The sequence below is a fragment of the Natator depressus genome, chromosome 23 (genome assembly GCF_965152275.1).
Source record: "Natator depressus isolate rNatDep1 chromosome 23, rNatDep2.hap1, whole genome shotgun sequence".
NCBI lineage: Eukaryota > Metazoa > Chordata > Testudines > Cheloniidae > Natator > Natator depressus.
This window is the reverse complement of record NC_134256.1, coordinates 3,573,521-3,711,860: the sequence shown is the minus strand read 5'-3', so window position 1 is coordinate 3,711,860 and position 138,340 is coordinate 3,573,521. Positions and strand designations below refer to the sequence as shown.

At 57.6% G+C, this 138,340-nt stretch overlaps 6 protein-coding genes across 6 annotated transcripts; 2 read left to right on the top strand and 4 right to left on the bottom strand.

The window, feature by feature from the left end:
* Positions 1-27,761: 27,761 nt before the first annotated feature.
* On the bottom strand, positions 27,762-30,683 carry ZFP36 (ZFP36 ring finger protein). Its single transcript, XM_074937543.1, has 2 exons — positions 30,543-30,683; positions 27,762-28,766 (listed from the first exon to the last, which is right to left on the bottom strand). The coding sequence occupies exons 1-2, from the start codon at positions 30,576-30,578 to the stop codon at positions 27,780-27,782; spliced, it is 1,023 nt and encodes a 340-aa protein (XP_074793644.1). The 5' UTR covers positions 30,579-30,683; the 3' UTR covers positions 27,762-27,779.
* An 8,921-nt stretch (positions 30,684-39,604) lies between these two features.
* On the bottom strand, positions 39,605-80,576 carry LOC141976741 (calpain small subunit 1-like). Its single transcript, XM_074937877.1, has 4 exons — positions 80,445-80,576; positions 75,923-76,001; positions 75,702-75,818; positions 39,605-40,720 (listed from the first exon to the last, which is right to left on the bottom strand). Exons 1-4 carry the CDS (start codon positions 80,466-80,468, stop codon positions 40,476-40,478), a joined length of 465 nt encoding a protein of 154 aa, XP_074793978.1. The 5' UTR covers positions 80,469-80,576; the 3' UTR covers positions 39,605-40,475.
* MED29 (mediator complex subunit 29) lies at positions 80,084-89,243 on the bottom strand. Its single transcript, XM_074937876.1, has 4 exons — positions 88,983-89,243; positions 84,561-84,619; positions 82,435-82,519; positions 80,084-81,258 (listed from the first exon to the last, which is right to left on the bottom strand). Exons 1-4 carry the CDS (start codon positions 89,226-89,228, stop codon positions 81,031-81,033), a joined length of 618 nt encoding a protein of 205 aa, XP_074793977.1. The 5' UTR covers positions 89,229-89,243; the 3' UTR covers positions 80,084-81,030.
* Positions 89,244-89,737: 494 nt separating this feature from the next.
* On the top strand, positions 89,738-98,145 carry PAF1 (PAF1 homolog, Paf1/RNA polymerase II complex component). Its single transcript, XM_074937875.1, has 14 exons — positions 89,738-89,853; positions 91,295-91,324; positions 91,849-91,941; positions 92,088-92,209; positions 92,552-92,618; positions 92,859-92,960; positions 93,393-93,498; positions 93,666-93,734; positions 94,197-94,300; positions 94,824-94,940; positions 95,323-95,451; positions 95,872-95,977; positions 96,369-96,456; positions 97,022-98,145. The coding sequence occupies exons 1-14, from the start codon at positions 89,804-89,806 to the stop codon at positions 97,429-97,431; spliced, it is 1,593 nt and encodes a 530-aa protein (XP_074793976.1). The 5' UTR covers positions 89,738-89,803; the 3' UTR covers positions 97,432-98,145.
* A 4,126-nt stretch (positions 98,146-102,271) lies between these two features.
* LOC141976191 (suppressor of cytokine signaling 5-like) lies at positions 102,272-103,760 on the top strand. Its single transcript, XM_074936999.1, has one exon. It carries the CDS (start codon positions 102,376-102,378, stop codon positions 103,543-103,545), a length of 1,170 nt encoding a protein of 389 aa, XP_074793100.1. The 5' UTR covers positions 102,272-102,375; the 3' UTR covers positions 103,546-103,760.
* A 5,953-nt stretch (positions 103,761-109,713) lies between these two features.
* On the bottom strand, positions 109,714-128,367 carry SAMD4B (sterile alpha motif domain containing 4B). Its single transcript, XM_074937882.1, has 12 exons — positions 128,111-128,367; positions 120,221-120,703; positions 117,889-118,128; positions 116,665-116,774; positions 116,071-116,157; positions 115,049-115,355; positions 114,161-114,246; positions 113,705-113,823; positions 112,184-112,379; positions 110,967-111,090; positions 110,293-110,376; positions 109,714-109,863 (listed from the first exon to the last, which is right to left on the bottom strand). Exons 1-12 carry the CDS (start codon positions 128,304-128,306, stop codon positions 109,835-109,837), a joined length of 2,061 nt encoding a protein of 686 aa, XP_074793983.1. The 5' UTR covers positions 128,307-128,367; the 3' UTR covers positions 109,714-109,834.
* Between the last annotated feature and the right edge of the window lie 9,973 nt (positions 128,368-138,340).

The window sequence follows — 138,340 nt, the reverse complement described above, 5'->3', positions numbered from 1 at the left end:
AACACCCAAGTGCTATTGATCTCCGAGGGGTTGGTTGCCGCCATGTGTGGCTTGCTGTGACTTAAACTTGCCACGCAAACTCCTTGCAGCCTGGCTGGGGCGGCAGGCTGGCTCTCATCTTACCAGCAGGGGGTGCTAGGTTCCAGCAAGGGGAAGTTAGACATCCCAGGTTGGGAGTCCGTTTGGCAAGTGATTCCTCCTAACTTGGCTGGCCTGCCAGATTCCTGCCCCCAGCCCCTCTCATCTCCTCCCTAGTGGTCTGGATCCTCAGGGGTGGAGGCAGAGTTGCCTCTTTGCATGTTAAGCAGGTGGAAGATGGCAGGAAATTACCCAGCATGGGGGCGTGTCTGGCAAGCAGGCAGGGCTGGGGTTCACCATACCCACCGTCTGTACCCCAGGCCAGATTTCTCCAGGTCGCTCTGTTCCTGTCTAGGCTCTAAACCAAGGAAGGGACAGACTCTTTCCCATAAATCCTCTGCTCTGAACTAAGCTGTGCAAACAGCCAAGCTCACGGGCCAAACCTGCCTGTTTTGTTTGGGAGCCGAGATCTTCAGCAAAGCTGGCCCAGATCTTATGGGCTGAATTGTTTTAGGGCCAGATTCTAAAAACCCAAATGGGCTCCTGAATTATTATTCTCCCCCCCCTCCCACCCCCTCATGTTTCAGATCCATCTGCTATTCTCTGCCCCTCCTCACTGGGCTGGGAATGGAGCAGTGTTTAGACTATGGTTTAATTTCACAGCCCCACCCTATAAGTAGGAAACACTCCCCCCCCCCCCCCCCCCCCGTCAGCTCTGCAGCGTCCTCCTGCTGGCTGGCTACTCTCGGTGTCTTTCCCTGTTTAAACCTCTTCAGTTATTTTGAAGAAAGTTACTAATCTTTCAAAGGTAGAAGGCTTCCTCTGCTAGGCTAGCGTCACTGGGCTAGTATCTAAGCCAAAGAGTTTTCAAAGATGCCTTGGGGGTGGATTTGACGATCCTGCTCCAGTGGGAATAGTTTGTTTTCCATGCAACTGATCAGACCTGTGCATCTAAGGGCTACTTTGTGGGAGGGGGGTGGAAACTGACAATTTCTCCATGTGTGGACGCTCTATTCTGGAATAATTCATGGGCTTCCCAAGCAGAGCAACAGTTGTGGAACAAAATTTGCTCTGAAATGGAGCAGGGAAATAGGGAGTAATTCTGCAAGAGTTATTCCAGTAAATAACCCTTCTCCCCCCCCGCCGGACCAGCCCTTCCTCAAAAATGTAGGTTTGAAAAGCCTTAGTCTGTTTTTTTTTAAATTATATTTTAAACTATTTATTGTCTTTTAAAAAATCCTATTTCTGATATTTGGAACCAGATCTTTTTAGAGGAGCATAAACTTATTTTAGTTTATCCTGCACAACGAAATACAGGACCAGCGCCTGCCTTAAGGATCTGACTGTAACCATGCTGAATCTAACTTATTATGAAATTGGTTTCTTGTTTATTTATAGTGGTTTCACTCTGCTTTTTTATAGATCTATAAAATTAATATAATGGGTGATTATTTTTTTTTATGGATTGTATCTATTTCCTGACTGTAATAAAACTGTCTCTTTTTGTGCATCTGGTGCTCTGCTTAATCTTTAAGGTGAAGGCCGGCTTTGTTTTTTAGCGACTGTTTAGTATCATGGTAGCAACTTACGGAGGAAGAATAATACCAAACTAGGCCCTGATCTTGCACGTGTTTAACTTCAAGCTTCTGGCACTAAGCCCATGTTGAACTTTAAGCAAGAGTGTTGGCTGGTTCAGTGTTTCAAGGGCAGATGTTCAGCAAATCCCTGACTCCTAGGTTCCACTGACTTCACTGGAGCTTAAACATGTCTTGTGGCACTCTCGGAGCAAAGATCTTGTAAGTAAAGATGGTGAAACGCCCCGTCAGTGGCTGGTGCGCTGGGCCTGGGACTTCCAAGACCTGGGCTGTGCTCCTAGTTCTGCCCACTGGCCCTGCTGGGTGATCCTCGGGCAAGTCAGTTTGCCTCAGTTTCCCCACCTGTCAAATGGAGATGCTGATACTATCCTCCTTTGTAAAGCACTTTCAGATCTGCTCTGAAGTGCTAGGGGTTGTTAACAGTGAGGATGTGGCCACATGTTGAAAACCCTTTTTTTTTTTTTTTTTTTTTTTAACAAAAACATCTTGTTTGTGGTGGGGGGTTCCCCTGAAATTTTCCACTTTCAATAAACTTTCTTGGGGGCACATGTCTCTGCTCCCCCACCCGCGACAACTAAAGGACTTAATTCTACTGTGGGGGAGGTTTTCAAAACAGGGGGTGAAGTGTTTTCTTTGACAGCCTCCCCTGTTCTAGAATTTCCCCTGATTTAAAAACAGTGGCCGTTCAGTGTGGATGTAACAGGGTGAGGCCACTGCCCTGTCACAGACCCAATGTGCTGTGTTTTGTCTTGGGTACCTGTCTGGTGCCCTGGCACCTCCCAATCTCTACCCCACTGATCCTCACCATCCCACCACAAGCTAGGGCAGGGCTGCCAGTCCCGTTTTCTTTCCAAGCGATGTCTCTGACATGCACATTATTGATCCTTCTCCTTTAGCCACTAGCTTGTCTGATGCTATTTCTGATGTAACCAGCTTCCCTGCCCTGCCCTTTGTTTTGGTCTGGAATCTTGCTCGAGAGCAGAAGCATTGGAATCAAGTTGCTCTGTGATCAACCAGCAATGTGGCCACAAAGATAAGAGCTGCCCTGCTGGGTCAGACCAGTTTTGCCCAAATCCTGTCTCTGCCAGGAGTTCAGGGGGAGTGTACAGGACAAGACAATTATGGCGTGACCCACCCATGTCTTCCGCTCCTGGCTTTTGGCAGTCAGAGGTTTAGAGTTGCCCTGAGCGGAGGGGTTGCGTCCCTGACCATCTTGGCAAATGAATAGCTATTGATGGGCCTATCCTCCGGGAATTTATCCAGTGGTGGGGGGGAGGTGGGGTTTTTTAACCCAGTCCTACTTTTGGCCATCATAACATCCTGTGGCAATGAGTTCCACAGGTTAGTCGTGCGTTGTGTGGGGAAATTACTTCCTCTTGTTTGTACTAAAGCTGTTGCCTCTTAGGTGACCCCTGATTTTTGTATAGTGTGACAGTAACACTTTTGTTTTCCCCCCTACACCATTATTTTATAGACCTCTATCATCTTCCCTCCTTAGTCAGTGCCCTTCCCAGCTGAACAGCCCTGATCTTTGTAGTCTCTCCCTGTACAGAAGCTGCTCCATACCCTTAATCATCTTTGTTTGCCCTTCTTGCTACCTCTTTCCAGTCCCACTGTGTCTTTTTTTTTTTTTTTTTGATGGACTCACCAGAACTGGACACAGCCGTCAAGGTGTGGGTGCACCAGGAATGTATATAGTGGCATTATCATGTTTTCTATCCCTTTCCTAATAGCGCCTAGCAGACTGCTGGCCTTTTTGACCATACTCGGGGCTAGTTTTCCGAGAACTAGCCGCAGCGACGCCAAGATCTTGAGCGGTAAGAGCTAATGTAGACGCCGCCGTATGTACAGCGGGGATTTTGTTTTCCAGTGGGCGTTGCTTTGCACTTATCAACAGGGAATTTCATCTGCCGTTTTGGCACCCAGTTTAGTGAGATCCCTTTGTAACTCTTCTCAGGCAGCTTTGGCCTTCGCTAGCTTGAATAATTTTCTTTCATCTGCAACCATTGCTACCTCGCCATTCGCCCCCTTTTCCAGATCGCTTATGAATGTCGACCAGCACAGGCCCTAGTACAAAGCCGTGGGGGATCCCACTATTTACCTCTCTGCACTGTATAACCGGACCACCTAACCCTACCCTTTTCCTAGCTTTCATCCAGTTACTGATCCATGAGAAGACCTTCCCTCTTATCCCATGATGACTTGGTTTCCATTAGGTGAGGAGCCTAATTTCCAAGCCTTTCTGTAAAGCAACCACTACAGGGTAGCTAGGAAACCTGCCTCTTCTCTCTTATCTAGGGTCTCAAGTAATTGTACTCCATTCCCATTTTACAAATGGGGAAACTGAGGCACAGGGAGAACTAGTGGCTTGCCCTATGACTAGGCTCACTTTCCAAACACTCTCCTTCCCCTGCCCATTCAGGTCAATTGGCTCCCAAGGCCAGCTAGCCTGGATTCAGCCCCTGCTGGGCCTGGTTGCATCTGATCATCCTACAGCTGGGGGATAGGGATGATTGCGTCAGCGGGGTGGTTTCCAGTCACATGTAGCTGCCTGTGGGGCCCAGCCAGCTGTGCACTGTGTCCGTGTGATCATATAGAAATGTCACTCCTTGCCCCGGGAAGCTCACATGCCACGATGGTTCTGAGCGGCTCTTGTGAACGGACTCAGAGCCATTCCTGTGACTAGGAGCAACAGCCAGGGGGACTGGGGCCGGGAACTGAGCCTTCAAAATAAGTCTCCAAGCTGCTCCGCTTCCCTTGGGCCGGAATTTACGGCAGTGCAACGTGAACTAAACCGTGAATGCTCTTGTTTGTATTCGCCAGGGGCCCCAGCGGCGTTCGGGCTCCTAGTGTGCCAGGCGCTGCACAGCCTCGGGGGAGTGACGGGGGCAGATGGGGAGTCACAGGTGGAGTGATGATTCTGTGGATTCAGGTAGCTCCTAGAGACCACACCAAAGGGGGGGCGGGCCTGACAAGGCGCTGCCCTCAAGAGCTTACCACTGAAACAGATGAGAGGGGAAACTGAGGCACGGGGTGGGGACGTGATTGGCCCACGGTCACCAAGGAGAGCGCGGGCCGTCTTCACTACACGTCAAAGGGGTGTTGTTAGCGGAAACAAAGCAAGGCGTGAGAAAGCTACAACTGGGTAATAGCACCCCTTTATACCCTAGCAAGGCCCAGGCTCCAGCGTTTTGCCCTGGTGATGTACGTGGGTGCAGGCTGAAGGGGGAACGGGGCCCCTCCCTTTCTTGTTTGAAAACCGGGGCGCTGTAGGGCACTTAAATTCCCTCCCCCCCTCAACTGATGCATTTAAAAAAAAAAATCTCTTTAAAAACCAAGCAGCCTTCAAAGCTTTCACATGACGGTTCAAGGGCCTCTGCAAAGTTCAGCCTCGCCAGATCATCCTAGCCAGGCCAGCTGATGGAATTTACCAGCTGGGTCCTGGCTGCCGGGAAAGGGCGGGTATGGGGGGAGGTCTCCACCAGCCTGCAGTGACCCCATCTCTCCCAGCAGAGATTAGGGGCAGGCAAGCTGGGAAGCAGGGGGAATAGGTTTGGGCCCCATATGTCCCTGTGATCTGCCAAACAAAACCGCCAGCTCCCAGTAACTGGCCATCAGTTCCCCCCCGCCAACGGCTCAGTTTTAAAGGGCTTATGTCGTGGCTTTTCTGTAGGGGGAGCTGGCGGGGGGGGATAGCAGCTGGCCTGTTTATGCAGCGGGGTGGGGGTGGGAGCCCTCTTCGCTGTTTGCACCAGTGCCTGGGCAGCTGGGGCGGGATCTGGGGTTTGCACCCTCAGCGGAGGTGAGTTTTAGCAGGGGTGGGGTGGAGTTCTGCCACATGGAACGAGCCAAAGTCGGGCATCATTCTGGAGCCGTTCACGCGGTTGATCCCGATTTCTGCTCCCCCCACACCCAGCCCCCTTCACCCATCTGCTCACAGGCCCCTGTGGAGGGGCTAGCGGAGGGTGCCCCCTGGAGGTCGCAGTTGGGAGTGCAGCGGGAGAAATTTCCAGCCGGCACCTTGGGAATCAGGGAAGGGCCCGGATTTCAACTCGCTTCGGCCTACCTGCCTTGAGTTTTCAGGACTTGATGCTCCAGGCTGGTGCACCTGGCCCCAGAGGATGGTACTCCCATTGGAAGCTGTCAGGGGCAGAGGCCATCTTTGTGTTCTGGGTTTGACACAATGGGGGCCGGGTCAATAAGTGGGGTGCCTAGGTGCTACCGTAATACACCTAATAGCCATGAAAATGTACAGCGCCTGGCACAATGGGGGCCTGGCCCCTGAACGAGTCTCTTAGGCACTACTGTAATTCACCTAGTAGCAATAAAATTGTACAGCTCCTGGCACAATGGGGTCTAGCCCATGATGGGGCTCCTAGGTGTTACCGTAATACACCTAATAGCAATAAGAATGAACAGCGCCTGGCACAATAGGGTCCTGGGCCCACACATGGGCTTCCTGTTGTAAAAGTGGCCAGGGGCTCAGGAAAGAGCCCTGGGAGCGGGACTGATTCAAGGGCTGGGAAACCTGCCTTCCAGCAAGAAGCTACAGGACCTTTTGTGTGGCCCAGTGGATCGCGCATGGCGTGGGGATTCAGCAGAGCTGGGTTCTGGGCCTGGCGCTGCTGCTGAGTGACCTTGGCAAGTCACGGCCCTGCTCTGGGCCTCAGTTTCCCCATCTAAAAAATGAGGACAATTAGACCAGCCTCCTTGGCAAAGCACTTTGGGATCTGCAGATGAAAAGTGCCAGATGAGATGCCAAGGAGAGTTAGGACCCTGAATAATTTGAAGAGCTGAGCTTAGCTCTTGTTATTGATTATTCTGTTCAGGCTAAGAGGCCTAGAGGAGGAGATTTCTGCTAGCTGGGAGCTCTTTAATCAACCATACAGCGGCAATAAGAGATCCAGGGGCTGGGAGCTGAAGCTGGACATGTTCAGGCTAGAAACTGGGGCAGGTCCACATTTTTCACCGGGAAGGGGCTTGACCATTGGAGCAGCTCCCCAAGGGACGGGGCAGCTTCTCCATCTCTCAGAGTCTTTAGCTCAAGACAGGGTGCCCCTCGCTCACATCGGCTCTAGCTCAGCCACAAGATATGGGCTGGATGCTGGAATGGCCGGGCGGGATGGGCTAGCCGGCATTCTGCAGTCGCTGGCCCCATCCCCATGCAGCAAGGAGCTGCCTTTTCCACTATGGGGGAATGCTGCTTCTGCTGGGGGGGTTGGTAAGGAGGGCAAAGATGTTGCCCAAGCAATTCCTGCAGCTGGTCCCAGCAATGCTGGACCTGATCCGGGCCCAAGCCAGGTCCCCAAATGACCTCCTGCTGGTTGAAGAGACAGAAGGGACCAACCTGATCGGGGCCAGAGGATCTAGGACTGGGGTGCTCTGCCGTCTGACTGCTGTTATACTAGCATCAAGGGCCCCATTGTGCCAGGTGCTGCACAGCCACAGAGTGAGAGGCACTCCCCCCCCGCCAAAAGAGCTCCCACACAGGCTGGGAGGGGAAACTGAGGCACAGAGAGGCAGCAGTGACTTGCCCACGGTCGCTCAGTAGAACCAAGGTGAGAACCCAGCAGTCTTGATTCCCAGTCCTGGTCTCCCCCAGCCCTCGTTCCAACCACTAGGCCCTGCTCCTCTCCCCCATTCCCCCTCTCCCTGTGGCCTCCAAAGGTGCTGACGGCTGCACCCCCCTCTCACCAGTCTAACCAGCAGGCCGTATGCGAGGGAATCCAGGATAACAATGGGGCGGGGGCTGGGGAGGATGGGGGGAGAAGCTGGTTGTGTTTGTGGCTAGAGAGGCAGATGGGGACAAGCATTAATCGCAGAGGCTCTGGCTGTGGCATCCTCCCCCCCACCCCCCACCCCCCGGTGCTTTCCCTGGACCAAGGAGCAGGGCAGGAGATGGAGATTGTGCGCATGTGTCTATTCCAGCAGCAGATCAACTCTGTGTTTGTGTGTGTGTGTGTAGGTAGGTTCCAGCAGGAGATCAGGTGCATGTGCGTGTGTGCGCGAAGGGGTGTGCGCATAGGGGCCAGCAGCTGACCAGCTCTGTGTGTGTGTGTGTGTGTGTAGGTAGGTTCCAGCAGGAGATCGGGTGTGTGTGTGTGTGTGTGTGTGTGTGTGTGTGTGTAGGTAGGTTCCAGCAGGAGATCGGGTGTGTGTGTGTGTGTGTCTGCGCGCGAAGGGGTGTGTGCATAGGGGCCAGCGGCAGACCAGCTGGGTGTGTGTGTGTGTGTGTAGGTAGGTTCCAGCAGGAGATCGGGGGTGTGTGTGTGTGTGTGTGCGCGTGCGCGAAGGGGTGTGCGCTTAGGGGCCAGTGGCAGACCGGCTGTGTGTGTGTGTGTGTGTGTGTAGGTAGGTTCCAGCAGGAGATCGTGTGTGTGTGTGTGTGTGTGTGTGTGCGCGCGCGTAGGGGCCAGCGGCAGACCAGCTGTGTGTGTGTGTGTGTGTGTGTAGGTAGGTAGGTTCCAGCAGGAGATCGGGTGTGTGTGTGTGTGCGCATAGGGGCCAGCGGCAGACCAGCTCTGTGTGTGTGTGTGTGTGTGTGTGTGTAGGTAGGTTCCAGCAGGAGATCGGGTGTGTGTGTGTGTGTGTGTGTGTGTGCGCGCGCGCGCGTAGGGGCCAGCAGCAGACCAGCTGTGTGTGTGTGTGTGTGTGTAGGTAGGTTCCAGCAGGAGATCGGGGGTGTGTGTGTGTGCGCATAGGGGCCAGCAGCTGACCAGCTGTGTGTGTGTGTGTGTGTAGGTAGGTTCCAGCAGGAGATTGTGTGTGTGTGTGTGTGTGTGCGTGTGCGAAGGGGTGTGCGCGTAGGGGCCAGCGGCAGACCAGCTCTGTGTGTGTGTGTGTGTGTAGGTAGGTAGGTTCCAGCAGGAGATCAGATGTGTGTACATGTGTACGTGTGTGTGTGTGTGTGCGCTCTCTAGGGTTGGCCTCCTCTTCTCCCTGCCCCAGGGTGGGCGGGTGTTTCTCAGCTGGGGGGGGGAATGAGGCCCACTGGGGGTGACCCCAGCTGACACTGCTCTGCGGACAGAGGGCTCTGATTCTCCTTCCCTCCCTCCCCAGCCCCACGTAACCAAATCACTCCTGCACTCCTCCCGGTGTAAATCAGGAGTCGCTCCACTAGAGTCAGCGGGGCCCATTTCCTTCGCCCTGGTGTAAACCAGGAGGGAGATGCGTGTGAGGACCCTTGCCACGCATTCCCCGGATGCCCCAAACAAGGGTCAATGAAGCACGGAAGACCCCCCCCCTCCATGCACCACCACTGACAAAGCCGCGCGATGCCCCCTTTCCTCCAGCCGGGGGCGCCCTTGGCCCACTTTGCCGTCAGGCGGCTTCCGCGCTGCAAAAGGCCTCCAGCTCGTTGCTTGAGGGTTTCCATGGCATGAGGCCAGGAGTGAGTTCACACCAGTCTCAGCCCTAGCTCGGGGCACGTTTCATCGCTCAGGGCTGCCTGCCCCACCCCACTCGCCTGCTGCTCTCGTCTTGCTGGCACGGAGCCCGGGACGGTGATTCACGCCCGCACTCCCCCCTTCCCGCCCCTGAAAGATGCCTATCACGTCTTTCTTGGAAATGAGAGACAGAGGTCCCTGGGTTCAGCCTGCATCGGCCCAGCCCCACGGCTTGGGAACACAAACAGCCGGGGCAGAACCCCTCTGGCAGAGGGAAACCCCCAGCCAGACTCAGCAGGGCGTAGAGACCCCGGCTGAGATCAGGGCCACATTGGGCTGGGTGATAGGCAGATGCCGACCGAGATCAGGCCCCCGTTGGGCCAGGCGCTGCACAGACCCCAACCGAGATCGGGGCTCCAACTGTGCCAGGCGCTGTACAGACCCTGACGGAGATCAGGGCCCGTTGTGCCGGGTGCTGTACAGACCCTGACGGAGATCCTCGGTTCTGGATCTAGCCGGTTTTAAAGACAAGAGCCATCTACAAAGTCTGAATCTGAATTTGTGTTTCCACCAGCCCAAAGCTCCAGGCGGTGCAGCGCTGGGCCCACGCACACTCACGGGAAAAAATATCAGTCTGCAAATCAGGCCGGGCTTAGATGGGGAATGGTGCAGCTATGCCAGATATCTGTGTGGGGAAACATGCAGTCTGGACCCAGGAAACAGCCAACTGAGCATTGCTTAAGCTAAGATGCTGTCTGGCCTTGTGGTCACAGCATGGGCGTATGGCTCAGGTGAGCTGGTTTCTATTCCCGCCACTGCCTCCCTGTGCGACCTTGGCCAAGTCACTTTCCCTCTCTGCCACTCAGTTCCCCCCCAGTCCTTGCTCAGTCAATATAGTTGGTAAACTATCTGGGGCAGGGACGGTTGTGGCTTTGTCAGGCTCAACCCTGGGGTTTTCCCCTTAACACCCTCCGCATCCCCCTGCCGCTATCACCCCTACATAGGGAAACACTCCCTAAGCTACAGAGTTCCCTGCAAGGCAGCTGGTGGTGTGTCCTGGGCGGTCCTCCAACCCCCCTGGACCAGCGCTGTCTCTGCTCAGCGCCCCTCATCTCGAGTGTTAGATGTCCCCCAAAAAGTCCTGGGCCAGAGAAACTCTTACATCAGTGCCGTTTTAAGGGCATCTGCCCGCGGGGCTTCCATCAGGCCTGCTCCATCTGCCTCGGCACAGCCACGCCGGCAGAAACCTGCAGCATAGCCCCAACCCTAGATTTCAACCCCTCTCCACCCCCCCCACCCCCGCCCCCATGGGCAGCTAACTCAGAAGTCGGCGCAGGCTGCATTGGTGTTTCAGTGACAGCTGGTAACCTCGTTCTTCGCCTTTCTTGCCGGCTGACTCATTCAGGCTCGGACGAGATTCATTTCTTGTTTTCGTTTGACTCATTCGCTGCCGCCTGGAGCGTGCTGACTTGAAGCGAATCTCAGGCTTCGGGGTTTCACCCAAATCCCCCTCTGTTGGGCCCAGGGACTTCAGTTCCACTCAAGAATTTCAAGCCCCCAGAGATCAAATTATTCTGTGCCACGAGCAGAAAGCGGGAGAGACCACGGTGCTGCCGATGCCCAAAGCCCCTGCCACGGCAAGGAATTGCTCAAGCAAGATATCCCAGCCGGCGACCTGCGCCCCTGAAGATGGAAAGCACAACCCCCTAACCCCCCAAGGCCTCTGCCAATCTGACCTGGGGGGGAAATGCCCTCCTGACCCCAAATCTGGGATCAGTTGGATGCTGAGCGCATGAGCTAGAGCCACCAGCCAGGCATCTAAGAAAAATAATTCTCTGTACTGCCCCCAGCCCACCTTGCCCTGTGTCCTGTCTCCAACTGTGGCCGATCTCTGATGCTTTAGCGGAAGGTGAGACAGCCCCCAGGTTTAAAGTGTGCATCGGAGTTGGGGTGGGGGTGGGGAGAGAATCCTTCCTGACTCATGTGTGTGACTGGACGAAGCCCTGAAGCATGAGATTGGACTCTAGTCATTAGCATACAGGTAGACCCAAATGAATCAGCAGAAAACAATAAATTATAAAATCCTCACTCTTATTCGCTCCGTGATCTGGGCAGCAAGAAAAGTGGGGACAGAAGAAAGGGTTTTTAAAACCTGGCACTTTTCCCCGTGCCCCTTGTTTGAAAGGTTTGAACGAGTCAAAGCTTGGCAGGTTGGTCTACAAAGAGTGCTGACTGCAGCCCAGATATAGACATATTTGAGCTAGCTTCTATCTAACTAGACTACCTGACTGGCAGGCAGGACTCCTGGGTTCTATCCCCAGCGGCAGGAGGGAGAGGGGTCTAGTGGTTTGAGGAGGGGGGCTGGGAGCCAGGACTTCTGGTTTCTTGCCCCAATTCTAGGAGGGGAGGGGGTCTAAAGAGTTAGCACAGGGCTCAGGGGAGGTGCTGGGAGCCAGGACTCCTGGGTTCTATCCCAGCTCTGGGAGGGGAGTAGGGTCTAGTGGTTAGAGCAGGGGGCTGGGAGCCAGGACTTCTGGGTTGTATCCCCAGCTTTGGGAGGGGAGGGGGGTCTAGTGGTTAGAGCAGGGGGGCTGGGCGCCAGATCTCCTGGGCTCTATCCCCAGCTCTGGGAAGGGAGTAGGGTCTAGTGATTAGAGCAGGGGGCTGGGCGCCAGATCTCCTGGGTTCTATCCCCAGCTCTGGGAGGGCAGCAATGTGTGCTGGGAATCAGGACTCCTGGTGTCTCACTAGATCAAAGCTAGGTGGAGTAACAGTAGCAGTGGATCCACGGGGCAGGGGGCATGGCTCGGCCGTGCCCATGCTGCCCTGGCTTCACTGCTGTTGTTACTTGTGCCAGCTTTGCTCCAGCTTCCTGCGTGCAGCATAGCCCCACTGCAGACTAGCACCCAGCGGGGCCTCTCAGGGCAGAGGGGCAGAAGGTGTGAGCTTGGAGCCCATTATGAGGTTAGCCTGTGGTTGAGCCACGCAGGGACGGCTAACCCAGCACCGTGGGGCCTTTGGGTGCACTCGCGTTCCCTTTACCGGGGGCGGGGGGCTTTCTGCACCGCTCCAGGCCGATGGCTAGTGAGTCATGGATTGCTGCTGTGTGAATGGCTCAGAGCCCAAGGGGAGTCCTTCTGAGAGGGGCGCAGGGCTCGGCCTTTCCGCTTGCTGTCCGCAGGGAATTCGCCCGTCAGAGGGGAGCCAGCACCCCGTAGACGGGAAAGGCCCCCAGTCTTATTCCTTGATACCTTGAGCCAGCCAGTCCCTTGCTCTGGGGCCAGGTGAGAGCTGGTGCCCCGTAGAGGAGAAAGGCCCCTTCTCCTTATCCTGCCCCCGAGGTACTGCCCCAATCCCAGGTTCCTGGGGTTCTGCTGGCCCCCAGTGACTTTGTCTGTCTGTGGGGCGCAATGAGGTCTCCCCATGGACTGTCCCCAGCTCCCTACTAAGAGGTGATACCCCCCAGAGCTGTCCTGGACTCTGACCTGACCCCTCCCCTCCCACCCTAGGCTACCGGTGGGCACGAGCCCCCATCCCCGGCTGGCCAAGCGATCGGGCTGCTGGGCACAATGCACAGCTGGGGAGGGGGCGAGATTTCCCCAGCCCCCAGAGGTCGGGGCACACTTTAGGGAGCAGTGGGGAGCAGGGGGGGGCATGTCTAGCCCCTGCCTGGTTCTTCCTTAGGCCTGGCTCTGAGCAGACACCCCCACCGCGCCCGGGGCTGGGACAGCAGAGCGAGGCGGGTTGGCCGGGGACACATGCTGTTTGCCAGGAACCCGGTTACTTGACGGGAAGGTTTATGATGGCCGGTTGAGATGGAGATCGGGTGTCACTGGGCAACGGTCTCCAGTAACCAGGCAACGGGAGCCTGTAGCCCGGGAGACCGGCCAGGCGTCCCTCCCCAGCTGGCTTAGCTGGGGGCCTGGTTCAGCTCCTTCCCCACCTCAGCTTCTGGGCCCTACAGTATCCTGCTGGCTGGGTCCTCACTCCCTGAGCAGTGCAAGAGACAGCCAGGAAAGGGTTAATGCCAGGGAGGGGGGTGGTGCCTAGTGGTGAGAACAGGGGGGCAGGGATCCTCGACTCCTGGATTCTCCTCCCGGCTCTGGGAGGGGAGTTGGGCCTAGTGGTTAGAGCGGGGGGGGGGGGGCGCTGGGAGCCAGGACAGCCCCTCTCTGTGCCTCGGTTTCCACCTCCTGTGAAACGGTCCCTTCCCGAGCTCCAACCAGCAGCTCTCTCCTGTTCAGCTGAGGGCCGGCGGGCAGGGCCCAGCCTCCATGCCCAGTGCGTGTGGGGCGAGAGAGGGCCCCTGGGGTCGGCAGCTCCCGAGGCTGCATCAGCGCCCCCGGCTGCATCAGCGCCCCAGCTGTTTGCTGGCCCGAGGAGCTCGGCTCTGTGCCACTCCAGCTGCCCTTGACTCCCGGCCCGCATTCCACAGGCGGCTGGGAGCCTGTGGCCGTGACGCAGGACCCACAAGGCCGCGTCCCTGCCAGGGGCGCGGAGCCAGCAACGGGCACGGGCAGCCAGTCGCTTGCAGCCACTTCTGGACACCCGGCCTTGGCCCCCGCCGGCCTCTCCCTCATCTACTTCCTTTCTTTCCCATTCCCCTCGTCTTCTGTCTTTCTTTCCCCACCTCCTGCTCCTCTCAGGGGGCAGTGGGGCGAGGGAGGCGCAGGCTTGGCTTCTGGCCACTCGCTGCCCCGGTAGAGCTGTTCTCATGAGTCTCGTGCTGGGCCCAACGTCCTCTTTCAGTGGCATATAGGGTTCTCCTTCACTTCCTGTCCTAAACTTGTCTGCCGCTAACCCAGTGCTGCGTTCCACACCAGAGGTGGCTGCATCTTAGCACCGAACAGTCACCCCCTGGGTTGCACAGGCCACATGGCTTTTTAGTCGGCTGCTGAGCCCCACCCCAGGGGGAGCCGCAATCCCTGGGCAGCTACACCTACCACGGTTGGGCTTTTTAACCCAGTCTAGGGGATTTAGACACAATGGCTTTCTTTATTTACCCTCCTGCCACGGGCTGATCATGAGAAATACGGGGCCCCTGCTGGTGGAAATCGGAGACAGTGGAGCTGCGTCAGTTTGAACCTGCAGAGAATTGGACCCACTTCTTTTTTTAATTAAACACAGTGCAGATTGGCGGGTGGAACTCACTGCCACACACTGCCGAGTGAGGCTCAGACTTCAGCAGGGTGCAGCATATATGCAGCTAATAAGAATATCCACGGGTACTTTAGACCAGGTAATCTGACACCATTCTGAACGTTGAACCCCAGAACCTGGGCGAACGTACACCTTAGATCCATGCAGCCAGTCGGACTTTGACTCCGTGGTGACGTTCCCTTTGTTGCTGCAGCCTTTATCGAGATCAGTACCCCCATCATGCCCGATGCGGCCCAGGAACAGCTCCCGCCCCAGTGAGCAAACAGTCTAGTGAGACAAAGGATGGGGAAACTGAGGCAGAGAAGAAGCAAATGGCTGGGCGGGTCAGCCAGTGGTGCCAGGAATGGAACCCAGGTGCCCTGACATGCCGGCTACGCCTGTGAGTGCCAGGCCTTGCTGTCTCTGCAGTGGGGGCAGGGAGGACACCCCGCTTGCTGAGAACTGCATAGGTCCCCCTCCCTCCTCCTCCTCCCCCCCAGTGACTCTGCTGGTATCAGTTCCTTGAATTGCCTTTTATGGCAGGCTGGCTGGAGTTGCGTGGGAGGGAGGGCAGGAGAGTGGGAATGGGAAATGCGGGAGGCGGGCGGGGAGGGAGGATCCTACTCAGCAGTGGGCCAGGAGTGGGGAAGCCAAGGGCTGCTTGCGTCACATCACTGGGGTGGGTTTGTTTGGGGGAGGGGGTCCTCCTGCGGGTTCGGGGCGGAGGGACACAATGTGTTCTGACACCCCCCGCTCCCCACCCCATGCTCAGCCTCCACCTCCCCTCCTAGGGTGACCGGACAGCAAGTGCGAAAAATCGGGACGGGAGTGGGGGGTAATAGGAGCCTATATAAGAAAAAGACCCCAAAATCAGGACTGTCCCTATAAAATCGGGAGATCTGGTCACCCTACCCGCCTCCCCATGCAGGAAGGCAGCCCTGAGCTCCCACCAGGGTGTGCCAGAGGGTGAGGCAGCCCAGCGGGTGGGGTGGGGCACAGCCCCCCCCCCACAGTGCCCTCCACAGCCACCACAGTGCCCCCCACCTCCCCGCACGTGGCGGCTGCGCAGTAACACCCCCCCACCCCCCATGGTCTCGTGAGTTTCCTACCTGGGACGTCACTCACTGATCTGCAATAGAAAAATAGAAAAACCACCAGTCAGAGCCAAATATAGACACTGCGAAGAGCTGCGCCCGGGGGGGAGGGAGGGGACACTGGGCCCTGCAAGGAGGGGATTTCTCTTGGGGTTTTGACACCCCACAGCCTGCCTTCAGCGTGGGTACGGCCCCAGAGGGAAAGAAAGGGGGGGTGCCTAGCATTTTGGGTGCTAGCCAAGACCCGGATTTTTATAGATTGCAAGGCCAGAGAGGGGCGGGCGGACACACACACACACACACACACACACACCCCTCCGGATCACACAGGTCAGAAAACAGCCTCCAGATAACGCAGGAAAAAACAACCCATCTTGATTTAATAATTGCCAGTGATGGAAAAGCCACCACAACCCCCTGGTCAGTGGTTCATTACCCTCCCCGTTAAAAACAGACACCTTATTTCCAGGCTGAATTTGTCCAGCGGCAACTCCCAGCTGTTGGCTTGTGTTAGACTCAGCCCACTCCGGGTGGGGAGGGATCCCGGGCGCTTAGGCCAGGGGGGCCTGCAAGTGACGAGTCCTGAGTTCTCTCCCCAGCTCTGGAAAGTGAGTGGGGACCAGGGAAGGCTGGGTGGGTGTCCCGTGGGTGGGTGTCCAGTCATCTGGCTCAGGTTCAGCGCCCTGTTCGGCCAGAGAGACCTTTAGCCTCTTGGTGCCTCGGTTTCCCCATCTGGCCAATGGAGGTAGTGGCCCTGCCCTGCCCCACAAGGTAGTGGGAGGATAAACCGCTTCCAGATTGCGAAGCACCCAGACACCACGGTCCATGGAATTAGCTGGGAGGGGGGAGGTCAGTGACCGTGGCCCATTTGCGCCTCGATTCGGAGACCCCTAATTGAGGGACTGTCGGAGCCAAGCTGAGCCCAGCTAGATGTGTCTCACCCCATGGGGTTCGAACCGGCAACCTAGAGGTGCCCCACGGCGCTGAGTAGCATCCAGGGTCAGAGAGGTAGAGGCAATATAGGCTCAGGAGCAAGGTGGGGGGCTAAAGGCACCCCCAGAAGACTCAGCCTTCGGCTATGCTGCAAAGCAGAGTCCCCAGCAGCCAGGCTGGCGTGGGACAAGACCCCTGAGCCAGAGAGGGTCCCGGGGACGGCTGAGAGCGCCCCCGCACCACACACACACCTGGCCTAGCTAGTCTCTATGATGTCCCACAAGCCCAGCCGGTCTCTGCGTCATTCCCTCGCAGGCCCAGCCAGTCTCTACATCGTCCCACCCTGGCCCAGCCGGTCTCTCTGTGTCCCCCTGGCCCAGCCGGTCTCTCTGTGTCCCCCTGGCCCAGCCGGTCCCTGCGTCCCGTCCCCCTGGCCCAGCCGGTCTCTGTGTTTCCCCTGCCCCAGCCCAGCTGGTCCCAGCGTCCTGTCCCCTTGCGGCCCTGCTGGTCTCTGTGTGTGTCCCTGTCCCAGCCGGTCCCTACATCCCGTCCCCCTGAGGCCCAGCTGGTCTCCGTGCGTCCCCCTGGCCCAGCCGGTCCCTGCATCCGGTCTCCGCCAGGCCCAGCTGGTCTCTGTGTGTCCCCCTGGCCCAGCCGGTCCCTGCATCCGGTCTCCCCCAGGCCCAGCTGGTCTCTGTGTGTCCCCCTGGCCCAGCCAGTCCCGGCCCCTGTGTCCCATCTCCCCCAGGCCCAGCGGGTCCCCATGTGTCCCCCTGCCCCTAGCCCAGCCGGTCCCTGCGTCGCCTCCCCCTGGCCAGGCCAGGACTGGAGCTGCCGTTTCCCACCGCAGATCGCCCTCTAGCCAGGAGCGCTCCCCCCTCGCCCCACTCCCCAGCTGTGCCGTGGGGCGGGCATGAAAAAGGCCCGGCAGCTCAGCCAGCCCCCTTCCCTTGCCACGGCAGCTCCCGCGCCCCCACCCCGCCACCCCAGCTGTCCACTGACAAGCCCAGTTTCCCTCCTGAGAGGAGGAAAGCGGAAGCCGCCCCCCCAGCAGCCCTGGCCCTGGCCCGGCCCCGACAGTTGCGCCACCACAGGAACTGAATGTGCTGAGCTGCTGCAGAGAGAGCTGGGGGCCACTTCCCCTTTCCATTGCACAGGGGAAGCTGGGGAGGCCGCCTGGGGGGGGGGGCAGCAGACGTCTCCGCACAGGGGACTTGCACAGGGTCACGTCACTTTCTCCGGCCTGGAAAGAGTCGGCGGGTGGTAAACACGAGCCCCACGGGCAGTGGGTTCCATTGCTGACGTTGGGAGGGGAGTGGGGACTAGTGGTTAGAGCAGGGGGGCTGGGAGCCAGGACGCCTGGGTTCTGTTCCCAGCTCTGGGAGGGGAGTGGGGTCTAGTGGTTAGAGGGTGGGGGGGGCTGGGAGCCAGGACTCCTGGGTTCTATCCCAGCTCTGGGAGGAGAGTGAGGGCTAGTGGTTAGAGCAGGGTGGTGGTGGTGGGAGAGGTGCTGGGAGACAGAACTCCTGGGTTCCATTACCTCCAAAGCTCCCGCACAGTTCAGGCCCGGTTTTCCAAACAATAGTCCCACAGGGACCCTGCCAGCTGGTCTGTGAAGCATCCCATCCGACAGATCAGTGCGTGCCCCATATCTCATGTCCTTCATGGCCACTTTATGATGGGGCCTCTGCCATTGACACAGCCCGTCTGGCCATATCTGCAGCACGGGCTGAAACAGAGACGCGGGGGTGGGATTGCGAAACCCCAGAAGTCCTGGGTTTCTTTCTGGAGCGTGGGATCAGCCCGTCGCACCAGCAGGCTGGGCCTCAACGTGACCGGATGGCAGGTGAGTTTAACTCCTAAGTACGCACCCCGGTAAGAGTTAAACTCACCGGACAGGTAAGAAAGTGGCCCAGAACTGCTGGATCTGAGCCTCCACAAACTTGCGGGCGTGTTAGCCGTGTCACCTGGGAGCTGAAATTTGCCACTCGAACACTTCCCTAGCAAAGAGCCCCAACAAACTCCAGGGCCTCCTCTGTGCAGCTCGTTGCTCCATCCCAAAGGGCTGGACTTTGGGAGTGCCGCTTGGGCCCAACCCCCCAGAATTCCTGAGCCTCACCCAGTGCTGGGGGCTGAGGTACCCCTGAGTAACTTCACTTTGGCACCATGGAAGGAGAGAGAGAGAGATGTGGGGCAAGAGGGAACATAAGAACATAAGAATGGCCCTACTGGGTCAGACCAAAGGTCCATCTAGCCCAGTATCCTGTCTTCCGACAGTGGCCAATGCCAGGTGTCCCAGAGGGAGTGAACAGAACAGGTCATCATCAAGTGATCCATCCCCTATCGCCCATTCCCAGCTTCTGGCAAACAGAGGCTAGGGACACCATTCCTGCCCATCCTGGCTAATAGCCATTGATGGACCTATCCTCCATGAACTTATCTAGTTCTTTTTTGAACCCTGTTATGGTCTTGGCCTTCACAACATCCTCTGGCAAGGAGTTCCACAGGTTGACTGTGCGTTGTGTGAAGAAATACTTCCTGGGAGAAAGAAAGAAAGGAAGGAAGGAAAAGGTGAGTGTGTTTGGAGATTAGATAGATGTAGTGTATGGAGATAGATAGATAGATGTGTTGTGATAGTGGATGGCTGCAAGACAATAGTGGCACCCCGGTATGAATGTGATGGGAGCGTGTGCAATACATGTGAGTGAAGCAGGAGGAGAGGGTGTCCCTGTACTTTGATTTCCTTCCCCAAACTTTACTCTCTAACCATGCGGCTCACATTGCTCTGAGCCAAATTGCCTCGCTGGGCAGATGCCAGGCGCTGCCCCTTCCCCGTTCTCGGGAACAGGCTGAGAGGACGGGGCTTGTGATAATGGATCAGACGTTCCCTGTTTGCTAGAGAGGCTGGGACGAGAGAAAGAGAGAAAAGACACCTTTATTCCCATAAAAATCATATTAAAAACGATTACAAATGTTATAAAATTACACTATATACCCCCAAAAGATATGAACCATAAAATAAAGCACAACATGGCTTAAGCGAACATTAAACCTGGATCACTAAAGCAGCAGCATCAAAGTTCACCCAACCGATTGTTAACGCCCTAAAAAGTGTCCAGGTTACAAGTCAACTTACAAAAGGGGTAATCGACCAGCAGCTGGGCCACAAACAGGCCTAGCACGTCACGTCACTGTACCCCGAGGCCGGTCTGTTCTGGTGAGATTTCTAAATGGCTAGTTTTGCCTGACCCAGCAAAAAGGGAACCAGGCAGGAAAATGGGCAAATGCAAGCTCTGTATCTCAGTCTGCGAAGGGCTGAGAAGCTGCTGCAATAAACCAAAAGAGGAATCAGGCCTGGACCATGTAGGTGTCGAAAGCCGTCTAGAAAGGGAACCCGGCGCAAACGCCTCTGGGGTGAGAGAGGGTGCATGCAGAGATCAGCTGCTGCCATGTTATGCAGGACCCTCCACTGCAAGTCACCAGAGAGCAGCCTTGGGAGGAGGTTTCTACAATGTCATCTGAGCTGGGGACAGAGAGTCACCCAGGGGCATCCTCCAGGCTGTATCAGGGCGATCAGAGACGGTGGCAAACTGCCCCACATGCTGCAGACCTGCTTCTTGATCACGGGGGCGAAAGGAACATTCACCAAACCCTTCCAGGAAAACAGTCTGTCTGGCTGCACAAGGACCTTGTCCAGAGGGAGAGAAGCTAGCCAGTGAAGGGGACAAAGGGATGCCCCCCCAGAAGAACAACCCCCACAAAAACTGCCTGAAAATACTCCGCAGCCCACTGAACTGGAAGGGTGGCAAATCCAGACACTGTAATCAACCCGGGGCCAGCAAAAATGGGTGAGCGTCAAAGCTCATCCCCCCAGCACAATGGATGAGAGGGAAGGCAAGGGCTTCCAGGCCAATGGGGAGGAGAACACAGCACCTGGGGCCGGAGGCCGCCACCCTACAGAGGAAATCAATGAGCCCCGGGTGCCCCCACCCTCGTCTCATGGCAGGAACAGCACAGCTGGGTGCAACCAGCAGTAACTATTTAAAAAAATGGTTACTATCCTTCTGAATCCAGTGCCAAAGGCCTAGGAGAGGGTCCAGCCACACTAGCCAGCGCCCCGACTCTGAGGTCACAAGACGGTTGGCAATCCAAACCTGTCCCTGAAAGGAGAATCCGGGCAGGAGGCAGAGCCAGTTCTGCAGGCTGCCTTGCATACGGTGGCCAACCCTCCGGGATTGTCCAGGCATTAAGACCCCGGTTAATCTTGAATCATTCAAATCATTGAGGTCCAATAAAGAAATATAGGACGAGAACGCTGGCCCGGTCCCGAAAGCTTCTAACGTCTGCAGAAGACGATGACGAGTCACTCTGTCACAGGCCTTCTCCTGGCCCTCTGAAACAAGTCCCACCTCCAGATGACAAGGTTTGCTAACGATTAAGACATCACCAATTAAAAACAAATCATTAGGTGGGCGGCGGTTAGCAATGCCATGTGTCAGATCGGGGTGCGTCAAAGCATTCGGCCGGCACAGGCCCTGGGCAAACTTTATCATCAGAACAGAGGAGAGAAAGAGAAAGGTCTTCCGTGCTGTAGATCACAGAGATTCCCCTTTTTTGTACGGCAGGGTGGCCGCTGCCCTGAGGAAAACGGAGAGCAGCTCTTTCTCCTGGAGACAGCATGGCTAGAAAAAAAACAGGACCGATAAGATGCCAGAGGCTTGTCGATTTCAGTACCTGGGGCCTGGCCTGTAGAAGGCTGCTGGACTGCATCAGAGAGCTCCTGCCGTGCCAGCCGGGCATCTCGGCACCTCTGTTCCTCACGGGTCAGACAGGCGCAGCTCCCGCCGTGCCAGCGCATCCCAGGCTGCAGGGGCAGAGCGCTGTCAAGGGAACCGCTGCTTTCCGACGGGCCGTAGGCTTTGTCTCCAACCCAGAAAAGAACCTTGTGGGAGCGTCAGTTTCCCACAGTGGAGACAACCGGGCCAGGGCTCCTGGCACCATCTCTTCCAGCAAGCACTTCCGGAGCTGGGTCTTCTCCGGGAAGGTCTGGTGAATCTGCGCCTGGTTTCCCACATCAGAGTCGCCACAAAGGCCTAAGATCTCTCGTTCTAGGGCCTGATGGCAGCCTGGGTATGCGGATTTGGACCTCACCGACATCCCACCACTGTCTCAGGGACTTGTACAGCCACGTGTGCTGCCACCGACGCTCCCCAAACACGTCCTGTAACGGTTTGGTATGAAAGCACCCGTGGGATGCACCGGCAGGGAGAGGGAGAGACGCCGGCAGAGCCCGGACGATGCTCAGACAAACGAGTGGGAGACACGGCAGAGTGAACAAACACATCCACACTGGCCTTCGTGGTATGAAAGTGATCCAGTCTAGCCCCTGAGATCTGGCCAGGGGTAGCCCTCACCTTCCAAACAGCTACTAGCCCAAAGGTCTGCGGGAGACAGTACAGTTCCCTGGCTGATGGCTGGCGTGGTTCCTGTCTAAAACATAATCTACAGTTTCAGAGTAACAGCCGTGTTAGTCTGGATCCGCAAAAAGAAAAGGAGGACTTGTGACACCTTAGAGACTAACCAATTTATTTGAGCATAAGCTTTCGTGAGCTACAGCTCACTTCATCGGATGCATTCAGTGAAGTGAGCTGTAGCTCACGAAAGCTCATGCTCAAATAAATTTGTTAGTCTCTAAGGTGCCACAAGTTCTCCTTTTCATAATCTACAGAGCGACTGAAGTCTCCTCCCAGGGCAATAATAGTATCCGGGTCACAGCCCAGAATGGCTTGGGCAAGTGTCTGCAGAAAAGGAGCCAAGCTCTTGGCCCAGAGCAGGGGCAGCACAGTGAAAAGATTGAAAACGACCGCGCCCGTACGCGTCTCTACCCGGAGGAGCCGGCCCCGTGCCATCTCCTGCACAGAGAGGATCCGTGCCCTTGCACGCTGGGAAAAGAGAACGGCTTCCCCAGTCGACATCGGAGCCACAACCCAAGACAGCGTCCCCTTCCCGTGCCTTCAGCCAGCCCCCTGGCTTAGCAGGGTCTGAGCGCCCCTCTTGCGGAAGGACGAGATCAGCCCCTCCTGGGTGGAGACCTTCCAAGAGTTGTGCCCTTTTATGACCCGCACGGCCGCCGTTAATATTTCGAGAGGCCATCGAGGCTAGATGGAGAGGGCCAAGGGGCAGGCAGACACATTGGTGAGTGGCAGTACTTCGAACACAATGGGCCCCGTGGAGGCCTATCTATCTTGGCCACGCCCCACGTGCTTCCTCGACGTAGTGAGATGGAGACGCTTCCCATGATCAGCCACAGGCGGCGCCGACTCCGCGGGGGCTCCGGGGCTGGAGCACCCACCAATCAGCTGTGGTGGGAGGTGCTGGGGGAGGGGGCGGGGCATTGGAAGGAGGGGGCGGGAAGAGGTGGAGCAGGGTGGGGCCTTGGGGGAAGGGGCAGAGCACCCACCCAGGAAAACGAAAGTTAGCACCTGGGTGATCAGCTGAGGTCTCTCTCGGGACAAGGGCCGGGGAGCGAACAGAGCGCTGGAAGCCGGGGGGGTCAGCCTCAGCCTCGACTCCCCCATGTCCCTTTAGCGCGACCCGCGATGTCGCGCATCTCCCGCACGCCAGCCGCACCCTTCCTAGCCAGCTGGCGGGCTGGGCCATCAGGAAGGAGCAAGGACTCAGAGACACCAGCATCATCCGCATCACCTCCCTCAAACTCCACCGGCTCACAGGACCCACCGAGCCCCCACCGGAGTCTGTTTAGAAACAGCGCTGGCTCGATCCGGCTCCTCGGGCTGTTCACCCCCATCTCTAGAGCCTGGCTCTGCTCCTCAACCTCCAGGACACGCCCTGGAGACAGAAGGAAGTCGCTAGGGCAGGGGGGCATTGGAAAAAAAACTACTTAACTGCAGGAGTAGACAAGGGGAAAAACAGGAACCCAACAATGCTCCGGCGTCCCTCCTGGGCCGGGAAACATCCCTGTAGATTTACCCCTTCGAGAGGCAGATTTTACAGTCGCACAGCCAAAAGCCTCACCTCTACTCAGCAACACACCCACCGCAGTGCAGCAGTCAGCGGGCAGGCTCCGAGCCCCTGGCTTGTGGGTCAAACGAACCCAGCTGCAGGGAACCCCACGGAGAACCCCCCTTAGCCCCTCCACCAGGGGAAATTGGCAGGGACCAACACCACAAAGAACAAACCAAAACCAAAGCCAGGGGAACGGACCCCCAACCAGTGCACCCCGGCACACACTGAACGCAGCCATGCTCCCAGAAGCTCTGGCAGGCCCTACCAAGAGGGAGATCCCTGCGGTCGGCCTGGAAGCTGGCCCCACTGAGCAGGAGCAATGCAGCCACCATGAGAACCCAGCCCCCTCTCGAGGGAGAATCCCTCCAGCCTGGCTGCGGAGGGGGGAATTCCAACCTAAAGCCACCCCCTACTCTAGCCAGTCGTGATCAGAGTCTGTGCAGCGCCTGACACAACAGGGGCCCTGAGCTCGATCGGGGTCCGTGCAGCGCCTGGCACAATGGGCCCTGATTCTCAGCCGGGGTCTGTGCAGCACCTGGCAAAGCGGGGCCTGGATGTCTGCTAGGGCCTCTCGGTGCTTCCCGAACACCTCTGTTTCCCATTGATACCGGGAGGGCAGCGCACTCTGCCTTGTAGGGAGGTCAAAGCAGATGATCTGGGTGTTCCCTTCTGGCCTTAACAGATACAGGACTCCCATTGTTGCCTCTGCCCGGCCGTCAAGAACCAGCTAGGGCAGGTGAAGTTTGGCACTGGGGGCCCATGGGATGAAACCGCTCATGAGGGAATTGGCCTCCTGGTGCCACAGTGTTTGGGACCCCACCTTGGGTGGCTTCTCACACAGGCCCAATCACCCAGCACTCCCTCCCCGCCCCTCAGCTCAGCCTGGGCCTTGCTCGGCTGGGTGCTGGCGGGCGCAGCTGGGTTTCCCAAGCCAGCTTGTTTACCGAAGGCATTGGGCGGGGGCCGCTCAACGGGCCAGTTCCTCCAGTCTGGGCGGGGACGGGACCTTGCGCAAAGCGCTTTGTTGACGTGCCCTTGGTAGGGACCGGCCGCGCCCTGCTGGCGTCAAGGGCAGGCAGTGAAAAGGGGGAAGGAAACACAGCATGCGGCCTGCGCTCATCACCTGGGGACGTGCCACCACTCACGGCCACCGCCCGGGCAGGCCTGAGCCAAATCTAAGCTGATCAAGCTTCTCAGGGAGGAAGATTGCAGTGGACATACCCGTGCTAGCTTTAACCTAGCCAGCCCGGAGCAGCAAGCCACAGGCTTCAGCAAAGACTTGACAAGCTCACCCAGACCCCATGGTAATTACTTGCCATCCTCCTGCTCCAGCTAGCTTGATTAAAGTGAGCTGGGGGAGATCAGCCCATGACTGTACTCCAAGCAAATGGGTGACAGGAATGGAGAGAGATGTCCCACCCCAATCCGGGCAGACCAGACAGTCTTGTGGTTAAATTCAAATCCCAGGGCTGCCACCTGTAAAATGAAGGAAATGCTTCCTGGATCCCCATAAGGCAGCTGGGAAGAAAATCCCTTTCCAGAACAATGCATTGACATGGCCACATATCTTACCAGTACTGGCTGCTTTAGAGGCAGGCAATTATGGGCTCACCTGCGGTGATTGTTCTTCCAAAGCTTATTTATGGAAGCTAGAACTCTCCCTTCAGGCTAAAGGAGTTAGGTCCTGACACCCAGCTCCTCAAAGAGATCTAGGCACCTCACTCCCAATGGATATCCCATAACCACTGGGTCATCCTTCCTCTTTGTTGAGCCATGCCTCAGTTTCCCCTCTCAGTTTCCCATTCAGCCTCTGTAGATTCCTCCCCCACCCCCATTTTTATTAATAACCCCATGTTTTGCAAGATGCTCAGAGAGCAGGTGGGGGGGAGGTAGATGCCCTCCGACACATGGTGTCCCATAATGGGATTTCAGGCCCTCCGTGCATGTTCTTTGCTCTATACTCTTCAGAGAAGTGGAGACTTGCGGTGGGGTACACTGACCCATCACACACTACCCAGGCTGTAGGGCCATCACACACATACACAGTCCAATCTCATGGCTGGCTTTGTTTTATTATTTCCACATCTTTTTTTAAATCCTCAAGATTCAGCAATAAAACACCACAATGATGATTTAAAAAAAAAAAAAACAAAAACGTTTGTCACTCCTATTACTCCGTGGTTACATCTCACTGGGTTCTCTTGAATTAACTTTTTAATACCAGGGAAAAATATATATATTATTTCAGAATATTACAAAAAGATAAATATAATATAAAATTCTGTCTTGAATAAATAAGATTCTATAAATAATTTTGGTTTCTCTTCCATCATTACAAAGGTAAACATGAGCTTGTTTGGTTTTTGTTTCCAAGAGCAACACTTAAAAAGCAGGGAATCGTTAGCACAGAAAACGGAACAAGAAAGATCTCATTAGGCCTCCGAGCTGCAAAGGGGACGTCCCAAGCGACCACAGTGGGATTCAGAGCTCGATACCAGTGTTGCCAAAGCCGTGTGAGGTTTAGAGCAGTTCTGAAACCCCAAGGTTCAGGAGTCATGTGACCAGAACGGTCCCTTTGCTTGCCTTTACAAGGAAAAAAAAGCAAGTTTTTAGCCTGTGGGGTTTGGGGCGGGGGGGAGAAACGGGAACTGATTCATCGGTTTTTAAAAACCTGCAGCCTTTTAAAACCACGCTCAAGATTTTTTTTTTATTTTTGCGGGGTGGGAGGTTATGAGTTTGCCCATATGGGGTTGGCAACACTGGTCCAAGTCCATTTCCTCCTGATTTACACCAGCTGCAAGCAAGAGAGGAGAGGGCTGGATTGGGGAGCACATCACCACCTTGCCAGGCAAACTCAGTGCATCTCCTCTCCCACCCCTTCACAAAGTGCTCACTACATGGCAAGGCCGGACCGGTTTAACACTATGGCTTTGGAGACCAACTCCCCGGAAATCGAGGTCAACCTTGCTGTCACATTGACCGTTTGCATGGGGTGGCTAACGGGGGTGGAACAAAGACCCCTCCCTCCCCACGACCTTTGGATTCTGGAAGGGCGGGGGACACCACATCTTCATGGCAAACTGCCCGATATTTCAGTGCTGCCTTCCTGCTCCACCCAGAGATACTGATGGCTCAGATTGTCTCATCTTCCCCTTTAAGGCATTAGAGCATAAATATTGCAGTAACACTACTGTCTTTGTAGATTAATCCTGCCCCCCTCCCCACGCACATTAAAGCAAGAGCTATTTCATACCAATTAAGTCTAGTTTTTAACCTGTGGTCCGCCGACCCCTGGGGGCCTGCAGAAGACAATGTCAAAGAATTCCAAAGGGATCTACGCCTCCATCGGTAATTTTTTAGGGGTCCACAAATAAAAAAAGTTGAAAGCCACTGAATGAAGTGAACAGAATTACTCCAGTCTCAAATACTAACCCTAGGGGAAGTACTCCAGTAATGAGCCAGAATAGGCCACTGCTTGTTAAAGTGTTACTCCAAGGTTAGGGGCTGCTACTGGAGTTTGTATATTTTTAAAAATCAGTATTTCAGAAAGATAGTGGAGGAAGCTTTTGTTGTTCGTGGACACTCTTTGCCCCCCCCCCCCCAGCTCCTTATGAAAGGGGGTGAAGCAGGATGGATCTGAGCTCCCCCCAATCCCACCCCCCAAAAAACCAATTCAGGGAACCCTTCCTGAAATATTCACAGCATGAAATAAGGGTAGGGCAGGGGAGGAAAGCAGCACCATTAGACCCAAATTTGTCCCACTCCGGACACCCCCACATGCGGACGTGGTCCACCCCAACAATCTGCTACATATTGGGCATAAAACTGCACCCCTCCCCACCAAATCAGTCTTTTCAGGGATGCAGGCTGGCCCCCCGGGACTTTCCCCTCACCCTCCGTAACACAGGCGAGTCCAGTGGAAAGCCTGACATGGGAGAGGCGTGGAGTCCTTGGTTTGAAGCAGGTGAGCACTCCCAGACAGACCGCAGGGGTTGGGCAAGGCACGTTGGCGGTGTCATCTGGCACTTCTAGGTTGGAGGAAGGCAGGGCGATGGTGCAGATACCGCACACATGTGGCAACATTCAATGTTAGGTAGGAAGCAGGTTACTTAAAATGTGTGGCCACACCTGGCCAGGCAGGGAGCCTGCCTTGCCCAGCAGGTATCTGGTTTTGTGCACATCTGGATGCCTGTTCCCCCGCTCCTTCCCTCCCCCACTGTGGGGAGCTCATGTCCCACACCAGGGGAGGCCACCCCAATCCCCTTCCACCCACTCCCTACCCCCCAGACAGGAGCAGCTCCTGCCAACATCTGGCTGGGGAGCTGCTGTCCTTCCCCAAACATCTGGACCAGCAGCTGGAGGGGCCAGGGGGCAGCCCCTGGAGGGACCTTGGAAGCAGGACCAGGGGGTCACCTTTTGCTCCCAGGAGTTGATTGCAACCCCACCCCGTAGATGCATCTAACCCCTCCCGCACCCCATTAGATTCCCTCCCATGGCCTGGATCCTATTGCAAGCCCTCCCCCCGCCGCTCACTCCGACACGGAGATGCGGTTGAAGATGGGCAGCCGGCGGGTCCCATTCCAGGTCCCACTGGCGGGCAGCATCTCGAAGACGGGCGATTCGGAGCCGCTGAGGCTGCCCGAGCTGCTGTAGCAATCCTGGTCGGAGAGCGAGTTGGACGACGGGGTCCTGGGGAGGCCGGAGGCGACGGGCGTCCCCGGGGCGGCGGCGAAGTAGTCCCGGGGGCTCTCGAAGGTGCCCAGCCTGGCGGTGCCCCCGCAGCGGCAGGTGCAGCGCCCGCCGGGGGCGGAGGAGGAGGCAGCCAGGGCTTCTCCCAGGGTGGCCACGCGAGGCACAGGCTCCGAGTTGAGGCGGGTAAAGGACGGCGAGAGGAGATCGCCGGCGGGAGGCGGGGAGATGGAGGGCGCCCGGGCGAAAGAGGCCAGGTCGGAGACGCCGGGCGGCGGGGAGCCCTGGCGGCCAGCAGGCACCCCGGTGTAGCTGAGACTCTGGCGCAGAAGTTGCGGGGAAGCAGCCAGCCCCCGCTCTTCCGGGTAGTGAACGAAGTGGCAGCGGGAGCCGTAGGGGCATTCGCCATGGAGGTAGAATTTGTGGCACAGCTCCGTCTTGTACTTGGGGTGGCGGCTGAGGCTCCGCAGCTCCCCGGCCCCGTGGGCGAACTGGCACTTGGCCCCGTACCGGCAGCGGCCCGTCTCGCTGTAGGTGCGGCAGAGCTCCGTCTTGTAGCGGGCCGAGAGGGCGGGGGCCGGCGGGGGCTGCAGCGGGGGGAAGCCGGGCGGGGGGGGCGGCAGGGTTCGGCCCTCGATCAGGCTGAGGGACCGGTCGGTGCGGAAGGAGGGGCGGGGGGCCGCCGGCTCGGGCAGGGAGAGCACCTGCTCCGTGCTGGGGCTCCAGACCGTGCGCAGGGGCCAGACGTGGGAGTCGCCGCTGCCCCCCCGGGGCTCGGAGCCGGCCGGAGCATCCCGCTCCTCACTCAGATTCAGGTTCAAGAGGTTCTGGGGGGCGGGGAGAGAGGGAAGGGCGGGGGGTTAATGCCTGGCTCTCATACAAAACAAGGTGGAAGCACATAGGAGATACCCCTGGAGCTGGGCACTGCCCGAACCCCCCCCCCCCCGCCCCCTTTGCCTCCAGCAAACTCAGCACCTGGCTCTCCCCAGCACCAGGCTCTCCGGGGAGGGGGGGGTGGGGCGAGGCTGAGCTCGGTGGTGACTCACAGGCCCTGCGATGGCACAGGGCCCAGGGTTATTTATAAAGTACTTGGGCTGGGCCCAGGAGGGAGGATTTTATACTGGCACGGACCCCCCCCCCCCCGCCCAACACGCACACCCCCTTCCAAAGCAAGGGGCCTTCCACCAGCCTGCTGCACGGGAGGGGGGGTGACTGCAGGGCACACGGAGTGGAAAAAGCGAGGTGCCCCCAAGAAATCCACGGGTGGGGTGGGGAAGTGACAGAACCGAAGAGGGGGCAGATTCCCATGGTGTGTACCCTAGCCTGGTGTAAACCTAAATGGGGAACTGCCCTTTCTCCTCCACTCTTTCCACTTCGCCCCCATTACCCCCCCCCGGGGGTCCTCCGTCCTCCAACGATCTAGAGAGGAGCCCTGCTCAACACCCCCCCACACACACACAATCCCCTAGCTGCACCCCCCCAAGTTCTGCCCCGGGAGGAGGGAAATGCAGAAACTTTGAGTGCAGCAGGAAAGTCACACACCCCCCCGCCCCCCACAGCTCGCTAGGGCAGCAGGGAGGAACGTCATTCTAGGCCACTTTAACCCTTCCCTGGCCGCTGGGAATTTCTCTTCCCCGCCCCCCACCCCCAGTCGGGGCAGGGGACCCCCCCCAGGGACCGGGCCGTCTCTCGAAATGCTTTTTGTAAATTAACGCGAGCGGCCAGACACTCAATCAGCACCGGAGCGCGAGTCTCCCCCCACATACCCCAAATCAAGCCATCGCCAGGCAGAGGGGAGACGGGTCGCCCCCCAGGCCAGCAGAGGCGGCCCCTGGTTGCTGAGTTTGGGGGGGCGGGATTTAGGGGGTCCTGCCTTTGGAAGCAGTTCCTGAGCCCCCCCCCCCCCCCAACTACTCTTCATTTACCGAATGGGGAAGTGATGGGGGGGGCGCGCAAACACAAAATCAGCTCCCGGTTTGTTCGCTCCGCTCTTAACAGATCCGAGCAAAACGAATTCACTCCAGCGAGGATTTCGCATTAAACACCCCCCCCCCCGCCCAGCTGGGGGCCAGGCCTCGAGAATCGGGGGTCTGGGGAGTCGCTCACACAAGCCCGCCCAGCTCCGCGGCCTCAAAAACTTTCCTTCCTGGGGCCCGAGACAAAATAATCCTCCCCCCCCCCAAATAATCAAATCGAAGCGACGCCAAGTTCCCCCGCGGCGAGAACTCGGCCAGACCGGCGCCCGTGGAGAAGCAAATCGAGCCGAGTTTTCAACTCCGGATCCGACCCGCTTTAGCAACTTTCTGTCTTTTTCCAAAAGTGGGGGAGGCCAGACAGAGCCGAGATCTTTTCCTGGGGAGGGGGGCTGCTTTTTAAACCTTCCCCCCCCCCCCGATTTTTGCTGCGATTCTGTGCAATCGAGTGACATCTGGGTCAGCCGACAAACCAACAATTTATAAGGGCGGGGTGAGTCCACAGCTGTGAGCTTTGGCAGGAGAAATCACCCCACCCCCATAAGTCAGTCTTAGCCTAGCTTAGGGGGAGCCGGGCCAGCCCAGGAAACTCAGCCCACGCCCCCAAGACAGGAGGAGATCGCCTCTTACCTCGTACAGGGTTTTTACATCCACCATGGAGCTCATGGCGAAGCAGGAGAGGAGTGAGGAGCAGCTGGCGAGAGGAGAGGAGAGGAGAGGAGAGGAGAGGAGTGACTGAGTCTGTCTGTCTGTCTGTCTGTCTGTCTGTCTGTCTGTCTGTCTGTCTTCCCCGGGAGGGAGCTGCTTTAAAGCCTCCACGGCTTGAGCAGAGCCGAGCTGAACTGGGGCCGCTTGCCCGGCTCCTTATATAGGGAGCCGGGGCTTCTTGTAGCTCCGCCTCCCATGAGCTCATCTTATTAAACAAAATTAATAAATAAATAAATCAAAAAGCCGAGAGCCGGAGGCGGGCGTGGATGGATGGGCGTGGGAAAAGACCAAACCAAAGGTGGAGGGGCGGGGGAAGCCAGGGAGGAAAGAGCGAGAGCGAGAGAGAGGGAGTGAGTGAATGAACAGATGGTGGGAGGGGGGGAAACAGGCCCCAGAAGGGGTCAAAGTAGGGTGACCAGACATCCCGACATGAGGGGCTTTGTCTTATATATGCAACTAACACCTCCCCCCAACCCCCAAAAAACCCAACCACAACTTGGTCACCCCAGGTAAATGTGGTCACTCTAGGTAAGCGTTAGCTGTCAGGGGGGCTGTTTGGCTCTGCTGGGAGCAAGATCAGGCTCCTCTGGGTGATAGGATTTGTTCCCATCGTCCCCCGGGGGAGCCTGGCAAGCTTAGAGGCCTGGTTGAGCTGAAGAATAAATTCCAGAGAGTTTCCCGGTCAGGGGAATAAAATCTCCTGTCTCCCCATCAGCACTGGCAGTTTTCATTTCTTCCAACAGAGGTCACACCGCGTCGTCCTTTCAAGCTGCCTCTCGGCCCCCAGCCAAAGGCCGCAACCCGCTCCGGCTGGCTGTGGGGCAGCTGGCAGGCCCCAGGGCGGCTGGCCTGGAGAGCGGGCCCGCTCACGCTGCAAGCGACACAGTCCAGAAGGCACCATCCTACGAGCCGGGCCCCTGGCCACTCACACGCACACCAGGGTGGCCTTTGGGCTGCTCTAACTTGTGCCCTGCGCCCTACGGGTCAGGCTCTGTGTAACTCGCGATGTCACGATTCCCGGGCAGTCTGGGACATGAGCCCAATGCCGTGATTTTGCCAACAGTGGGAAGGGCATCCCCTGCTTCCCCCTCGCCGTTAGGGGAAAAGTCACGGCCTCTGGCTAATGGGACCCCTCATGTACACACACATGCACACAAACACACCTGCTGGGGAGCGGGGCCAGGCCAGGGTGCCTAATCGCCCAGTTGTCAGTACCCCTCAAGAAGCAACACTGGCACCCCAGGCAGGACCTGAGATGACCGGGCCAGACTGGGCTGGCCAGCCAGAGCCATCTGGTGGCATTCCCCATCCCGGCCCACCACTGCTCTGTTAATGGACTCTGGGGGGCAGAGAATAGCCACAACTCAGCGCACCCCAGTCACGCCCCCGATCTGCCACCTATGGACCCTAGGGAGCAGAGAATAGCCACAGCACAGTGTGCCCTGGCCACACCCTCAACCTACCCCCCTCCCCTGCGGGCTAGGAGCGCCGGCCCGAGTTGCGTCAGACTTTCAGTTCTCAGTTTGCTACTCAGGGACTGTTCACGGTGCCCCTCGCCCTGTAAGTCGGGGCTGCGTCAGCGCCCGGGAAGCGGGCAGTTTCCGGAAGCAGCCCGGCACGCTCAGCGCAGTGAGTGCTCCATGTTCCCCTTTCTTGCAGCGAGGCGCATTGTCAACGTAACACTTTTGGGAAACAAACAAACGAGCAAGCGGGAAGTTTCCCACGCACATGCTCGCGTGCCGGCGCACCCCTCTGCGGAGAGACAGCAAAACTGACTCGGCCCCGAGCCTCAGGAAATGACAAACCTCAGCCAACCGGCAGGGCAAACCTAGACCGTCCTGTGCAGTCCTTGCAGGGTTATGTCTCTCGCCAGGGCTTTCACCTGTCTGCTTTCAAACAGAGGCCTAAGCCAAGAGCAGCCTGGTACAGTTCCTGCTGTGGGTGGGGGAGTGGGGTCTAGTGGTTAGAGCACAGGCTTGTGAGGCGGAACTCCTGGGTTCTATTCTTGACTCTGAAAGGGGAGCGTATGGCCTACTGGTGACTGCAATCATCCCAGGACTCCTGGGTTCTATCCCCAGCTCTGGGGGAGGAATGGGGTCTGGTGCTTTGAACTAGGATGACCAGGTAGCACATGGGAAAAATTGGGACGGGAGTGCGTGTGGGGAGGGTAATATCTAAGACGAAGCCCCAGATATTGGGACTGTCCCTATAAAATTGGGATATCTGGTCACCCTAGTTCAAACACAGGGACTCCCAGGTTTTGTACCTGGCATTGGGAGAGGAGTCGAGTCTAGTGGTTAGAGTGGGAGGTGGGCAGGTAGACAGGACGCCTGGGTTATTTGGCTTCCTCGCTCATTTGTGGCATAAACAAGGCAGAATCTAGCCTCCTGTATATACAAGAAGCCATCCTGGCAGTGTTACAGTGGAGCTGTCTCTGGGGAGGAATGTAGCAGAGGTGAATAACAGCAAGGAGTGAGGACAGGACATGGCCAGGAAAGCTGGTTTCACTGGCTACCCGGGAATCCCCAATGGCACATTCCACAGCTTGTGTTTATGCTGGCTGCACCCCAGCTATTCCTCGATTCTGGGAAAGCCCCTTGGGGCCACGGGCAACTGGGCGTATCTCAGAGCAGCCACTGGGCTGCTCTATGTTAGGTAGCGGATGTGGGGGAGATCCCCATAGCTGAGCCATTCTTCTCAGATTGAAGTGTTGATAGAGGCGGGTTTGGAACAAATAGATACATTAAACAGTAATAAATCTCCAGGAGCAGATGGCATTCACCCAAGAGGTCTAAAGGAATTCAGAGATGAAATTGCACAACTCCTAGCTGTGGTATGTGACCTGTCGCGGAAATCATCCTTTGTACGAGATGACTGGACACTAGCTAACATGACGCTGATATTTCAAAAAGGCTTCAGAGGCGATCCTGGCAATTACAGGCCCATAAGCCTAACTTCAGTACCGGTCAAATTGGTTGAAACTATAGTAAAGAGCGGAATTATTAGACACATGGACGAATACGATCGTTGGGGAAGAGTCAACACGGCTTTTGTAAAGGGAAATCATGCCTCACCAATCTGCTAGAATTTTTTGAGGGGATCAGCAAGCATGTGGACAAGGGGGATCCAGGGGACATAGTGTACTTAGTTTTTTAGAAAGCCGTTGACAAGGTCCCTCACCAAAGGCTCTTGAGCAAAGTAAGCTGAGATGGGAGAAGTGGGAAGGTCCTCTCCTGGCTCGGTAACTGGTTAAAAGACAGGAGACAAAGGGTAGGAATAAACGGTGGGTTTTCAGAGTGGAAAGAGGTAAATAGAGGGGTCCCCCAGGGATCTAGCACTTTGCACGGGCTTAGATGACACCGGGGGTGATCTTGCAGGGGGACCAGTGAGGGGGCAACTTGTCAGAGTAGGCTGGGAGGGGAGCCCGCACGCCCTCTCACACCCCTGGAAAGACGAAGAGCCCTGACAGGGCTAGGGCTTCCGGTTTGGCTCTGCATCAGGACCCCAGGTTTCCGGGCCGTGACTCACTGGCAACGCATCCCGATGAGCCGGGAAATCCCTGCTGAATCAGCCGTGAAAGTCCAAGGATCAATAACAACAACAAGGTGCTGCAACCAGACAGCCCCAGGGAGGGGATACCCCGGCTCTGCTGGGGAGGGCGGGACAGGGATAGCCCAGACCCGGTACGGAGATTGGGATATCCTGGGTCAGAGGGGTGGGGAGGAATGGGGTTATGCTGGCTCTGAAGAGAGATGGGGATTTCCTGGCTCTGAGAGGCCGGGGATGGGATTGGGGGTGGGGGGGGCGGGATGGGGATTGTCCCAGGTCGAAGAGGTCCGGGATGGGATGAAGGGGGGATTGGGGATTGTCCCGGCTCTGAGAGGCCCAGGATGGGATGGGAAAGGGGGAGGGGAATTTCCCAGCTCTGAAATGCCTAGGATGGGATGGGAGGATGGGGGTTTCCCTGGCTCTGAGAGGCCGGGGATGGGATGAAGGGGGGATTGGGGATTGTCCCGGCTCTGAGAGGCCTTGGATGGGATGGGGGGATGGGGATGGTCCTGGGTGTAAGAGGCCCGAGATGGGATGGGGGGGCGGTGGGGATGGGCATTGTCCCGGCTCTGAAATGCCCAGGATGGGATGGGGGGATGGGGATTGTCCCGGCTCTGAAATGCCCAGGATGGGATGGGCGGATGGGGATTGTCCCGGCTCTGAAATGCCCGGGATGGGATGGGAATGGGGGAGGGGGATTTCCCAGGTCTGAAATGCCTGGGATGGGATGGGGGAATGGGGATTGTCCCGGCTCTGAAATGCCCGGGATGGGATGGGAATGGGGGAGGGGGATTTCCCGGGTCTGAAATGCCCAGGATGGGATGGGGGGATGGGGATTGTCACAGGTCTAAGAGGCCCGAGATGGGACGGGGGGTGGGGATGGGCATTGTCCCGGCTCTGGGAGGCCCGGGCTGGGTTGGAGTATCAGGGCTTCACGGCTGCTGCCTTCTCACAGTCTCGTGAATGTCCCAAGACCTGGAGCCAGCAGGCACCTCGTCCCCCAGCATGGATCCAGCCCATCTGGGAGTCTGATCCCACTCAGGCAACTCCCCCAGCGCTAGACAGGTAGCAGGGCCCAGAGGCTCAGGCCCCCGCTGCAGCGCCAGGATGCCTGGGTTCTATTCGCAGCTGCTCTGTTGATGACCTTACACAAGGCTGGTCCCCTGCCTCAGTTTCCCCTCCCACCCAGCTGTGAGCACTCTGTGCCGTGTATTTGAATGTTCTATTTTAAACCACAGTGTTCAGAAATCATTTGAAATCTCGCGTTTAACTTCCCCTGACTTTTGGGAGCTCCGAGCTACAGTTCTGATCCGTTTTTCTGGGGGTCCGGATCCTCTGTTCTATGGGTTCTGATTTGTTTTTCTGGGGTGGGGGTGGGGGGTCCAGATCCTCTGTACTGAACTGTCATTCGGGGGAATCGGCTCTGTTGACCAGCATGACTGCGTTCAGTGGGGAATGGTTTCTAAGGGCTGGCACTCGCTTGCTCCCCGCGGCTGGGTGGGCCGGGAGGAGGGTCTGGCTCCCGTTCAGGGGAAGCGTGGGGGAAGCCAGCGGCCCTCGCACACTTCCTCTGCTGCACCTTCTGCAGCCAGGCTGTTGCACAATCCACCCACATTCCCAAGAATCTCCCAGTGCCAGGAGGCGATGGGGGTGGCCCCCGCTCAGCCAGGCCCCAGGGTGAAATGTCCCACTTTGGAGATGGGCTGCACACGGCTTCACTAGCCTGAAGTGGGTCTCCAGGCCCAGGGAGAGAACCCAGGAGTCCTGACTCCCAGACTGCCCCCCTCCCTCAATCGAAAAACTAGACTCCATTCTCCTCCCTGAGCCGGAGAGAGAACCCAGGAGTCCTGGCTCCCAGCCCTCCCTGATCTAACCACTAGACTCCGCTCCCCTCCCAGAGCCAGGGATAGAACCCAGGAATCCTGACTCCCAGCCCTCCCTGCTCTAACCACTAGACTCCGCTCCCCTCCCAGAGCCGGGAACAGAACCCAGGTGTCCTGGCACCCTGCCACCCCTATTCTAACCACGGGACTCCCCTTCCCTCTAAAGCTAGGAACTAAACCCAGGAGTCCTGACTCCCGATCACACCCCACTCACCTGAGCCCCAACCTCTAGATCCCACTCCCCTCCCAGAGCTCGAATAGATACCCCGAGCCCTGATCCCCAGCCCTGGCCTTGCTCTAACTAGGAGGTCATGCTGATTCCCTGAACTGGGAACAGAACCCAGGAGTCCTGACACCTGGTGTCATCTGCTAACTGCTAGTCCCGACTCCATCTCGCCAGCCAATGTTCCACCAAGTCCGACATCGAGCGCCAGGGCACTGCCGATTCCTGGTGCTTTGGAGAAAAGCCACCCCCCACTCCCCCGCCCCGCACACGAGGCACCGGGCCACTTAGCCGGTGCCGGCTGGCGTCTGTCCTGCTGGACACACTCAGTTGCCTGAAGACATGCTCTGGAGATGGAGCGGCTGATGGGGGCAACCAAGCCACGTCATTTGCCGGAGGGTAAAACCACGCAGGGAGGGGACTTCCCAGCTAGCGGGGGTGAGGGGGGAGTGCTGTCACACTCAGGATGGGGTGCGGCTCTGGGCTGATGTTACGAGGCAGATTTGTCTTCCTGATTTTCAGCTGCTCAACTCTGCATCGGCCTCCCAGCCCGCCTCAAATCAAGTCTGATCTTCTTTCTTTGACCCCTCTCTAATATACACACATGGCAATGGGTCTAGTGGGCGGCAAACCAAAGCAACGACCCTACCAAAACAAGACCCTCCATCGCGCCACGCGCACCCCCCTCTGGGGAGCGGACGAGAGAACAAATGACCCACGGCACACGTGCGGTCCCCTGGCGTAACGCCCAGTTGGGGGTCGCTCGGATACTGCGGTGATTGGTGGGGTGTAAAAACCCACACGGAGCAGACAAGGACGCTCTGAGATGTTTGCTTGGCTGCCCTGAAACATGGGGATAGAATCTGATTGGCGCAGATTCAGAGGGCCTGTCTACACAGCAATAAAAGACCAGCTGCGTGCACCGAACCTCACAGCCCGGGTCAGCTGTGCGATGCGGGGGCTAAAAATTGCCATGTAGACGCTCGGGCTCGGGCTGTGGGACAGTCCCAGCACGCGAGCCCGAATGTCTACACTGCAATTTTACAGCCCCAAATCCTGAGAGCTCCGACCTCCTGCATAACACAGGCCATTAAGTACCCCGGATGGATCCCAAAAACTTGTGTCTACACACAAATCGCGCTAAGCCAGGGTCCCAGGATCCCAAGAGGGGGAAGCCAGGACCCAGGGTTCAAGCCCTATTGCTTGGCAGGGTAGACACAGCCCCACGGGAACTCATGCTCTGGGAGTCCCCCAGAAGTATCCTACAGGCCGAATTTCTTTGTCCTCCAGACAGTCAAGTTTGGTGGACACTCAAGTTTCCTCACGCTGCACCACGAGCCAAGGGCTAGAGCGCCCACATTTGGGGAGGGCGCTAGGAAGCCCGGGATCCAGCTGGTTGGACCCAGGCCCCCATAACACAGTGTAGATGGTGGGGCCCCAGGTTGGGCCCCAGGGTTCGACAGTTCCTATCCTGCGGTTACAATGAGTGTAGATGCTCAAGCCCGAGCTTAACAAGCCCAGGGTCTGCTCACCCCGGTTCTACTAACCCTGGGCTTATGTTTCAGTGTAGACGGAGCCTGTGACTGACCCGTCCTCCTTGGTATTTACTCTTCTGCCAGTCTTTGGTTTTCAAATTCTATCGCCCACGATTTTCTATTTACTTCCGGATCGTTGATGAAAATGCTGACTAGAGTCGGGCCTGGTGCCGAGCCCTGGGGAACCCCGCTAGAAACACCCCCACGGACGGCTGCTTTTTGAGATCTGCGGTCGCCTGGTCTTCACCCATTTACCGTGGATCCCGTATCCTACGCCTAGGCGGAGCTATTGTCGGCAGCGGCTGCACTCCTAGTCTCCGCAAGGTCGGATTGGAGGGTGGAGCACCCATTCAGGAGGCAGAAGAGCTGCCTCGGCCCCGATTCACATCTGCAAATGGAACCGCTTTTATTCCGAATGAGAGCGTTCATACAGGGGCTTAATCTGGTTTAACTAATCCGGTTTAATGATAGTCGTGCCGGTAGATTGCCCCATATATATCGGACCACGGCCCAACGCCCTTTTGTGCCTCTGTCGCGTTTCGGGGGGCCATCCAGACCGGTGAGAGAGTGCGTCACCACCCGCCCCGTAACCCTGGGCACCGTGAAACCCTCTCCTCCCACAGCGGCGTTGTCTGGACGCCCTCCAGCATGCCTCGAATGTCTGTGTGTCCAGTAGCCGTGGTAATTCTGGCTCCAAAGGCCGGCTTGATACACCACAGCCATGCTCTGGAATCCACTAGCCTCGGTTACTATTATCCAAGTGCCCTCAACACAGTCCCCTGGGCCCAGATTTCCCCCAAATTCGTCCAGACCTTGGTGACTCGGAGACATAATCAGGTTCGTTTGCTCCTTTCAGGAGACACCTTGCCCTGTTCCCAGGCCTTAAAAATGACTTTCACTCCGACGCAGTGCTGGGTGCGCTTTATTAACGACAGAGTGGAGGGGAAGTGATGCCAAGTACGTGAATCAAAGCAGAGACGGTTACAAGCGAATAAAAGTGAGACGCACGCGGCTAAAACGTTGTTTCCGATGGTTTCGCTCTCCAATTACTCCTGGTCCAGCACAGATGACTGGAGTTCCAGGAACATAGGAGTTCCAGGGGCCGGTTCCCCTTGTCTCCTTAGATGAAAGATAACTTAGGGGTTCACTGCCCCCTCTCTTTATAATCTGGCCTCTCTCTCTCAAAGTGTTCAGCTTCCACTCCCCTTTGATACTCCAGTCCAGCTTGGTTTAGCTGTTATGTAAATATCCCTTCATTGTCTCTGGCCAGAGGACCAAGCTGGTTAGAGAAGCAAAGGCACCGTTCTTCATGATCAAGTCATAGGATCGTCCGGCTGGAAGGGACCTCGATAGATCATCTAGTCCAGTCCTTTCTTCTGAGGCAGGACTAAGTATTATCTAGATCAGGGGTGGGCAAACTTTTTGGCCCAAGGGCCACATCTGTGAATAGAAATTGTATGTTGGGCCATGAATGCTCACAAATTGGGGGTTGGAGTGCGAGAGGGGGTGAGGGCTCTGGTTGAGGATGTGGGTCCCGGGTGGGGCCAGAAATGAGGAGTTCGTGGTGTGGGAGGGGGCTCTGGGCTGGGGCGGGGGAGTGGGGTGCGGGAAGGGGTGCAGCCTCCGGCTGGGGCTGTGGGATCTGGGGTGGGGCTGGGGATGAGGGGTTTGGGGTGTCGGAGCGTGCTCCGGGCTGGGACCGAGGGGTTCGGAGGGTGGGAGGGGGGATCAGGGCTGGGGCAGGGGGTTGGGGCGTGGGGAGAGGCTCAGGGGTGCAGGATCCGGGTGGCGTTTACCTCAAGTGGCTCCCGGAAGCAGCGGCATGTCCCTTTTCCGGCTCCTACGCGGAGACACAGCCAGATGGCTCTGCGCGCTGCCCCGTCTGCAGGCGCCGCCCCTGCAGCTCCCATTGGAGCGGCCCCCAACCCTGCACCCCAGGTGGAGCGCCGGCCTGTGGGCCGTAGTTTGCCCACTCCTGATCTAGACCATCCCAGACTGGGATGCTCTTAAAACCTCCAGTGATGGAGATTCCACCACCTCCCGAGGTAATTTTGTTCTAGTGACAGTCAGGAAGTTTTTCCTAATGTCCAGCCTAAATCTCCCTTGCTGCGATTTGAGCCCCTTGTTTTGTGTCCTGTCCTGGGTAGTTAATGAGAACAATTTATCACCCCTCCTCATTATAATACTCGTTTATGTACTTGGTGACTTATCTCACACACACACACACATCTGCTCCCATTGTCTCTTCTCCAGACTAAACAAACCCACTTTTTTTAATCTTTCCCTCCTGGGTCATGTCTTCCAGAGCTTTCATCACATTTGTTGCTCTCCTCTGGACATTCTCCAGTTTGTCCACATCCTTCCCGAAGCCTGGCGCCCCGCGCCGGACCCAGAATGCCCGCTGAGGCCGGATCAGTGCTGAGCAGAGCGGAAGAATCACTTCTCAGAGTCAGGGCTTGCTTACCACACGCTTGCTAATGCAGGCCGGAATCATGCTTGCTTTTGTGTGTGTGTGTTTTGCATGGGACTACGCTGTTGACTCACACTTGGTTTGCAACCCCATCATGAGTTTCGACGGAGCTGTTTATCGCATAGGTACGAGACAGTCTCCTTGTCACTGGCCACCCTGCTGCGTTTGGGTTTAAGGCCGGGGCAGCCCCCGTCCCTACGGGGCACAAATGCAGCCGTTAAAACAGATGGGCAGAGGACAAGCCAGCCCCTCTCCTGCCGTGTTGCCACTATTTATCCCACCGCGAGACAACTGAGTTGTGCGGCGATAGTTTTCAGATGCTCCCTCACAAGGCCTGGGTGGGATAAGGAGCACGGTAGCCGGGCGTTGGGTGCGAATACAGGCGTGTCTAGGGTCAGGGCCGATCCTTGTCCCTTTGCCAGATTTCACCCTTGCTTGTCCTGGAGGTGACAGAACGCAGAGAGGAGAGATTAGCACCCTGGGGTCAGCACTGACTGCAAGGGCAAAGCGCCCCCGGCTGAGCCCCCCCACCCCGCTCCCCGCAGCCTGGCGCCCCCCGCCGAGCCCCCCGTCCCGCTCCCCGCAGCCCGGCACCCCCGGCTGAGCCCCCCGTCCCGCTCCCCGCAGCCCGGCACCCCCGGCTGAGCCCCCCGCCCCGCTCCCCGCAGCCCAGCGCCCCCTGCCGAACCCCCCCGCCCCGCTCCCCGCAGCCCAACGCCCCCCGCCGAGCCCCCCGTCCCGCTCCCCGCAGCCCGGCACCCCCGGCTGAGCCCCCCGCCCCGCTCCCCGCAGCCCAATGCCCCCCGCCGAGCCCCTCCGCCCTGCTCCCCGCAGCCCAGCGCCCCCTGCCGAGCCCCCCGCCCCGCTCCCCACAGCCCGGCGCCCCCCGCCGAGCCCCTCCGCCCCGCTCCCCGCAGCCCAACGCCCCCCACCAAGCCCCTCCGCCCCGCTCCCTGCAGCCCAGCGCCCCCTGCCGAGCCCCCCCGCCCCGCTCCCCGCAGCCCAATGCCCCCTGCCGAGCCCCCCCGCCCCGCTCCCCGCAGCCCAACGCCCCGCGCCGAGCCCCTCCGCCCCGCTCCCCGCAGCCCAACGCCCCCCACCGAGCCCCTCCGCCCCGCTCCCCGCAGCCCAGCACCCCCTGCCGAGCCCCTCCGCCCCGCTCCCCGCAGCCCAGCGCCCCCCGCTGAGCCCCTCCGCCCCGCTCCCTGCAGCCCAGCGTCCCCTGCCGAGCCCCCCCGCCCCGCCACCCCCTGCCGAGCCCCCCGCCCTGCTCCCCGCAGCCTAGCACCCCCCGCCGAGCCCCCCGCCCCGCTCCCCGCAGCCCAGTGCCTCCTAGTGCCATGCTGGGGCATTGGGGCCAGGGCTGCCTGGGGAGAGCAGCCCCTACAGAGCCCCTCAATGGCTGGCCAGGTACGGGCTATACCCGTGTGAGGACTGGCCATGGCTCACGCTGTGTCAGTCCTTCGGTGGCATAACGGCACGGGTTCATTCCTGGCTCGCGGTGGATGGAAGCCGTGGGGTGCAGGGTGACCAGACGTCCTGGTAAAATCGGGACTGTCCCGATATTTAGGTGTTTGTCCCACGTCCCGACCGATGTACGGTGGGGACCCCATGTGTCCCAATATTTTGTTCTTGTCATCTGGTCACCCTACGTGGGGGGAGGGTGGAAAATACAGCCCTGGTTGCAGCGGGTGAGAAGCAGGGTGACAGGTCATGTAGCTGCAGCCTGGGGCAATCCAGGGTGGCGGGAAAGGGTGCTCGGGGGGGGGGAGCGGGGGGGCCCGGTGGGTGAGGTTGCGTAAACAGGGCAGCCAGAAAACCAAGCGTCAGCAACTCAGCTAAAAGTAGCAGGGCTGACTGCGGCTGGAGCAGCGCTTGGAGAGCGCAGGGCTCTGATCAGCCACATCCGGGCTAGGGGTGAGGAGGCGGGGGGGGGGCAGGATGGGGAGGGGGCTGGCCTGAGTGCAGGGGGGGCGGGGGCGGGGGGTGTAGGCACAAGTGTATGGGTTTGGGGGCAGGAGGCCCTGCGTGCGCAGGGTTGTTTGCCTGCAGCCCCGAGGCCCCGATTCCCCCCACCCCAAGTCCATAGTCCCTTAGCAGTCTTCATGCCCTGATCCCCACCCTACCCTGTATGGGCCTGGCTCCAGGCCCTGATCCCCACCCTACCCTGTATGGGCCCAGCTCCAGGCCCTGATCCCCACCCTACCCTGTATGGGCCTGGCTCCAGGCCCTGATCCCCACCCTACCCTGTATGGACCCGGCTCCAGGCCCTGATCCCCACCCTACCCTGTATGGACCCGGTTCCAGCCCCTGATCCCCATCTCATCCCCAAGAAGCCAGGCTCCTGGCCCCCATCCTCCCACAGGCTGGGCTCCGGGCCCTCAGCCCCTCCTCCCCAACGTGGAAGGCTAATTTTAGCCAGGAATGGCAGGAATGTGCTGATAACCAGAGGCAGCTGTGGGGAGGGTGTGTGTGTGAGTGCAGGAGACAGTGTATTGATTCCCACCCCTCCCCAAGCCCCCCAGCTGGCTTCTAGGAGCTTCCAATCGCCTAGGGCTGAGTCAGCATCCGGCTGATTCCACAGCTGGCCTCCAGATGTGCATCCCTACCAGGAGGAGACCTGGGGAAATGGCCCGCCCGTTGCCAAGCCCCGGGCCCTCTGCCTCAGGGGTCTCACACTGCAACACGGACCCGGCCCAGCTGGCACCATTGTGCCTCTCTCTCTCAGGTAGGGAAACTGAGGCACAGTGAAAGCTGGGGACTTGCCACCCCCCCCCAAGTTACATTAGACCCCACTAGACTAACTCACTAACCATTAGAACTCCCCCCACTAACCATTAGACTCCGCTGCCCTCCCCGAGGTGGGCTAGAACCCAGGAGTCCTGACTTCCAGCCCCCCGCTGCTCTAACCACTAGGCCCCACTCTTGCCTCTGAGCCAGAATGGAGCAAGCAGGACTGTCGATCAGGACTCCTGGATTCTATTCCCCAGCTCTGGGAAGCGGGTGGGGTCTAGTGACGAGAGTGAGGGTCGGGGTTGGGAGCCCAGGACTCCTGGGTTCCATTCTTGGCTCTTCCACTGACTCACGGGGTGACCACGGTGGAGTCCCTTCCCCCCCGTGCCTCATTTCCCTCCTCCATCCAGTTAGGGATAATTGTAATGAGGGTTTCCATCTGTGACAGGCAGAGGGCGGGGGGTGGGGGGGCGCTCATCTGCAGGGATGGAGACTGCTTCCAGGTGAGCCAGTTCTCAACCCCCTCTTCATCCACACACAGCCCTCCCCCCACAGCCTGCCCCATGGGCAGGGACGCTGGCCTCCGCCCCAGCAGCCCCCCACCTCCGGCAAGAGAGGGGGAAAAAGCACCCGAGCCAGTCTGTTTCCTTGTCAATTTCAGGGCTCTCAATGACATTACTAGAATGTGTGTGTGTGACACTAATAGGGGGGTGTTGTCGGTGTGTGTGAGACACTGACGGCGTGATGTTGTGTACGTGTGTGACACGAATAGTGGGGTGTTGTCGGTGTGCGTGAGACATTGACGGCTGATGTTGTGTATGTGTGTGACACGAATAGTGGGGTGTTGTCGGTGTGCGTGAGACATTGACGGCTGATGTTGTGTACGTGTGTGACACGAATAGTGGGGTGTTGTCGGTGTGCGTGAGACATTGACGGCTGATGTTGTGTACGTGTGTGACACGAATAGTGGGGTGCTGTCGGTGTGCGTGAGACATTGACGGCTGATGTTGTGTACGTGTGTGACACGAATAGTGGGGTGTTGTGTGGGTGTGACATTAACGTTGGTGTGTGTAAAAAGAAAAAAGAAAAGGAGTACTTGTGGCACCTTAGAGGCATCCGATGAAGTGAGCTGTAGCTCACGAAAGCTTATGCTCAAATAAATTGGTTAGTCTCTAAGGTGCCACAAGTCCTCCTTTTCTTTTTACGAATACAGACTAACACGGCTGTTACTCTGAAACCTGTTGGTGTGTGTGTGACATCAATAGTGGGGTGTTGTCGGTGTGCGTGAGACATTGACAGCTGATGTTGTGTACGTGTGTGACACTAATAGGGGGGTGTTGTCGGTGTGTGTGAGACATTGACGGCTGATGTTGTGTACGTGTGTGACACTCATCGTGGGGTGTTGTCGGTGTGCGTGAGACATTGACAGCTGATGTTGTGTACGTGTGTGACACTAATAGTGGGGTGTTGTCGGTGTGTGTGAGACATTGACAGCTGATGTTGTGTACGTGTGTGACACGAATAGTGGGGTGTTGTGTGGGTGTGACATTAACGTTGGTGTGTGTGTGACATCAATAGTGGGGTGTTGTCGGTGTGTGTGAGACATTGATGGCTGATGTTGTGTACGTGTGTGACACGAATAGTGGGGTGTTGTCGGTGTGCGTGAGACATTGACGGCTGATGTTGTGTACGTGTGTGACACGAATAGTGGGGTGTGTTAATAGTGGGGTTTGTGTGTCTTACATTAATGGTGGGGGGGTGTATGTTGGGGTGACATTACCAGTGGTAAAAAGAAAAGGAGTTCTTGTGGCACCTTAGAGACTCGCTCACTCTGATGACCAGTCGTGTGTGTTACATTAATAATGGGGTGTTGTGTGTGTGTGTGAGACATCGACAGCGTGATGGTGTCTATGTGTGTGACATTAATAGTGAGGTGTGTGTGTGTTACATTAATAAGTGGGTGGGTGTATGTGGGTGCAACATTAGCCACGGGGTGTTGTGTGGTGTGATGTTAGCAGCGTGTATGTGTGTGACATTAATAGTGGGGCATGGGGGTGACATTTACAGCGGGGGTGGGGGGGGAGGTGTGCTCCCATCCGTCTCTGGGTCTGCCTGCGCCGAGGTGTGTGTCTTTGCATGGGCGGACGTGTGTCTCTGCACACGGGAGTTTGTGCAACCGTGCACCTGACTGTGTCTCGAGGCGTGTGTGCATCCTGCCGCCTCCTCCTGGATGGACTCAGAGCGGCTCCGCTGTTTCCTAGCCCCCTCTCTGGCTGGCCCCCGAGGGAGATTCCCGGAAGGAGCTCTGCGGTGGGGGCAGGCGGTGAGGAGCGTGTGGGCTCTGGGTTGCGGGAAGGTCTCTCTGAGTCACTCTGAGTGGAGCGTGATGCCAGCTGGGTTCCCTCGGCCGGAGACGCTCAGCACTGCGAATGCGCTGGGCCTCCCGCCCATCCCGCCGCCCGGGAGCTTCTGCTGGTGCTGCATGGCCCCCGCTCCTGCCTGCAATCTCATCCCCCACGTCTGGGGAAGGAGGCAGAAGGGATGAGTTCAGGCCTCCGGGATGTCAGACGGCACCGTCAGTAACCTCAGCCCCGACCTGCGTCACCCACTCGCACCCAGCCCTGCCGGTGCCCCACAGTCCCGACCCGCAGCCCCCTGCTATCCCGGCCCTGGGCTCCCCCCATTCCCCACAGTCCCGACCCGCAGCCCCCTGCTATCCCGGCCCTGGGCTCCCCCCATTCCCCACAGTCCCGACCCGCAGCCCCCTGCTATCCCGACCCTGGGCTCCCCCCCAAGCTCTGCCGGTGCCCCTCAATCCCGACCCGCAGCCCCCTGCTATCCCGGCCCTGGGCTCCCCCCATTCCCCACAGTCCCGACCCGCAGCCCCCTGCTATCCCGGCCCTGGGCTCCCCCCATTCCCCACAGTCCCGACCCGCAGCCCCCTGCTATCCCGACCCTGGGCTCCCCCCATTCCCCACAGTCCCGACCCACAGCCCTCTGCTAGCCCAGCCCTGGGTTCCCCCCCAAGCTCTGCCGGTGCCCCTCAATCCCGACCCGCAGCCCCCTGCTATCCCGGCCCTGGGCTCCCCCCATTCCCAACCTGCAATCCCCTGCTATCCTGACCCTGAGCTTCCCCCCAACCCCAGCCCTGCCGGTGCCCCTCAATCCCGACCGACAGCCCTCTGCTAGCCCAGCCCTGGGTTCCCCCCCAAGCTCTGCCGGTGCCCCACAATCCCGACCTGCAGCCCCTCTTGTTATTCCAGCTGTAGGCTCCCCCCCCACCCCAGTTTTGCCGGTGACCTGCAATCCCAACCCGCAGCCCCCAGCTAGCCCAACCCTGGGCTCACCCCATTCCCTGCAATCCCGACCCGCAGCCCCTCTGTTATTCCGGCTCTGGGCTCCCCAGAAATGCACCTTCTTTCGTTAGTGGCACATACATATCAGGGGAGGACCCTTCCCTCTCCTCCAGGAAGGGCTGGGTGGGACTTGGGGCAGGTCCGACTGCCGGATCAGACACTAGAACCAACGAGTCAGACCCGCAGCTGGTGCAGATCAGCCCCACTCTGCTCAGTGGAGCCATGCCGATTTCCCCCAGCTGGGGATTTGGCCCCATGGACGCCACTGGAGTGACACTGATTTACCCCGGCTGGGGATCCGGCCCCAGTGACTCCATTGGAACGATGCTGATTTACCCCAAGTGGGGATTTGGCTCCATCAATGCCATTGGAGTGACTCCGCTTTACCCCAGCTGGGGATCTGGCCATATTGACACCGTTGGAGAGACGCTGATTTATGCCGGCCGGGGATCTGGCCCCATTCTCTCCAGCCAGGAATCCCAGGCCCCTGAAACCACTTGGCAAGAGAAGTGGTGAAGAACGGGGGTTTTGTTCAAAGCAAACAGCCCCTCCAGCTTCATTTGGTGAAGCCCCCTGTGGTTATTTCATGCCCTCGATGGTGCCAAGTTTCTGAGTCCAGCCGTTGGGACCGGCTCCGGGGGGGCGGGGGAACTCAGAAGAGGTTAAAGGAGCAGGGAGATCGCATCCCTGCACTGGCCGGTTTGCGAGATGAACCAGAAATGTTTCCCAAGGGAGAGCAGGACCGGGACCCAGGGCGCCGTTGGGGGGAGACGGGGAAATTGAAAGCTCCCTCCCAGCAGTGGTCATTTGCCCAGAAGAATCAAACCCCAGTGACTTGTGAATTTGAACCTATGTGCTCCTTTGAGTAGGGGAGGGCTGGCCTTTCACAAGAGTTTGATGCAGTTTTTGGGAGTCAGACGCGGGGGTGGGGGTGGTTCAACCACTCAGTTTCCCGGTTGAGAAATTCCTGGACTGTGTCCCACTACTGGAAAGGTCTCGGGGGGGGGGGGGGGGCTGGGTTCTATTCCCAGCTCTGAAAGGGGAGCGGGGGCTAGTGGTTAGAGCAGGAGGGATCTGGGAGCCAGGACTCCTGGGTTCTCTTCCCAGCTTTGGGAGGGGGGTGGGATCTAGTGGGTTAGAGGGGGGCTGAGTGTCAGGACTCCTGGATTCTATTCCCAGCTCTGGAAAGGGAGTGAGGTCTAGTGGCTGGAGCAGCAGGGGGCTAAGTGGGTTCTGTTCCCAGCTCTGGGAGTGAGGGGGAGGGGGCATAACTGGGGCATGCACTAACCCCGCCAACGTTTCCCAGAGTCTCAGCTTTTGTTTATAACAGACAGGAAGCCTTCAGCAGTTACAGTCACCCCCCAAAAATAAAAATCTCAAAAACGTCACTTGAGTTCAGCTGAGGAAGTCACATGCGCCTGAGTTTGCAGAGAGCCTGAAAAACTAGCGCTGAGGGGTGAACTGTCCCTTTCATGTTGGACTAGATGGGTCCCGTGGGCTGACCTGGGCTGGTGCCATGAGATTCACGTCTTGGAGAATCCAAGAGCCTCTCGATCGTTCGTCACCATCCCCACGGCGCGTCCGCTGGGGCTGTTCCCTCCGCCCAGGTGTGACAAAGTAGGAATGTCCTGTAATATTTTTATGATGCCCATGTGTGCCCCCACCTGCCCACCTGGCCAGTGGGATGGCTTGAAGTTTACAGCTAAAACACCACGAGTAAATGGGTCTTAGTTCCCTGCGCGCCATTGAACCGTTCTACGGTGGCGGAGCGGAAACTGAGCGACGAGAGGTTGCTAAAAATGTTAGGTGCTAGGCCAACATGGGAAAAGATGAGCCTCGCTGTGTGTACTTCAATTGTAGGACACTGGCAAGGGAGGAAACGTTAAACCACCTGATGGAGGAGAAGAAAAGGGTAAGATGCGATCTCCTCGGTGTCTGTGAAACCCGACGAAAGAAGGAGTTGGAGGTCAGCTGGAAGGATGGAAGCACTGTGGGGCTCGGAAAGGGAGATGGGGCTAGAAATGTCGGAGGAGTCGGATTTATCGTCAGGAAGGATTGGTCTTTGAAAGTCAGATCATGCCTGCTAATATCATCACGTATCGGTGGGCTTCATCTTCAGACGGTGTCAAAAGCTACCCTCAAGGCCATCCCGGCCTACACTCCCACAAGTACAAGCGAGGACGAAGAAGTGGAAGAATTTCTACCGAGAGCTCGAAAGAGCCCTCGCACAAAAGTCCACTCACACTGTCGCGATGGGCAATTTCAACGCCAAGGTCGGGCGAGGGCAAGCTGGCGACGAGTTCATAGGGGGTTACGACAGCGGCGAAAGGAATGAAAGAGGAGAAAGGCTGGTCGCGATGGCGGAAACGAAAGACCTGTACGTGGCAAACACCTGGTACAAAAAGAAGGTCGCAAGAAGGTGGACGTGGATCACGCCAAACGCGAAGAGCAAGAATGAAATGGACTGTATTTTAGTCGATAAAAGGCGCATCGTTCAAGATGTCTCTGTGGTGCAGGCTTTCAAGACCGGCAGTGTCCATCGCCTGCTTGGAGCGAAGTTGATTTTCGATGAAGCGGTGGACAAGGCGGCGGTACAGACGGCAGACAGGAAACATCGGCCGAAGACATTCGATGAAGCAAAGCTGAAGAAAGCGCTTTCTGGGTTTGACAGGAGCCAGACGGAAAAGCGTGATGAGGACCATAGGAGCTTTGCTGACAAGCTGAGACGTTGCATAAAAGCAGCTGAAAGTGAAAAGCTGAAGAAGGCGAAGGGAAGGATCTCGAATGAAATGAAAAGCTTGCTGGCGAAGCGGAGAAACAGGCAAAGGAGCTAGGATAACAACCTCGAGTGCTCCATTCTGTGCAAGCTTATACGGCGAAAACTGAAGGGCGACGTGGAGAACTTCCGGAAAGAGAAGCTCCTCAAACCAGCCGAATCACGCAAGAGCCTTAGGACATGCAAGCGGGAATTGACACAGTATCGACTGAGCATAACAGCACTGAAGAACAAGGACGGATAGGCAGTGATCGACAGAGCAGGGATGGAGGAGGTCTGCAAGGACTTCCATACAGAACTGTTCAAATCAAGAATCAATGTCCCTCTTCCAATGCTCCAAGAGTCAGAAGAACGCGTCCCCCCAGTAATCGTCAGCGAAGTCCGAAGCGCACTACACCAGATGAAGAAGGGAAAAGCTCCAGGCAAAGATGGAATAACGTCAGAAATTATTTCTGCAAGAGGCGAAAAACTTTGGAAGGCCCTTGCTTTAAGATTTAGTCGATATCTTGAAGAAGGAAAAATACCATCAAGCTGGAAGGAGTCGAATACCATCTTGCTGCACAAGAAGGGTGATCGAGAAAATCTTAAGAACTACCCCCCTATATGCCTGCTTTCTCACATCTACAAGCTTTTTACAAAAGTGATAACAAACCGACTCTCGCAGAGTCTGGATGAACAACAGCCAAGAGAGCAGGCAGGGTTTCGAAGAAATTTCAGCATGATTGACCATATATTTACCCTTATCCAGCTCCTAGAAAGAGCGAGGGAATACAAACTCCCGCTGTGCATTGCTTCCATCAACTATGAAAAGGCTTTCGATAGTGTCAAGTTTAACGCACTATTAAAGGCGCTCGCAGAGCAGGGCATTAACACGCAGTACATCAGTTTGTTGAAGGAAGTGAATCCTGGATGTACAACAGACATTACTTTCCTCGAAACTCCCCTCCGCATCCCAGTCGAAAAAGGCGTGAAAACAAGGAGATACGATTTCGCCTGCCTCGAAATGCTTATGAACAAGATCAATTGGAGAAGTGGTGTCAACATAAATGGAGAACGATTATCCCACCTCAGATTCACGGACGACATCGTACTAATTGCCGAAAGCACCAACCAACTGCAGAGCATGCTACGAAGACGCGACAAGAAAAGCAGTCAGGTCGGCCTGAAAATGAATCACTGCAAAACAAAATACATGTGATCAGACGTCTTACGAAAAGCCTGAATAACGGTAACAGGAGAAGAAATCGAAGAAGTGGAACAGTACATATATTTGGGCCAAGAAGTTAATATGTGCCAAGACCTGAACGGAGAACTCTCGCGAGGGATTCGGGCAGGATGGTGTGTGTTTAATTCCATCAAGGACGTCCTCAAAGGAAAAACCGACAAGACCACACGTACAAATATCTTCAATTCAACAGTGCTGCCAGCCATGCTGTATGGCAGTGAAATGTGGGCACTGACGAAGAGCGAACAGCGGCTGTCGGTGGCTGAAAGGGCAATGGAGTGAGCTATGTTGGAAATTTCCCTTCTGGATCGCATCCCAAATGAAATGATCAGAGAACGCAGCAGTGTGAAAGATATTATCGTGGAAAGCAGACATAACAAGATGCGATGGGTGGGCCACACAGCATGGCTCACGGACAATAGGTGGACAGCAATATTGCTGAATGGGACCTGCAAGAAAAAGAAAAGACCACCCAGTCGGCCTCCAAGAAGATGGGAAGATGACATTGTGAAATGTTTCGGACGAACGTGGAGAAGAAAGGCAAGAGTGCGAGAAGAATGGTGGGCGTGTTGTGATCGGCGCAGTCTTAACAACAGCTGAAGACCGGTCGATCCAGGTGATCCGGGTGTGTGCCTCAGTTTCCCTCTACCCTTTGCATTGCTCCCCCGTGGTTGCAAAAACGGGTGAAAAAGCTGCTCCTGGCCCATAGCGGGAGACATGAGTCCTGTGTGTCCCTCTGACTGTCCGAGGGGTGTCTGTGTGAAAGGGGCCTTAAAGGACTGGCTGAAACTGACCCGTAGCAACAGAGAGTCCAAAAGACGAGGATGGAACAACTGACGCCTAGCACAGACTGGCAGCTCTCCCATAGGACTGAGCCACGGATGGACCCCACGGCAGCTTGGGAAGGACCATATCGGAACATTTGCTCCTCTCCGGCGGCCCACGGCCTGCCCTGTGGTGCAGCCCACTGGCTGACAGACCCTGCTTGGTTTGGTAAAGGCTGCCTGGGGTCACCGCCAATCCTCACGGAGGTGCCAGGGTCCGGGAAGAGCATAAACACGTCAGAGCCAGGGGCGTCCCAGTTGGACTCGCCTGGCAGAGCTCACAGACCAATAATTGACACTTACAGAAAATTCATTAACTAAGTTTCATAGAGCCCAGGAGTCCTGACACCACTCCCCTGCTCTAACACTAGACCCCACTCCCCTCCCAGAGCTGGCATAGAACCCAGGAGTCCTGACTCCCAGCTCTACCCACCAGCCCCCCATTCCCCTTCCAGAGCCAGGGATAGAACCCAGGAGTCCTGACTCCCAGCCCCCTCTCCCTCTAACCCACTAGACCTCACTCTCCTCCCAGAGCTGGGAAGGGAACCCAGGAGTCCTGGCTTCCAGCTCCATCACTAGGAGATCAGACTGGCTCCTTATGGCCTTAAAAACCTACAGGGCAAATCCCCCGCTCAGGCCAATCAACCGAGGAGTCATCCTGATTCACACCAGCTGCGGACTCCAGCCCTCCCAGACTGAGCCATAGAACCCACGAGTCCTGACTCCCCGCTGCACCCACTAGACCCCACTCTCCTAGCCCACGTGGATAACTGTGGGCAGCACCCCTCCCCAGCGCCCCCGGAGCATTTCGGGTCTGCCTGGTGTGGCCCTGCCTCTGGCCTTTGCCGGGAAAAGGCTGACGCGGGCAGGCTGCAGATGTGTTTCTGATGACCCGGCAGGCCGTCAGAAAAGCAGAAGCTGATGAATTGCACAACTCGAAGGAACGTAAACCCGGCGCTCAGCTCCGAGCTGCAGCCCTGCCACGCCAGGGACAACGTCCGAGCCCCGCGGGCGGCGGCTGGAAACGCGTCGCCGGGACTAACAGCCGCTGGCTCAGCCCTCCAAACCCTGCAGCAGCGCCCGAGAGACCCGCAGGCAATTCCTGCCTCTGTTACAACTGCCTTTGGCTTCAGTCCCGTCCTCTGATTGTCTGTATTGTTGCTTGTATAAAGGCAGAGGCTAGAGGCCCCAGCAGAGAGAGATCAGGGCCCCATTGTGCCAGGCGCTGCCCAGACCCCAAGATCAGGGCCCCATTGTGCCAGGTGTTGCCCAGACCCCGAGATCAGGGCCCCATTGTGCCAGGCGCTGCCCAGACCCCGAGATCAGGGCCCCATTGTGCCAGGTGTTGCCCAGACCCCGAGATCAGGGCCCCGTGGTGCCAAGCACTGCCCAGACCCCGAGATCAGGGCCCCATTGTGCCAGGCGCTGCCCAGACCCCGAGATCAGGGCCCCGTTGTGCCAGGCGCTGCCCAGACCCTGAGATCAAGGCCCCGTTGTGCCAGGCACTGCGCAGACCCTGAGATCAGGGCCCCGTTGTGCCAGAGACAGACTCACCAGCATTAAAAATCGCACCCCAGTTCTTTAAAAGTCCGTAACCCTCACCGTACCCTGAATTCCTACCTACCAAATATGCTGATAGTTACATAAAGGTGGGGCGGGGATAGATGGGGGGGACAGACGGGTGGACAGAGGGGTGTGTATGGAGATCAAAGGATAGATGGGTGAGTGTTTGGGAACAGAGGGGTGTGTAGGGGGATAGATGATGGGGGGTGTAGGGACAGAGAGATGGATAGAGGGGTGTGTATGGGCCGGAGACATCACCCAGCACTAAGATGCAGCCACTTCTGGGGTAGGACGCAGCAGCCAGTTATACACAGATCCCTCACCCATGTACAAGGGGCGCCCTGAGCCACCAGCAAGCAGAGCCCAGCCTGGAACGGGCGCCCTGGCCCATCTCCCACCCCTGAGCCGGCTGAGCGCTGCGGTAACTCCCTGTCCAGGTTTACAGCCCCTGCCGGCTCTCCCTCGCCCTGCGCTGGCACGGTGGTAGCCACACGCCCTCCCCGATGCCACAGCTCACCCCGACCTGGCCTTCCTCCGGCCAACACCCCCTGCCAACTGAGACCAGGCCAAACCGGTTTCGCCATCTGGTCCGAGAAGCACCACCCGCTTTCCCGGACAGCAACAATGCTGGAGCCCGGCAAGTCAATCAGGAAGTGTGGAAGGCTACTGGCAAGATCTAGCCACACGTGGGTGATTCCGCAGGGCTTCCTGGTTCGTGCCAGGCCCCGGTTCTCCCTCCAGATCTCCCTCTCCCGGACGGACATGACTGAAGGTAATTGTGGGAACAAGGATGTCGCTCACCAAGCCTGCCTGGGAGCTCCCCCCGCATACCCCCAGACTCATTGCTTCGTGAGCCATGACCCCTGTGAGCTGGGCATCGCTGAGCCCGTTATAAACACTGAGGCAACGTCACAGCCTGCTGGCAGGCCAGTCGGCATCACGTCCCCCGTTTTACAGACGGGGAGAAACTAAGGCACAGAGCGGGGGAAGGGCCTGCCTTAGGTCACAGAGCCGATCGGTGGCAAAGATAGGAACACCCCGGTCCCCAATCCCACCTTCCCACCACTAGACCCCACTCCCCTCCCATGCCAGGGATAGAACCCAGGAGTCCTGGCTGCCAGCCCCCCACTGCTCTAATCACTGGACCCCACTCCTCTCCCAGAGCTGGGAATGGAACCCAGGAGTCCTGGCTGCCAGCCCCCCACTGCTCTAACCACTGGACCCCACTCCTCTCCCAGAGCTGGGAATGGAACCCAGGAGTCCTGGCTGCCAGCCCCCCACTGCTCTAACCACTGGACCCCACTCCTCTCCCAGAGCCAGGAATGGAACCCAGGAGTCCAGACCCCCAGTCTCCTGCCCTAAACACTCCCCTCCCAGTGAGAACCCAGGAGTCCTGCCAGGTGTACAGAAACCGCCTGGGGGCGGGGAGAAACGGCGCCGAAAGGGGCGTGCAGCGCTCAGACAGCCGAGCGCCCAGGAGGTGGTGGGGGCAGTTCCAGGAAGGGATGACAGGGCTTCCCTCTGGTTACATAAGGGCTCACGCGGGTGACCTCAGTGTCACGCGCTTCCCCCGTGTCCCCCGCCCTGGCCTCCTGAGTCACCTCCCAGCCGGGCACAGGGCTGAGCCAGGCCAGGCGCCAGATGATCAGAGCCGGGCGCCACCTGAGCTCATTCTCTTCCCCTGGCACCGTGAGCCGGGCACGTAACCCTTTCTCAGCCAGGCCCCCGCCGGCGGGGAACCCTTGTGAGTGGCACAGACTGGCACCCGTTCCTCCTCGGACACGCCCCCGGACAGGAGGGCATTACCATCCCCTCCCCCGTGCAGATAGGGAAACTGAAGTACAGAGCCGCTAAGTGATTTGCTCACGGTCATCCAGGAAGCCTGTAGCAGAGCCACCTAACCACTGAGCCAGCCTTCCTCTTCAGTGATGGGGTGGATCAACACCCTTGCCCTGCAGTCTCTTATTGGTTATCATCTGCTAGCCCCCAAAATAAGATCAGGGCCCAATTGTGCCAGGCGCTGCACAGACCCCGACTGAGATCAGGGGCCCTAGCAAGCCAGGCATGGAGCGAGAGACAGTCCCTGCCCCAAAGAACATCCAGTGTAAATACACAAAGGCAGGGCTAGTCTCCCATTGTACAGATAGGGACACTGAGTCCCCCAAAGGCTGCTCTAACTCTTGCTTTTCTCCCAGGGGGAAGAGGGGGGCAGAGAATAGCCACAGTTCAGTGCGCCCCAGCCACGCCCCCGCTCCACCCCCTATGGGCCCTGGGGGGCAGAGAATAGCGACACTGCAGGGACAGCCCCTTGCAGGTGGCGGGGCGGGACTGAGTCTCAAGGGGTTGTTTGCAGCCCAGAGGAGCCCGAGAACCAGTGCGCCCGCCTAGCTGGCAGCCCCAGGATCCCCTCGCCTGGCTCAGGGTGGCGCGGGTAGGCAGGGTACGCAGGAGAGGGTTAAGGAATCAGCTGTTGCAGGTGAGCTCAGGAAAGGCAGGGAGAACAATGAGCTCATTGTGTGCCAAGGCTCAGGTGAGCCCAGGAGTAGCTGTTTACCTGCCGGCTCCAGGCAGCCTCTTGGGGGAAGGGAAACGTAGCAAGTTAAATCCCACAGGGAGGGAGGAAGGGAGACCCCACTAGGGTTATAGATGGAGCAATTATTATGGTAATTACGGTATCACCTAGAGACCCCAGCTGAGATCAGGCCCAGGGCCCCCAACTGCCAGGCACTGCAGACACCAAGGACAAATCAGCCCCTGCCCCCAAGAGCTTCCAGTCCTCTCCAAGGCAGGCGTATGCACCCCATTTTACAGGTGGGGAAACTGAGGCACAGAGCACTGAAATGACTCGCCCACAGTCCCACATGGAGTCAGTGGCTGAGCCGGAGTAGAACCCAGCTCACCCGAGACCCAGCCCAGCCCCTTGACCCACCCTGGGGCTGGCTTCTGGACGGATCCCTTGGCTCAGCTATGCAGAGTGATCACAGAGCAACCCAGCCCCCCTGGCTAACCTGTGGAACTCAGTGACTCAGGAAATGTGTCATCAGAGGGGCAGGGTTAATCAGATACCAGAGTTGGCCTGCCATTGGCTAAACCCACAACAGCAGAAGGAGGTCACCCCAGAGGTAGCTCCGCCCCCCAGCGCCTGCATCGAGAGTATTTCCCACTGAGCCAATCCTTAGGGACTGTTGGGAAGGGAGGGGATGGGGCAGATTTATGAAGGGAACTTGCAGCATATGGCTACTGAGCGGATGTGTCTATTTCTCTGTTACCTTCCACGCCAAAATCCTTGTAGACGATGCATGGAGATCACTTTGCTGCTGCTAAAACGCAGACACAGCTCTTTGTACAGCTCGCTCAGCAATGAAATGCAGCCACCTCTGGGGTGGGGCACAGCAGCTGTTTGCACAGGGATCTCCCCGTCAGCAATGAAATGCGGCCACCTCTGGGGTGAGGCACTGCAGCTCTTTGTACAGGGATCTCCCACTCGGCACTGAAACACAGCCAGCTCTGGGGTGCAGCGTGGCCGCTGTTTATGCAGGGATCACTCAGCTGCTTCTGAGACGCGGCCCCCGTCTTCAGAAAGGCCTGGCCGCCGTGTAGCACAACAAGGAGTGAGGGTGACCCCGGCATCCGACTGAAAGCGCGGAAGGATCTGAGACAGGTTTATCCTCATCTGAGCGCTGGCAGGGGACGGATCACCCCCGCTCTGGTGGAAACCGCCCTGGGCTCCTGAATGGCCACAAGGGGTTTTCTCTTGCATCGGAGAGATAGCACCCGACGGCGCAGCGCCCCCTAGGGCGTTGGGTTCGGCACTGACTCTGCGGGCAGAGCGCCCCCTACTGAGCCGCACAGCTCGCCCACCCCACTACCTAACCACGCCCATGCCAGCTGCTACCCTAATGGTGTCGAGCCCTACCAGCGCCAACCCCCGGGGGGATTTTTCCCAGGCCCCGGTCACCCGGCTAACCGGGGGGAGCTGCCACCCTGGCAGCTGCCTCTTGCATCAGCCGATAAGGCTGCCTGGAGGGAAGGACCGGGCTGGAGACCTGTCAGCTGATGATGGCTCATGCCCTAAGGCAAACAGGGGACGTGAGCCTCCGTGTGGAGACATGGGGGATGGGGTTGGACAGTTCCAGGTGGATCCACCCCTTCCACCTCCTCTCCCACCCCCCGGATCAGAACCAAGCTAGAACCGGGCTCCGGAAAAAGGCTGCTGCTGAAACCCTGAATCTGGGGAGCTGGGACTTTGGATCCAGGCTGCTCCCGGGGTTTGGAATCTTCCCCTCAAGCGTGTTCATAGAGCCCCTCGCAGGCAAGGCTGGCCGGGCGGGACTCAGGACTCCTGGGCTCCGTCCCCAGCTCCGCCTGGGCAGCCCTGGGGAAGTCACTGGTCTTCCTGGGCCTCTGAAGTGGGGTAGTCACCCTGCCTTCCCCTGATTGGACTCGGAGGCGGGGTCTCTCTTGCGTGGTGCGAGGGAGCCCCAGGTTTGGCTGGGGCCTCCAAAGTACCCCCTTAATAGCAACAGTGGGGTTTGCGGACCCTCAGTCAGTGCCAGGCGGAGTCAATGGCTTTGCCAGCTCAGGCTGTTGGTCAGAGGCAAATCTCCCGGGAGAGAGATTTCCTTCCTGACCTCTGTGGAAGACAAATGGGGGCCCTGGAGCATGACCTTGACCCCTCCCATGTTGGCATCTCAGTTCAGAGCTGCAGGGTTAGCCAGGCCTCTCTTGAACCCTGTTTTAGCCCTGGTGCCCCCCAGCTGATGCAGGAGAGCATCGGCATGCCAGTGCCCCACGGGCAAGGATTTGCACAAGTGAAGCAGCCACCAGCCACGAGCAGAGAGGCTGCCGGCTGTATGGCCTGGCTGACTCTTACGCTGCCGGCTGTCCATTGCCCCAGTGGCTGTAGGTCACCGACTGTAGCGGGATGGTATCTGTGGCACAGATGTGCCCTGCAACCTGTCAACGGGGGCCCAGGTCCATGCCACTGGGTTGCCCCTCCCTGTGTCACCCACTCCCGGGCACTGATGCTAGGCTACCAGAGTTGAAAAGCCGTATACAGCCAACAAGGACTGTCAGGATGGACATGGAAGCCGGGCCGGGCTGGTTTCCCCAGCACTGGTGGGCGCAGAGGCTGAGAAGAACCTACAGGCATGGGGCTGGCCTGGGGGACGTGGGGTTTTGAGGAGGATCCCAAAACACGGAGGAAACCACTTGAGTGAAAATGGATTTGTCACTCACAGACTCACCACTGCACACACAGAGAGCCGCAATTAGGCACACAAACACATGCAGACAAGATGCACAATTACATGCACACAATTACACACCTGTACGGGTCGACCCTCCCCCCCAGAGACACCGTTATGCACACCCAAAAAGCGGAGATGCGCCCACACAGAGGCGCCATTACAGAGGCACAATGACACACCGAAATGATGCTCACGCCCACACAATGGCTTACACACGCAGCAACACAATTCTGCACACACAAACCTACACAATTCGGCGCACAAACACAACTGGACACGCACATCGTTGCACGCCCATGCGTGAACCCCCTCAGTTCTGCACACAGGCCCGACTGCACACACATGCACATGAACAAACACAGCTTTGCGCACACACACACACACCCCATTTCACACGCCCACGAGTGGACGCACACGCATGCACGCATGAGTGCAGCTGTTCCATGGTGCAAGTCACCGGGGCTGCATTTACACCGTCACACCCAGCTCATGCCATTCTCTTTTCACTATTGTGCACAGTGACTCTTGCCCACGCTCACGAGCACACGCCCCCTCACTAGTGCACACACCCACGCCCCATGCCGACTGGAACTGGCACAAGGCCACACGTCTTTCTGCACCCTTCCTCTCCCTCTCACACACATGCTCTCTCCACTCCCTATTTTGCACGCCTGCCACTAGCACCGCCCTCGCACGCCCCCTGCCATTGTCTGTAGCCCTGACCCAGGCCGCTGTGTCCTTTGGCAGCTGCTGATTCTAAGAAACTAGTCGGTCTCCCCGCCCATTACGCAACCCGACAAACAGACCCTTTGACAGAGAGCAAAGGGCACATGCCTTTGCCCGGGCTGAGCTCCAGCTGCCTTTCTAGGCAAGTCAGCCGGGGCGAGCCCGGTGTATCTGGGTCACTAGTGGGCCCTCCGGTGCACTCGTGCGAGCAAGACCTTCCTTTCCCGGGGCCTGGCGCTTTGTCTTCCAGCCTTGGAATCTGTGAACGGTGTTACAGGAACGTGAGCGAGATCGGCCGGCCGATCGTGCCTTGCACGACTGCGCACCCAGAGAGGGGTCGCCGGCCTCAAACGCGGCCCCGGGCACTAGCGAGCCGAGGTGCCCGGCTTGACAATGGGGTTCCTGGGGCTGGCGAGGGGGAATGAACGGATGTGCACACGCACGCATGCACCCAGGGAATCTCCAGTCTCCGCACGAGGGGGCTGGGAACTAGCCCAGCGGTAGGGAAGGTGGCTCCCCGCAGGGGAGCTCGGCAGCCCAGATCTCGGCTCCCGGCAGTCACCCTGGGGCCTCCCAGCACTTGGGAGGCCCGACTTCCCCTCTGAAACAGCCCCCCCCCCCACCCGGCCCCTGGCCACACAAGTGAGGCAGAAGCAGGTGAGTCATGCAAGCCGAAGGACTGACCCAGCTGCTGGCACTTCCGGCTGGTGCCAGGGCCGCCCTGAGGTGTGTGTTTGGGAGGGCACTGTGGGGAGACATTCAGCCACAGCACAAAAGATCCTGCAGAACCCCCCCACTCCCAAACTGCTCCCCCATGGGAAGCCTTCATCCCAACGAGCTGCCACAGCTGCCCGGCTGCCCTCAGCCCCACCCCGCAAGCCAGGAATGCGGGGCAGTGACGTGGGCACCTGTGTGGCTGGGGAGCAGCTATCCCCAAATGCTCCCTGCTCTGCTTCTCCCAAGGCTCTGGGACGGAGATCGGGGGGGCTCTGGTGATGGGGAAGGGGGAGCATAGGAAGGGGTGCTAAGGGAGTGCTTTGAAAATGGCCTGGGGGACTGGGACCTGCAAGGGGGGCTAAGGGGTTAAACCACATGATGCTCTTGTGCAGGGAGGCAGGTGGGCCTTGTGGGACGGGACTCGGGGGATCTGGGCTTAGTGGCTGCCTCTACCGCTCCCTGGGGGATGGCGGGCAAGTCCCTGCCATCGCTCTGTGCCTCGGTTTCCCCATCTCACTCAGAGTCTGTGCAGCGCCCGGCACAGCGGGGCCCTGATCTCGGTCGGGGTCGGTGCAGCGCCTGGCACAACAGGGCCCTGATCTTGGTCTGGGTCTGGGTAGCACCCAGCACGACAGGGCCCTGATCTCGGTTGGGGTCTGGGCAGCACCCGGCGCGACGTGTCCCTGATCTTGGCCGGGGTCTGGGCAGCGCCCGGCACAAGAGTCCTGGTGGGAGGGGGGCCCGGGGATAGAGGGGGGAAAGTCCCTTGGTCCTGGCAGCGGCGGGCGGGTTGGGGATTCCCCAGATCCCTTGAACTGTTTCCCTGGATCCCTTTGAACCCCTGTGGGGCCTGGGAACCATCTGTTTCCAGGAAGGAAGGGGTGGGCAGTGGGGGCAGGCTAGACTGTCCCCTGCTAGGGCTGAGGCTTCCCATTCCCCGGGGGCCCTGCTGAGAAACCAGGTTGTGGGGTGCGGCAGCATGGGAGCGTTTTCCCTCCACCCCTGGCCCTTCCAGGAATCCAGCTCGGAGCCCGGCTTTCCTTCCCCTTCCTCGCAGGAGGAGGGACCTGTCCTGGCCTCCTCCTCCCGTAACCACATGAGCGTGAGCTCCTCTGTGGGGAAATTCCTCCCCATCCAGCCACAGGAGCCGCACTGGGCTGGAAATACCCCTCTGGAGACAGCCCCGCTTCTGGGGGCGGAGTGGGGGGGTGTCATAGGGCGACCAGATGTCCCGATTTTATAAGGACAGTCCTGATCTTTGGGGCTTTTTTTTTTATATTGGCTCCTATTACCCCCCACTCCCTGTCCCGATTTTTCACACTTGCTGTCTGGTCACCCGAGTGTGCCACATCCATTCCGCTGCTGCTGGAAGCAACATGGGGAGGGTTTCCCCTGGTGTCCCCAGCCCCCCCCCCAAGTGTCCTAGGGGAGACCATATGCCCACAGCCCTCCCCCCCGGAATCGCTTGCTCCTGGGTGGATTTCAAAGCACACAAATTAAGATACAGTCACGGAGATTTAGGTCCCATCCAGCTGGGTGCTGCACAGACACAGTCATGGAGATTGAGGCCCCGTCGGGCCGGGCGCCAACCAGACACACAGTGACCGAGATCGCGGCCCCGTCACGCCGGGCGCCACCCAGACACGCAGTGACCGAGATCGGGGCCCTGTCGGGCCGGGCGCTGCTCAGACACACAGTGACCGAGAGCTGGGCCCCGTCGCGCCGGGCGCCGCCCAGACACACAGTGACCGAGATCGGGGCCCCGTCACGCCGGGCGCTGCCCAGACACACAGTGACCGAGATCGGGGCCCTGTCGGGCCGGGCGCCGCCCAGACACACAGTGACCGAGATCGGGGCCCCGTCGGGCCAGAGGCTGCCCAGATAAGGTGACTGAGATCAGGGTAGTGTGTGTGTGTGTATGTGCATGCACCCACAGTGGATGTCTGTAGTGTGTTTGTGGTGTGTGTGTGTGTGTGTCTGTAGAATGGGTGGGAGGGTGGGTATGCAGTGGGTGCCTGTAGTGGGTGCGTGCGTATGTGTGTCGGTGTCTGTGACTCTGTAGTGTCTGGGTGTCTGTCGTATGGGCAGGCAGGTGGATGCGCAGAGGGAGCTTGCAGTGTGGGCGTGTGGTGCGCGGGTGTGTGCGTGCACGGTGGGTGTCTGTAGTGAGTGCGATTCCGTAGTGTGTGTGTGTGTGTGTTTGTGTGTGTGCGAGTGCACAGGGGGGATCTGTAGTGTGGGGGTGTGTGCAGCGGGTGTGGGTGTCAGTGTGTATCACAGTGGGTGTCTGTAGTGAGTGGGAGTCCGTAGTGTGTGTGTGTGTGTGTTTGTGTGTGCGCGCGTGTGCAGGGGGGATCTGTAGTGTGGGTGTGTGTGCAGCGGGTGTGGGTGTGCTCACCCACCACACACACACCTGGGACCCAGGCCCCCCCACCCTGGCCCCCTCGATCCCCAGCAGGGCTCCACATCTGCTGGCTTGGCTGCCCCCCCAGGAAGCCTGCACCCCAATTCCTGAGACACCCAGGACATGCAGCCTCTCCGCCCCCAGGCTAAAGGCAGAGGGGACTGAGCGGCTCCAGGGGGGTCTAGTCTAGTCTGCATAGGTTCTTATGGCGTGCCCATCACCGGAGCGTCGGGTCGGGGATGCTAACCACAGCCAATCGCCGGCAAGGTGTGTGAGGGGGGGCAAAGTTGTGCCATGAGCCAGGGGAAGGGCTTAGCAGTAACAGCCCCCCCACTCCGCTTCTGCTACGGGGGGGGGGGGAGAGGATACAGTCCCTTTCACTTCCCTCCCCCATCCTGTCTCACTTCTTGTTTTGCAGGTTTATCAGTGTCGAAACCGACACAGGCGCCCCCGTGGCGCACAGGAAACTGCATCGCTCCCACCGGCTGGGGCGGGGCTGCGTCTTTGTCAGGCCTGGCCGGCCCCACTGCCTGAAAAGTCCCCCCTGAATCCACCATAAACCGCCCCCAATCAAGGTGTGATGCTGTCTGGACACAGGGGCTGGCCAGGAGCCGCCAGGGGTTCCCCGAGCTCCACCCCACTCGGAAACGGTGACGCGTGTGCTCCACCGCGGAACCGGTGTCTGTCAACAGGCCGAGCGTGTGCGTACGACAGGGCTTGGGTGTCGCGGCGTGTCTAGAAACCCCTTGCCTCGAGCCGCCGAGACGTGCCTCCCCTCACGCAGGCACCTACACGAATGTGTGCAAACACACATGCATGCAAACACAGCCGGCATGTGCGCACACATGTGCACACAGGAGTGCACACGTACACATGCATGCAAGCACACAAACACAACATGCGTGTATGCGCACTTGAATATTCACACACACAAGGGACCCCACATACGTGCACGCACGCACACATCTGTATACACACACATGCATGCAAACACACACTAACATGCATGTGCAGACGTGTATACACAAGAGCGCAAATGCAGACATGTATGCAATCGCACACACAACATACATGTCTGCATACATCTGTATACACACACGAATGCAAACATACACTAACATGCATGTACACACGTGTATACAAACACACTGCAGTTAGTCATTTACCCCCTTCCCCCATCCGTCTCTCTCAGACCAGGACATCCCCTGGGAGCCCCACTGGACCTATGTGGCCCTCATGTTGAACACCGGGGGTCCCAGTCTGTACCCCAGTCCTCATCCCCAGCGCAGCATCAGGGCCTGCTCCTTGGCTGATCCCGCCACATGCAGCCAGCCCCCATGCTTCAGGGCCCCTGGTGAGTTCACTGGCGTGGTCAGGAGGGAAGGAACGCCTCCCTGCTGATGCAGAACAGCTGGTGCCATTGATCTGGGGGTTAGCGATGGGTCCTGTCTCTACAGTGCCCAGCACCAGTACTGCTGGAGACGGGATGCCAGGGGGAGCAGCGGTGATGCCCCTCCATCTTGTTAGCCGGCGGGGGAGGGGGAGGTGTTTCCCTTCGGGGTGATGAATGAAACTTGGTGCATATCTTGTGCTCAAGATGCAGCAGATTCCTGCCTAACACATCAGCCAGTCTGGACCCCCCCTCACATCTCTGCATCAGTCCCTCACCCCATGTCCCAGCCAACCAGCCTGCAAAAACACCTCCTGTCCCAGCAGACTTCAGCGCTGAGGAATAACGAATCATCCAGCGGAAGGACGCTGAGAAGAAGGGGAAGTCCTGGTGAAATTCCGGGGTGCCACCCAGACCAGTGAGGGGCAGTGTCACCCCCTGCCCTGCAACCTGAGGGGCCTCCCAATGCTTTGCTGGTGTGGCTTCCAACTGGGGTCGCTCACAATCGATCGCCAGCATGCAGCCCGCCCCCCAAGCGTCTGGGTATAGCCAGCCCTAGTGCAGGGCCTCCGATCCCAGCAGCCAGCCAGCAACACACCCTGCTGCCTCCTCTTTGCAGCGTGACCCCCAACACGCTCCTGGTCCCATGTTCTGCAGTATCCAGCCCCCTCCCAGACAGCCCAGATATACTAGCTCCTCTGGCCCTCTGGGGCAATCAATGCACGTCCGCTCGCTGCCTTGAACAGTGTGATCCAGCCAGTCCCCAGCCCCGGATCCATTCTGATGAAAGACCAAACCAAGTTTATTTCAGGCCTAAGAGGGAGGTTTGGCGGGAGGCCCGGCCACGAGGCGCTCAGGTCAGAAAGGGTTACGGGAAAAACAAACAGAAAACGCTTTCTCCACTCGGTTCCAGGTGACGGTCCTTACCACCTGCTGGCCAAACTCGCAGGCCAGGAGCTGCTCCCCAATCCAGTGGCTGTTTTCTCCTGTCTCCCTAGCTGGGATGGGGCACGATCATGGGGCGGGGGTGGCTTTCCCCCTCGCTTTTACATCAGCCATTGAAAAGCATCTTCCTGCACGCATCCCCTGGAGAAAGTTCTTCCCAGCCGAGCGCAGGGAGGCCTGGAGTCCAGCGGGAAAGCGGGGTCCCGCTCCTTCTTTTCACCTGCCTACGCTAAAATGCAGGTTTTCTCGTGTCGTCTTTCTCCCCCCTCTGGCTGGCTGAGGCTGCGGGTTACAGCTTCCGGGCAAACCGTACCCACATCCCTTTGGGTAAGCCAGGCCAGCGTGACCAGCTCCACCTAATGGGGCTGCGGGAGTTTGTGGTTGTGCCTTTAACATCAAGAGCCAGGAGGAGGCGCGGGGGATTTCACAGCTTTACGCGTAAGGTTGCTAGGCACATTTCGCTGTGATTATGGCGACCAGCCAGTGATTAGTTTCCAAATGATCCCTCACAAGGCCTGTTTTGTGCAAAGATTATTACAATAGGGTGTAGGGTGTGAATGCGGGGGGGGAGGGAGAATACGGGAGTGTGAATGCAGGGGTGTATTCCGGCCCAGCCCCCGACTGGCACGTGGCTCCCTTTGGATCCTTAAGCCTCCAGGCAGCTGGGCAGTGACACCCCACCCCATACACACACACAGGCATGGTCTCTGATTACTGGAACAAAAGAGGGCCCTTCTGTCTGAGCCAAGCGTATCTGCCCGTTCCGGATTTGCTTCCTAGTGCCCCCAAGTGTGAACTGCACCCGCTCGCTCCAGATCTACCCTCGCAGGGACAGAACAGACCAAAGGATGGGGCCATCGAACCTGTCTCCAGAGGTGACAGCACCAGCTGCTGTAGAGGAAGCGACATTATGGCCCCCGATAGATAGGTAGATAGATAGAGGGGGTGAATGGGGATAGATAGATAGATAGATAGATAGAGGGGGTGGATGGGGATAGATAGATAGATAGATAGATAGATAGATAGAGGGGGTGGATGGGGTGAATGGGGATAGATAGATAGATAGATAGAGGGGGTGGATGGGGTGAATGGGGATAGATAGATAGATAGATAGATAGATAGATAGAGGGGGTGGATGGGGTGAATGGGGATAGATAGATAGATAGATAGATAGATGGGGTGAATGGGGATAGATAGATAGATAGATAGATAGATAGATAGATAGATAGGGTGAATGGGGATAGATAGATAGATAGATAGATAGATAGATAGATAGATAGGGTGAATGGGGATAGATAGATAGATAGATAGATAGATAGGGTGAATGGGGATAGATAGATAGATAGATAGATAGATAGATAGACAGATAGATAGATAGATAGAGGGAGGGAGGGAGTGAATGGGGATAGATAGATAGATAGATAGATAGATAGATAGATAGATAGATAGAGGGGGTGAATGGGGATAGATAGATAGATAGATAGATAGATAGATAGATAGATAGAGGGGGTGAATGGGGATAGATAGATAGATAGATAGATAGAGGGGGTGGATGGGGATAGATAGATAGATAGATAGATAGATAGATAGAGGGGGTGGATGGGGTGAATGGGGATAGATAGATAGATAGATAGAGGGGGTGGATGGGGTGAATGGGGATAGATAGATAGATAGATAGATAGATAGATAGATAGATAGAGGGGGTGGATGGGGTGAATGGGGATAGATAGATAGATAGATAGATAGATGGGGTGAATGGGGATAGATAGATAGATAGATAGATAGATAGATAGGGTGAATGGGGATAGATAGATAGATAGATAGATAGATAGATAGATAGATAGATAGATAGATAGGGTGAATGGGGATAGATAGATAGATAGATAGATAGATAGATAGGGTGAATGGGGATAGATAGATAGATAGATAGATAGATAGATAGATAGATAGAGGGAGGGAGGGAGTGAATGGGGATAGATAGATAGATAGATAGATAGATAGATAGAGGGGGTGAATGGGGATAGATAGATAGATAGATAGATAGAGGGGGTGAATGGGGATAGATAGATAGATAGATAGATAGATAGAGGGGGTGAATGGGGATAGATAGATAGATAGATAGATAGATAGATAGATAGAGAGGGTGAATGGGGATAGATAGATAGATAGATAGATAGATAGATAGATAGATAGAGGGAGTGAATGGGGATAGATAGATAGATAGATAGATAGATAGATAGATAGATAGATAGAGGGGGTGAATGGGGATAGATAGATAGATAGATAGATAGATAGATAGATAGATAGATAGAGGGGGTGAATGGGGATAGATAGATAGATAGATAGATAGATAGATAGATAGAGGGGGTGAATGGGGATAGATAGATAGATAGATAGATAGATAGATAGATAGATAGAGGGGGTGAATGGGGATAGATAGATAGATAGATAGATGGGGTGGGGCGCAGGTAGAGGAGCTGGCGCTGGGCGTGAAGGGGGGATTCCCTACGCAGCCTGCTGGAAACAGCCAGGGGAAACAGCCGCTCTCCTGGGTTCTGCAGTTCTCAGCCTGAGTCGCTCAGGGATTTCCCAGGCTGGAGCCAGGTTTGGGCATGGCAAACAGGAGAAGGAAAGGGCTCCCCTCCCAAGGGGCTGGCTGACCAAGCCCTGCCTGCCTCGGGCTTTCTTGGGGCGCAGAATAGAGTCTGCAATAGCCAGACAAACCCAGCTCTGACCTCACACGGGCCAGGGCTCCTGACCTCAGCCGCTCCCTGGCCCTGGCTGGGGATCGGAGCTTGCCAGGGTCATGGAGGTGAACTGGGAAATCCATGGGGGGTCCCCGGGCTGGGCTAGCAGGGGGCTGTGGGTTGGGGTTGAAGGGCACGGGCAGAGCTTTCGGCGGGGAGCCCGGGGCTGGGAAAGCAGGGGGCTGCGGGTCAGACTCAGGATCGTGGGGAGCTGGGGTCACCTCCCCTTCCCAGGTGGCTCAGGGCTGGTGCAGACCCCAGTCCAGCTCCTCCCAGCCTGGAGAGCCCTGACAGGACCCTCCAGGCGGACAGCAGGCCCAGGGCCCATTTTGCCCTGCTCCATCTCCGGTGTCTAGTTTAATATGAGCTGGTGCATGTGCCAGTGTGCGCTTGTGCGTTTGCACGTGTGTGTTTGACCGTGTCTGCGCACACATCCCCGTGCACCTGCGTGCGGGCACATGTGTCGGCATGTGTGTGCGGGCCTGCGCCCAGGTTTGCACTCAGGTCCATTCGCGCCGGCGTGCATTCGACGGTGTCTGGCTGTGTGTGTCCCTGGGTGCATCTGTCTGTATGTGCAGGCATGTTACATGCATGTGTTTGCACAGGTGTGCGTGCAGGTGCATTGACATGTCTGCACGCCTGTAAACATCAGTGTGCACAGGACCACAGCATTGCCAACCCCGAGCAGCCTGACCTGTCTATGAGCGGGGCGGGAGAACCCCAATAGGACGGAGGGGCTGAGTGCTCCGTGGCCCCCCCTTTCCATCCCAGAAGGGGCCAGGGGAGGGCTCCTGCTCCCTGTGTAGTTTGAGGCTCCATTTGGGGGCGGGGCCTGTCCAGGAAATGCGGGGGAGGGGAAATGGGGAGGTGTGGGGGAGGGGAGAGGTAAGCAAATCACTTTCTTGCTAGTGACTCATTCCCCAGAAGGCAAAGCAAAACAAACCTGGCCCAGTTGGGGTGGGGGGGCCTCGGGGGCACCCGCTCTGGGGCTTACGGTAAATAGCTCCACCTGAGCCAACCAGCGGGCCCAACAGCCCCTGCAGAGCTGGGAATAGAACCCAGGAGTCCTAGCCCAGCCCGCCCCTCCCCCCAGTTTCTGGGTCAGCAGAAGGGGCTGTGGGGGAGGAGGCCCTCACACCAGCGTGAGATAAACAGGGATCTATGCCCGAAAATGCACGGCCGGCCCCCACTGCACACCCCAGCCTGCCCCCCACACGCCCAGCCTCCCCCATCTACCCACTATCCCCCCACGCACCCCCCTATCCCCTCAGGAACTCAGCCTCCCCACCCGCCTATCCCCAGCCTGCCAGCACCCGGAGTTAAAATATCACTGCTTCTCTTCTCTTGCATCACACACACACACACACACACACACACACACAGAGCAGGGCTCAGCCCCTCCAGCAGGGGGCAGCATGACACACACACACACACACACACACACACACGCACACGCACAGAGCAGGGCTCAGCCCCTCCAGCAGGGGGCAGCATGACACACACACACACACGCACACGCACACGCACACGCACAGAGCAGGGCTCAGCCCCTCCAGCAGGGGGCAGCATGACACACACACACACACGCACACGCACACGCACACGCACAGAGCAGGGCTCAGCCCCTCCAGCAGGGGGCAGCATGACACACACACACACACACACACACACACGCGCACACACACACACACGCACACGCACACGCACACTCCCCCAGTATGGTGGCTCACACAGTATTTGGGAAGACCCCTCCCCCGGAGGCAGGTCACCCCATCACTGCCCATCAGGGGCGTCCTTGCAGCTGTCTCTGAAACAAGGGGCCCTGGCCCTTGGAGGAGACGGGAGGCCGGGGCAAACAGGCCCCTGTCTCACTGGTCCCTGTGGCCCTGCTCGGGTGGCTAGACAAGCCCCAGGTCGGCTAGCAGTTTGCATGGAGCAAGCTGATCTGGGCTTACCCTTGTCTGAATTTAAGGATCAGAACTGGAGGCTGAATGGCACTCAATAGCAATGCAAATGTACAGCGCCTGGCACAATGGGGGCTGAGTCCATTACCAGGATGCCTAGATTCTACCATAATACACCTAATAGCATGGCAAACGCACAGTGCCTGGCACAATGGGGGCTTGCTCCATGACGGGGTGCCTAGATTCTACCATAATACACCTAATAGCAATGCAAACGTACAGCACCTGGCACAACAGGGGCCTGCTACATTACCAGGGTTCCTAGATTCTACCGAAATGCAAATGTACAGCACCTGACACAATGGGGGCCGGGTCCATGACTGGGGTGCCTAGATTCTACCGTAATACACCTAATAGCAATCAAAACATACAGCGCCTGGCACAATGGGGTGGTGGCCTGTGCCTCTGAGACGCCACGACATCCAGAACAGTAAATGATCAGGCATGACAACCACAGTCGTCACCGTCTAAGGAGAACGCAAGTGAGAAACCACCACGGAAGGGAGTGGAACAAAACGTGCCTCCCGTCAATTGCTCAACCAAGGTCACTGGGTTTGCAGCTGCTGCCGCACCTCAGCCCATGACAACACAGCCACTTTGGAAACAGAAAGAGAAAGAAGAGGCTGCCCTCAGATCCCACCTGCCGCCCTCCCCTCCCTGCTCCCACCTTTGGCCCAGCTCCAGGGCAAACTCTCAGAATTTCCCCCTCTTGGCTGCTCCCAGGGAGAAGATGCTGCAGCCCGGGGCTTCCGGGAAGAGGAGGCATGCGGCCCGAAGGAGGACACAGTGGTGACTTTCTGGGACGAGTGCAGCTGTTTGGGAATTAAAAGCTGACTCCTGGATCGGGGAGGGGAGTGCGGCCTAGTGGTTAGAGCGGGGGGGGGGTGGGACGACTGGGAGCCAGGACTCCTGGGTTTTCTCCCCAGCTCCGGGAGGGAAGTGGGACTTAGTGGTTAGAGCAGGGGCTGGGAGCCAGGACGCCTGGGTTCTATCCCCAGCTGGGATGGGGTGTGGCATGTAATGGGTTATAGATGGCCCTTGTTGGTCAGGACTCTTGGGTTGTGTTTCTGGCTCTCGGTGGGAGCGTAACTGGAGGCCAGGACTCCCGAGTTGTCTTTGCCCTCAGTGACCTTGGGCAAATACCCTCCCCCCGCTGTGAAATGAGGGGGTGACCAGCTTCTGGAGTATCTGCCACGACACCGGCCTCACTCGTGTTGCCAGGGGACTTTGGAATCCTCACACGGAAGGTGCCAAGGACACACACAGCGTCACTGTCACTATAGTAATAACCATGTGTTTTGCAAACACTAATTAAGCGTGTGCGCTGGAGTAATTACCCTGACTTGACAGATCGGGAAACCGAGGCATAGGGAAGGAACAGCACAGGGTGAGTCACTGGCAGGGCTGGGATTTCTGGTTCCCAGTGCTGTTTGAGGTCACGAGAGTACACTGCTTCCCTGAGCTGGGGAGAGAACCCAGGCATCCTGGAGCCCAGCCCCTTCTCTAACCACTAGACCCCACTACCCTCCTAAAGCTGGGGATAGAACCCAGGAGTCCTGGCTCCCAGCCTCCCGGCTCTAACCATTAGCTCCCACTCCCCACCCAGAGCTGGGGATAGAACCCAGGAGTCCTGGCTCCCAGTCTCCGAGCTGGGATGGAAACCCAGGAGTCCTGGCTCTCAGCCCTGGGCTCCACTCTCTAACTCTCCTGCCTCTGTCCTTCCACATCCCCCAGCTTGGGAGACCCTCTGTCAGGTACCCCAATGTCCCCTTAAAGCCCAGGACCCTTCGGGTGCGTCTCTGGCCATGGGCCTGCTGGGATCTCCGACCCCGCTGGAAGGGGGCTGGGGTCTTGCAGGGAGATGGGGCTGAGCCAACTGGGCTGCCACACACACACACACACGTGTGTGTGTGCGCACAGGCATGCACGCACACGCATGTGAACATACACACACACACACTCACTCACTCCAAGCCTGTTGCCCCTAATCTGGGCCGTGACTGGAGCACCGAGGGGGCTACCGTAATAGCGCTAAAATAATCGCAATAAAAATGTACACCCCACCCCCCAGCCCAATGGACCCCCGGTCTATGACTGGGGCTCTTCCACGCTACCGCAAGACATGTAATAGCCCCAGCCTCCAAATGCCAGCATCAAACCTCAGTTTCCAAGCATAAAAGGCCACTTGGCTCCTGTCAGCCACCGCGTCCCGGGACCCCTCGGCCCAGCCCTCGCACTGCACCCTGTGGTCGTCCACGTGCTCATCCCAGGAGCCGGCGCTCAGCTCTGGTTCGATACAAGTCTCCAGGACTGCAGGGGCTCAGCTCGGCCTAAGCCCTCCCTTCACCCTGACCCCAATCACAAAAACACATGGGGAGCTGAGATGTGAATGGGGTCCAGTGGTTAGAGCAGGGGGCTGGGAGCCAGGGCTCCTGGGGTCTATCCCCAGCTCTGGGAGGGGAGTGTGGTCTAGTGGTTAGAGCGGGGGGCGGGGGGGCTGGGAGCCAGGACTCCTGGGTTCTAACCCCAGCTTTAGGAGGGGAGTGGGGTCTAGTGGTTAGAGCTGGGGGAGGCGGCTGGGAGCCAGGACTCCTGGGTTCTAACCCCAGCTTTAGGAGAGGAGCGGGGTCTAGTGGTTAGAGCAGGGGGCCGGGAGCCAGGACTCCTGGGGTCTATCCGCAGCTCAGGGAGCAGAGTGGAGCCCACTGGTTAGAGCGGGGACTGGGCCTCACACTCACAATTGCTTGGTCTGGTGTTTACACCATTCCTGGCGTGCCCTGGACGCATTCCTAGCTCTCATGCTGCCCCCTGCAGGCTGTTAGAGGCACTGGCCTCTGTATGACAAAGGCCCTGGACGCCCAGGGGATGGAGGGGGAGGGCAGCATTCGGGGCCGAGGGTGTCAGGGCTGGTTTCTGGGCCGGCCTGAGCCGCACATGCTGATCCGGAAGGAGGCTGAGCCTGGCACAACCAGGGCCTGTATCAGCCCCCCAGCCTGCCCACCCCAGCAGCCAGGGGTGCGACGCACTGGGCCAGAGTTGCAAAGGAAGAGACCGTGCTGACACACACACACACACAGCCACAACCACACAGAGCTCACTGACATTAACACAGAGCTCACAAAACCTCACTAACACAATCGCACCGCGCTCACAGACACACACACCCAGCTCACAAATACCGACACAACTACACAGCACTAACACACACACTGAGCTCACACTTCACACACACAGCTAAAAAACCCGGACACGCGCAAAGATCACAAACACACACATCGCTCACACTGCTAACCAAGACACACTGACACAAACACTGAGCTAACACACACAGCTAACAACCCTGCCCACACACACACACAGCTAACAACCCCGCCCAACTTTCAGACACTCTCAGCTCCCCAGACACAGATCTCTCTCTCTCCCATCCCCCCCCCAAACGAAACAAACCCAACACATCCCTCCCCCCTCTTCCAAGGAAAGGCAGAGTTCACACCTCACCCACACCCAATTCACCCACAGCAAACACACAGCCACCACCCGCCGCCCCTGCCCGGACTGCCACAGCGCCCTGCCATGCACACGCTAACCCACAAACCCTCTCAGTGACGCACTGGCTGGCACGTCCGGAAACCCACCCGCCGGCACATCTGCTCTCGCCTGCGTGCACACCCAGTGTGTTGCTCACACACCTGCTGCCCTGTGCACGCCCCCTCGCACTCACACACAGACAGTGAAAAGAAAAGGAGGACTTGTGGCACCTTAGAGACTAACCAATTTATTTGAGCATGAGCTTTCGTGAGCTACAGCTCACTTCATCGGATGCATACTGTGGAAAGTGTAGAAGATCTTTTTATATACGCACAAAGCATGAAAAAATACCTCCTCCCACCCCACTCTCCTGCTGGTAATAGCTTATCTAAAGTGATCACTCTCCTTACAATGTGTATGATAATCAAGTGGGGCCATTGCCATTTCCATATCATACACATTGTAAGGAGAGTGATCACTTTAGATAAGCTATTACCAGCAGGAGAGTGGAGTGGGGGGAGGTATTTTTTCATGCTTTGTGCGTATATAAAAAGATCTTCTACACTTTCCACAGTATGCATCCGATGAAGTGAGCTGTAGCTCACGAAAGCTCATGCTCAAATAAATGGGTTAGTCTCTAAGGTGCCACAAGTCCTCCTGTTCTTTTTGCGAATACAGACTAACACGGCTGTTACTCTGAAACACAGACAGTACACACCCCTCTGTCACACTCACATGCTACAGTGCACACCCGCTGTCACGCTCACATGCTACAGTGCACACACCCCATCAGCCTGAACTGAGCCGGGGAACAACCCCTGGGGCCTTTACCAGGGCCCCGTATGGTGCCCCACCAAGGAGGTGCTCCGGACCAGTTCCTGCTTCCCTCGAGCTCAGAGGGGGCCTGGCCCGCGCCCCAATGCACCCCGGGGGGGGCAAGGCACAGGGAAGTGCCAGGGTTGCAGCATAGGGTGCTCATGTTAAGAGGGCTCCCTTTTTCCCTGCCCCCTGCTCCCCAGCTGTATCACTCTCTGCCCTCCCCTCCCCAGGGGGTCCTCTGCCCCTCGGGGCAGCCCTGGGGCTGGGGGCTGGCCTGCCAGCCCGGTGAGCCACAACAGGAAATCCTGCAAATCTGGCTGTGGGAAGAGGGCTGGGTTGCAGGGGACAGAGTAGGGGGCTGGGAGGCAGACTTTCGGGGGGGAATCAAGGGGCTTCTCCATCCCCCACTTCCAGCCCCCTCTCCCCGCCGGCCAGCCCGTCCCCGCAGCAGGGCTGCCAGGGTGGGAAGAGGTTGCGTAAATCAGAAACAATGCAGAGAATTCCCCTCTTGCCATGCAAAGAACAGGCTGTTCTCTGTGAGTTCATCCCTCAGCCTAGATCAGCCACTCCCCGCCCCCCAGCCACAAGCACCCCCCCTCCTTTCCACCCCCACCTCTGCTCCCCCACACCCACCACCACCACCACTCCGCTCTCAGCTGGAGGGATGAAAATCCGAACCAGGAAATGAGCTCAGAGGCCCACGCAGGAACTTCGGGGGAGGGGGAGTTGATTTTGGGTTTGCAAACAGGCCCCCCCCTTCCCCGCCACTGCCAGGCAATGCAGGTCACGCAGCACAGTGCCAGCTACACTCAATGGAGTGGTTAGAGCAGGGGGCTGGGGGTCAGGACTCCTGGATTCCAGTCCCAGCTCTGGGATGGGAGTGGGGTCCAATGGTTAGAGCAAGGAGGTGAAGCGTGGTCTAGTGGTTTAGAGCAGAGAGGTAACAGTCAGGACTCCTGGGTTCTTCTTCTGGCTGTGTGACCTTTCCCGTCCCTGTGTCTCAGTTTCCCCACCTATAAAATGAGGAGAATGCTACTGGCCCACATGCCAGGAGGCCGTGACAGGCCTCGTTAGTTATTAACATACAACACAGAGAGTGAGTGACCCAGGGGGAAGGTATGTGACTGAGATCAGCACCTGGCTTTTGCTCCAGTGGAGTCCCTCTAGGTTTACACACGGGTATACCTCGGATCAGGATCTGCCCTGGTGGAGTTACTCCAGCTTTCACACTGACATAAACAGGATCAGAAGCTATAGTCACGCCACTGACATCCATGTGGCGACTCCTGTTTACACAACTGAGATCAGAAGCTGCCTTGGGTTGCACTGAAGCCAGTTGGGGAGTGACTCTGGATTTACACCACTGTGATCAGAATCTGGCCCAGGCTGCACTGAAGCCAGTCAGGGAGTGACTCCAGATTTACACCACTGACTGTGTAATCTGGCCTGGCCTGTGTCCGAAGCGGCTTGGCTCCTTGCTCCCGCCCTGCTGCTGGGCTGGAGCTTGGCAGCTGGTTCCTGTTTCCAAGAGCTCACTGCTGCTCCCGGGTTTGGCAGAGAGGGGAGGCCACGCTGGCCTAGGACAGAGCGTTCCCTCCCTACAAGGGGCTCTTCCCTCCTTTCCCACCCCCAGCCACAGGATGCAGCTTCCCCCTCCCTGACCGCGACCAGCGGGAGCAGGGGCCCCAGTTCCGAGGCTTCAGCCCTAAAAATTCTGCAGTGATGCAACCTGCCTTTTCCAACCGCAGGAACCTGCCTAGAACTGGACGTCCTCTTCCCAGCCCTGCCGCTTCATTGCAGGAGGGGTTATCGGCACACACACCCCCCCCGCAACCCCTTGGGGGGAAACCCCCCCGGGAGGGGCGGCCTTGATGCCGGAGGGATTTGAACTCCCCTCCCAGCTGCTCGAGGAGGATGTTCATCGGCTGTGAGCAGCAGAGGGAGCTAGTACACACAGCTGAGTGGTCCTGATCCCAGCCAGCAGGGGGCAGCAGAGCACACACCCCTGGTGTCAGGCGCTGCACACTTTTATGGCTATTAGTTGTATTACGGTAGCACGTAGGAGCCCATCATGGCATGAGGCACTATACCTTTTAGCGTGATTAGGTGGATTACAGTAGCACCTAGGCACCCGAGTCATGGACCAGGCCCCACTGTGTCTGGCGCTGTACATTTTAGTGCTTTTAGGTATATTATGGTAGCACCTAGGAGCCTGAGTCATGGACCAGGCCCCATTGTGCCAGGTGCTGTACATTTTAGTGCTATTAGATGTATTGCGGTAGCACCGAGGAGCCCCTGTCATGTGCCAGGAGCTGTACAAACACGGAGCTAAACCCAGATGGGAGGGGCCCAGCTCACACTAGAGGCAGGGGGTGGGGGCGGACGGAGGGAAGAGGGGGGCAGAGGACCCCAGAACCCTCCCCCCATCCCCAGGACTGACCCGCAGGCCACTTACGGAACATGGCGTCCAGGCGAACCAGGCAGCTGATGAAGTTGTCGAAGTCCATGTGGCCGTTCTCGTCCGAGTACCTGCGCACGATCATCTGGTACAGCTGCTCGTTCAGCCGGAAGCCTGGGGGGGTGGGGGGCAGAGACAGTCACTCCCCATCAACCTGAGACAGCCCTTGTGTGTCCCCCCCGCCCGCCCGCCAATCCCACCCCTCAGCGGCTCCTTACCCGCCGCCTCGAAGGCGCCTGGCAGCTCGCTGCTCCCGATGGTGCCGGATCGGTCCGTGTCGTACTGTTTGTAGACACACTGGGGGGGAAGGGGGGAGATGAGTTGGTTATGGGCTAAGAGAGTCCCCCCCCAGCACAAACACCCAGCCGCAGACTGGGGCTGGGCAGGGAGGGGGACCACAGGCAGAGAGATGGCAGATATGGGCGAGGGGGGAAGGGACAGAAGCCGAGATCCCACCCCCGGAGAATGGCAGAGCGGGGGAGGGAAATAAGAAACCACCACCCCACCGCTCAAGTGGCACATGGGGGGCATGAGGGACACAAGAGAGAGACGCCCCCCCCGACTAAAACGGCAGCCCCTCCCTAGAGTGCTGGGTGACGGAGGGAGCGGGGGGGGGGACATCAGAGGCAACGCAGCCCCTTAACTCTGCCCCCAAGGAGGGGACTGTTCGGATCCCAGCTGCCCCCTGCCAGGCACCCCCAGTACCTCTGGCAGGTAGGCAGGGGAGCGGCGCTGGGAATTCTGGGTACCCAGAAGGCAATGCAGCAGCAAGGTTCCCCCCCCACACACACACACACACATGCAGGGCTGAAAGTAACGCACGTCAATTCCAGCCGGGAAGGCTGCTTGGAGTCCAGCGCTCTTGAAAAGGCCCCCCCCAGACGGGGAGCCCCAAGGTCTCTCGTTCCCCCTCCTGTTCCCACGCTGGGGGGGGGTACGGTCAGGTCTCAGCCACACGTGATAACCGCCCCCCCCCCATCTCTCTACCTGCCACTTCTCGACATTCCCCAACAAATACTTGAACTCCTCGAAGCCCAGCTTCCCGGTCGTGTCGCTCTGAAGCGCTCGAGGTCAAGGAACAGACGTCGGCCAAAGCCACCCGGGGCCCTGCCAAGCCGCGGGGAGGGGATCCAGCAGCACAGGGGCCTTCAACATGGGTGGAAACAGCCCCCTGAGACTCTCACCCTGCAGGGGATCTCCCCAGCCAGCGTGGAGCTGGGCATACGGGCCCCAGCATACGGTGCAGATTAAGGGCGTGGCCGGAGCGCACTGAGCTGTGGCTATTCTCTGCCCTCCAGGGCCCATAGGGGGGCGGATCGGGGCTGTGGCCAGAGCGCCCTGCCCTGTGGCTGTTCTCTGCCCCTTAGGGAGCAGATCACCAGCCCCCCTACATTATCTGGGCATGGGCCCCACAACCTTCTCTTGCATCTAGGCCTATGTCCTGTGCCCCAGGAAGCCCAGACCCAGTTGATCCTGCCTAGTTCTGGCAGACCAGCTGCTGTGAATGGGCAGGAAGCTGGGGGCCTTTGCGCCAGTGGACAGCAAGAGTGTCGAAGACCCTGAACCGAGCACGGTTGGCTGGGGACTGGGTGACTGCTGGCCAAAAGCCAGGGGCAATCGCCCCAAGGAGACTCATCTCCCTCCAGCGGGGCAGGGAGGGCTGAAACGCACCCTTGTTACAGCAGATCCACAAAGGGATCCAGGTCCCGGGCTTGTTAAGAGTCTGGCTTAGCTAATTAAGCTCTGGGCCCAATCCCCGATTGTCCCTAGCTGCAGGGCCCACTCAGGCTAGCCCACGCCCACTTCCTGGAGCGGGCTGAGGGCAGCGCTTTCTAAAGCAGGTGCTGATTTTCGGGTGCTGAATGCGAGTGGCTCTGGGCCAGATTCCCAGAAAGCACCAGCTGCAGCTGAAGCCGAGGGGCACTGGGGCTGGCAGGTGGATTTTCCCCCGAGCCCTCATGACCAGGGGAGACTCCTTCCTCCCTCCATCCCTCATTAAGGGCCCCGGAGCTGCGTCCTTTTGAAGAACACAGGATTGGCTGCCCCCCCCCAAATGGCCTGCCAAGCAAGGAACATGGGCTGAGATCCTCCAAAGGTATTTCAGCCCTCGACCGGTGGGAGTTGATCCTCAGCATTAGATAGGTGCTTAACTCCTACTGGTGACAATGGCAGTTAAGGTCCTAAAAACCTTTAACGATCTAGCCCTCAAGCTGCTGCAATGGGGTTTCTTAACCACAGTCACCTTTGCTCTCCCTGCCCCCCAACTCTACGCTCATATCCCCGTTTTCAGGATAGGACTATTGTGGGATAGACAATCACCTTCTCAGGCAGACAGGCCCCTCCTGCAGGCTGTCGTCAGGTGCAAAGTCCATTGCTTTATGGGCCATGTGCTCCCCAAGGGGTTAAACTGTGAACCAAAGCACGCCTGGGTAGGTGGAACTCCGGGGGAGTGTGCGTGGGAAAGCTCACCCCTGGTTTTCCAGGGCCTAGGGCAGCTGGAGTACAGTCCCACATTTCAAGGAAGGGTACTAGGCCGGGGCTCTGCCCCCAGCAGTGACAGAGCAGAATGAGAGAAGCAGCGTTAGGCATCAGCTTTTAGAAACTAACCCTCACACCATCGCAAAGAGACAGGTCAGAGCTTTTATTAGAACGAAGACCCCAAGAAACCTGCGGGCTGGGTTCCGATCGGTCAAGTGCCAGAGTAAATCCACCCTGTGCCTGTTGCTTTCAATGGGAGGCTGCGGATTTACTCCTCGGGGCTTAGAACGCGGCCCGCTGTCAAATACATTTTATGGGTTGAATGCAAAAAAAGTTTTAGAAAAACCCGAATAGGAAAAGTTTTTTGTTTTTGTTTTTTTTTAAAGAAATCAAAGGGCCAACGCGTGTGTGAAACTCCTTGTCCTTCTGAATATAAATTCTAAACTGCACTTTGTAATTTGAAGAGCCCAAACTCAACTCCTGGGGGAATTCTGCATCCAAAAATGGAAAATGCTGCACTACAAATCCATTAAAATTCTGCATATTTTATTCGTCAAAATAACCCAATATAATCCCGCCAGGGATTGTGAAAGAAATCCCCCAAATAATTGAAACCGGCAGGAAGTACGTCTGTAACAATACAGGGCACAAAAAAGATTCCCCCAGGCGTAGAGTTAAAGAAACCGCTGCGCCCACATGGATCCTCACCGCAGGACCAAGGTGGAAGTTACCCTGAAGTAGGAGAGATGGGGAGGAAGGCAGAGAGCAGATGAGTCAGCTGAGCAAAGGCATCATCTTCGGGGGGGGGGGGGGTCTGTCCCAAGCCTCTTCCCAGGGAGAGGTGAAGGTGCTCCCTGATTCTCTGAGAACAAATCCCAAGACTTCACTGCTCCTAGTCCCCCACCCTTCTTCAGCTCCCTCCCCCTCAGGATCCTTGCCGCGGTGACCGTGCCCCCTCAATTGCTCTGCCCATGCTCACTGCCCCCCTCCCTCAGGGCACAGCCCTATGCCCTCACCTCTCTCTTCCCCTGGAGATTGACTCCCCTTTCCCACCCCACTGGCCCCGCCAGGCTCCAACACCCTCCCGGCAACTGGGAGCCCTGTGCTCCCTCTGCTTCTTCTCACCTCCCACCCTCTTTCTTGCCTGCCCCACCCCCAGAGGCCCTAGGGCAGTGGAGGAAACTGACCACGGGAGTCGCAGCCAGAGAATTCCGGGTCCTGGAGGAGGGACCTGCCTGTGCGAGGCTGCAGGTAAGAGCTCTGCCTGGAACTGGGGCATGGGCCGTGAGCTGACCTCTGGTGTGAAACTTGGCGGGGGGCGGTGCCCCCCTCCCTCCTTATATGGCACACCGGCCAAGGCTCCTTGCAGCTTCCCACAGCTGCTTGCATCAGCCTCTGCAGGGCATGTGCAGCAAGGAGCGCACACTGGGGCTGCACGGAGATGGGGGATCACCCTGCAGCCCTCCCCCCACCCCCCAACCCTGACACAGAGCAAGGGCCAGGCCTTCCCCACAAACACCCCAGTGCCCTGCCCCTCCCCGCTGGGCGCATCGCAATAGTGAGCGATAGAGTCAGAGTCTTACATGCACACCCAGCCCTGCAGCAGTGATTTACATCTCTCCCAGCTGCTCCCACGTGCCCGCTTGGGACAGCTGCCGAGGAGGGGCATGTGACCCCCCCTCTTGTGGCTTCCCTCTCAGAATCTATTGTTCTGCGGGGAAACAAAAAAAAACCTGTGGGGAACAGGAATTCTGCGCATGCTCAGTGATGCAGAATTCCCCCAGGAGTAAAATTCAGATCCCTGGAGCAAACTGGGAAGGGAGAGAGAAGCTGAAACTGATTAGAAATGGAAAGTGAAACTGACCAGGCTAGACTGAGTCTGACAAATAGAGGGAAACAAACTGAATCAAAGTTGTTTTGATTTAATTCACTCTTTGGAACAGATTCTCCTCTAGGTTTCATGCCAGTCTGATGCAGAGATAATTCTGTTCATTACTTCTGCTCTGTGTTGGTGTGAATGGAATCACGGTCCAGCGCTCCGTTTTAAACGATCACAGGCGTTATCATAAACGAGCTTTAAATGAGCCGGAGCCCAACTCCCCTCTCGCTCCATGCTGGTCAGGAGAGAAATGTCTCAAAGGACAGAAAGGTTACAGTGCGGTAAAGGCAGTGTGTTGGCGGGAGGAAATTAACACCTGGGGTTGTTTTAACTCAATGGCATTTCTCTGAAATGTAAGAAGAATAAATAATACACCCACCAACCTGGAAAGCTACAATCCAGCCCATTCACCTGGGGTTGGGGGAAGTTTTAATTTGATGGCAGAGAAAGATTCTGTCTGATCCTCCTCACTTCATTAGCAGCACAATCTCGGGTCTCCTCGACCCCTCCTGAAGTCAAAGGGGAGTGGAGGGTGCTTAGGCCCTGGCATGGCAGACCCAGCAAGTAGATCGCGTGCCGGGTGAGTCAGTTTTAGCAGGGCTAATGTGTTCTGAATGTACGTGGGCCAAGACATCGGGTGGCACAGGCTAGTGTAGCAACAGTGAGCTCGGCGAAGGCCTGACGACAGCTGAGGATCACGCCCGGGCGGGAGGAAGGAGTAAGACCAGAGGGAGTGAGAGGAGAATGAGAGGGGAGGAAGAAGCAGAGCAGGAACATTTGTTTCACTCTCCATACAAACGAGACCATCCACCCACGCAGGGAATTCAGAGGACATGAGACAGGCCGTGGGTCAGGTGCAAGTCTGTAAAGTTTCACCGTCTGACACAGCGCCGGCCTGGAAACGATCCAAGTCTCCTTCAAACCACGCCGGTCGCAGAGCAGGAGCAACAACTGTGCCAGCGCCTCGGGCTACGGCCCCCCTTGGGCAGGGATCTTGCCGGTGATCTTGTTGGAGCACTCCAGCAGGGCGTTGTGGATGTCCTTGGCGCAGGAGATCTGGGATTTGATCATGCTCAGGTATTGGGTGTAGGGCAGGCTCTCGGTCTGCACCGCATCGGGTTTGGTGGCCGTCGGCACCAGGTTGGGGGAATGCTTGGTGCTGTCGAAGCTCTGGGACAGGCATTCGTAGGCAAGCCGCTGGAAGGGGAGGGAAACAGTTAACACATGGGGTCCGGCCACTCGCCCTCCGGCCTTGGGCAGAACAATCTTTCCTCTAGCCTCTAACCTGCCCCTGGACAGATCAACACCACATTTAGCCTCTTTGCATTCACACTCTTGCCTGTACCCACAGTGCATCTGTGCTCATTTCTCCAAGCCCCACAGCTCCCACCCGCTCCCTTCCCCTTGCTCTCAGCCCGCCCATCACCCTACTCCCTATGCCTGGGACGTCCTACCACATCATCTCCTGACAGACGCTCCTCTTCCTTCAAAGCCACCTCTCCCAGCAGTCCCCACAATGCCCCCCATCCCTTGAGGCCACTTTGTCCCGCTGCCCCAGAAAAGGCCCCCTTCAGTAGAGGGCAGAGAGCTCAGACTCCCTGCTGAACTTGCCAGGGCAGGACCCATGTCTTTGTTTATGGCGGCAGACCCCTGTGACAATGACTGAGATCGATACTCCCTAAAGGGACCTGTAATGATGCCCATGGCTAGGTCCCCTGTAGGGACCAAACCTACAATGCCTAGAACTAACAGTGAAGACTCCACTGTCTGAACTAAAAGGACCATTAGCCTGGAGACCAAACTGCTCTGCGTGACCCAGCCACGAGAGGGAGACAGAGCCACGCAGTCAGAGCAGGGCAAATAACGGATTTTTTTGCTCTCTGGCAATTCTGAGAAGTAAAATAAAATAAAATGTAGGTCAAACCAAAAATGAAGGGTTTTTTTTTAAATTTCAGCAAATCAAGAAAGAAAAAAGGTTAGTCTGGGGTCGAACAAAGCAGCTTTTAGTAAAATTAAAGGAAATTTTCAGATAGCCATTTGGACTAAAAAACATTTCAGACGGGGTAGGACTATATCTCCCATGAGGCACCATGTCTCGTGGCGCGAGATGATTGCATCACTGCAGTAGCGGGCAACATGGGAGACACCATTTGGTTGCTTCACAGCCTCCTTCTCTATGGGCCGGGCTTTCCGGACAGCCTCCATCTCCCATGATGCCCCACAGCCAGCAACTGCAGTGATGCAATTGCCTCGGGGGTGCATCATGGGACACTAAGTCCCGCTGGGGACCCCGGCCTATGGAGGAGAACAGGGGACATGACGCCATCAAAACTACAACTCCCATGAAGCACTGTCGATAAGGGGCTAACTCACCAGACACAGCTCCAGCTGGTCGCACAGGGCGTAGAACTCCTCCAGGCTCTTGTCGAAACGCTGCACCACCCCATCGTTGCTCTTCCTGAAATAACAGGTACTGTGACACGGCAGCCGTGGTACCGCAGGAACGGCTGCACGCCGAGGCATCTGCTCCGGGGAAGGCACGCAGACCCAAACCGCAGCACCTCCCGGGTCAGGGATTAGGCCCCACAAGAGAGGGCAGACAGAATGGGGCTGATCCTCTGCTGGGACTGCTGGACCCCAGGCTGGGAGTCTCCCCTGTGACCCACAAACCTCAGTGTCAACTGAGAAAGGGGTGCAGAAGGGTTACAATTATTTCTTGAGCCTGGTTCACGAAAGGGCATCACGTGAGCTCCCAAATGAAAGCTGGTGTCTCAGTGTTCAGCAATATCATTGGGAAAATGTACATGCAGATTCTAGGCATCTATATCTACTCCAAATACATTCTTCAAGTCTGGATCAAGGTACTGGTCACCAGCAAAGGTGAAAATCAGGTTCTCTCTCAGACAGGCCCTCTCTCTCCATCCACCTGTTGACAGGTAAATTGTGCAGGGTCCCAGTCACAGTGGGCCTCCCGTCACTGGCTTGTGGGGATTTAACAGGAAGAGAAAGAGAGCCGGGGGAGGGAAGGCACCCTTCACCAAGGAGGAAAAAGGACGGCAGTTTTGTTCCATGAAAAGGGGCCTTTTCTGGCAGCTTGGTTGAAAACGCTGCAGAGAACTTCAAGAGAGATCAAACTTCTGCAGACAGAAGGTTTAACCTGTTGAGTTTAGACTCTCCGAAGCGCGTTAAGATTTTGTTTGCTATGTAACCGTGTTTCCAACCTCCTCTGAGCTTTGGTAATAAACTTCTTCTCGCTTTCCCTACCAAGAGAGCGGAGCGAGGTGGTGTTGAGCGAAGTGCTGGGCCTGAATTGCATTTTATGAGCACGGTTCCTGTGGGAACAACAGGCCTGGGATTCTGGGAGTGTCCTGGGCACCCCAGGGGACATGCCGAGGACTTGGGGGTTGGCGTGCGTCTGCTGCTCCAGAGAGCGTGAGGAGGGCGGGGCTTGTGCTGCCCGAGGCTGCTGGATTCAGGGAGCTGAGCCATAGCAGGGCCAAACAAGCTGCTTCACGCCAAGGGCAGGTGGTGCTGAGGTTCCTGCCAACCCTGGGTACCCCTGGGGAACATTGGCCCCCCACAAATGCACAGCAAGATGCTGGGGATCCCAACTGAGATGGGGCAATGCCGACGGATTCCAGAGGATTTACAGTGAAGGGAGTGGGGCAAGCGGACACGGAAGGGGCAGAGTCTCCAGCAGAGCGGGCAGGGAGAGAAACAGAGAGGATGGTAAATTGGGCCGGAAAGCGGGTGTAGCCCACCCCATCTTTAAAGGGGACACGTTAATGAGTCTTGGGGTGACCCCTACAAAAGGGACAGCTGCAGGGCAAACTCTCCCCTCTTCCACACTCCCAACAATATGGCTCCCCCACCCCAGAGGGTCACCTCTTTAGCAGGGGTAGCTCAGTCGCTGTCTCCCATTCAGTCCCTGGCCTCTCTGTAACACCTGCCCACGATGGGGCTGGAGTGCCGGAGGGGAGAGTGGGTTTTGGCCATGCGGATGCCCGTTCCAACTAGACCCAGCCAACTCCTTTCACGTGGGCCCCCCAGCAGTTGTCAGGCGGGGGTGGCGTTTGGCCGTTACTCAGCTGCACTGGGATCGAATCAGCACTGATTTGGGGCACCCTATTCAAGTCACCCAGGGCTTCATTCTCCCAGACGGTACCGACAGGAGCCATCGGGGGCCCAGAACCCGGTGCGCCTGCCATCCACAGCCGCTTCGGGAAGTTTGGTTGCTAGGTACCGGAACAACATGGGCTCCAGAAAGGCACCAAAAGCAGGCCCGGCTCTGATCTTCACTGACACAACAGAGCTAGTCACTCACGCCAGCCTATCTCGAGATGGCCCCATGAACTGCACTGGAGTCACTCCTGCTTTACACCAGGGGGAGCGACCGGCAGTGTCCTCTGATGCTGAGAAGTTTAAGACACGGGTGAAAGCCTTCTGGCTCCTGGGTTAGAAGATAGCCCTGCCCGGGGAGGAGGGGAGAGAATACTCACTGCCCGTTATCGATGTTCGTGTTCTGGACGAGATTCTGAGCCGCGATTTTCATCAGGTTCTGGAGTGCGAGAGAAAGCAAGAGTCAGACAGTGCAAGGTAAGAGACAGGTGCCGGCGCTCCCTCCTTTGCTTGGCTAGCTTTGGGAATGGGGTTGGGACTTGATGCCGTCTGTGCCCAGAGAGGCCGTGTTTGGGACCCTCGCAGCTGTCACAAGAATCCTGGCTTTGGCAGGAAACAGCCATTAATATTAAACACCACACTGCACTGCAGTCCTCTGGGATCTCAAAGCAAATCACAACTGTGGGCTGGCGTTCAGTTCCCAGATGGGGAAACTGAGGCACAGAGCCATGAAGCCATTCACACAAGGTCACCCATTCCAGAGCTGTGAAAAGGACTGAACTGCCAAAGTCTGCTGCTTTAACCACTAGCCACCACTCCCCACCCAAAGCCAGAAACAGAGCAGGCAGCTGGGGGTCAGGACTCCTTTAACCACTAGACCCCAATCAAAGCATTTTACAAACAATAATTAAACCTCACTCCCCCATCCAGGTGGTGAATATCCATCTCCTTGTTTGAAAAAGCAAGACACAGTCACGCAGGAACCATATGAGCAATTCCACTCTTGTGAATTTCTTAATGTAATTTACATCTAGGGGCTCTAAATCGGGAAAGACTAACAGGAACTGGAACCAAACTTAATCCACGAATTTGCTGAGTCAAATCAGGTCAGATGGCATATTGACAAGAGGAATTTGGGTTAAAGTTCTGTTCCATTTTATCTGAACGTTGCAGTTTCTGAGATGTTGACATTATTATCTAACCCAGCGCTGAGTCATTTACCAGAATCTCAGTCTCAAGTGGCTTATGACATGACACACAGATTCTGCACTGGTTTCATTCTCCTGAGTTTCTATTTTTGGAGAAGGGTGACTCACTTTGTTTTAAAAGTAAATATTTTGTTTTTAAAAAATGCTTTTTTTAAGTTGAACCTTTCTAAAAAAGCCCCATCGATCTGGGCAACAAACTCCCTGACTCAGATGGGGGCTGAGAAACGGATGTGAAATCTCGAGGTAGGTTTTAATTTTAAAAAAGGCCATCCTCTATATGTTGAGTAAGCCTGGAAACTGAAACGTGACATGGAGCGTTTTCCCATGCAGAGGCTCTGGTCAGGCAAGCAATAGCTACCTCAACCCTCCCCTTTCAATCTCATTGCTCAATGCCAATCCACAGGTTAGAGCGTCATAAAATGAGCCTCCATTTCCTCACTCAAAGCACGAGCAGTTGCCGATGGGCAGTTTTAAAGGACCCCCCTTAGCACCAGAGACAGTAGCCACTGATATTAACAGGGCAGGTCACCCACATAAGAGCGGCCAGACGAATGGTCCAGCTAGCCCAGTCTCCTGTCTACTAACAGTGGCCAATGCCAGGTGCCCCAGAGGGAATGAACAGAACAGGGCATCATCAAATGATCCAACCCCTGTCACCCATTCTCAGCTTCTGGCAAACAGAGTCTAGAGACACCATCCCAGCCCATTCTGGCTAATAGCCATTGATGGACCTATCCTCCATGAATTTATCTAGCTCTTTTTGAACCTGTTGTAGTCTTGGCCTTCGCAACATCCTCTGGCAAGGAGTTCCACATGCTGACTCTGTGTTGTGTAAACAAACACGTCCTTTTGTTTGTTTTAAATCCGCTGCCTATTAATTTCATTTGGTGACCCCTAGATCTTGGGTTATGAGAAGCAGTAAACAACACTTCCTTATTTACTTTCTCCACACTAGCCATGATTTTATAGACCTCTATCATAGCCCCCCTTAGTCATCTCTTTTCCAAGCTGAAAAGTCCCAATCCTATTAATCTCTCCTCATACGGAAGCTGCTCCATACCCCTTGTCATTTTTGTTGTCCTTTTCTTGACCTTTTCCAATTCCAATACATCTTTTTTGAGATGTGGTGACCACATCTGCACGCAGTATTGAGGATGTGGGTGTACCATAGATTTATATAGAGGCGACATGATATTTTATCTATTATCTATCCCTTTCTTAGTGATTCCCAACATTGTTAGCTTTTTTGACTGCCGCTGCTCATTGAGGAGCTGAAGAAAAACGGGGAGGGATCTCTAGGTCCCACCCCCCAGCTAGTCCTTCATACCCCTCCAGGGGGCACACCCAACTCCTTGGGAAACAATGCAACAAGGAACAGACTGTTCCGACTCTCAGTCCACTTAATTATTACAACACAGAACACTCCACTGTGTAACCAGTTCTGGCACAACTACCTCCAACGTCAATATTGAAGAGAGGCAGGCTGGCTTCTGGCCATCTTGTGCCTGGATCCTTGCCAGCCACCTGTCATGGTATTGTGATCTCACTTTATAAGGGCAAGGGTCTGCACAGCAAATGTAAGAGCTACAGGCCGATCACCTTGCTGTCCGTGCCGGGGAATGGGCGTGTGCACGTTCTGCCGGCTTGTTTGGAGCCCCGGCTACATCAGAAGCATCAGCCCAAACAGTCAGGCTTTATGGGGAACAGGTCCACGTTAGACACCATTTTGGCCCTCCACTTGTCGGAGATACGCTGCGAGTTCAAGAAGCCCCTGCACATGGGGTATGTCAATCTTAAGCCTGCGTTTGACTCAGTTGACCAAGTCGGGCTATGGAAGGCCTTAAAGGGCATAGGTGTCCCAGCCACTCTACTGGACTTGATCAGCAAGTTGCATAACAGAACCACTGCTTGTGCACGTCTGGGGAATCGGATGTCGGCACCTTTTAAATCCGTATCTGGTGTTAGGCAGGGCTTTGTCTTGGCCCCTGCACTCTTTTGTCGGGCAATGGATTTCATAATGCAGCCTTCCATCAGATCCATAGGCATTAAAATCGGTGATCTCTCGCTCTCAGACCTTGACTCTGCTGATGCCATTGTTCTCCTAGTACAGAGCCCCGCCAGGTTTCGTGAGGCACTCCAGTAAATGGAGGAGCTGTCGGTCAAGGTCAGCCTCCATGTTCATGGTCAAAGACTAAAATGCAAATCCTAGGATCAGGTCCAGCTGTGACTCCAATCTCTTTGAATAATGAAACCGCCAAAGCAGTCTCCAGCTTTTGCTATTTGGGTTCAATACTCACCAGTCCCTCCAGCTCTCACCCGGGGGTTCTTCACCAGATTGGCATTGCAGCGTCTGCCATGGGTTGTTTACAACAAATACAGCATCAACATCATCTCGGCACGACAGCCAAGTTCAGATCTATTCGAGCTGTATCCTCTCCGTACTGCTGTACAGTTGTGAAACATGGACACTATGTCGCTCAGACGGGGCAAAGCTCGAGTCTTTCCACACAAAATGCCAACATCATATATTGTGCATAAAGTGGAATGACTTCATTTGTAACGCAGATGTTTACAGTCGCTCTGGTTTACAGACTACTGGGGCCATTGTCCGCAGCCAACGTCTTACACTTTTCAGACATGTTGCCAGAATGCCGTTCTCCTGGTGGCTTATAACATCCAGGATAAAATCCCACCAACCGAGGGGTGGAGGCAGCTCACAGGCAGACCCCCTATTAAATGGGAACATTAAGTCTGTTCCGACATTGGACTTTCAGCCTGTTAAGCCCTTGTGACCACACAGGAACAACCCAAATGGCTAACGATTGCTACGACCAGCTGTTTAGCTAAGCATTGAAGAAGGCGGCTGGCTTTCTGGTTAAGGCACTGGAATGAATCTGGATTCTCTTCCCGCCTCTGCTACAGATGTCCTGTGTGCCTGTGGACAAGACACTTACCTGCTAATCGGGCAAACACCCCCTGCCCCCCCCCCATGTATTTTGGGCACCCAGGAAAAGCCTTGCCACTGGAATCAACAGGGTTATTCCCAGGCTTATGGTGAAGCACATGCCTGCAGCATCAGGGCGTTAACCTAGCTGGGCCTCACTCCACCATCTGCTGGATTGAGTGGACGATGCTTCTCTCCCCCTACCGGTTGTCTCTCTGGTCGGACTGGGAGCCCTTGGGGGGCAGAGACTGTCTCTCACTAGGTCCGCCTGGCACAATGAGGGCCCGGTCCTGAGTGAGGGGGACTCGAGGCGCGACTGTAATACCCCTAGTAAACAGTGAGTTACCGTTTCATCAAACGCACCAAGCGGCAGGTTAAAGGGCACCGCAGCCATGCTCCCACCCAGTGCAACACAGCAATGGCCCCCGCCGCGCCCATCAGCAAATACCCCCACTAAACAGCCTTAACTCTGCCCACCCCAGCAGCTGCCCCCCGCCCCCACCCCGCATGCCCCACCCACTCCCCCATAGACCTCAGCCCCCGCCCTGGAAGCTCCGCCCCCGCCCCTTCAGGCCACACCCCCTTCCGCTTAGCCCTTCCCCCTCACCTCCAGCGGTGGGCCCCGCCCCCTCCCCGGGCCCCGCCCCCACCTGCAGACTCTCCTTCAGCTGCGGGATCAGCATCTTGTAGCGCTGCACGGGGTCGAAATCCTGCGCCTGCGCGGCGGCGGCGGCGGCAGCCTGGGCCTGGGCCTGGGCCTGGGCCTGCGCCTGCGCGGCCGCCTGGGCCTGCAGCTGGGGCTGCTGCCCCGGGCCCGCCTGGAGCGTGAGCGGCGGCCCGGGCGGCGGGGCCTGAGATGGGGCTGGTTGCTGTTGCTGCTGCGAGGGGGCCGCCATCTTCCCTAGCAACGACAGCTCCCTCCCGGCGTGCACCGCGAACTACGATTCCCAGCGTGCACCACGCGCGCCCTGCCCGCACAATGACTAAAACTCCCAGCTTGCATTGCGCGCGTCGCTCCTCACCCAGCTGGACCCCCCCCGCACACGGCTGGAACTACAGCTCCCGGCATGCATCGCTCCCCGCAGACAGGAGACTGCCGGTTCCCGTCATGCACCGCGCCCCTAGCGCTCATGCGCAATACGTTCCGGGAGCGCCGTTCCGGGCACTACAACTCCCAGCACGCCCTGCTCTCTGCCCGGAAGTGCACCTCTCCGAGCCTCGCTTCCCGTGAGGCTGCGCGGCAGCAGGGCCCTGTGAACCCGTCCGTAGGTGTCTACCCCGGTGCCTGTCTCCGGGGCGGAGTCTCGGCCCGCCCAGGGTCCCGCCGCCTCGCAGCCCCGCATCCTCGAGCTCCCTCTCCCGGAGCCGCTCCGCGGGGCGCGGCCGCGTTTCCCGTCAGGCGGGCGTCGGTCGCCCTCCCCGCCCGCAGGCCCCGCGGCGGGGCAGCAGCGATCGGAGCCGCGGCCCCGCCATGGCCCCGACCATCCAGACCCAGGCGCAGCGGGAGGAGCCGGGGCACAGGTAGGGCCGCCCCCGGCCGCACGTCACAGCCGTGACCTCATACCCCCGTGACGTCACGGGGCCCGGACTCCTGGGTCCCTTCCCACCAGGGGTGCTGGGGAGAGTGGGGGGGGGAGAGCCCGGACTCCTGGGTCCCTTCCTGCCAGGGGTGATTGGGGGGGGAGCTGGGAACCCCGGACTCCTGGGTCCCTTCCCGCCAGGGGTGATGGGGGGGGGAGGGAGCTGGGAGCCCGGACTCCTGGATCCCCCCCCGCTAGGGGTGATGGGGAGAGTGTGTATGTGGGGGGAGGAAGCTGGGAGCCTGGACTCCTGGCTCCTTTCCCGCCAGGGGTGATGGGGAGAGTTGGGGGGAGCTGGGAGCCTGCACTCCCCCCCCCCCACCCCATAGCAGGGGTGATAGGGAGAGTCAGGGTCCTGGGCTCCTGGGTCTCTTCACCACCCCACCCTCCCTGTTGGGGAGATTCGGGGAGGGGGGCTGGGAGCCCGGACTCCTGGGTTCTCCCCTCCCCGCCAGGGGTGATGGGGAGAGTTGGGGGGGAGCTGGAAGCCTGCACTCCCCCCCCCCCCCCATAGCAGGGGTGATAGGGAGTCAGGGTCCTGGACGCCTGGGTCCCTTCACCACCCCACTCTCCCTGCTGGGGGGGATGGGGAGAGTTGGGGAGGGGGGCTGGGAGCCCGGACTCTTGGGTTCTCTCCCCGCCCCCCCCTTCCGCCAGGGGTGATGGGGAGAGTTGGAGGGAGCTGGGAGCCCGGACTTCTGGGATTCCCCCCCATAGCAGGAATGATAGGGAGAGTCAGGGTCCTGGACTCCTGGGTCCCTTCACCACCCCGCCCTCCCTGTCGGGGGGGATGGGGAGAGTCGGGGCAGGGCGCTGGGAACCCAGACTCCTGGGTTCCATCTCCCGGTGTGTGGACAGCCAGAGCCCCGTGGGGAGGGCCTGTTCAGAGTCCCCTGAGAGGCCCGACCTAACCCCCACTAAACTCCAGCATAGCGTCACTGTGTGGCTGCCATATCCCACCCCAGACGTGGCCACACAAAGTCCACAGCAGTTCCACTTGGTGGATCCTGGCCCTGCTGCTGGTCTTGCCTCAGTTTCCCCTTCTGGCCAATAGAGCTGATGCCGCTGACTTGCCTTCTGTGGGGGAGGAGCAACGCATCAATATTGATAAAGTGCTTTAAATCGGTTTCACTCTATGTGGAGAGTCTGGGCAGGGCTCTCACTTCGGGGCAGCTTCCAGGGACCAGACCCACAGGCAGCTTCTCCTCCCCTCCCCCACCCCCCCACGGTGTTGATCCTCTTTCTGCCACTCTGTGCCTCAGTTTCCCCCTCTGCAGAGTGGGGATAATGCTACTGACACTCTTTGGTAAAGGGCATTGGACGAAAAGAGCCCACAGTGTTGTGATTATTTAACGTTGTTATTTATTTCCGTGTCTTTGCAGGCCCAACGCTCACCGGACCCTGCCTGAGAGGTATGATCCCTCCTCATCCCACAGCTCACAGTTCCCCCACCGCCGTGCTCTGGGAGGTGGAGAGGAAACAGTCCTGTTTTTACTGCTCCCCTGCCCAGCCCTTGGACTTGCTGGCAAAGGCTGGTGGGGGGAGCGATTGCTGTCGCTGCTTGTCACTCACAAACAGGACAGAGTCCCGGCAAACTCATTTCACGGCGGCCGGGCACGATCGTAGGTTGCCGCTGACGTGGGCATTGGAGATTCCAGCACAGTTCGGTGGGGGGGCGGGGTGTTTGGCACATGACCCCTTCCACTATCCCCCACCCATAGCTCCCTCTGCATGCACTCTTTCCATCCCCCGCTGCTGGCGGATGATAAGGAACCCAGGAGTCCAGGATCCCTGTCCTCCATGGTGCCCTGCTCCAGACTCACCCTGTCACCCCAGGCTGGGCCGGTGGGATGAGGGATAAGGACCCCAGGAATCCAGGGGGGAGGGGCGGACACCCCCCCCCCCCCAGTGCTGATGTCTCTTCCTGTGCTTCCAGATCGGGCGTGGTGTGTCGGGTGAAATACTGCAACAGTCTCCCAGATATTCCCTTCGACCCGAAATTCATCACATATCCCTTTGACCAGAACAGGTGAGAGAGCAGCTGCTGAGCCGGGCTGGGATCGGGGCCCCCTCCCAGGCTCACCAGTGCCGCCCCCGGGGTGGAGGCTGGGGGAGGGGAGAGGGCTCTGCCCAGGGGGCTCTCCCGGGCTGGCGTCTCACCTGTCCCTCCCCCAGGTTTGTGCAGTACAAAGCCACCTCTCTGGAGAAACAGCACAAACACGACCTCCTCACTGAGCCGGACCTGGGCGTGACCATCGACCTCATCAATCCTGACACGTATCGCATCGACCCCAATGGTGAGAGCCGGGCCGGGCGGGCGCCCACGTGTGCATCACCGACAGATCCTGGGGCACTGTTTGCGTCTTGCACTGACTGGGGTGTGGGTGTGTTTGTTGTGCGTGCCCACGTCGGGCGGGGGCATCTTTTGCATTTCAGGGGTCCCTCCTTGCACCCCGAATCCTGGTTTCTAGTTTCAAAGTGCCCCCCACGAAGCATCTTGCTCACTGAAGAGTCTCCATTGCGCCCGTCTCCAATCAGTCCTGCCCCACTGAGAGCTGAATCCAGGAGCTTTGGGGGTGGGGCATGATGGGAGGGGGCGCTGGCGCAGGTCCTGTCTCATCCTGCTCTGCCTCTTCCAGTTCTTCTGGATCCGGCCGACGAGAAGCTGCTGGAGGAGGAAATCCAGGCTCCCACAAGCTCGAAGAGGTAGCCCGGCCCCCAAAACACATGGCGTCCCCTGGCTGTGGAGAGCAGCCCCTCCCTGAACCCCTGGCTAGCCAGCTCTCCCCGCCCTGCTGTGCGGCCTTGGGGTCCCTTTGCTCGGTCCCACCTGATTGAGCCCTGTCCCGCAGTGGGAGGTTCTTCCCCCCACACACATCAGGAGGGGGCAATCAGCAGCTCTCTTTGCCCCACGGCCTATAAGCCCCCCATCCTTCTCTGCCCTAGATCCCAGCAACATGCCAAAGTCGTACCGTGGATGAGGAAGACAGAATACATCTCCACCGAATTCAACCGCTATGGCGTGTCCAACGAGAAGCCGGAGGTCAAGTGAGTGGGCGGGGAGCCGGCTGGGGTGACTCTCCTGGGCAGGGACAGCATCCCGGGGGTTGGGGGGGGACCATCCCCTTTATGGGAGGGAGGGAGGTTACCCTCCCTCTGGGATCTCCGCTTCCTCTTGTGATGCTTCATGGCCCCCTGCCACAAGGAGCGTGGGGCGTCGGAGAGCCTGCTCGGCTGCCCCTGTGTTGGGGTGCAGTATCTTCAGCCACTAGGGGGAGACATCCTGGCGTAGGACTGGTTGCGTCCAGCAGGGGGCAGCATAGGTCTGGTGCTTGTGGACTTACCCGCGGGTGGCGTTGGATCCGGTTCGATCCAGCCGGCGAGGGTCAGGGGGAACGTCGCATTCAGCGATGCCGGTTGCATCCAGCCAGGGGGCAGCATTTTCCCAGCAGGCCTCACTCTAACTCCGCCCCCAATCAGGATCGGCGTGTCCGTCAAGCAGCAGTTCACGGAGGAGGAGATCTACAAGGACCGGGACAGCCAGATCGCTGCCATCGAGAAGACATTCGAGGATGCCCAGAAATCGGTGAGTCACCCCTTTAAATATTTCCCTCCTCCCCCACACAACGTACTGTGCCTTTAAGCCTTAAAGGGCCCATGTTGAAGGCCGGGGGGTGGGGGTGAGGAGGAGGGGATTTAGGGTTACCCCTCCCCTGAGGCCTCTCACTGTCTCTCTGCTTCCTCCGTCCCCAGATTTCCCAGCATTACAGCAAACCTCGCGTCACCCCCATGGAGGTGATGCCCGTGTTCCCGGACTTCAAGGTAAGGCTGGGGGAGGGGGACTTGGCATCGGCTTCCCTAGGCCCAGGGGCACTGGCCCGTGGCACGCAAGGACCTTCAAGGCTCCGTTAGCGGCTGGGCCGGTCCTAAGCACCTCCCGGTCTGGGGCTAAGTGAGCCTCGGGGAGGCAGCGTCGTAGTGGGTAGCGCGCCGGGTCAGGAGGCAGGAGACCTGGCTTCTAATCCCAGCCCGTCCTGTGACCTCTCTGTGCCTCAGTTTCCCCATCTGCCCTGACTCCCCTCCCACAGATGGAAGTGTAGCCTGAAGGAGGCTACCCCCATGTTGAGGGAGATCCAGGGGCTAGTGCTGGGGTCGCTGGTGCCTAGAGGAGGGTCTGCCTGATGGAAGGGCCATGGGTGTAGTGCCATGCCAGGGGAGTGGGGGGGAGGCCGGTGCGGTGTTGGGGGCAGGGATCACCCCGCTAACCGACTCCTTCCCCCCTAGATGTGGATCAACCCCTGCGCCCAGGTCATCTTCGACTCAGACCCAGCCCCCAAGGACACCAGTGGGGCTGCGGCCCTCGAGATGATGTCTCAGGCGATGATCAGGTAACGCCGTACCCCTCAGCCTTGGGTGGGGTGGGGGTTCACCCTGCCTCTGCCTGGCCTGATATCCCCACTCCGCTAGCCAGAGCCCTTCCCGTGGGCCCCAAGAGCCGGGCGTCCCCCGTCCCTGCTCGGCGCTGGGTTTCTGCACTAATCCCCTCCCATCACGGAGAGCTGGGACGGAGAGCCGCACCGCCAAGCGTTCTAGCAAGGCGGGGGGTGTCCTGCCCTGGAAGGAGGCTCCTCGCCCCCCCCCGGGCTCAGCCCTCATGGCCTGCTGCTGTAGGGCCGTGGGAGGGGATCCCTAGCTAAAGGAGGGGCAGGCTGCTGTTTGGATGGGAGGCCCCTATGTGCTCTCTCCCATAGTCAGGGCTGGCCCCAGGGCGGCGCTAGGGGGCGCTGTGCTGCAGGGGGGCAGTAGGGGGTGCTCTCCCTGGCAGTCAAGGCTGTGCTCCATGGGGCGGAGGGGAGCGCTGTGGGGAGCGGGGGAGAGTCTTCCTCGTTAACCCTTTCCCGGCCGTCTCAGGGGGATGATGGACGAAGAGGGGAACCAGTTTGTGGCCTATTTCCTGCCCGTGGAGGACACCCTGCGGAAACGCAAGCGGGACCAGGAGGAGGAGATGGACTATGCACCCGAGGATGTGTACGTGGCTGGGGAGGTGGGGGGCTGGGAGAAGGAGGGGGGAAGGGGAGTTGTGTGGGGGGCCTGGGGAAAAGGGGGAGGTAGTGCAGGGGAGGGGGGGGCTGTGCTTTGGAATGGGAGGGGGGGGAAGGGAGGGGATGGTGTGTTGAGGAATGGGGGAGAGGTGGAGTGGGGGGCTGAGGAAGTAGGGGGGCTGTGCTTGGGAACTGGGGGAGAGGTGGAGTCTGAGGAAGTGAGGGGGCTGGGGAGAGGGGTGGGAGGGCTGGGGAAGTGGGGGAGCTGTGCTGGGGAATGGAGGGAGGCCGGGGGCAGGGTCAGCTTTCTGCTCAGGAGCGGGGGCGGCAAAGCTGTGGGGGTGCTGACCCTCTCTTCCCCCACCCAGGTACGACTACAAGATCGCCCGGGAGTACAACTGGAACGTGAAGAACAAAGCCAGCAAGGGCTACGAGGAGAATTACTTCTTCATCTTCCGCGAGGGTGACGGCGTCTACTACAACGAGCTGGAGACCCGGTGAGGCGGGGGGGAGCCCGGGGCCTGCCCCAGCCGGGGCGTGGGGTGGGTCAGGGCCAGTGCCCATGGCCCGGCTCAGATCTCGGCACCAAGGCCAGGTCTGGGAGGGCAAAGAGAGGGTGGAGTTCGTGGCCGCTGCCCGTCGGCACTTGAACCGATGGGAATTGACCGGCCGAGGGTAAACTGAGGCTGGAGCTACCTGGTTCCTGACCCGGAGCGGCCTCCTGCTCAGAGCCGTAGGGGGCCAAGAACCGCACGGAGCCCGGCTGGTTTCTGAGCGGAGCTGGGGCCATCCCAGGGAGCCCTGACCCCCCGGCAGCTGGGCCAGGGGGATCCCCAGCTCCAGGATGCCTTTCGGGGGCTCGTGGCCTGGGGAGAGGGGGCGGGGCCTGACCTCGCCCTTCGTTTTCTCCCCCACAGGGTGCGGCTCAGCAAGCGCAGGGCCAAGGCGGGCGTGCAGTCGGGCACCAACGCCGTGCTGGTGGTGAAGCACCGGGACATGAACGAGAAGGAACTGGAGGCTCAGGTTGGCGAGGGTTGCTGTCCAAGCTCTGTGCTGGGGGGCAGAGGGGGAGCCCTCGGGGGGGGGGGGAGTCAGTGCATCCATGCCCCCCACGTAGCTTCTGTTCTCGCCCCCTACGCTGGGATCTGGGAGTAGAACCCAGGAGTCCCCTCCCAGTGCTGGGGATAGAACCCAGGGGTCCTGACTCCCAGCACCCCCCTGCTCTAACCACTAGACCCCACTCCCCTCCCAGAGCTGGGGAGAGAACCCAGGAGTCCGGTTCCATGCCCTGAAGGCCCCATGCCACCCGCTCTCACTGACTGAGGAGGGATGCTGGTCGGGGTCCCAGCCTGGGCAGGGTGGGTGGGGTGTGCCCCCCACCGTGTGGCTAACCCGGCTCCCCCGGCCCCGGCAGGAGGCTCGCAAGGCGCAGCTGGAGAATCACGAGCCGGAGGAGGAAGAGGAGGAGGAGATGGAGATGGACAAGGAGGCCCAGGGCTCAGGTAGCAGCCAGGGAAGGGGGGGTTACAGCTCTGGGGGGGTGGCATGGGAAAAAGGGGCCCCTCTGCCTGTCCCCTCCCCCATCAGCTTCCTCCCACCCACTGCTGGCAGCACCGGGGCTCGCAGCTCCCTCTGGTGGCTGCCCTTGGGACTGCACTTCATCCTCGGTCTCTCTGACCCCCCCCCCCCCCCGGATGGTGCTGCCGCTCCCGCTACAGGGAGCAGCCCCGAGCCCTGCCTCCCTCATGGGCTGGTCCTGTTCCCCACCCCCGAGGATGGCTCTGCTGCCCACCCACCCCCCCACCCCCCCAAGAATAGGAGATGAGCAGCCATCGCTTTCTCTTCCCTTCTCCCTCCCGTGGGGGGACAGTTCCCTCTCTTTCATCAGCCCTCCATCTCCCTTGGGGGGATGGTCCCCTTTCTGCTATCACCCCTCCCCCACTCCAGGGGGTGATTCTCCCCTCCCTTCCGTCACCCCCCTCCACGCCATCACCCTGCCTCGACTGCCCCCTCCCTGCTGGGGGGGGGCCTGGCCCTACCCCTCTGACTCTGTGGCTCTCCCCGCAGACGAGGAGCCAGAGAAGGGCAGCGAGAGTGAGCCGGAGGCCAGCGAGGAGGAGGAGGAAGAGGAGGAGGAAGAAGGACGCTCGGGCAGCGAGAGCGAGCGGGAGGCCAGCGGGCGCAGCGCCAGCGAGGGCTCGCCGGAGGCCAGCGAGGAGGACGAGCGGGCGGCCCGCGACAAGGAGGAGATCTTCGGCAGCGACGACGAGGACTCGGAGGGCGAGGGGGGCGGCGGGCGGCGCAGCCCCGGGGAGGAGGAGAGCGGCAGCGACGGGGGCGGCCGGCGCCGGGGTGGCCGCAGCCCCTTCCTCAGCGGCAGCGAGGGCTCCAACGCCGAGGAGGACGAGGAAGAGCGCAGCGGGAGCGGCAGCGAGGCTGCCTCGGACTCGAGCGAGGAGGGGAGCGACAGCGACTGAGTGGGGCGCAGCCCCTTGCCCCCACGCCACCTGGGCCAGATCCACCCACCCCCCTGGGGGACCGTCACTCCAGCCTGCTGCCACCAGGAGGATGTGGGCATGATGGGGAGGACTCAGGCTCTGCCTGGCATCCCTGTGCTTGGTCAAGGACCTCTGGGGTTCCCCCCCAGACACTGGGGTGTTTTTATTCTTACTGCTGTTTGTTCTGCCCCCTGTACATACCAGCCTGTGCCAGAACCCCCTCTCCGTCCTCAATAAAAGGGTCTCTTCCTAAAACCGGGCGTCTGTCCCCCGACCCGCGCTCGGCGCTGGCCCTGCCGGGGATCTCCCCCGGCCCTGCTGGCGTCAGCGCCTCCCTCAGGCTGCGAGCAGAGGGTCCGGCATCGGCTGCCCAGCCCCCTCCTTTGCTGGGGTGCTGAGCCAGCAGGGTCTATTCTCCCTGGAGCGGGTGCAGTGCGCCCAGTCAGAGGGCTGGGGCGGGAAGGCACCCCGGGAGGAGTGGGGGGGCAGGTACTCCGGGAAGAAAGGGCTTGTGTATCCCTAGATTCCCCATCCCCTTGTGCCCCAAACTCTGCCCTGTCCCTTCCAGGGGCTGGGCTCGAAGCTGCAGTCGAAGGGCCGGGGAGGCAGGCTGGGTTCCCCGCTCTCTGCGTGGCCAGGGCCGGGACTCACCAGCCCTTTCGCCGTTGGAAGTGTGAGCGGGAGATCAGACCCCTCATGGGGAGGGGAGTGGGGCGGAGCCCTTCTTGGGGAGGGTTAGGGGGGCATTTGGGGACAAACGGGCTTTGAGGTGGGGGCAGGACCTTGCATAGCCATGCTGGCACCTGGGGCATTGAAACAGACCGGCATTTCCCTCGGCTGGGGAAACCGCCCCCCTTGCTCCCCTGGGGGCTCTGGCCAAAGGCGAGCGCACCGCTGCCTTGCAGCTGCATCTGGGGGTGCACCTGCTGCCCTGCTGGGATACACTGTACCTCCAAGTAGCCCCCTGGAGCCCCCCACTTTGCTCGGGGTATGGCACCTCCCGAGGCATGCTGCGTACAGAACGTACCGTCTGCCACCCCGTCAGCTGCTGAGCATCCTTCTCCGGTTAACGGGCCAGGGCGAGCGCTGGCTAAGGAGGGCGGGGGTGTTGCCGTAGGTGTGTTACTCCCACACGGTGTGAGGCTGGGGAATAACAAAGGCCTGGAGTGTCACGGACGCAATTCACCGGAGAGATGCTTCGAATCGCACCTGCCCAGGCGACTGCTTTGTCTATCCCCGTGGCGGGGTCAGTGAGGAGGGGAGAGGCGGGTATAAAGTAAGAGGCAATTAATTTGGTCTTGGTCAGCTCTGTGCGCCCCCCCCCCCCCCCCCGGTCTCTGCTGGAAGGACCCTGCGCTAGACGGCCAGAGGGGTCCGTGTGGTGAGGTTCAGGCAGTTTGCGATTTGATCACTTTCTTTGTGTGACCAGTTCTGACCTTTTGAGGCCTGGATCACCTCGAATCTCTCTCTCGCTAATAAACGAGTTTTATTCTTTTATCTAAACCGGTGTCTTTTGATTGCAGGGCTTGGGGGAATCTCGGCTCCGGCTTAACGACGGCTGGTGCCTTTCCCAGTTCTTGGATACAGTGATGACTTGAGGCGCTTGCCCTGGCCAAGGGGGGCTCGAGCAGTGTCGGACGCACGTTTCTGGGGGGCAAGGCTGGGGCGATTGGCGGGCGCCTCCCTGGGTACGGCCCACGAGTGGCTGGGGGATCGTTCACGTCACGTAACTGGGCGTGCCGTCCCGTGCTGATTTCTGTGCGAGGCAGAGCAGCGTGAGCGGTATCCGGAGCTAGAGAGTTAAGGGGTCCCAACGTTTCCACAGGCCGGATGGTACCCTGGGGGATGTCAGACCCACACCCCACGCCTGCTGGAAGGGCCGGGATTCAGGGGGGGCAGTAGGGTCTGCTAGCTTGGCCTGCTGCCTCCCAGGAGAGCTGGTTTTGGGGGGGGTGAGAATCAGCTGGGGGGGCCATGCTTATCTTCCCCCCCCCCCGATCCTGCTGGGGGAGGGATTGTGTAGGGGAAGGTGTGGGATAATCAAGCAGGCTCCGGACAAGGCCAGGTGCTTTACCCCAAGAGGGCTTTGAGGCATTTGCGGGGGGCGGGATTCTGCAGAGGAACCCCCGACTCAATCCGACACGGGCCAAACCCTGGGCTTTGCAGGGAGGGGGCCGACCAGGCCTGGGATGAGTGTGCGGCACGCATGGCTGTGAGACTCACGTGTGCATGTGTGTGTGGGGGGAGGGGGCTGTGAGTGTGAGACGTGGCGGGGGAGAGAGAGACACACTCCAGCGTGCAAAGGACACGTGCGTGTGGGTGCCCAAGGCCCATGTGTGCGAAGGAGGTGGATGCAGGTGTTAGTGGGCCTAGCACAAGCGGCTGTGAGCGAGTGTCAGTGCCAGACGGGGGCCCAGCCAGACGGGGGCAGAAGGACGTCACTGAGCGAGGGACGAGCAGGGTGTGTGTGAGAGACACTAAGTCGTGTGCAACACGCACACAAAAGTGCAAAACATCTGGGGCCAGGTGGGGGGTGTTCTCTCGCCAGCTCTGGGGTGGGAGGGTGCAGTGGTCAGAGCAGGGGGGCTAGGATGCCTGGGTTCTCTCCCTAGGGCAGGGTGGGGGGTTGTGCTTGGTGGTCAGAAATGGGGGGAGGGGCTGGAGGCCAGGATGCCTGGGTTCTTTCCCTGGGTTGGGGCGGGGGTGGGAGATGGGGAACTGGGGTGGGGAGAGGGCCCAGGACGCCTGGGTTCTCTCCCTACGTCTGGAGGGGAGGGGAGTCTGCTGCTGCAGGAGGGGCTGGGGGCCAGGGCACCCGTGCTCTCTCCAGGCTCAGGGAGGGGAGTGGAGTCTAGTGGTTAGGGCAGGGTGGGAGAAGATTCTGGGGAGCAGGACGCCTGGGTTCTTTTCTTTTCCCAGGTTGGAGGGAAGAGTGGGATCTAGTGGGGGAAGGTTGGGGGCCAAGATGCCTGGGTTCTCTCCTGGTTCTTGTGGGGGCAGGACGCCTGGGTTCTCTCCTGGCTCCGGTGGCGGTGGGGCTGGGGCTGGGGCTGAGGGGGCAGGACGCCTGGGTTCTCGTCTGGCTCCGGTGGTGGGGGGTGTAGGACGCCTGGGTTCTCTCCTAGCTGTTGTGGGGGTAGGACGCCTGGGTTCTCTCCCGGCTCCGGTGGGGGTGGGGCTGCGGGGGCAGGACGCCTGGGTTCTTGCCTGGCTCCGGTGGTGGGGGGCGTAGGACGCCTGGGTTCTCTCCTGGCTCCTGTGGGGGCAGGACGCCTGGGTTCTCTCCCGGCCTGCCCTTCCCTTCCCCCGGCGGCGGCTGCAGCTGGGCGGCGCAGCGGGGGGAGCTGGGCGCTGGGCCCGGCCGCGCCTCCCCGGCTGGCTCCGTCTTCGGTCGCCGCTTCCCAGCCCGGCCCGGGCCCGGCGCCGGCCCCGGCCCCGGCCTGGCCGCGTGGGGACCCTCCGCGGTGAGTCCGGCCCCGGCCCGCGGGCGGCGGCGGCTGCGGGGTGAATTGGCAGGGAGTGGGGATCGGGGTGTGTGGGGGGGGTAGATCTGTGGAGCAGAACTGGGCTATGGGGGTGGGGGAGCTGGGGACAGGATGGGGTGGGGGTAGATCTGTGGGGCAGGGCTGGGCTATGGGGTGGGGGGAGCTGGGGACAGGATGGGGTGGGGGTAGATCTGTGGGGCGGGGCTGGGATATGGGGTGTGGGGTTAGATGTGTGAGGTGAACAGGCAGATAGTGGGGATTGGGGTGGGGGGGTAGATCTGTGGGGCTGGGCTGCGATATGGGGTGGGGGACGCTGGGGATAGGCGGGAGGGGGTAAATGTATGGGGCAGGAGTGGGGTGTGAATGGGCAGGGCTGGGGTGTGGGGGGAGTGGGGTAGATTTGTGGGGCTGGGATATGGGGTGGGAGAGCTGGGGCCAGGATGGGTGGGGGTAGATCTGTGGGGCAGGGCTGGGATATGGGGCATGGGGAGCTGGGGGTAGATGTGTGGGGTGAATGGGCAGGGAGTGGGGGTTGGGGTGTGTGTGGGGAGCTGGGTACAGGTGGGGGGTAAACGTGTGGGGTGTGGAGGTGAATGGGCAGGGCTGGGATATGGGGGGAGTGGGGTAGATCTGTGGGGCTGGGATATGGGGTGGGAGAGCTGGGGACAGGATGGGGTGGGGGTAGATCTGTGGGGCAGGGCTGGGCTATGGGGTGGGGGTAGATTTGTGGGGCATGGATCTGAAATGCAGCAACCTAGGCCCAGACCCTCACAGCTGCTGCCGGACGGTTGAGCTGGACCCCAAAACGGCCATCGTCTGGCCTCTTTCCTGGCTGAAGGGACCGTGCCCCCCACGCTCTGAGCACGCCCCCACCCCGAGTGCTGAGGGCCAGCCCCTAGGACAGGGTAGGATGTGGAGGGGGTGGGGGGGCTTGTGAGTGGAGACTGTCACTTCCCCGTTGGCGCTGAACGAAATACCTGCGGCTGGATGGGATTGGCCGCTGGCTGGGACAGATCCCAGGTTGTGCCAGCCCAGTGCCCCCTCAGCTGGGCCACTGAGCTGCAACTTGCTCTGGGGTGGGGCACCCCTGGCCAGGGCAGCTGGTCTTACAGGGATCCCTCATCTGGCGCTGAGAGGCAGCCACTTCTGGGGTGGGGAGCGGGCGGCTGTTTATACACGGATCCATTGCCCGGCCCTGAGACGCAGCCACTTCTGGGGTAGGATGCAGGGGTCCTGGGGTCCCAGTGGTGGGGGTGGGGGACACAGCCTGGGTCTGGGCTCTAACAAACTCTCTCCCTTCAGTGCAGGCCGGATGCTCCCCGTCCCCACCATGAGTGAGCTGGGGTCGCCCCACCCCAGCAGAGACCCCCCAGCCGTCTTCCGGTCCCAGCCGGGACCCCTGACACCTTCCCAAGTCCTCTGAGCGCTCGGCCCCGTCATGTCCCAGGCCGGAGAGTGGCCGGACCGAGGGGCCCGGCCCAAGGAGAGGTCGGGCGAGGCCGGGGGCCGGCGCAGCGGACGCAGGCGGGCAAAGCTCCCGGAGACCCCGGCGGGGCGGGACCCAGAGGGGGCAGAGCCAGGCCGGGGGGCAGGGCGCTCGCTGCGGCAGAGGATCCGGGACGCGGTGGGCCAGTGTTTCCCCATCAAGGGGCCCGGCGGGGCCCGCGCCCCGGAGTTCTCCCCCTCCCAGCGCAAGATCCACCTGCGGGAGCTGATGCTGGAGACCTGCCCCTTCCCGCCCGGCTCGGAGCTGGCTCGCAAGTGGAACCTCATCAAGCAGCACACGGCCCCCGTCTCGGCCCAGGAGGGCCTGGCTTGCGGCGGGGCGGGGCCGGCGGAGGACGAGGACGACCGGCTGCGGGAGCGGAGGCGCATCAGCATCGAGCAGGGGGTGGAGCCGCCCCCGGACGCCATGATCCACACCTTCGAGGCCAGGGCGCAGATCAACCCGCTCTACAAACTGGGGCCCAAGCTGGCCCCCGGCATGAACGAACTGGCCGGGGGCAACCGGGCCCCCCTGGCCCCCCAGGAGGAAGAGGAGGAGGAGGTGGTGCTGGCGGCCCCCGAACCGGAGCTCCGCGTCCACACCCAGATCGACTACATCCACTGCCTGGTGCCGGATCTGCTGCAGCTGACCCGGCTGGCCTGCTACTGGGGGGTGATGGATCGCTACCAGGCCGAGGCCCTGCTGGAGGGGAAGCCGGAAGGGACCTTCCTGCTGCGGGATTCGGCCCAGGAGGATTATCTCTTCTCGGTCAGCTTCCGGCGCTACGGCCGCTCGCTCCACGCCCGCGTCGAGCAGTGGAACCATAACTTCAGCTTCGACGTGCACGACCCCGGCGTCTTCCACGCCCCCACCGTCTCGGGCCTGCTGGAGCGCTACAAGGACCCCAGCGCCTGCATGTTCTTCGAGCCCCTGCTCTCCCGCCCCGTGCGCCGGCCCTTCCCCTTCGCCCTGCAGCACCTGTGCCGGGCCGTGGTGGCCGGCTGCACCTCCTACGACGGCATCGGCCGCCTGCCCATCCCCGGCGCGCTCCAGGAGTACCTCAAGGAATACCATTACAAGCAGAAGGTGCGGGTTCGGCGGCTGGACGCCTGCTGGAACTGAGCCCCGCGCCCAGCGCCCTGCCTTTGGGCCTCTGGGCCACAGCCCAAGTACGAGGGGCTTGGGCTCGGCTCCGGGATCAGGGCCGATACGGGGCCATATTGCCTGCAAACTTTCCGCCTTTACAGCAGGTTCTGGGCCCCCCGGTGATCTGGGACTGTCGGCCTCAGCAGGGGGGGAGGGGGGGGGCAGAACCATGTGTCCCAATTACCGTTCCACCCACGGGACTAGGAGGGGGAAACTTCGTTAAAGGAGCCCCTGCCCCAATCCTGGCTGGGGGGGGAAGAGGCAGCCGGAGCCTCAATCAGCTGTTTTATTGAAAGGGGCCGGGCTGCTGGAATAAAGTCGTGTTGCTGTGACTGTAAGAGGCCCCTGGGGTCGTGTCTCCGGGCTGTAGCAGGGATGGGGGTGCCCAGCTCTGGCCCTCATCCCCTGCCGATAGCTGGGAAAGGGGGTGGGCTGGTGCCAGATGATTTGGGGGTTCTCAGCCACGCAGGAACCTTGTGGCTGCCGGGCACCCGGGGCTACAGCACTGGGCTGTCTGCTCCGGCTAGTGGGCAGGGAGAGGCTGCCTTCGTCGGCCCTGGCTCCAGCTGGGATGAAACCCCTCAACTGAGAAAAACAGGGACAGCGGTTGGGGTCTGGTGCAATGCTCAACCCTGACCCACTCCCCATCACCCCCTATTCCAGCCCTGGGCTCCATACCCCGACCTGAATTTTCACTGGAGGTTGGCCCCTCATAAAGGGGAGCAACCCACCTGGCTCGGTTCCTTTGGAGGCCACGTGCTGGGATCCCAGCTCTCCAAGAGGGGGTGGGGGGAAGAGACATTGATCAATTGGAGAGGGGTCAGAGAAGAGCCACGAGAATGATCAAAGGGTTAGCAAACCTGCCTGGTAGTGAGAGACTCCAGGAGCAGAAATGACTGAGCTCAACAAAGAGAAGGTGAAGGGGTGACCTGCCCAGGGAACAAGTATTTAATCAAGGGCTCGCCAATCTAGCGGAGGAAGGTCGAACGCAACCCACAGGCTGGAAGTTGAAGCTGGACAACTTCAGAGAGGAAAGGGGTCAGTTTTGAACGGTGAGAGTCATTAATCTCTGGCACAATTGAGCGAGGGTTGAGGTGGATTCTCCAACATGGCCAGTTTTTAAAAGAAGCTGGCATGTTTTTCTAACAGCTCTGTGCTGGGAATTATTCGGGGCAGATCTCAGGCCTGTTACACGGGAAGTCACCCACTAGCTGCTCACACTGGCCCCTGCCGGCCTTGGGATCTCGGCGGTCTCTGCCTGCAGGAGCCAGATCCTTCCTCCAAAAGGGTTGGGAGAAAACTGGTGAAACTGTCCCCTTCATGGATTCTGAGAGGTGGCTGGGAGCAAATTCACCAGCAGCCCCCCAACCTCCATGCGTCTGTCACTCGACCACCTGCTTCCAGGCAGGGAACCAGGCCCCTTGGCAAGGGAACGATCCCAGGACTGATCTCCAGGGCAGTGAACAACTCACCGGCCGGCAGCTGGTCCATAGCCTGCCCCGCCCTTGCAGCTATTGGGGTCTGGAGGATTTTGACCATGGGATGCCCAGCCTGCTCTAGGCTTGGGGAGCAGAGGTGTTTCCCCCTTCCAGAGACACCCCTTGAGTTGTTTATAAGCCTCCATTTTTCTGCAACTGGCCAGGCACCATCTCAGCTCAACTGCGGGGCCTAGAGCCACCCGGCCCTGGGGGTGTGGGGTGAGACAGGACCCAGCTTCCCCCCCATCTTCCTCCAGGGCAGCCCCACAATCCGCCACCCGCCTTAGGGACACTTCAGACAGGAAACTGGGACCCGCTTCCAGGCAGGCAGCTATGGGGGGGAAGTTAAAGAGCCAGGACAGGTTTGTTCCACCTTGTTGGGGGCAGGGGCTGCAATCCAGGAATGAGGATCAGAGCCCTCACCCCAAGGTCTCTCACCCCCAGCTTCAAAAGAAGGGAGCAATGCCAAGGCAGAGCTGTGGAGAGAGGGAGAGGTGCCAGGGTGGTGTAGGACACTGAGGCCTGTGCCAAGACCAGCGAGTGAATTCGTGGGCAAGGGGCGAACCACTGCCCTGGTTTTCTGAAGTGCCGAGCTCCCTGCCAGCGCACTCAGGCCCCCGGGGCTAGGCTCCCACCCACAGCCTCAAGAGTCTGCTCCAACCCGGGGAGTGGGGCCGGCTCCAGCCCTGCAGAGCCAGGCAAGGGGCAGTCCGGCCTTGCGGGGCTCGGGCCGGCTGGCGCTATGCCCAGCAGGGGTTAGTGCCAGAGCAATGGCTGGAAGGCCCAGGGAGCTGGGGTCAGGCGCATGGGGTGGCCCCGTGACACGTGCAAGCTGGCACAGTCCTGCCCTGTGCGGCAGTACGAGCATCAGCTGGGCACGGGGGGCCCTACCGAGAAGAACCTAGAGGCGGGGCCCAGGGTTCAACAGGCTGCCAGCTAGGAGCCAGGCACTGACCAGCGAGTGCGCCGAACGGGGCTGGCCCGAGACAGCTCCCACCCCGGCAAGCAGGTGCGCCGCAGCAGAAAGGGGCCCCGCTGGAGACAGAGCTGGGACGGGGGGTGGGGGGGGTTAAGGCTCAGTCTAGGGGGGTTGACAGCATGGGGGTGAGGGGGAGAGCAGAGGGGTTCTGCCCAAGGACCCCTCGTTACAGCCCAGCTCCATCAATCCCAGCCTGTTTGGCAAAAAACAGCTGAAAGCCCCCCCCCTTATCGTTCGGCACCGACAGGCTGCGGGGGAGGCTCAGGGGCCCCTTCGTCCCCCCAGCTCAGACTACATCTACCACAATGCACCACAGCGTCCCTGCCCCAGTGCACGGTGGGAGATGAAGTTCTTCTGCTGGGAGAGGGAAAGGGGGACAGGCAGCCGCCAGAGGATGACTCCTGGGGCCAAGGGCAGGCGAGCCCCCGAAAACACGGAGCTTTCTGGCCCCACAAAGCTGAATTTTGCCTGCAAACTTTTTTTTGGGGGGGGGGGGGGAAATCACTGTTGAAAACCCCATTTTCTGCCCCAAGACAGTTGGGATGAAGCAGTCCAGAGTTGGGGGACACAGCAGAGGACCTTGGCAACTGCTACTGCAGAGACAAAACTGCTCAGGATCACGGAGAGGAGAAAAAAAGCCACCGTCAGGCCTCACACGCGAGCAGAGATGCTGCCGTTCCAAGCGGCCGGCCCTGGCTCTCCTCTCGGGAAGCCAAGCCAGTCCCCAGCGGTGCCCAGAGCAACAGCCTCTGGCACAAAGGGGGCAAGCCCCGAGGTGGGGGAGATGCTAAAGGCCAGGCACAGCAGACAGGATTCACCTAAACAGCTGTGCCACATCTGGGTCCCTCCTACCGCTCCCCTGGCGCTTGCCCTGCACAGGGAAGGAACAAAATACAATCAGTGCCCTGCCCTCCCTGCTAGTAAAGGCCTCAAAAATCTTGGTCTTAAAAAGACCTGATGGTGCCCAGATCTCCAGCCCAGAGTGCTCCAGGCGTTTAAGTGGTGAACCACAGCTCACCAGCGCTCTAACCACTGGGCCAGCTGTCCCACCCTGGCTCTTACCTTTGTAAAGAAATACTCCCCCCCCTCCCCGCGAACCCCCCCAACAAATCAAGAATAAAAAGCAGGGTTACAAAATAAGTACAACTTTATCAGAGAGGGTTTGGGGGTGTTTCCACGGAGTGGTCTCGTACTTGGTTCAGGGGCAGGTTCTTTCACACGGTCAGACAGCGAGAGGCAGGGGCGCAGCGAGACAAAGCCAGCGAACACGGGCTGCCGGGTTTGGTTTTTTGGTTTTTGGTTTTTTTTTTTGTAAAATTTTTTTTTTCCGTTTTGTTTTTTAATAACGTATTCATGGTTACCAGCCATAGTCATAACAAAAGTTATTCATAATAAAATGTATCTAAAATAACATTTCTATCTGAAACAGGAACCTTGTCTCTACTGTAGAAATAGGTCGGGGGGGGTTTGCCCCGGTTGGGGGTGGGGTTGTTTTTTGTACACACTACTATGCGGTATATACTTTGGAAAGGCCTTTAACATTTAAACAGGTAGAAGGGGGGAATTTCTTTTGTACCAGTGGGAGGGGCTCAGCCTGTGGGGCTCATCTACTTTGGGGCATGCGTCTCCCCCCACACTGCAGAGAGATCCGGGGAGACAAGGGACTTTTTGTCCCAGGGCATCTTTCTGGAAAGAGACAAACTTGTACCGAGGTCTGGGCAGGACCCTGCTCCCCTCTCCCCCCAAAATAAATCCATGGGGCTCTCACGAAGCCCAGTCCTCCCCCAGATTCTCCCCTGCTCCCCCCCAAAGCCCTGGTGTGAACTTCACCCCAGAGTCCCCTCCGCTGCCCCTGAACGCCTGAGGATACCACAAGCCTCGGGGTGACCCCGGTTCTCTGCTGGACATGGCCCTTTGCACCAGTGCTGCTCCCCCGTTGAAACAGCATTATCTGCGCCCGCCGTTGCCCGGGTATCAGTGTCGGCGCAAGGTGGTGGAGAAACGGGGGCCCCTTCCCCCAAGCACAGCCAGGCCCGCACCCTTCGGCGCCTCATGGGAGCAGAGCTCGGGGAAGGGAACATTTGGAAGGTTTTAAATCTATTTGTTTTTTAAAAATGAGCGGCAAATCAGAAGGAGAAAAAAAAAAAGTTAATCCAATCAAAAGGGGGGGGTTGGGAGGGGTAAAAGCCACACCCCCTGCCCACAGGCTCCTCCCACCCCCCCAGCCCATGTAGTGTTTTTTGTTTTACACACATGCACACGCACACACAAAGCCTGGGGCTTAGGGGAGGGCTCGCTCCTGCCTAATGCCCTGCCCCTGCCCCCCCCGAGCTCAGCAGGGCTCAATCCTCATCTCCCCTCACACCCCATCAAGGCATTTAAGGAACAGCTCTGTCCCCGCTGCCCCCCAAACCCAGGGGTGTGTGTGTGTCTTCCAGACCACCCCAAAGGGGCTTGCAAACAACCCCCTGCTTCACAGCCCTTTCTCAGTCCCCGGCAAGTTCATTAGCATCGTGAGTGCCCCGCACTGTCCTGTGCGGCCCCCGGCCAGGAAGGGGCGCTCTAACCCGGCTGCCTGAGCTCAGTCTGACGGCGCTGCCAACACAGACAAGCTCCGGGCAGGGAGAGGCGACCCACATGCAGAGCCCAACAGGGGGGAGCCGCCAATTCATCCAGGCGGGTCTGCCCTGTGCGGGCACAGCCTTCCCAGTCTATGCCAGAGGCACACAGGCCGGGGGGGGGGGGGGGCAGACACACACACACACCCCCACCCATCAACCGAGCTGACCCTCGAGGGCCCCAGATGCAGCCAAACCAAACACCCACCAGCCTTCTAATGCTTCAATCACGTAAGCCTTATAATTCCCACTGGGGGGGGGGGGGGGGGGGGGGAGAATACACCCCAGGAGAAGACGCCCAAAGGGTTAAATACCCTCCAATGCTCCAACCCCTCCCTCCCAGGTATCTCCATCACCCCCTACCCCCTCTCTTCAGCCCCGACCCAACACCCCTTCTCTGGGGCGTGGCTTCTTTCCCTGAATCCACCACTTGCCCTATGGGGGAGGGCATGGACCCCCTCAAAGGCCACACCCCCAGCCACCCTCTTATGGGGGAGGACATGGCCCTCCTTCAAAGGCCACGCCCCCAAGTAGTCACAGGGGTGGGGTGGGGAGTTACAGGCACTTAATAACAGTTCCAGAAGAGTTCTCGGCCCCATCTGTGGAGGTGTTTCTCCCCAGTCCGCCCCCCATTGCAGGGATCAGGTGCGAAAAGCAGGCAGGAGGCTAACCCGGAAGAAACCAGCTCGCCAGGTTAGCCCCCCCGGTGCCTTTCGTGGCAACCAGCATCGGCCCAGAGCAGCTGGCCTGCCCCGGGGGGTGGGGAGGAAAGTGAATCAGATGCGCTGTATCCCCCCCTTCTCCACTACTCCCTCTCAGGAGCGTTTTTCCCCATGCTGAGAAAGGATTGGGGGGGGGGGGGGGAAGGGGGGCGGGAGGACACACACACACGCGTGACCCAAGATCCTGCTGCTTCTGGCTTCGTTACCCTGGGAGTTACAGGATGCAGCTCAGTATTAAACCATAGTTAAAGTAATAATAAAGTAGAAAAATATTAGAACATATAAGATGGTAAGATTGTAGTGAGAGCTTCTTCCAACCCCCGCGCCGTGACGGAGCTGATGGCAAACGCCGGGGGAGGGCAGGAGGGGGGTGGGGTGGAAGATTCAACCACCCCTTTAAGCACCCCCCCCAAAAAAATAAAGAGAACCCCCTAAAGCTTCTCAGGAACCACGGATCCCCGAGGCTGGTCAGATGGTGGAGGTCTTGTCGGTGCCATCTGTTAGGAGAGAAAACAGGACCAGAGTGTGTTGAGTGTCGAGGCGGAAGGGGACGAGTCGTCGTCCTGTGGCCAGGTTCGGGGCAAGGGCATTCATAAGGGACCAGTGATTCCGCGTGCCTGGCGGCAGCTCCACTCACAACAGAGACACCAGAAATTTGCCGGGCCCCCCAAACGCCAAGAGTAGCGGGAGGTCTTGGCCCAGGGTTTTGCTGCCGACTACGCCAGCTGCGTGCTGGGTTCTGCCACAGGAGCCCCATTGCAGACAAGCCCCATGCGTCTGGCTGCGATCTAGGGCTGTGAAAGCATTGCCCACCCTGGGACGGGGGTCAAGGGGAGGGATCGGGCCCCATCTCAGTCTCCCGGGGACCTGCTGGCTTGTATCCCCCTTGAACACCCTCCCATCCCTGGGCGGACCCCATGTCTCACCGCCCAGCGCGTGCTCCGTCATGCTCAGGCACAGCGACTCCAGCGTGGGGTTGATCTCCAGGTCTGTTCCAGGGATCTGGCAATCTAGAGAGGGGGGCCGGAGGAACGGGATTAGCCATGTGGCCCCCACACTCCCTGATGGGCAATGGAAACTGGATTCACGCAGCACTCGTGACCACCCTGGCCCACCCAGCAAGGTGGCAGCTTTGAGCCTCATCCCGTTATTAACCCCTGCGCTGCCAACTTCTCCACTGAAAAATGGTCAGTGATGGAGAATCCAGTAATTGGGCTGGGAATAGAAACCAGGAGTCCTGGGTTCCAGCCCCCACTGCACCCCACTCCCCTCCCAGAACCAGGGATAGAACCCAGGAGTCCTGGTTCCCAGACTCCACTGCTCTAACCCACTAGACCCCATGCCCCTCCCAGAACCAGGGATAGAATCCAAAAGTGCTGACTTGCAGCAGATGGACGCTACTTGCCAACACGTGCAGCCTGCTCTGGGGAGGAGCATGGCAGGCTTACACCCCACAGCCAGAGAGGCGGAGGAGGAGAGCGAGTTTGCGGCAGATGGCCTCCTGCGGACCTGAGCTGGGCAGAACAGTCTCTCCAAGAACATCTCCTGTCTTGAGTCTGCCAAGGGCCGGTACCAGAAGGAGAGCGACCGGGCTACTCACCCTGGGGGAACATGATGATGGCCTGCGGGGACGTGTGGACGGGTAGCGAATGGGTGCGCTGGACCGAGCTGCGGCTCTGGCCGGGCATGCTGTTGCTGCCCCCGGGATTGGCGAACCACAGGTTCTGCGGCGAGAGGGGAAGACGGGGTAGAGGATGCAGGAGACTGGCCCAGAACAGCTGGCTCCCCCAGGCTCACCCGCGCCAGCCTGGCACACGGGGGATCCGGAGACAACGTTCCATAGCAGCAAAGGATTGGGGCGGCTCCGAGTCACGCTCCCCTGGAAGGAACAGCGGGCTAACGCCACGCTGGGAGAGGGGGCTGGCCTCCCGCGTCAGAGCGAGTCACAAGGCCCTTCTGGAAAAGGGGGAAGGCCCTGACGCCCCACAGGGGCGGGGAGGTGACACTGCAAGGGGAGAGCCCAGCTCGATTCTGCAATCCCGGGGCCGTCAGAGAGAACCCCGCTTTTCGACCTCACAGAGCAGCTCTTAACCTTCCCTCCCCCAAACAGGGAGCCCCACCAGGCCATTTAGAGAGCAGAAATTCATTTTAAAAAGGGGGGCCCCCATCAATTTATCCTGCTGTAGCCACTAGATCCCACTCCTTTCCTACAGCCAGGAATGGGGCTCAGAAGTCCCCCCGCCTGCCCTGCTCTAACCACTAGCACTGGGGATAGAACCCAGGAGTCCTGGCTCCCAGTTCCATCTAGGATACCTATCTGGCTTCCGTCACAGTAATACACAAGCACCTCACAATTCTTTAACATATTTGTCCTCAAATGTCCCCTAGCAGGAAGGGCAGATCGATTAACCCCATAATAACAACATGGAGAAACTGAGGCACAGAGAGACTATGATGGAGAATCTAATGGCTGGTCTGGGAACAGAACCCGGAAGTCCTGACTCCCAGCCCCCCTGCTCTAACCACTAGACCCTACTTCCCTCCCAGAGCTTGGGATTGAACCTAGGAGTCCTGGCTCCCAGCCCTCCCCAGTGGGCCCCACTCCCTTCCTAGCCCTGTGTTCACAGAACTACACGTCTCTCTACAACCTGCTGACCTATACCGACGAGCCCTTCTAGATTGGTACACGCTGCTCCCATTCATTGTAAAATCCCCTTTGGCTTGGCTGCGGCTTCAGCCAGAGCCACGGGGAGTCTGGTTCGAGAAACCGGCCCACACCCGCGGCTAGAGCGACACCACCCGCCCTGCCGGACTTACCTGTCGTCCCTGGCTCCCAATGGGGCTGGTAAGTGCATGCCGAGGCAAGACCCCTCCAATCCCCGCTGGGCTCAGCAGCCCCAGGCGGCTCGGGGGCATGGCTCGAGGGGGCATCTGGAACGGCCGCTGCCCTCTGCGCGCGACACCCACCCCCACAGATCCAGCTATGGGGAGAGAGTTGGAACCAAAGGCCCATCTGGGGGAGGGGAGAAGGTGAAAAAAATAAAGGCCTGTTTTCAAGTCACCAGAGATTCTAGCTACTTGCAGCATCCCTTGGGATCGACCCTGACACCCCCCCATACACACACAAAATTTCACGTGGGACAGGTATTTGAAGCCCCCTCCTCCTCCAGCAGCCCACACACCTTAGTGTCTCGGGGCGTTAGACACACCTGGGCCAAGTGATGTGATGTGTGGCGGGTGGGGGAGCACTAGAGAAGCCTAGAGGATGGGGCTGGTTTTCAGATGGTGCTTAGCACCCTCCCACCCTTGTGAAAACAAAGGTCCTTTGAAGGCATCTCAAGTGGCCTCCCCCACCTGCCACTTGAAAATCTGGCCTCCGCAGAGACAGATTGCCCCTTCGAACCGGGCTTTACCCCTCTCCGCTCCCCCCAGGAGGAGAGGCACAAACTAAACGGGCTTCCCCTGGTTGCAGCCAACGTGGGGATGGATTCCAGCTGACTACTAGCGGCCAAAAGCATCCCAGCTCCCAGACACAGGAACAGGAAGAGAACCGGGGAGGCTGACAGGTGACCCGAGCTGCTCAGCCTGCACTAGCGGGCAGTGCACAGAGCTGGGCTTCGAAACGCACATGAGCCAGCCATGCCCGCTAGGATTTGTGACCCCCCGCCCCACAACCCAGCCAGCCCTGTCGGCCATCCCATTCCCTGGGCTCGTCAGGGGAAGGCTGCAGAGCTGGAGCGTGTGGGAGGATGGGGGATTTCGTAATGCAAGCGTGTTGCTTCTGGGCCCCTGGGAGCGACCGGCCAGCTTCCCAGCCCCCTCAGCGGCGGGGAAGGGCTGGAATTGCGACAGGGAGCGACCTGCCCATAGCGATGACCCCAGAGAGCTGGGAATAGAACCCAGGAGTCCCAACTCCTAGTCCCCGTCCATGCTCTAACTGCTAGGTCCCGCTGCCTCCCTTCCACAGCCATAAATCCTAGTGATCTAGGAGCCAAGTGACTCCAGGCACTGCTGGGAGACCCCCACCCCCAATTTATTTATTGGTTGCACCTAGCAACTGCTATTGGGGCCCCATTGTGCTGGGTGCTGCCCAGACAGGCCCTGTTCTGAAGAGCTTAGTCTAAATAGACAGGGTGGAGGGGAAACTGAGGCAGCCTAAGTCACACATCAAGGCAAGAGCTGGGACCAGAACCCAGGTCCCGGAGAGCCCGATCCACTGGGCCATACTGTCTAGCCAGATCACCCAGAGGGTGTTATTCAGTACTGTCCCCACTCCGCCCCATACTCCCAGCCTTCATGCCATTCTACAGCTGAGCCCTGAAACCTCGCCACACCTACCCTTTCTGCTGGCGGTACCCTTGCATGTCGAGCACTGCCTTCCGGGGGAACGCCCGAAGCAGCTTCAGCACCTGCTGCTTCCAGGACAACAGCCTCTTCTTCTGCGTCTCCGTGAATGCCTGCGGCACACAGGGACAGCGCAGTCAGGACGCTGGGCTGGCACCAGGGCGTAGGGAGGGGGCGGGAGCAGCTGTGGGTAGTAGGGGCACAAAACGGGGGGCACTTTGCTACAGAGAGGGGAGAAAATGGAGGGATTCGAGCACACACCCAGCCCAAAGCAGATGTGTGCGTGGAGCTGCGGGGGTGGGAAAAAGGTCCTTAAATGACCTGCCTGGATCAGTTCAACAGCCCTGGGGCCTGGCCTGCTGGGCACGGCAGAGCAGAACCCCGGAGTCCTGAGGGGACCCAGCAGCCCCCGCCCCCGGGATCAGAGGGAGGTTTCCATGCAGACGATACCTCGTGAGTCAGGCACTTCTCTATGAGCTGGAGGTAACTGGTGATGTTCTCCTCATCAGGCCGGGAGACGAGCAGCTGTGTGCACACTGCGAGGGGAACAGAGGGGTTACTCCCCGGGCCCCTCCAGAGCATCTCCCCTCCTCCCCACCCCCCAGACGTTCAGCATCATGCCCCCTGGAGGTGGGTCAGCAGAGGGGGATGCTGCAGCACACACGAAAAGGGACTTGCCCAAGGACAAGCGGTGAACAAGCAGCAGGGCTGGAAAGAACCCAGGAGTCCTGCCAGTCCCACCATTGCTCTAACCACTCAGTCCCCACTTCCCTCTCCCAGCCAGGAATAGAACCCAGGAGTCCCAACTCCCAAGCCCCCGCTGCTTTCACCACTAGACCCCACTCCCCACCCACAACTGGAATAGAACCCAGGTCCAGGTCCCCCTGCTCTAACCACTAGACCCCACCTCCCTCCCCCAGCCAGGAATAGAACCCAGGATTCCTGACCACCCACACTTGGAGTCAGGAAGAGAACCCAGGTGTCCTGTGCCTAACACACACAGCCAACCTTCCTCACACGCTTGGTTTTGTTTCACCGCTAGAGAACCCAGGCGTCCTGTGCCCAGCTCCCGCCCCCTCCCCCAACAGATGAGATAAGTCGTCCAGCTTCCCTGCCCCGCCAAGTGGGAGTCAGTGGGATCCATCCACCTGAAACAGGGCTGGAGACATGAGTCAGCCCCAGCCACACATGCCAACTTGAGGGCATGCCCCCTAATCTGTACCGCCCCTATCTGGGAGAGAAGCACCAGCGCTCCCTCTAGCATCCCAGGACCCCCACAATGAGCTCCCTGAATGCCACTGGGGGAGAGGAAGCGCCTTCCGGACCAGACGCCCTTACCTTTCCCCATCACCCGGGTGAACTGCCCCGGGATGTCCCCTTCCGCGATGGGTGCTGTGGCCGACTCCCCGTCGCAGGGGGAGGCCGTCTGGGATGGGAAGCCATCCACCGCAGGCTCCTTGTCCTCTGCCCCATTGGTGGCTTTGTCCAGGCCCGGCCTGGGGGCTCCGTGGCGCTCGGGCACCGCCTGCTGCCCCTCCTTGGGCGTGGTTATGGCCTGGAGAGAGCTGTATGCTTTGATGGGCGTGATGATTATCTGCTGGAGCTCCTGGAGCGCGTTCCACAGGTTCCCTCCTTCAAGGATGTCCTGCAGGGGGGCCAGGGAAAGGGGGCGGAGAAGATGCCATGAAAAATTAAGGGCAGCTCCACATCTCAAAAAGGACCAAGGGGCTCAGTGGTCCAAGCATCAGGATCATGGGTTCGAGTCCCAGCAGCAGAAAGAGTTGTAGGTAATTTAGGACTTGCAGCCACAAGATCCTGTCTGCCCTGCACGGCACCTGCCCAGAGATCTTGGGTTTTAACCCCAGCAGCCTCGAAGCAAACTCCCCCAGCTGCTGTGCCGTGAACCAGGGCAATAGCCCCTTTCCGCATCGGAGACCAAATCAGTGCGCAGCCCCATGCCCGCTCCCCTCCCGGTGCTCCTAGTTATCCAGGCTCCCAGCTGGTTTCACAGCCAGGGGCACTCCTGGAGCTATGGGAATGCTGGCTAATGCTGAGCCTTTCACCAGAGCAAACCAGCAGTGCCACCCATTACATGAATTCCGGTAGCACCTAGAGGCCCTGACCGAGATCAGGGCTGCACCCCCCACCCCCCTTTGCACCAGGTGCTGTGCAGGCCCCGAGCGAGAGGCACAGATCCCAAGAAGCTCGCAGCCTAAGCAAGGGCTGCAATCCTCATTTTACAGATGAGAGATTCGAGGGGCCTAAGGAAGAGTCAGGAATCAACCCCGGGTCCCAGCTGGGTGCCTTGACCCTGAGGCCTCCAGTTCAGAGCTCGCAGGGGAAGCCGGTGGGTCTTTTACCTTCTCCAGAGACTTGAGAACGCTCTGCCTCTCCCGCAGCTTCTGGATGCTCAGGGCAATTTTGTGCCTGGCTCCTTTGGTCACGTTCTGTGCAGGAAGGAAGAGATGTGGGAGTGGAGGCGACAGCCACAGATGCAGCCACCCCCGCCCCTGACAGACTCAGAGACGTGGCTGGGACCTGTTCCCAGGGCATAGGTGCCCCCTGGGTGCCACGCAGCCCGAAAGGAACTCGGGGCTCTTCCGGCCATTCCCCTCATGGGTAGGTGGGAATTTCAGGCTCAAGGTCAAGGTATCCAGAGAAGCTCCTGGAATTTAGCAATCAGATCAAATCAGGAGCGAAGTGAAACCTCCAGTGGCATCTCACCTGCCTGGGCCAGGAGCTATGGGAAGGGTGGCAGGTGCCCATGCGTTTATGCAGTCCTGAGAGCGCTCTCCCAGCTTGGGGGTGCAGGAGAGGCCCCCTAAGTCTGTGGAAGACCCATGTCCTGCAACACCACAGTCCCCCCATCCCCTGGCTGGGACCCACAAGGTGGCTGCTGCCCTCAAGAAGCGCACGGTCGAGTGGAGGCTGGGACCCTGCTGTCCCCTCCTCACCTGGGACTCCAGATGCTGCTCCGTGAGGGTCATCATCTCTTCGTACGTCATCTGGGAGAAGAGGGCTGCGTACTTGTGCAGGCGAAGGCTCTTCAGCCACGAGGGGACATCTGTGGAGATGGGAAAGACCAGCCCTTTAGCATGACCTAGGCCGCCACCCACCGGCCAGGCCTGGGAAAGCTTCCGTGGCCACAGGATGGCGACAGCTCCCGGGACCGCCGGCGTGACGTACCAGCCACTTTGGGGCTCCCCAGACCCAGAGGAACATTCCCCTTTCAAGGCAGGGCCTTCTCAGGTGACAAGGGGTGTGTGTGTGAGAGAGGGTATGTGAAGGGCATTCACATATGTGAAGGGGGAGTGGGGGTGGGAGGGAACGAGATTACAGACCATGGCTAGCTGATACCCACAGCAGGATTCCCATCATTAGAGCTCTGAAAATCCATGGATGTCCGCTTCATATCTGTGGACCATTTTTGCAGATAGTGGATCGGATGCAGATACAACCACGCAGGGAGCTCTACTCACTGGTGGCACCTGGCCTGCGGCATCCAGCTTGGGCAGCTCGGTTGGGGAGGAGGGGCTGTCCAGCACCCGCTCGCCGCGCCACTTCCTGTCCAGCAGCTTGGGCCCCTCGGGCAGAGTCAGCATCCCCACCATGGCCTGGCCCAGCAGCACTGGCCATGCTCCCAGTCCCGGCCCACCGGCTCCTGGGATTGGACTCAGTGCCCAACCCCTCCCCCTAACTGTGATGCAACATACACCGCTGCTGCCACGTGCCGTCGCTTGTGAGCCCCTGGGAGCAGCACGCAATGTGACCCCCCAACTTCCCCTCCGCGTCGCCCCTTCTCCTTGAGACCCCTCCCCCTCCCTTGCTAGCCCTTGGGAGAGGGCTTGCTGCTGCAGGTGTGGATACAGGTGAAAGACGGCTAGCGGATTGTGGGTTGATCCTGGCGGATGCGGATCCACATTTTTGTATCCGCGCAGGGCTCTACCCGTCACGGAGATAGGAAAGGCTCATCCCCCTTGCTCACCACTGCCTTTGTCCCCTCCAGCCCCTGGCCAAGCAGCCCTGGTCAAATCGCTGGGAGCCCCCTGGTTACCGCTGCACAGACAGGGGTCTAATCCAGCATGGGAGCCCTGCGTTCCCAACGTCGACCGGCAGAGCGAAGCAGTCGGGGTTCCCTCCCCAGCATGGGGTGACCCCCCCTCCCCCCCACGCCGTACCTTTCATGCCACTGCCATCCTCCTGGAAGGTGTTGCGGCTGCCGATCTGCTCTTCCGTCTGTTCGCTGCCCGAGGAGGCCACGCTGCTCTGGGGGGACAGGGGCGCGTGGTCCCCCGGGATGAAAGCCTGCCGGGCACACAGCTCGTCGGGGCTCATCCACTCGCCAGGGGCCTGCGGGCTGGTGGGGATGAGGGACATGGAGCGCTTGAGCGGGCTGGGGTGGATTTGGCAGGGCAGAGCTGGAAGGGTAAGGCAGAGAATTAACATGCCAACATCGGGACTGGATCTCCTATCCTACAGACCTACCAGGGAGGATGAGCGTCGCGCGGAGAGATCAGACACCTACACCTCAGGGCAGCCGATGCCTCACGGCCTTGCGCTCAGAAAGTCCTTCTTAGCCAGGCTCCTGCTCTCTACATTCAGGATACAGCCCCAGAATGGGCCCTGCCCCCCCAGCGAGGCTCCCCCAGAGCCACTTGAGCAGAATTCTCTACACGGCTATGGTGCATTTCATCCAAGGCTCTTGATGCAACTGAGAAGCAGGAGTCAGGACCCCTCCCCAGGAAGTGGCCTGCTCCAGGGCATGCAGAGGATCGACAGCACAACTGAGAACCAAACCCACACCTATCGGGGGGAACTAACGTGACCACACTCTCTTTGCCAGTCACCCGTGCAGAGGGACGAACAGCAGCAAATGGCTTAGGAGGGTCAGTCTGGGCAGGGGGGTTGCATCTGGACTAGGATGACCAGACAGCAAATGTGAAAAAAATCGAGAGGGGGTGGGGGGTGGGGGGTAGGAGCCTATATAAGAAAAAGACTCCAAAATCGGGACATCTGGTCACCCTAATCTGGACTGACCTGGCATCTGCACTGCTCGGTGCTCCGTCTGCTTCCACAGCATCGTGAAGCAGCCGGGGAGCAGTTCAACCCCCGTCTTGGCTCCCTGCTGTATTTGGAGGCAGTGAAAGGAGGCAGGTATCCTCCACCCCCAGCCACCGCTCTCTCCCGCTCCCTTGCCAGGGATCTCCCACTATCCCGAGTGCCCCTGTGGGGGCTGCCAAGGAGCTAGCCAACACCAAGCAGGGGGATGGCAGATGAGCAAGGCAGAGCCCAGTTCGGCCAAGGGACCCAGGTTGTAAGTTACGGCCAGGGCGGTGAAGCAGGTGTGAGGTCTAATCGCCGCTCTGGGATGCAGCTGGTTTTTCCCCTGAAGTCTACAAACCCTGGGCACACCCTCAGAGGCGTTAAAGGGGACGCTGGTAAGTCAAACTCCGTTTTGATTCGTGTTGTTCCTGTTTCTGTGCGAAGAGAACATACGTTTTCTCCCCCTCCTACTCCCTGCACAGACACTGGAGAGCTGGGGGTTGCAGGGAGGGAAATCCACCTGAAACCGCCCCAATGGGAGGAGGAGGAGACTAAAGGGAAGGAAAAAGTGTCTGAAGGGATGAGTAAATCTGATTAGCTTTAATAATCATTCCTGTTTATTTAATAGAAGTAGAGGCAGTTATTGTGTGTGGGGGGGGGGGGGTGGAGGTGTCAGTAGGTCACCTCCGAAACTGACACCCGCAGCCGCCCATCTTGACACTTCCCTGACCATCTTCATTTACCTTGCTAGTCCCTGTGGCATCTGTACGTACGTGTAAGCACACCCCCAGCCGCCACGGCACATAGGACTCCAAGCACTTCAGATGCCCAAAGCACTGTGCATACATTAACTAATGCCCCTTGGGATGGAAGGGCAACCAATATTATCAGCCCCATTTTATAGATGGGGAAACTGAGACACTGGGCACTGACATGCCAAGCCCTGCCTCCTCCATTGTCAGAGCTTAAATTTGATCTCTCATCATCCCCCCTTCCTGGGCACACTCCCACACCTCCAACCCCCCTGCTGCTTGGGCCTCAAAATATTTTCTTCTGGGGCCTATCAGGAAGCAGGCGTGGACTCTGATGAGGAAGCATGGCTCAGCTGATAGGGACTCAGAACTCCTGGGTTCTGTTCCCATCTCTCCTGCTGATTAGCCACAGGCAAGTGGCTTTACGCACTCTGTGCCTTAGTTTCCCCGTGGGTAAAGCTGCATCTCTGTCAAGTATTTTGAGCTCTACAGAAGGCAGCCATGAGAATGATTAGAAAACACGCCTTAGAGAGAGACTCAAGGAACTCAGTCTACACAGTGTAAGGAAAAGGTTAAGAGATGACTTGATCCCAGATTAAGTACCTACATGGGGAACAAATATTTGATCATGGGCTCTTTGATCATGGAAATAAGGTTACATTGGCCTCTAAGCTCCTACCTACTGCCCACGCCCCATCCTGTCCCCTCCCTGTACCTGCATTTGCGTTGCTTCCGATGCTGTTGATGGCCGAGGGCACCGAGCTGGAGGAGTGGAAAGGCAAGTGTCCGTTTTCTCGGGGCAGCTTCTCCTGCCAGCCGTGTCCCAGCTCCCCCATGCCCGAGTCCACCGGGCCCTGCCACTCGTCCGAGCCCTGGCGCGAGTGGTATGCAGTGTCGGGCCGGCCCCTGCCCTGGCCGGAGTAGCCGCTAGACAGGCGTTCCTCAAGGTGGTTGAGCCATAGGGCCAGGGAGTTGCGATCGTCCAGCGTGGTGGCCGGGTGGATGAGGGCATAGGACAGCAGCTGCCGGCTTTCCTCGATGAACAGGTTGCTCTCGATGGAGTAGGCCAGGACCTTCTGCAATAGCTTCATGTATTCGGACTTGGCTTCCGTGTTGCCAGGCTGTAGCAGGGGCAGGTGAGACAGGAGCAGGGAGACCACCTTGTCCTTCGATTCCTGGTGCCACTGGCTGATGACAGCTGTTTGGGGGAGAGGGGGAAGGGTGAAGAACAGGAACAAAAGGGAGCCTGCTCCTTCCTCCAGTGGCTTTTGCCACAGAGAAATCAATGCAGCCAATTCTGGGGAGGAACAAGACAGCTGGTGAAGGAGTGTGTAGGAACACTCGCAACAGCTTCAGGCAGGGAGATTTGTATCCTACCGAAAGCCACAGTGTGGCATGACCAAGGGGGCTTACCAGAGCCAGATACCTGGAATGACGCCCCGACCCCAGACACGGTGATCTCAAGCAATCCAGGCGATCAGTCTGTGTCCTCCCCCAAAATGCCACCACTTCCAGCAACAAAGAGAGCTCCACGGACTTTACAAATGGGATCTCATTACTCCCACTTTACAGCTGGGGAAACCAAGGCATGGAGAAGGCAGCGACTTGCCCAAGGTCAGTGGCAGAGCTGGGCTCATCAGACCCTGGGTTTAAAGCCCAGTGCTCGATCCACTAGGTCAGGCCACCTCTCCCTGCTGAACTCTTCTGATCTCCTCTTCCCAGAACTAACGGGGTTTGAACTCCCTTCCCCCGCACAGCGTGCGGAACTTAAAGACAGGAATCGATCTGGGCGGGGAGGGTAAAAGAGGGCTTCAAAGGGAGAGGGCGCTCCACGCTGAAGCGGACATATTTGTTATGGGCATGGGGGGGGGGGGGGGGAGTTGAGGGACGTAAGCCGTGGGAGCCTGGCAGAGAGATTTCTCAACCATGTAGGGATTAGGTAAATAACCGTACAGTTATTGGGAAATAACCAAGTGCACAGCCAGCCCAGCTCGAGAAGCAAATGGCGCTGGCTGGACGAGAAGGCCAGCAGAGAGAGCATAAGGGCTTGTGAACCAGAGCGGTGTGTCCCAGCTTTCTTCCAAAGAAGGGGCGAGTCCTAGGTCCTATATCCGAGCGCCTCAAAATCTTTAGTGGGGCAGAGAAAGGCGACTGTCCACATTGCACAGATGGGGAAACTGAGGAAGGCAGCGGCAAAGTGACGTGCCCTGGGAGTTTGTGGCAGAGCCGGGAATTGAACCTAGGTCTCCAAGTCCTAGGTTAGTGCCTAACCACTGGACTGTCCTTCCTTGCCTTTGCCAGCTACCCCACACTCAGTGGGCAGTGGAATAAAATCCTAAACATTTGATATCGGTTCAGGGAGGATCAGAGTCATATAGTTTGAACCATAGGCACTGGATCACCCACGGGAAAAAAAAAACAAAAAACAAACAAACAGTGGGTGCTAAGCACCCACCGGCAACCCCAACAATCAGCTTATCCCCCTCACTCCGCCCCCCCCCCCCAAGGGCTCCTGCCAGCCGTGATCAGCTGTTCAGTGGTGTGCAGGAGGCGTGGGGGGGCAGGGGGAGGAGGAGAGGGGAGGAGAAAGAGGCAAGAGGAGGGAGTGGGAGCAGGGCCTGGGGCAGAGCAGGGGTCAAGCACCCCCTAGGAACTCGGTGCCTCTGGTTTGAACCCCAGGTGCGAGCAAACAAAGTCACAAGAACCATAATTAATTTCACTGGATGAAATTAACGGGCAGCAGGTTTGAAACAAACAAAAGGAAGTGGGTCTTCACGCAACGCACAGTCAACCTGCGGAACTCATTGCCAGGGGATGTTGTAAAGGCCAAAAGAATAAACTGGGTTCAAAAAAGAACTAGATAAGTTCCTGGAGGATTGGTCCATTAATGGCTATTAGACAAGATGCTCAGGGACACAACCCCATGCTCCGGGTGTCCCTAAACTGCCAGAAACAGAGTGGACGACAGGGGATGGACCACTCGAAACTGCCCTGTTCTGTTCATTCCCTCTGAAGTACCTGGTGCTGGCCACTGTCGGAAGACAGGATACTGGGCTAGACGGACCCAATATGGCCGTTCTTATGTCAAATGTTGATCTCAAGCAAGACAAATTTTAAGGGAGGGGGCTTTATCTAAGGTACCCCCACGCTCGAACCACCTCAGGTTTGGATCGGTCACGCTATGCCGGACCCCCATGAGGCACAGAAAGTTTCAAGACCATCCAAGTCAGTCTCCGAATTTTAGAGTTCTTAGGAAAGTCAGCTGTTCAACGGTAAGCTAGACCCAACCTTAACTCAAGCAGGTGTTACAGCCTCTTTGGAATCGCCAACTCTCAGCAGAGATGACCAAGCCCCCTCAGCCGTCAGAAACAGTACCACAGCGTTCCAGGACAATGGGTGTGAGGGTCTTGGGTCAGAGGAGATCCAAGGTCCCATCCCACTCTGCATGGACATGAAGATCTCCTTGGTTACTTTCCGAGGGAGCAGGGGTTTGCCCTGGTTTCCTGAGCCAAAATTTCCTCTCTCACCTCCAGCTGGTCTGCCTTGCTCTCCCCCCAAGAAGCAGCTGCGCTGGAGGTGCTGTCGGCACAGTCCGCGCAGCTCCAACAGAGGGGTGCCTGCAGCTCCCTCTACACTACCTCCCTGCTAATCCCAGCTCTGCTACTAACTGACTGCGAATGGACTGAGGGGCGGAGGGGTCACTTTACTGCCCTGCCTCAGTTTCCCCAACGCCACGGGAATGCATTTGGATGCTTGCGGCTCTGGACATCTCTTCCCTGGCAGCACAGGCTGCAGAACTGGGATCTCTTGTTCTTTAATAGCGACTTCGGGAGAAATTTTCCCTGCAAAGTCAGAGCAGACAGATTCCAGCACATGCCGCCACCACCGCGGGCAGATGCCCAAAGGATACAGTTACAGGCCCGGAGCTACCCATTAATTGCGCAGGGGGGGGCCCCACAGGCTGGAAGGGCAGAGTCTGCTCAGCTGCGTGCCTGTCGGATGGAAGATACCCTCTGCCAAGGGAAGCTGCAATGAGCGACACACGCAGGCTCAGCAATCTTAATTCTTTAAACCTTAGCTCCTACCCACTGTTTCCTCTTGGCCTCCTAGGGGAAGATCCTTCCCACACCTGTAGAAGGACAGGTCTGCTGCACAGAGGGGTGACCCCACAACTGCACAGGGCCCTCTTCTACAGCTCTGCACAGTGGGGACTTGTGCCACTACTCCGCTCTCGAGAGTCCCCTGCAAGGGAGACAGTGTGGGCATGACACAGGCCTGGAGGGTCAGGACGCCTGGGTTCTATTCCTACCTCTTCCAACGATTTGCTGAGAGAGCAAGGGAAAGTCACCGCCTTGCCCCGTGCCTCAGTTTCCCCATCTGTAAAACAGGGATAACCATACGTTGCAGGGCACTTAAAGATCTCTGGATGAAAAGCACTGGCTCAGCCCAAGTCCTGAGTTTCCCGGAGGATGGGTGGTCCGATTAACGGAACTGGAATCTATTGCCTTCATGGTTTATTTAGGGGGATCCACACATCGCCAGAGCAACTGTAGAAACAAGTACGCGTTTGACACTTCAATCTGGGCTATGACCCATTCCTGCCTGCCCCTAGCAGAGCACGCAATCTCAGCCAGGGAGCAGGAGACACACTTGGAAAGGACAGAGCGGCTACCTCAGGGGCATCTCCCATCACACACAGACAGCTATTTTTAACCTGGAAATTAAGGCTTAGGGAAAGGCTAGGCCGCAGAGGCTGAGGCCAACGATTCAGCGAGTGTCTCCCGCAAGCTGCCGACAGGCCCTGCGCAAACTTGACAAGATTTGCTTTGCCACTTCTCTGTGGGTGAGGGTGGTCCTTGGTCCCTCGATGAACAGCTGGGGGCTAAAAGGGTACCAGGCTGCACAGGGTTGGCCACGTTTCCAATCTCAAATCACCCCATGGGGGAATTCTGGAATGAGGCTGTTAAAATTCACATGCGAGCTGAAGTGTGGCACAAGCGAGAGGGGGGATTTTAGCTGAATCAAGAGCTCTTGCTTTAAAAAAAACACCGAATAGGTAGAATTTTTTTTTAAATCTAGCCTGTTCTGAGGCCCGACACATTCCGAATCTAACATTTCTTCCCAGCTGAAAAGCAACACGCTTTTTACAGTTCACTCATTACTTGTTTTTAAATCAAACAGTCCTTTCAATTCAGATCATTTCCTTTTAGGAACAAAACAAGAGGCCCCTTAGATGGTTAAGTTCTACTTTGCTTTAAAAACTGGCTACCGAAGACGGGAAATGGCTAAATACTTTTGGCTGAGTACATATTGTACGGCTGGCGTTATGTATTTAGCTTCAGCTAGATGGAAACAATGTTAAACTGTCTAAAGAGTTTTGATCGTGCTGATTTTGGGGGCGGAACTGAGTTAAGGAACAGCTTAATGACGCAGAGAGAAATGATAGGAAGTCAAAGAAATTTGGTGTCCCAGAAGCTGGGAATGGGTGACAGGGATGGATCACTTAATGATTCCCTGTTCTGTTCGTTCCCTCTGAAGCACCTGCCATTAGCCACTGTCGGAAGACAGGATACCAGGCTAGATGGACCTTTGGTCTGACCAAACAGTATGGCCCCGTTTCTTGATCCTTTTGGATCAAAAACACGAAGCTAGCTCAGATGAATGGCAGTCTGGTATTATTTGACACCTCTGCTTTTCCCCCTCCTCTTCAAAAGCCCCCACTTCCCTTTGTTGCCTATTTGGGCATGTCTTTTTATTATTATTACTCTCACCCTAGCACGTTATGTCTACGTAATATTGTCTGATTTTGCATTGTCTGGTCTTGCAGCTCTGACAAGTTGTAAAGTCACGTAACTGCATAATCTTACTGGCTATCCTGTGAAAGGGGCAGTAACTGGTAACATCATACAAGCTGCAAGTCCTTTACCTGTTTGTAGTTTTTTATTGTTTCTTTAGGAAAATTAATAAAAAGTTAATCACACACACACACACACGCTTTTAACCAAGTTAGCTACAAAATGAAGACTGAAGAAAAAAAGAGTTAGGGTCTTGCTGATACTTTATATATGGCATGGCCAAACCCCGGCTCTTTCACAGTTCAAGCATGGCTCATGGAGCCCCTCCCCCGCTTCTCCATCTACCAGACTGGGGAGGGAGGGGTTGGGGCTTCTGCCCTGCAGGGAGGGGGGTCTCGGGGCTTTAGTCCCAGCAGACGCCGCCCGGCGGGGCAGGTTGTGCATGTCTTGTGGCTCTCAAACTTCTGAAGATTACTGCATGTGGCTCAGAGAGCCGGTAAGTTTGGCCACCCCGCTTTACATCTGCACACCGGGATATTTCAAGGGCAGATGCCACCCCATTGCCACCAGCATAGTTTGAGTGGCAAAAAAAACACAACCACCCACCCTAGATGGAGTTATACGGGTACAGCTTACCTTGCTTTTGACAAAGCAAAATAAGCCGTATTGGAATAAAAGCACCTTACGCTGGTGTAACTGCACCTGCATTAAGGCTATTACTGGTAAAAAGTCACTAGACGTGTACATTCAAAGTGGATTAGTTAAACTACACTAAGCTCCGTGTGAATGCACTCATTAAGAATGAGAAAAAAGAAAAGGAGTACTTGTGGCACCTTAGAGGCATCCGATGAAGTGAGCTGTAGCTCACGAAAGCTTATGCTCAAATAAATTGGTTAGTCTCTAAGGTGCCACAAGTCCTCCTTTTCTTTTTGCGGATACAGACTAACACGGCTGCTACTCTGAAACCTGTCATTAAGAATGAGAGTGGCCTTAATTAAGATTAGTTTAATTCAATTTCAAAACCTCACTCTCATAATTCACTTCCAAAGTGAATTAAACTGAATCAAATTAAGGCCATTTTAATTTACAACGGGAGTGTCCACCCAGTAATTTAAAGTGACGTCACTAATTTTACACCTTGTGGCTAATTCCGATTAATTTTCCTGAGGGTCCCCATGTAGACACGCCTTAAGTGTCCACACTGAGGGTTTCCCTGGTTTGATTAAGTCAGTTTGATTTCCTCATATTTATTCCCCGCCCCCGGGGGGGGAAGGGGGGAGGAAGAGAGAAAGGAAGGGAGGAGAAGGTCTTAACATGCACGCATACAAGACTTTAGACCAGGCATTTCTCAGCCAGGAAGGCCACAACCTTCAAGGGGGTTACCAGATGCTGAAAAGTTTTAGTACAATCTAAAGCAAGGAAAATCTCACTCCCCCATTTCTGGCACATCTTGACCTTTTCATGGTCAAGCATTCTCCGATCAACCTCTCAAAACACACAAATAAGTTATACAGGTTTACCATTATCACTGATTGTTATTTATATTTTACTCTTTTATAGTAAGAGTCAGAGGCTCAGGAAAATGTTTGCCTTCAAATAAGGGGTCGCCAGCCTCCAGGCTGAGTAACAAGTCACCCTACAAGTAAATCTGCATTAAGGCCAGATCTACCCTGAAAGAGCTTTAAACGTCTGTGCTTCTGAGATACTTAAGAGACACACACAGCAGCTACTGCATACCAGGGAGGAGAGTTAAGTAGTTCCAATACACTGCAATTGCTCTCCAAGAATCTGAAGAATGTGAATAGCAAAGGCGGGAGAGTGGCTGGGGGTGGGACCAGGAAGAAAGGGGATGAAATGGAGGAGGGGGAACAGAGGTTGAGTTGAAGCTGGGGAACAGTCTCCTCCCATGGAAAAAGGAGCCCTGGCTCCTGGAACGTTTAGAACTAGGTCACAGAGAGGATTGTACTTAGGAAGAACGCTGCCCTGATTCCCGGTGGGCTGGATTATATAAACCAATTGTCTATTTCAATCTTTGGTGTAGGACAATACACATGCTCCAATGTTAGTCACTAAGATCTCCTGTTTACACAGCGTTCCAGGCTCAATAGGGGGAGCTCTCCCCTCGGAAACCATATTGACCCCCATGCCTCAGAGCAGCACTAAGGGGCCCAGCCATCCTGCAGAAAGAAAGACAGGCAACTCTCCTTTCTGAATCAGGGCTCACCCCACTACACCAGCTTGTCTGCTGCTGTCTTGGGGGAAGCCATTAAGCAAGAGCTGCCCTGGTATCCCAGCTTTAATGAGCAGAGTCTAAATTACCACCATTTGTATGACAGTTGTGCCCAGCCATGAACTGGGAGCCCATTACGCTAGGGGCTGTACAGGTGTATTACGGTAGCACCTAGGAGCCCCAGTTACAGACACAATTGTGCTAGATGCAACACAAACAGACAAAAAAGACGGTCCCCGACCCAAGAGGTTTACAATCCCAATGGAGAGAGCATGCCTCCTTTTCCACCCTAAACCACTGTATAGTGTTGTTGCAAAGCTGTTATCAGCTGCCCTGTCTCGCCCCAGACATGGCTGCTTTTCAGAGACGGTTAGTCTCGCATACCACAACAATGGATTCATTTTATAGTTCAGAGAGGGGAGAGTCGGATTAAACTATGCTGATCTAAACCCACCCCACTCCTGATGCTAATCCCAGTCTGCTCCACCTCGGGTGGCGCGGGGGGGGGAGGGGGAGGGGGGAAGAGAAACGGCTCCACCTGACCGACAGCAGCTGCGTCCCGAAGCTGCACCAAACTTACCTGCGCTGTTGGCCTCCGACTCCACGATGTGGATCTCGGTGCAGTCGGCCAGCGAGTGCTCCAGGCACAGCTGCAGGAAGCGGGCTTGGGTGCGAGTGACGCGCTTGAGGAGGGAGAGCAGAGCCACCGTCTGCTCGCATTCGTTCCAGCCTTTGAACCAGCCGGCCAGGATTCCCACCTGATCCCGGAACATCATGGTGGCAGGCGCGTCAACGCGGCTCGACAGCGACACGCCCAAGGCTGGGGGGAAGGGGGAGGGGAGGGAAGGGGGTCAGGGGAGAGGGGGGAGCAAGGGAAACCCCCTCACATGGTTTCAGCTTTAAGTCCTACGGTTTGGCCCAGGGATGGAGGAGGGCACGACCTGGAATGCAAATCCTGCTGCCAGTGAAGCTGGGATCACATGTGTGGGGGGGAGATTGTCCCAAAAGATCTTTCTCCGTGTAGATCCTTTTGCAGGGCTCTCCTCTAAGCAGACTGCCTTGGAGATCCCTGCAAGGAAAAAGAAATATGAGATCGATTAAGAAAGATTGGTCACCCCGGAGCACAGCCTGCATTGTTCTATAACCAGGTTTAATGCCTCTCTTGCTTTACAACAACAGACAGTCGGGACGATGACACATCCAAACACGCAACAGGCTATACCTTGAGCCCAGCAGAAAGCCCACTTGCGGAACTCATTGCCACAGGAGATCAGAGAGAGTCAACTATTGCATCTGGACAGCTTTATGACCAGCAGTGTTGGTGCAAATCAGACCTCAGGTGGGAGAGACGAATTCACTTTTCTTCCCTGTTTCCCCCACGTACGGTATTGTGCAATTCACAGATTCCTAGAGCAGAGCTTTCAGAAAACGTCTAGTCTTGATTTAAACATGGTCAGTGATGGAGAATCCACGACCACCATTGAAACAATATCCCAAGGGTCAACTACTCTCGCCGTTAAAAATGTATGCCTGATTTCCAATCTCCAGTTGCCTAGCTTCAACTTCCAGCCTTTGGATCACGTTAGACCTTTGTCTGCTACACTGAAGAGCCCAGTGTTAAATATTTGTTCCCCACGTAGGTATTTATAGACTGGGATCAAGTCACCCCTTTAGCTTAAAGAGAAAGTTACTAGATTGAGCTGGTTGGATGAGAAGGGGATTCACCTTAAGCATCAGGCACTGGATGTTGATAGAGCCCGGACAGCGGGCAAGGTAGAGCAGCCGTCTGACCCAGTGCGGCAGGAAGGTGCCAGATGGAATAACAGACCAACCAGGCGAGGCAGGGTAGCGATACAAGGGCAGGGTACCTGATCAGAGAGACCCAACCAGCCAATCCTGGGCAACCACATTGCTACAGTACCATAAACCCTCTCCTTCCCTCCCCCTGCCCCGAACTGCAAGTTCATCTTTGTTCATTTCGCATGCAGCCAACCAATCCAAGCAGGTCCAACTACCCCCAACCCCAGGGCTGCCCTAACAAGACGTGAAGCGAGATTTGAAAGCATCACTGTGACAAGCGAGCTGATAGCGAGAATCAAGTCAGGGCCGGCCACCGGTGGAAAAGGATGGTTCGGGGCCAAAGTTTAGGTTTTGGAAAAAGGAGATCTTCTCTCTTCTGCCCTGCCCAATAAGAGAGAAACCTGGAAAGCCAGGGAGAGGGGATTTTTACATTTAAAGTCTTCTCTTGCACTGATTGCTGCCCACACAGCAGAACTAACAGCATTCAAGAGGCAAAATGGTCCAAGCTGAAGGACGTACATTATAAACACACAGGAGGCCTGCAAAGTCAAAGACCTGGGGCGTATCCACACTACAAAGACTTTGCGGGTATAGTTGTGTCCACACCAGGTTTGCTGGCACACCTACATCAGTTAGGGGGGCTGATTTTTATCCCCACACTCCTAATTAACACAGCTATGCTTGCAAAACACACACACTCCCTCCAATCCTTTTTAAGCTTTAAAAAAAAAAACAAACAAACAAAACCGAGCAGGGAGACTTTCCTTTTTAAGAATGTCAGGAATGTTACATCTCACTTTTCCTGGATGTCTCCTTGGAGGACTCAGGCACAGCTTGTGAGATCTCTGCCTTTGGAGAGCCAACACTGGGCTCACTTTAGTTTTCCTTCCAATGGGCTGATTCAGGTGTTACACTAACTAGACAGCTCACACACCTAAAGTTCTCATTCGGGACCTGTGATGGAGGAAGGAGCGGTTAAGGTTGCTAACCTGGGATTTCTGGAGTTCAATACCTCGCTTTGCCAGACTTCCTGCGTGACCTCAGAAGAGGCCCATCTAAATAGCACTGCCCTGCCTCACAAAGGGGGTTGTGAAAATAAATAATCTAAAGACTGCAAGATGCTTTGATTCTACGGCAGTGGTTTAAACCTGTGGTCCACGGACCCCGGGGGCTCTACAAACTATATCTAAGATTCCCAAAGGGGTCTGCACCTCCATTTGAAATTCTTTAAGGGTCCGCAAATGAAAAAAGGTTGCAAACCACTGATTTATGGTGATGCAGGCAATTCAAGTACCACAGGTCATTGGGGGGGGACCTTTCAGAAACTATGTTTGCTTTTTGCACTTCACTCACAGTGGAATCTGTTCTATCTCCTATTTACAGTCAGTTCCACCTCCTGGTTCTCGTACACAGCAGAAGTCTGCACTGTCGGGTGGTACGCACAGCAGGGGGAAGATCTAAATCCAAATAAAACCCTTAGTGAAATTCACCTTCCAGTCAAGACACATTTCTAATACACCATTGACTTACCATAAGTCACTTCTGTCAGAAGATGTTTTAGCTACTATTAAGGCATCTAAGATCACACTCACAGATGAGCAAGTCTTTTTGCCCTCAATTTCCTCCATGCATTCGGCAACACTTTGGGTACTATCATCCTGGCTGGTTTCAGAGTAACAGCCATGTTAGTCTGTATTCGCAAAAAGAAAAGGAGTACTTGTGGCACCTTAGAGACTAACCAATTTATTTGAGCATAAGCTTTCGTGAGCTACAGCTCGGATGCATCCGATGAAGTGAGCTGTAGCTCACGAAAGCTTATGCTCAAATAAATTGGTTAGTCTCTAAGGTGCCACAAGTACTCCTTTTCTTTTTATCATCCTGGCTGTTTCCCCTTTTGTTCCTGTGACTCCTTCTACATAGCCCCAGTGGAAGATTGAAACATACAGGGTAGGGAAATGCAACTGTAAAGCCTCAAAAGGGAGCATTTTCAGGGCAAGCGTTAGGACCTACAGCTGCTTTTAACTTTTGCTGTGAAACCAACAAGATTTCACGTCGCCGGCGTCTCTGGAGAGTCACCTGCTCCTGGCACGCAAGCACAATACTGAGGATCAGGACCGCCCAAGAGAAGCAGAGATAAGACAGGAGTAAGAGGGATAGTAGCCGTAAGGGGGCTGAAAAGGAAACTGGCTTTCAACGCCTATTCAGCAAACAAACAATTCAAGACCCATTTTCTCCTATCAGGAGACTCCCCCATTAAGTCTCTGGCCATCGGGAGATCCACGCAACAGTGGGTTGAGCAGATGGGGATCCCGGGCACAAATCAGCGTTACAAGGAGAACTTAACGACCCTTTTGTTGCAGTCTCTTTGTAATCCAAAGGGGCCTATCTAGGAATCCAAAATTCCTTGCCCCTTTTTGCTCCACGAGGGGATTAACTAGATTGTGGAGAAGGAACTCCCTCTTGGCAGGATGTGTGTGTGTGTGTGTGTGTGTGTGTGTGTGTGTGTGTGTGTGGGTGGGGAGGGGGGTCTCTCAAAGGCAGGGAAGAAGCACACTAGCTGCAGTGGTGGTGGTGGGCGGGGGGATATCAGCTCTGCAGCACAGCCATTCTGCAGACACAGCACTTCAGAACTGACAATGCTGAAGACTGTATGAGAAAGAGAAGCAGCTTTGGCTGAGTGGAAGGACAACAGGTGCTTCATATTCCAGCCACGTAACGGTCTCAGATATTCCCCCCGCCCCCCACAGCCTAATGGGTGTGGAATTCTCACACAAGACGTCTTGAACTCCTGAGCTCCCGCGACTCTGACTTTCCTGTGCTGTTTGCACACCTCGATTTTCTGTCTGAAGCTATAGCTTTCTGAAGCCCAACAAAGCATTCAGACAGCACCTTGCGCTGTGTCTAAGAGGGTTTATAGACTGTGTCTGCACAACGGAAGGCATGTTTGCTGGCTCTGTCTGCAGTGGGATTAGCTCTGCCTCTACGTATTTAAAAAACAAAAGGAAAAGCAGAGATGCTTTTCCAATAGAGTCCAGAGGTGGTGGACACAGACCAACTGTTGGAGAGAGACGTCTGGTTTCCTGATTGGGCCGCTGAAACGGCTGGACCGTGCTCTGACTTGGAAAGGCAGGACATACCATACCAAGAATGCAGCCCTGGGGAGCCATCCAAGGCAACTTGCAGCCTGCCCCCTCTCTTTAATATGGACAAGGCCCAGTGTACAATGCTGCCACCATGAACACAGTGGGTAGCACAGCCTAGGGCTCAGAGCAAAGGGTCAGGATCCCCACATCTTCATCCTAGCTCTGCTACGGACTCCTTATGCTCGTTGGCCATTCCATGGCGCTTCTCGGCACCACTGGGGCGTTAGCCCCAGCATCGCAGCCTGGGTTCCAGCTCAGGAGGGGAGACTCTGCCCTTTGACAGCCGCTCTGGCCATTTCAACGGGATGCTTCTCTCTAAACCCCAGCCCCAATCGCAGAGACCCTGCAGCATCACCCCTGCTGCATGAAACCCAGGTAGTAATAAATATATCATAAACCCCAGCTCTTATCTACTGCTTTTCATTGGCAGACCTCAGAGACCTTTACAAAGCAGCACCATCCCCATTTTACAGATGGGGAAACTGAGGCACGGAGCCAAAGGCTAGTCGCGGGAGAGATGGGAATAGAACCCAGGAGTCCTGACTCCCCATCAGCTGATTTGAGTCACCCTCATGCCGCACTCTCTCCCTTTGCCTCCCCATCCAGTGCGGGGCCTAGCTCAAGGGTCTTCTCAGGCTGTCTCAGACATTGCCATGCTCAGCACAGACACTGCAATTAGGCTCAGAGACTAGGACCACCTGTCATCTGGCCTCCTTTGGATTCTGGAGGAAGCATGGCCCAGTGGTTAAAGCACCAACGTGGCACTCAGGAGACCTGGGTTCAATTCCCTGTTCTGCTAGCGCCAACGGTCACACAGAGACAAGTGATGTAGTCTGTACAGCTGGGGAAACTGAGGCAGCAATGGGAGACAAACAACATCTAGCGCTTTTCCTCACCCAATCTCAAAATGCTTCAAGGGAGCTCAGTCCCATTATCCCCATCTACAGATGGGGAAACTGGGGCAGAGAGGGAACATGACTTATCCAAGGCCACCAATGGAACCAGGCCTCAAATCCCAAGCCGGGTCTCTATCCTGGTAGGCCCTCCCTCACAGGTGTGTTAGGAGGATAAATACCCTAAAGATTGTGAGGCATTCAGATACGGATGTAAGATAGGTCAGTTTCTGCAGGCTGTGTCTACAGACAGACACAGAGACGACGACGCTATAAAAATAAGAGTAATCAGATACAAGCAGGTAAACCCTAAGATCGCACGGGTACAGTCCACTTCTTTGGAGCAGCGTACCCCTTTCCACGGGAACTCAGCACCTATATATTGCGCCAGTCTCTGCAGCAATCGAAGACAATCAATATATCTTGGATCTATACAAAGGAATCTATTGACCCCATTAGTGACCTCGGTGTCTCAATCTAATATATTTATGCCCTCCGAGAAGAACTCAATTTTATTTTTCGATCATTTCCACAGATTATAAAGGTTTATTTTTTAAGCATTCCCCACCCCAATTTTTATCTATTTAAATTTTCACTGTTTTGGGAAATTGGAGATGTGGGGTCAAACAAATATTTATTGACAGCAGATGCTGAGTTCCAAAAAGCCAATGGATTAGAAACCATTCAAACACAAACTGTCAACCTCACATGTCAAAACATACAAAGGTAAATAGTCTTTTGCTTGTGACGAGCCTAATTCAAAAGTCTTGATCACTGGATTTGGACTCTAATAAGCCCGCCAATTTCGATCATCACTGGAAAATATTTTCCCTGGGTTTGGGGGTGCAGTGAAATCGATGTTTAGTGACAATTACCAATAAAAATCTAATCCCTCCAAGCCTGCCTATGAGTGATGTGCTGCTATTCCCATGCACCAATGGGGAAACTGAGGCACGGATGGAGCTAAACAACACAGTCACACAGGAAGTCTGTGGGGGGGAAGTAGGACTTGAACTTCCAAGTCCCAGGCTAATGCAGTAAGTGGAAGCAGCGTCTGGACCCTGCTGAATGAAGCATCCTTTGTCCCAGTGTTTTCCCCTCTGCCCGTTGGGCTGGGTGCTGTTTCCTGTCAGCATTGCTGGAGGCGGCCAGGTTACAATCGCGCCCTGTGCACTGCTGTCCATGCGCGCTAGCCACAGCCAAGTGGAGGGATGGGGACGGCAGCGAAGGGAGACATAGCAATTTTTAAAGTGCGAGGCTGTCAAACCCTTCTGAAAAGGCGTGTGTCTGAAGAGAGACTGACGGGAAGCTGCTGTCTGGGTCTCTCCCCACTGGACGCTATCATTAGAGCCAAACTAAGCTGGCTCCCGGAGGTAAGGAGACAGGAGCAACGACACAGCCCGCTGTAATTACACCTTCGGAGGGAGTGCTGGCCACCAGTGGCCTAAGCTTCAGAGGGGACCCAGGAGACACAAGCAGCAATCGATGTCACGCAGCTGGGCGGACCAATGCAGAGCACACGCCACATCCCCACTGGAGGAGGCCGGCGGTTTGCATTTCTACAGCCCCCGGAGACGTGGCCAGCCTGAGAGGTGCCAACCCCCAGCAACTCCCGCTGGAAATCCAGACCCCCAACTCATTCGCGCCTCTCTCCCTGCAGAGGTTACTCCTAAGGGGCCCCCTAGTTAGCACCAGAGGCAGCAGGGGGTTCAGTGATGTGGACACGTCCCATTGGGAATCAGGCTGGCACCCAGCCACCACCATGGCAGCCGGTTTGGGGTAGCCCTGGACTGGATCAGAACCAGCATACAGGAGATCCAAGGCTTCTGTATCTCATCCCGCCAGCTATCCGATTCCTGAGTCTGACCCTCAAATATTAACCTCATGCAAGCTTCCCCACCGGCTTTAGCTCATCAGTCGCAACTTGGTTCCCAGGCTAGCACAAAGAAAAGGGAGAAATTTCACCCCCTCTTCTGTTATCCGTGCCTGAAGATCTGTTCTCTATGAGCTGGCAACTCCTGCCACTGGCTGACAGCAGTCACCATCTGGAAATCTGTTCTACACGCTGCCCTCCACCTCCTGCTTTGAAAAGTTACTATTATACCACCTAGCTCTTTTAATCTGTAGACCACAAAGCATTTTAGAGCTTTCCCCATAAAGTGGGGAAACCGAGGCACAGAAGAGGGAAGTGACTTGCCCAAGGTCACCCAACAGGGGACAGAATCCAGCTCTCTTGGGTCCCAGTGCAGTGCCCTACCCACTAGGTCACACTGCCTCTCTGAAATGAATGTGATGGGTCTCAGACCAGCACCCAACAGGTTGTCACAAAAGTCACCATAACAGACAAGTGACTGATGCCTCAGGAAGACGAGATTTGAATGGACCATCATATGAGAGCTGGTTTCCCCGGGGCAGGGCTAAGGCACATGAGCGGGAGGGGGCGGTGTGTAGGGGGAAGCTCCCCCTACCACTACCAGGGCTGTACCTGCTCCACAGATAGATAGAGGATTTAGTCTCCAACGGATGTCAGCATGTTGTAAAGCCAATCCCTCTACTTATACGGCCCCGGTCACCGTGGCATCTGACCACCTCACAATGGACTCATCCTCCCTACATCCTGTGAGCTGGGGCAGGGCTAGCATGCCCATTTTACAGATGAGGAAACTCAGGCAGAGAGAGGCAACTGATTTATGGTCACACTGGATCACTTCAGCAGAGCAGGGAACAGGTCCCAGGCTTGCTCCATAACCACTAGGCCATCCTTCCTCTTCAACGGTGCTAAAATACAGTATATAAAAAAAAAACCCTCCCCCGCCCCCCAAACTCGATCTGGAGATTGCACTACAGGAGCAGCTCGGCTCCGACAGGCTAGCTGGGCCAAATTTTTGGCGTGCTTCTCCATCCACTTGCTGCTTCAGAAGAGCCTTGGCGTTTGCCTCATTCAGCAAAGACTTTGAACTCTGAGAAACCAGACCTGTCACCTTCCTCAGCCTATTGGCCCACGTTACCCCTCCCTCTCTGCAGCCTTCCAAAGGCTCCCTCCCTCCTGCTCGACTTTAAAACTTGCCCGCAACTGCATTCCAGCCTACGCCGCGACGGGGCGAGCCCCCACAACAGCAGCCAGGGCTAGCTACAGGGTTTCTTGTGCCTTCCTCTGAAGAAGGGAACATCCCCCGCTCTGCCTGGCCGGCACCACCAGTTTCAATGTCTCACGGTGTCGGCTCTCACCCTACACACTGACACCTTGCCAGTCCCCTGCTGCTTTCCCCATGTTTGACACCATCCGGATATCTTGCTCCTTCATGATACCCATGAGCATTGAGATCAACTACCAGCAGGAAGAGTTCCCAGCGCTCTCTCAGCATCTCTTTGGAGCTAGGCGTGTCTTCATCCCATGCCTTCTGTAGGACGACACAGTGGTGGTGCTGACCTGAAAGATTTCAGGCTTGGGTTTATTCTGTAGATGAGGGAGGTTCTCTTTGTGCTTGGCACAAACCAAAAGAGCATCTTCTCGGAAGGCTTCAGAGCAAGGACACCAGAAGGCCTCGAAGAGAGGGCGAGAATTTCACCCCCTCCATCTCGGCACATCACAGATGATGACAGAAGAGCTCTCTCCGAATCACTCATTAGTTCCCTAGGGTTCATTCCTCAGCCTTTTGTCCCGACTGGTTTCAAGAGGAACAAGCCACGGGACCGCTACCTCCCCAAGGCCTTGTTTTCATTGATTCTGCCCAGCTGGCCGGAACGGGCAGACAAATTGTCCCACAAGCCACTGCGACACGATTGATAGGGAGGGTTCAGATTAGCGCAGAGTTAAGCACCATGGGGTACGACCTCCCACAGAAGTCGTAGCGTCCCACACAAGTGAGGACAGCACCAACATGGATGCAGTAACTGCAGATTTTGCAGCGTGGCAGTTCTCAAGCTAGGCCAACTCAAGGGGTCAAATTGCACAGCGAAGACAAATCCAAAGAGATCTCCCAGCAGTGAGACATTTCCTCTTTGCTGAATTTCAGCCCATGCGCACACAGGCCACAATTATCTTCTTGGGTTCCTCCCCACCCCCACCCCATCCTTGGTTACAGTTTAATTTTATTCTTCCCCAGGGGGGAGCCCACCTACCTGAGGTTAAAACTCCCTGTACCTTGTCTCCACTAGGACTGGCTATCCAACCCATGCCTTTCGGGCTTTGAAGACATTGCGTCTACACCACAGCCACAAACTCAACTTGGCTCTCCCGAGCCCTAAGCCCAGATGCCACCACTGTCCCCAATGTGTACCCCCAATCTCCCCCACACCACCCCTTTTCCGCTCAGTGCTGCCTCCAAGTATATGAGATGCCTGGACATCTTTGTTACTGGATAACTGGAAGAACCACACTTGGGTCCTTCTCTAGAACTTGTTATTTCCAGGATCTCCAGGCATGTGACCGACATCAAAGCATCACAGTCCCCTTTGTGAAGTATGAGTGACCCCGCCAGGAGCAAGAGCGAGCTGTGAAGCAGGGCGGGGTGGAAGAACCAGGAATGGAAGCCAGGAGTATTAACTCCCACTCCCCTGCTCTCCCCATTAGACCCTGCTCTCAGAGCCAAGGACAGAACCCAGTGAATGTGCTTTGACGACTGGACAACACCGCATATTAAGGAAGTGATGGAGAACAATAAGAAAACAGTGACAACGTACACATTGCTGGTACAACCTCAGCATAGGTACTGCAGTCAGTTTGTTCATTTCAGTTAAGAGCAAAGAGAAAGGACCAGAGGAGGCTAGCATACCTGATCAAGTGTAGACAGGGGAGATCTGAAAAATGGAAGGCGGTACAAAACTATGGCACAAGGAAAGCTAGTTTGGTTCTCTCTGTCTATTCTGACCCATAATAGCCCACTCAGAATTTAAAAAAACAAACAGATTTCTAACTCATAGAAGGAAAGAAGCTGTTAACATTACTTAACATTAACTTGTAGAACTCATTGC

Bases quoted from the DNA above. Each gene is read 5' to 3' on its own strand.
- ZFP36 (XM_074937543.1), bottom strand. From the start codon at position 30,578: ATGAGCTCCATGGTGGATGTAAAAACCCTGTACGAG. The intron at 28,767-30,542 runs GTAAGAGGCGAT...CCCGCCCCCCAG, and splicing joins ATGTAAAAACCCTGTACGAG to AACCTCTTGAACCTGAATCT.
- LOC141976191 (XM_074936999.1), top strand. From the start codon at position 102,376: ATGTCCCAGGCCGGAGAGTGGCCGGACCGAGGGGCCCGGCCCAAGGAG.
- SAMD4B (XM_074937882.1), bottom strand. From the start codon at position 128,306: ATGATGTTCCGGGATCAGGTGGGAATCCTGGCCGGCTGGTTCAAAGGC. The intron at 120,704-128,110 runs GTAAGTTTGGTG...TCCCCCAAACAG, and splicing joins GTCGGAGGCCAACAGCGCAG to CTGTCATCAGCCAGTGGCAC. The intron at 112,380-113,704 runs GTAGGTGTGGCG...CCCCTCCCCCAG, and splicing joins GGGTACCGCCAGCAGAAAGG to ATGGGCCTTTGGTTCCAACT.
- MED29 (XM_074937876.1), bottom strand. From the start codon at position 89,228: ATGGCGGCCCCCTCGCAGCAGCAACAGCAACCAGCCCCATCTCAGGCC. The intron at 84,620-88,982 runs GTGGGGGCGGGG...CTCGCACTCCAG, and splicing joins AGCTGAAGGAGAGTCTGCAG to AACCTGATGAAAATCGCGGC. The intron at 82,520-84,560 runs GTGAGTATTCTC...CTGTTATTTCAG, and splicing joins ACGAACATCGATAACGGGCA to GAAGAGCAACGATGGGGTGG.
- PAF1 (XM_074937875.1), top strand. From the start codon at position 89,804: ATGGCCCCGACCATCCAGACCCAGGCGCAGCGGGAGGAGCCGGGGCAC. The intron at 91,325-91,848 runs GTATGATCCCTC...CTGTGCTTCCAG, and splicing joins CACCGGACCCTGCCTGAGAG to ATCGGGCGTGGTGTGTCGGG. The intron at 94,301-94,823 runs GTAACGCCGTAC...CGGCCGTCTCAG, and splicing joins ATGTCTCAGGCGATGATCAG to GGGGATGATGGACGAAGAGG.
- LOC141976741 (XM_074937877.1), bottom strand. From the start codon at position 80,468: ATGGGCTGGATTGTAGCTTTCCAG. The intron at 75,819-75,922 runs GTAAGGAGCCGC...CCACCCCCCCAG, and splicing joins AGGCGCCTTCGAGGCGGCGG to GCTTCCGGCTGAACGAGCAG. The intron at 40,721-75,701 runs GTAAGTGGCCTG...TGTCACCTCCAG, and splicing joins TCGCCTGGACGCCATGTTCC to GACAAGCAAGGGTGAAATCT.